This window comes from Sander lucioperca, chromosome 14 (assembly GCF_008315115.2).
Source record: "Sander lucioperca isolate FBNREF2018 chromosome 14, SLUC_FBN_1.2, whole genome shotgun sequence".
Taxonomy (NCBI): Eukaryota; Metazoa; Chordata; class Actinopteri; order Perciformes; family Percidae; genus Sander; species Sander lucioperca.
Genome location: NC_050186.1, coordinates 7,361,923 through 7,505,766, shown reverse-complemented (window position 1 = coordinate 7,505,766; position 143,844 = coordinate 7,361,923). Strand labels below are relative to the sequence as shown.

Here is a 143,844-nt window from a genome sequence, read left to right as displayed (position 1 = left end):
GACTACTCAAAGGGTTCCAGGGGTATTATTTTTAAATGAACTGTGCAAGTTAGAGAAATAAGAAGGTACTTCTACAACTCTTTAGTACACTCAAACATATGAAAATGTTTGACAACCTTTGTTCTATGTGCATCATTGGTTGTTGCTTTCTCTTTTGCCCCACTGAGCAGATGTGAAACAGCTGGAAGACCATCAGTTCATAGAGAGCGTGCAGGAGCAGGTTGAAGGAGCCCTGCTGGAGTACACTCTGTGCACCTCTCCTTACCTTCTTGGACGCTTTGCTCATCTTCTGCTGTGTTTCTCTGAGCTGCGCTCTCTCAGCGCCCTGGCTGAAGACTACCTGTCCTGCAAACACCTGAGTGGGGAGGTGCCCTGCAACAACCTGCTCACTGAGATGCTCCACGCCAAGCGCAGCTGTGCATGAACACTCCGCGGCTCCGGGACTGTCTGCACATGTTAGCATATGGATGCATTGAGCTGTGATGTATGTCCAATACAATGAGATTATCTTTGATATTAGTCTGTGCTTTAAAACTAAAATATTGTAAATGGGAAAATGGGACTACTAAGGCGCTAAAACAAGCAATCTGTCAGTTTGACAAATATGCTTGTTTGCCATTAAACCCAGGATCTGATGATAAACAGTATAGCAATTTAATCTCTTTTCATTTTGTACAGAGATGATGGGTGTGGGTGTGTTTAGGGGAAACTGCTAGACTTAAAATAAGAGAAAAACAAAACCAAAATGTAACCGTGTCAAATGTCTTAGACTGTTATTTAAAACTAAGCTGTTGCCTTGTTTCTCTGTGTGTGTGTGTGTGTGTGTGTGTGTGTGTGTGTGTGTGTGTGTGTGTGTGTGTGTGTGAGACAAAGCATATTAGGATAAACTAACATAACAAACATAACCAGAGCAACAACAAGAAAGGGAGCTCTGAACCAGCAGCAGGCAGCCAGGCTGTGATCACACTCAGGTGTTCCAGGTTACACTGACGAGCAGCTGCAGAGTCACAGAAACACGGCTGAATCTCATCAACACAGCAGCCGTCGTCACGCAGTACATGCATTGGCCAGTGTTCCCAGGCTACTAACCCCACCTGCCCAGAGCCAGGGTGTGTTGGCCCCTTCACCAACCTGAGATACCTTTTGTTGCTTGATTCTTTGAACACTGACAACATTTATCTCACGTTGTCCATTGCAGAATTCATACACCACTGATCCTGACTTCCACACCCAATTGTTCTTAAGCTTGCAATTTACTTTAATAAATCTCAGTTTGTTAACTTCAAGTTTGGCGTGCATCTTCCTCTTTTGTTGTGCCGCTCATAACACTCCACTATATGTAGATATCACAATATTGGGATTAGAACATCTTTTTAAAAAATTGGGACAATCCCAGTGAAGACAGTGCAGTCTACGTGTCCCTTCATCTCTGTGTCCCACAGATGTTCTTTAGCTATACACAAGCAAACAACATTTTGTTTGTGTATTGTTTTATAAAGTACCAAATCACAGACATCCTTCTGCTGTTTTCATGCTTCGGGAAGACACAAATAATTTGTGTGCACATTTTGTTCATGTATTGTTCATACAGTCATCAACAACAAGAGAGATTATTTCTATTAGAGCATTTTGCATTCAGGACCTCAAGACAATATGGCACCCTTCACACCCTGTTCCACTGACAAACAAAAACGCTGCTTTTTACACAACATTGAAAACTAATTATTGGATTTCCACAATGAGTTCTGTGGATATTATACATGGTCGCCAGAATGTGAATGTCAATGTCCTAATAAAGCCCTATTCTCACGGGACTATGGCCTGGTGAACTGTAGTCATTTGTAATAATTGTGGAGGTTGTCTCTGAATCAGCCATGTCTGTAATTTGTAAATGACCTACCATATTTCCCCAAACACCGAGGTCCTGTGATAATATTAATCGACGTGTCTGTGATTGGCTTGATTTGGATTTTTCAAGGTTTTTGTTTCCTGTTTTCTTTTTCTTGGGGAATCAACGCATGTCAGTTTGTAAAGATTTAAAATTACCAGTGTGTTATTACTGCTCTGTACGAGGGTTCTGCTTTAGAGTAGTAACTTCAGACATCATTACACACAGTCCAACTGTAACGGCTTAGTATCACTGGGTTTCAGAGACGAGGCAGGGAAAGTTAAAAGTTTAGTGTTACTCGTGGTCAAAAACTGGCAAAAGTCAAAGGTGAGGCAGAATTATCCAGTTAGGATCAGACAATAGAGGCAGAAGTCCTAAAAGCAGGAAGGGGTTCATGGGAATGGGCAGGTATATTGGGGAAGTGGGAACAGGTGGGCGGGGGTGGTTCAGGGCAAGGGAAATGGTGGGAACACAGGGGTAAGGACAGGAGTCTGGCAGGAGTGGCAGCATCGGAAATGACAGGAGAGTTAATATTTAGCAAGGGAAAAAAGCAGCATCTCACAATGCAGAGACCTTTTAAAGCAACTTAACATTCTGACATGAATTGATTTTATTGTAACTAATGTCAATACATTCCAATACCAAATCATCACATACTGACCCTTTGTCGTTGGCATCACTTGTTGACTTCACGTCAAACTGTGAGGCTCCACTGCGGTTGTTTTAAACATGGGAAACACTGTGAATTCAAACAAAACTACGTGGTTAGGGTTTAGGCAAAAACCACTGTTCTGGTTAGGAAAAGATCAGGGTGAGGTTAAAATAAGTAAGTAACTCAAACTGTCCCAGCGACATGGTACGTGAGCTGGCGCCAATATTCAAAAGTTTTATTGAAAACTGTTGCAAATTTGCATCGCTGCCAGTATGAATAGTTTTGATACGAAATATTTGTGAATATGCCAATATTTTGCATTTTCATGTGGTTTATTTGTCACGCCCTGACCTTTACTCTTGAGTTTTCTGGATGCCTAAATGACCAGCCAGGGATGCTTCATAACGCAGGAATTCCATTCTGAACCTCTCAGGCAACACAATATGAGTCATAACGGTGCATTAGGCTCATCCACAGGACGATCACGAGGACGCCATTTCCTTAACAAGACTGCTTCTTGGAGAAAGGAACCTTCAGCTTTGTCTTTCATGTCATTAGCACTAGCAGCTGTTTGCCTTTATGGAGCTACAGAGGGATTCTTTTCTTGCTCTGATATAAGGGCTTCCTGAGAAAACTGGGAGCAGGGGGACACCTCAGGTAGCCTAGGGAAAAGGTATCAGCCAAGCCATCAGACAGTTCATCCTGTTGCTGAAAAGGGAAATTCCAGCAGCACCAAGCATGTGTCACCACACAGACCGTAAACACCTTGGGGTGTTCTTTCTTTGAAGCATGGGTCTTTGGGACCTCGCAAGGTTTCTCACTCACAATAGGTGTCAAACAAACCTATGGTTTTCCAACAAAGAGTCAATTTTTTCAACCATTAAGGAATGGGCTATGACCACCACTACTATTTACAATGTTAGACTCCAGAAATATTTTGTGCGAAGAAGCACTAACAAAACCATCCCCTACACTACAAACAGATGGATATCGGGACCATTTCCAACTGGTAGTTCCCATGAACGACGTCAGACGTCAGTCGTCTGTTCATTTGTTTGTTTCTTTGTCTTGTTCAGGAGTTAACTCTCTATAACATCTCTTTTAGCCACAGAAAGAGAAACAAGCATAATTCACCATATATGTAGATATGGGAAACTTGTTACCACCCCTGCATTAGACTGAGACCCTGAAGGAGCCTTTTTGCATCAGAAACAAACACCAAAGGCACCTGACCAAGCGTCACTTTATGGCGCGCTGGGAGGGAGAATGTGTTGGTCTTTTATGAGGGCACTATTATTACAGTACATGTCCAGTGTATAATTTCCTCTCCAATTCAGCCTGACGTGTGTGTATTATTGAAACCTTTGGGTTATAGAGTAGAGTTTTAAATGAAGGTCTGTAGGGGGTTATGCTGAGGTCGATAGGTGTAGCAAAAAACACAAACTTTAGTTTTTGGAAATAAACTCATATTCATCATAACACATCATAACACATCCCTGAGAAATATACATAATGTGATACATGAAGCCATTTATTTAATGTATGGAACATGAAGGAAGTGTTTGATGAAAAAACAGACACGTTTCCTGCAGGTTAAAGTCTGAGCACATGAAATCTTTGTTATCAGTGACTGAGATCCAGCGATACACCTCCAACCACCTGTTTTGCCCACTCGGCTTTAATAAAAGGCTTAATCAACATAATGCACTCATCTTGTTGTGGAGGCGTCATATCTGATCTTGTCCACCTCACCAGAGCCCATTCCCCAGTCGACCTTGACATCCAGCTGGCATGGAGTTGGCATCCGTCCTGTTCAAGGACAGACCATCATGATTAAATACACAGCGTTACAGGCCGGAACTGGCCTTCTGTTGGGACCAAGCATCTGATTTTCCAGTACAGTTAACTTCCTACAGAAAGTGAAAAATAAAGAAAAAAAAAAAATATATATATATATATATATATATATATATATAGTCTCATAGTGCATTGAAGTAAATGAATTAAGGGAACCTGTTGAAATATACTGTTGTATGTTAAATTATACTTTGTTATTATTGCAAAGGAAAGATGTATTCATTGAATTTGACCTATGTTTGCTAAGACTACACAGAGGTGTATATAACAGCTGGACTGTTGAGATTTACATCGCATGAGAAGTAACACAGGATTTGATTATTTGGACAAGCTGAGCCCAAATCATAACCTCTTTGGTAATAAATGAAATAAAAACAAAGTTTGTATAAAAATCTTTTAAAAACAAAGCCAAATTTAGTTTGAGATCACGTAAACAGAAATACATAAACTCAACTGGAAGATTCTAACTGTTAAAAGACTAACAGAGCCAGAACATTTTAATCTGACATTAAAATAGTCATTTGTACACTACAACTTTAAATGTTTAACTGCAGAGGTCACTTTGCTGAAAATGGGTCATCATAGCTGCTTTTTACGAGATTTTTATTTTCACAGCAGGTTTAGGATTAGCACATCACTGGTCACCTGACCACTTTTACAGGTTATCTTATGTTGCTGAAACAATGTGAAGCACAATGTAGACTAATCAAACACCAGTAACACTGCAGCAACACACATTAATGAGACTTATGTTCATGAATCATATGCCCCAGTGCATGCTGAGAGGGCTCCCAACACACCTACCTCATGTACCTGAAATCACATGATCCGCACTCAGCCAATCATATTAACTCAAATCAGTTAATCAGTTAGCCTTATATCAAAATAAGAGCATTAAAGATTACTCCATCCAGGATTTACACACACACACACACACACACACACACACACATACACATATGGTTGTATATGTACATATTACATCGCTGACATATATTTATCAAGTCTTAATAAACTCAAGGTCAGATAATGACAGTATTATGGATAGTAGTATATAGTATATGGATCAGCACCTAAATCTGTTCTGTCAGACCATGATATCATTCAGACCCGTGCTCTGAGGATTTGTTCAGGGTCAATGAAAACTGCTCCAGTTTGGGCTCTTCAAGTTGAGGCAGGAGTCTGGCATGTAGCGTACCTGAGGGGTGTGCCAAGTAGTGGGAGATAGAAAATGTATTGAACATATCGATTGGGTGAAAACTGTCAAGTGTTGAGTTATATCTTCCTCCACAGCGCCGCGGAGGAGGGTCTGTCTAGTCCACACACAACATTCCAGGATGGGAGAAAAACGTGTTCTAATTTATTGGCATTTTTTTAAACCAATCACAATCATCTTGGGCGGTGCTAAGCTCCAGACGGAGTCACGGTGCCTCTGCTAAATAGTCTCAGGAAGGAACTTGTTTTGGTGGAACATGTGGACGTTCTAAAGTAGTTTTAGTCGTGCAACAGAAAACTCAGATAGGACAGATAGTCTAGCTAGCTGTCTGGATTTACCCTGCAGAGATCTGAGGAGCAGTTAACCATAGTCCTCAGAAATCCACCAGAGTTTAGAACGCCAACACAAAGAAAGAGGAAGGGGACGGACATTCGGCTAAAAATAATAACTTATTTATATAGCGCCTTTCAAGAAACCCAACGACAAAATTAAGGACATCCGGCGGAATTTCCGGCAGCACCTTAACAATCCTGGAAGTGAAATGTCGTGGATATAGACTAAGGCAGGAGAAATGCCACTGTGGCTCCATAGGAAACAGCTGATAGCCAATTATTGGATAAACTTAAAGGGCCATGATGAATGGCATCCTACTAGAGCTTAGATCGGGCCAAAAAAATCAAGCCCGACCCTACCCGAGCCCGAGCACGTTGCGTCCGAGCCTGGCCCGGCCCGACACATTAACTGTAATTATGAGCCCGATTTAAACCCGACAATTTTTAATACGTGGGCCTTTATGACTGACGTTCTCAACTACAATTCCGAGTTGTTTGAACTGCAGAAATCTGTTTAGAATTATCTTAATAAATACAGGTAATGCAACAAGGACAAAGCATGTAAACTGCGCTGTTTGTTTATTCAGAATAGAACGGATCGCAAATGGATCCGAATGAAGAAACGTTAAAAAAACCTTGACCCATAGCTTCTTCAGCTGAATAGTGAGGGGAACAGATCAAGGCAGCAACATAATCAAAGCCCTGGAACCATATAGGAGACTTTCTGGTCTCCATCACCTAATTAATACTGTCCTTCACCACGGTCTGCATGCTGACACACTGTCCGACAACAGTGCTGCAGGGGGGGAGACACGATGTAGCCCAGTTTACCTCCCACTCAAGTCAGGTCAGGACATCCACCCAGAGCTACGGGAGAAGCTGGAGAGGCAGAGCTTTCTCCCCACCGAATAAGGCTAATAAAGTCAGGATTAAAAAAACACAAATGCTTGATCAAGGGCCCGGCCCAAGGATAGCGGCGGAAAATATCGGCCCGGCCCTGCCCGAGTGTCGGGTCGGGTCCGGTTCGGGCTCAGACAGAGAATCTAAACTCTACAGCCTACTAAGAAAGTCTTAAGAGACTTGCTGGGAAAGGGGTAAAGCACAAAAGACAAGTTTTGGGTGGATAGGCAAGAACACAGCAGAGCAGATGAAACTGTGCTGTGGCCTGTGAGGCCAGCCTGGATGCTGATCTGGCAGCCTGATCTCACAGAATTCCGTGAAATGAACACGGCCCCTTAACTCAAAATCTGTGGCAGTTTCATGGAATAGCAAAAAAAATCCATGATGGGCCCACAGAAGAATTCCGTGAAATGTACACGGCCCCTTAAGTTAAGGAAACCTCCCTACGCAGATTTTCGGGCTTTCATACTACTCGCTACCGTAGTCGCTCCTAATGCTACGTCATCTTCTCATTAACTTCACATTGGCATTGTTTTCCGTGGTGGCCACACGGAATTTTCACACATTCCGTGCCACCACCACGTAATGCGGTGTTAACAGTTCGTGATCATTTCACGGAATTCTGTGAGACCAGGCTGGATCTGGAGCTGCTGAATTTCAAGCGCAGAAATAAAACAGAAGATCTAGTTAAAGAATACTACAGTTATAAGGATAGAAATTTGAGATTATGTACAGGTTTTTACTGATGCATCACAGCAGATTATTTCAGTGTATAGGGCCTACACCGTTGAGTTACTTGCAGTTCTTTTACTGTTACAATGGGTGGAAAAGGTGACAGAATATATATTGCCTTTGTTAAAAATGTTAAAGCTGCCTACACAGGATAGGCGGTAAACCGCTTTGCGCCAGCCATTCCATTGATTTCCTCTGGGAGAGGGCGGTGGCGCCCAGCTATGCGCTGCGCTACCCCTGGTGTCGCGCACCGCTCAGATTTGCCGCTTCGCGCTGTGCTCAAAGTTCAAATTATTTCAACTTTGACCTAGTTGCCGCTGACCTTTTGTTACCTAGCAACGGGAAATAGCTTCCTTGCCACCCTTGATGACAAATACCTGTGCTGCGCCCTACCTAGCGGTGTGCAGAGAGCAAATCGCTGATCATGTGTAGACGGCTTAAAGCTGCAGACATACTGACCAGACGGCCAGCCCTCGGCAGAAAAGGCAGTTGGACTGATCAGTCTCCCCGAGTTGGTAAAAAAGAAAAAATTAAAATAAAAAGTGACAGCACGTGAACTACTCATCTGTAGCGACTCAGTGTCAGCACTATCAAGTATCAAAGCAGGATCAACCAGAAATCATCAAGACCTAGTATGAAATAGTGTTTATTAATTCAAGGATCGCCAATCAGGGTAAAGACGTAGTGTTCATGTGGGTACCTGCACATACAGGAATTCCAGGAAATGAGAGAGTGGATAAATTAGCAAAGGAGGCAGTCAAGAAAGGAAATGTTAAAGTCGGAGGGGAAAAGCAAAGTATAGAGGGAAATATCCAAATAGTGGCAACAATATTGGAATAGTGCGGGAAAAGAGAGACACTTACATGCAATACTAAATAAAGTATTAGGAGTCCGAAACAGTGGGGCTAACCGCAAAGAGCAAGTCATTATCAGTAAATTAAGAATTGGTCACAGCAGATTGAACAGCACACTTTTTATAATAGGAAAACACCCAACGGGCACTGCAGTCAGTGTGAAGATAGTTTGGGTCATGTTTGCAGGGCTACATGAGTTACCCGCAATCTCCACCAACTGCGGACCGGCTGCGGATCGGCTCCGCAGTGTGTCGGCTCCGTGTTCCGCCGTCCTTCAGTACCCACCAGGTCTGTATTTGTTGCGGAACGGCTGCGGCCATGACTGACAGCTGAAGTCACGAGGACCCACGAGCTCTTGCGAATTCACATATGATCGTGCGATATAACAGGATGTAGTTTCTATATTTAGAAGCACAAAACCAACAACAGTTTGTTTCAGGCCTGTGTCTGCCCATTATGAGCTCTGCCTATCTGCTCCGGAGGGCTGGGACCGCCGGAGTCGGAACGCAGCCGTTCTGCAGTTAGTGGAAATACAGTCTATGGGAAATACACACATTGACTTTAATGGAAACCTAATGACTCCACCGCCGCTCCGGAGCGGATCCACAGCCGTTCCGCAGTTGGTGGAAATTGGGGGTTAGGACCAGTGTTAATCAGGATCAATGATGGGCTTGATAGTGGGGTCACCATAGAGGGGGGAAATATTTCTTCTTTTTTAAATCACCGGTCTAATTAAAAAGTTGTAATGGGACGGAATAAACTGACAGTTAATACCAGTAGGAGGCAGTAATACAACATATGGGATGCCAACAGCCGTAAACCCCTAAAGAAGAAGAAGAAGAAGGAGGAGGAGGAGAAGAAGAAGAAGAAGAAGAGGAGCCGTTGCCTCTACTTCCCGGAAACACACAGATTTTATTCACCAAGATGGCGACGTTAGTAATGAGCCAGGCGCCGGTCGGGGGTTTCAGTTTCGAAAACTGCAAGAGGTAAGCGCTTCTCAGTGGATGAAAATGTGATTCCAGTAAGTGTATGACTGAGTTTAACAAGCTGCCGCTGTCTGTGTTGAGATGCTGTGTAGAGTAGACATGTTTGATAGGGTTCTCTCAGTGATGCTAGCTCATGTTAACGTCCACACAGTGACTCAGCTTTTCCCCCGCTAACGTTAACGTTCTCCTGTCTCCGTCCTTCCCTTACGTTTTAACAGTAGAAGTCACATGTGTTTTAATTATGAAGAAAAACAATAGTTGTTTTCTATCGTAGCTACATAAGGTCAGGAACGTTACAGGGTTACGTAACGATGGAGTGTAACGTTACCGTTACCGTTGAGTCTATAAAGCAGCATCACCGCGTTGACATGCTGCCAGTTGACTGGAGCGGAGCCCCGGACTGTTTGTATGCTGTACCAAGCGATGCTAGAGCACGGTAAGGCTTAATACAGCATGCAGTCAGTCAGCTCACAGAGCTTACGACTTAGCTACGTATTTAGAGTCTTTAAGGCGGAGAGAGTGCTGATGGTAAATGTTGTCTGTTACAGAATTTACTTTTGGTAATGTGACCTTTTCGCTAAAATGCTGAGATGTATCATAAAACTCTGTTGTTGTTGTTGTTGTTGTTGTTGTTGTTGTTCTGGTGACATCATACGAACCAAACGGCACGTATTTGTTTATAATTATGAAAAATGCCCAGAAATGTTACAACAAATATATTTGGCAAATTCTTTTCCCAAAAAGGAGGGCACCCTTTATACTACAGACATCTGACTGGGCCTCAGGTTATTAACACAGCTCGGTAGGGTTGGTTTTACAGCGATACAGTTATAGGTGCTTTATTATATGAAATGTATTTTCAGAAATGCCGTCTTGGAAGGCGAGGCTAACAAAGTGGGATGCAGCATGCCTGCTGCTCGGAAAACAGGAACCACCATCTGTGGTGTGGTATTCAAGGTGAGTGACTTGAGAGAGATTCTGAACCAGTGCTGGCGCCTTCTGAACATAGAGAGGAGCAGGTGTTCCTGTCTAGTTGACATTCTGGTGGATTGTCGATTAGCCCATGGTGCAAATGAATATTCAAACCCTTTAAATGAAATCTAGACTACTGTGTGTTTACACCATGTGTGTCAAACTTAAGACCCGCCGACCAAACCCGGCCCCTCGCAGGTTTGTAATCCGGCCCGCATATCAATTTAGGTTTACATTCAATTTAATCTAGTTGTGCGCCAAACCCAAAAAGACAGGAAAGTGTTTTTCAAACTGCAGTTACATGACACTCGGAGCAGAATTAGGCAGATTTGGCGACTTTGAGACTCAAGCATAGAGTTTTCATATTCCGCCTGTGAAACAGGTTGCTGGGAGTCGGTTGTGTGGTAGCCTGCTTTTAAAAATGTAATCCATGTTTTGCCTGATTTGCTAAGTAACTTTTTTGCTGACTTTTGTAGGGCTTTTATGTCAACAAAAATGCGACAAAAGTCGGGGGGGGGGACGGCAAAAGTGTCGGAGAAAGCAACAAAAATTACAACAAATGCGACAAAAAAAGCAACCTGCAGTAATACAGTCAAAGATATTTGACTTCTCTCAATAAAACATCTCAAACTCTGGATGTGGTTTTAATTGTCCAGCTTGACCCTTAGTGAAAATGAGTTTGACACTGGCCAGCATAATGGTGATACTGTCATTTCTTATCCAACAACTCCTTCATCAGTCTGTTCACTAAAATACTCCTGAAACAGCTGGCTGTGTTTGTATGCATTGTATGGTCTCTCCTGATGCATGTTGTGGTTCCCTGTACCAGCAGACATTTTGACTTGCCATAGCATGAAAGGCACAGCCGGTCGATGTAGGTTAAAAGAATCCTTGTTTTCCTTGCTGAGAAGAGTAATGCTGCATGCTTTAGTGGAGTGTGGGTGTACTGACTCTGAATGGTTATGTGTGTCTCCCTGGGAAGGATGGCGTGGTCCTCGGAGCCGACACCAGAGCCACCGAGGGCATGATAGTGGCAGACAAAAACTGCTCCAAGATCCACTACATCTCTCCCAACATCTAGTAAGTGACAGGAACCTGACAGTGTGTTCAAATGAGCAGAGATGATATGTCTTATAGATTTAGAGTAGAGTCTACATGAGCTCCGTGCACCATGGTGGGTGGTAAAACCTGTTTTTGACTTACCTATTGCTACACACTACCAGGCTTTGAGAGAGATGTGGTTTGTAGAGTTGTATAGTTCTGGAGCTTGATGTGTTGAAGCTGACAGATTGCTGTGTCACTGTGTTGTTGTCCAGCTGTTGTGGAGCAGGAACAGCTGCAGACACAGAGATGACCACTCAGATCATCTCGTCCAACCTGGAGCTGCACGCGCTCTCCACAGGCAGGCTGCCACGCGTGGCCACCGCCAACCGCATGCTCAAACAGATGCTCTTCAGGTACACGCCGATTTTATTTATATATATATATATATACACATACACACACACACACACACACACACACACACACACACAGAGGGATGCAAAAACTAGTATTGCCATATAATATCCAAAAATCGTTCTCATATAAACTCTGGACGATGTCTGATGAATCAGGTCCTGGCGTAGAGTTTCTCTTCCTCACATGTAGCAGACGGCAGCAGATAATCTGTGTCAGAGCATTCTAGGGGTGCAAGATATATCGACTCAATATTGTTATCGCGATATTATACCAAAAGTCTCGCGATAATTATGCGATATTTTGTTTTATTTGTTTGCGTTGCATCCCGCCTGACATGTACCCAAAGAGTATAGAAGTAACAAGAAACTCAGCAGAAGGTTGTGTTGCATTCAGTCCAAGATGGCGGAGCTGCACTCAGTAGAATGATCCATTGCAAGCTGCAGCACAACGTTCTATTGAGTTTCACCTCTTGTTACGTCTCTACTCTTTGATGCACCTCTCAAAAAATACACTTCACTTGGTAGCATTGCATTTCCCCCCCAACTCATCTCCTGGTTCTCCTCCTCCATCAACAACATGAAATCAAGGAGAGGGTTAACTTCTCCTGCTCCAGATCTCACCGTGGTCAGAAAGAACAGGGGAGACACTTTGTTTCTCTCACTAAGACTCTAGAGTCACTACTCACTCTGAAGATAATCACCATCACTCTCTACACACACTACCCACGCACACACAGACACATGCCGGCTCGACGCACACACCACAGCACATATAAACACCAGCTGTGTGGAGCCTCCGCAGAACCATAAATCAGTGAAGAAATAGACAGAGACAACACAAGGAAGCGAAAGAAAAGAAAGGAGCTAAAGAGAGCGAAGGGAGCCAGTGGAGCAAAAAGAACGCAAAAGTAAGAACATGAGTGTTGCTGTCAATCTTTATTTATATTCAGCAAATCATTGCGGGGCGGCCCTATTTTACAATGACATTGAGACAAATTACAGAGACAAAAACATCAACACAGAAAAGAAGTGACTCCTTCAGAAGAAAAATACAAAACACTAAAATATTCTGAAATGGAAAAATGATTTGATAAATAAAGATAAGGATGCAAAAGACAGTACTCTAATGTAAAGCAATCACAAGTAGAAGTTTGCAGGTTTAAAACTAGATTTCTAAAAGTGAGTTGATTTAAAGGAGTCTGACTCTGATTCCACCACGGTCACAGAGCTGCTGAACTAATCTGGAGCCAGTCTCTCGTTGGTCATTGGATCGGTCTGGCCCTTACTGACAGAATCTTTGTGTAAATCACCCTTCTTCTCTCTTGGACGTTTGTTTTCTTTGGTTTTGGCACCAGCCGGCAGATTGTAATTCTGGACCGACACAGGTGTGATCCAGCTGGGTGTCTGCCTGCCAGACTCTGGAGGACGGTCCTCATCGATGTAGAGACATGTGTCACGTAGCTCTCCGATGTGGGCGCGCCGTCCAGCTGAGAGACATGACTTGCTAGTGCAAAATTAGCAGTTCAGTTGAGAAATAGATATATCGTCTATTTGGCTTAGTATTTAATAACTAATATTCTTTTTTAACTGATAGTAATAGTTAATCATAACATCCCTACCAGCAGTTTTTTGATGTATACAGAAAAAGCACATTTTAATATTTTGTCCAGTAAAAAAAAGTGTGTGTGTGTTCAGGTACCAAGGCTACATCGGGGCTGCTCTGGTCCTGGGGGGAGTGGACTGTAACGGTCCTCACCTGTACAGCATCTACCCGCACGGCTCCACTGACAAGCTGCCCTACGTCACCATGGGTCAGTCTCACACACACACACACACACACACACACACACACACACACACACACAGAGAGCTACGACACCATGGGTCAGTCTCTCACACACTCACTCACTCACTCCTACGTCACCATGGGTCAGACACACACACACACACACACACACTCAGAGCTACGTCACCATGGGTCAGTCTCACACACACACACACACACACACACACACTCAGAGCTACGTCACCATGGGTCGGTCTCTCTCACACACACACACACACACACACACACACACACACTAAGAGCTACGTCACCATGGGTCAGTCTCTCACACACACACACACACTCACTCACTCATTCACTCACTCACACACTCACTCACTCACTCATTCACTCCTACGTCACCATGGGTCAGTCACACACACACACACACACACACACACACACTCTCACTCACTCCTACGTCACCATGGGTCAGTCTCTCTCTCACACACTCACTCACTCACTCACTCACTCACTCAGAGCTACGTCACCATGGGTCAGATACACACACTTTCTACACTCAGGGCACACACGCTCACCTCCATGGGGTTATGTTAATGGACCTAAACCTCTTGACATTTCTCTACAGTGATGTAAAGAGCCATAGTCAGATTTGTGATGAGTTAATCTATTTTATTGAATGAAGAACTGAAGAGGAACAGAAGCGTTTAGTGGTAGAGAAGGGTTAGTGTATTACCAGAACAAAGATTCCCTTTGACTTTCTTTTGTTGTTGCTATCTGTTATTCTAAAAGCACACACTTGTTTTTGGGTGAATGACTCCGTTGCCCCAATACCCACCCAGCCCCTCCAGAAGCACACCTACACCTGGTTTGTTGATCCTAAATGTGTAGCAGTTAAAGGGGGGGACAGTGTGTTGTGACAGAGCTGAGACCTGGCTCACATCGGGCTGCTTCTCTTTCCTCAAGGTTCTGGCTCCCTGGCTGCCATGGCGGTGTTCGAGGACCGCTACAAGCCTGACATGGAGGTGAGTACACCACCCACATGGGAACAGTGGTGAGTTCCTGTCGGAGAGTGCTGGTCCTCACGCTGGTTTGTTCCCAGGAGGAGGAGGCCAAGCAGCTGGTGCGAGACGCCATCGCTGCAGGAATCTTCAACGACCTGGGCTCTGGCAGCAACATCGACCTGAGCGTCATCACCAAAGGCAAGGTGGACTACATCCGGCCCCACGATGAGGCCAACAAGAAGGGCGTCAGGTGAGAACTAGACCACTTCTGTTTGTCTTTCCTTCATCTTCGATTAATGTCCCCCACATCATGTTCCTAATGTGCAAACACCTGGGGTAGTTCCAGACACAGTTTCACAACAGTGTCATTAAGGCGAATATCTGTTTGATCTATATTTTATGATTTTATAATGCCACGATAGTCTGCATCCACACATTGGATTTACTCGTTGCCATGGTGAATTGTTGTCCCAGAGCTCCGTTGATGATGGGTTTTTATGTCACCGTGACTGAACTAACAGGCTCCGAGTGAGTTAAAGCTGCTTCCTGGAACAAAGGCTCTGATGTAGTCATCTGTTCATAATGAGCACAGGGTTTCAAAATCTATTCATTTTCTCACGTCAATGTAACGCTTTCACAGCGCTTTACAAGTTGTTTATTTTTTATTCTGGCGTGTTGTAGTTCTTTCTGTCGCTAGTCCAAATATCATTTTGCTGTATTACGACTACAAATGAGACCAACATGCTACTTATACCGCAGTGTATCTAGAGACCAGTCCTGTTATACCAGTGAGGAAATCTGAGAACTGTTTGAGACGATGTTTCCTCTCTGACATCTGACTTTGTTTTTGATGTAGTCATATAGGTCTTAAATTTCATTCATAATGGTCTTCAAAGTCTTAAATTTCACTTGGTGAAACCCTGGAGCAAAGCTGCAGCTGCAGCTTCACACGGGACACTCAGTTTAAATATGTTAGGAGAGCTTGGTCAGATTGGGACACCCCTGCTCTAACACAATGCATCATTCCAGAGCATGTTGGGACAATGTAACCCTGATGTTAAATCATCTGGTGAACTGCTGTATGACTTGTTGTCTTGTTGCTTGTTCTGCTTTAAGAGTAAATGAGCTTGAAGCCATGCAGCTGTGAGTACCGATGGAAAGTGTTGTGTGCACGCTCTTAACACCGATCTGAATTTACTACTAACCAACTTATTTAATCTCTCCACTTGGCTTTTCGTGACTAGCGTGCATGCTTTGCTGTGTCTGAGGTGTGATGCTGTGCTGTGAACTCTCTGATGTGTTGAAGTGAAACCATTCTTCCATGTGTGTAGAACTGGGGACTACAAGTACAAAAGAGGAACCACCGGTGTGTTGACGAAGCTGGTGACCCCGCTGAACCTGGAGCTGGTGGAGGAAACTGTCCACACTATGGATACCTCCTAAATACATTGGAATGTCTTTGTTGTTGTAACTCATTATACCCCTCAGAATTCCTAAAATGGTATGTTTTTCCATGATTTACAATAAAAGTGTTTGAGTTGATTCCTGTTTTGTTCATGGCTATCTTAAAGAGGTTGAGTCCGTTAATTAGTCAGACACCTATCTGGCAGGGTCACTAGGAGTGAGAGAGAGAGAGAGAGAGAGACCAGAGGCCTGTACTATGAGTCCAGATCAACATACTCTGGATTTCTTTCAGTTACCCGGCTTCACCTAACCTAACAACCGCGGTCCTGCATAAGCTGTGTCACGACGGTGGTTAACTGCTAGTTCAATCAACTCAGGGTTTCCCAATCCAGCGGCGCGCGCGTTCACATAAAAGAGGCGGTGTTTGCACAGCATGACCAATCACAAACATCTACCACAGCTGCATATTTTACATAAGAGCACATTATAATTCTACATAAATATGAAGAACACAGACAGATTTACAGGCAAAACGCAATACAGTCGCTGCTTCCTGAAACAGGAAGGAAAGCTGGCAAAAAAAATAAATGCGTAAATCATAACGCTTATCAATATCACTTCTCCATCAATCAGGACCAAGATCTGACCATAATTACACCTGTGCTGTTGTTGCTTTAACCTTTTATTTCAGTTCCAACCCTGGCAGTGGAAGATGCCGATAGCCTATATGTAATTCCCTCCCATTACAATCTATAGATTTCATAAAAATACCCATCAGTAATCAGTAAATATGGCATGTGTGTGAAGTACTGGAAGTAGCGTTGCATACATACAGTACCTCCAGAGTCCCGTTGCAGATTCTGGACTCTAATGGCACCTTGTACAGGTGTCTCATCGTCACTAGGAGCCGTTGGAGGATGTGTTGGATGGTCGCCAGGCCTACAGCATTAATGTTGTTGAATTTAGATATTTTCAAGATATCTTTTATTTCTCGAATCCTAATTGCATTGTTGGCCAAAACCATATTTAAAAATTGCAGTCTCTTGTACATGTGTGCATCCTGCATCCACCATGATATATTTGCCTTTCCACTCTGTAGACAAGTCAAAAATTGTGTGTGTGTGCAGTATAGTTACTGTAAACATGTACAAAATATTGTAGTACAGCATGATAACCAACCTCATGCAGTGCAGTAAATGGATGGCTTAGAGCTGCAAAAGTTTATGCAATAATATGCAGTCATATTTTACAGTACAATACTGTAATGCTGACGTAGTCATCAGGTACCTGCTCTCATTTCTGAAGGTTCATGCTGTAAAGCCACTCAGTACCCGGGGTTAGTACCCGGGACTGATCACATGATCAGTCTGGCTCTGATCTCATCAGAGATAGCTCTCCTCCTTTCTCTTCTTCCTCCGTCAACTTGTCCCCTGCCTCTCCCTCCTCCTCCCCCCCTTGCTCTCTGTCTATTGTTGGTGTCCATTGTTCTGAACAGGTAATCTGACCTTTGACCTATTTATAGGCCTATTCTAAAGCAGTGATTGGTTAGTGATCAGTTAAGCAATCAGTGTTTGCACATGTGAGGAGTGAGTGACGTGCATTATGATCTGTTTGGAAAAGAAAAGCAAGTGACTTTGTGTCTCATGTTGGTGTCTTAGGTAGAGAATTGTGTGTTGTTTTGAAAAAAGTTTTTTTTTTTTATGCAATAAAAATAGCTGATGGTTTTGGAGATTTGGTGCGTAGTTTTGCTCTTTGAATGAGAGGTTTCAAAAACCATTTGACATGTAAAGGTTTTGTGTGTTAGCAGTTCTCAAAAGCTGTAATAGTCAGGTGACCATATGAACATAGTTTTTTTTTTTTTAAAGCAGCCATATTATGCTCATTTTCAGGTTCATATTGTATTTTAATGTTGTACCAGAATAGGTTTACATGGTTTAATTTTCAAAAAACACCATATTGTTGTTGTACTGCAGTGCTCTCTCTCACTGCTGCAGATCCTCTTTTCAGCTGGTCTCTGTTTTAGCTACAGAGTGAGACCTCTTTTCTTCTTCTTCTTCTGGACTATCTTTGATTGCACTGCACATGCCCAGTATATCAGATGTAGATCATGTCAGCTAGCTAGCTCCATAGACAGTAAAAGAAAGGCTGTTTCTACAACTTTGGTCAGTCACAAGGCAGGATTAGCTGGGAGACTTCTAAATGAGGGCGCACATGTAAGTAGTTCTTTTGTAGATTATGGTGAACTTGTGTGTGTTGTAGCAGTGCTTTGCTATTGAGGACGAGGTAGCATGCTAACGCTAACGCTATGAGCTAATGGTTGTGGTTAGCCTGCTCGTTTCGGCTTGTGACGTCACAAGCCGTGCCGATTTTGAACAGCTCACCCAGAGACTGAAGGCAGGACACATTCAGAAACTGTATCTCACTCTAAACACCATGGATGGATTTTTTTCAGAGTTTGTATGTGTGTGGAAGCACCAGAGACACAACAGAACACCCCAAATCCCAGAAAAAGTGATTTTTTCATAATATGGGCACTTTGATGCACTTCCAAATGGGAATGATGGGGGGGAATCCAGAGTAATCATTCTGTGTGAAAACGTATTCCGAAGTTGTTATATTTGTAGGGAGCTGTCCAACAATCTGTGCACGTCCACACTGTCCTGTTTATACAAATGGGGACATACAGGATCGTTAGTTTTAAAACTAAAATATAGATCCTGGCCCAAGTATTCCTCCTGGTGGATGACTGTCCATGTGTTTCTGATGTGCAGGTGCCTTAAAGACACAATTAACACCATGTGATATCTATAGCCAGCATTTTTATCTTCCTGAATACTTGGGCCAGGATCTATTTTTTAGTTTTAAAACATTAAAGATCCTGTATGCCCACCATTTGTATAAACAGGGCAGTTTATATCTGCTGACACAGCTGGCCACAGGGCTTTTATTTTGAAGTTGATGCCCTTTCCTCATTGAGTAAAAGGTCTCTTAATTTGAACATGGGAATATCTTCAGCATGTATCCTGTGCACATCACTATAGATATCACATAGTGTTAATTGTGTCATGAACCCACCTGTACATCAGAAGATATTCCCATGTTCAAATTAAGAGACCTTTTACTCAATGAGGAAATGGCTGTTCTGCATGATATGGCACGGTCCATTATGAGCTGCTGACATCTTCAAACATTCTTGTTTGGTATGTATTATAACAATGACTTTCACATCTCTCACAGTTTGACAGTAACAAAGGTCGACATGAACTCAGAAACAGATTCAGGAACTGCAGTAATCAATACTGGGCCATTTAATGATGACTTACAAAAAAATGGTTTATGATGTTTTCCTTCTTACATCCACTATCAACTCTGAAAATGATATGCAAAAGTATTTAGGCGACATAAAAATCATAACAAATTGAAAATATAGTGAGCTAAGAGTCAAAAGGCCGGCCCAGTTTGGGAGTTTTCCATCCAGGAGCAAGGACGACTTCACGCTGAGACAAGTCCTTCTCAAAAGAAGACCAAGACATGGCTGAAAGCTCTGGAAAACGGTTGTGAGTAGACCATAAATCAAGATTATTTTGACAATTGTTAGTCTGTTTTGGCAAAAACTAAGTGAATAGCTTTCCAACCTGAAGATGATGAGAGTGAGAGAATGAAGTCTCCAGAGGATGTGGGCTTTTGTTTTGTGTTTCATGTTCCTTGTTGTATTCATTGGGTTTCAGTTGTCTGTGCCGGCCCGGTGTGTCCCTTCTGTAGCCCCGCCCTGCATGTCTTCCCTTGTCCACCTGTTTGGTGTCGAGCCTCGTCAGCCTGTCTTTGTGTCGTCTCGTTACCCAATCAGTATTTGTCTTCTTATTCCAGCTGTGCCTCGTCTGTTGATTGGCTCCCTGTGTCTGTTCTGTGTTGCTCCTCATGTTGCTGCTGGCAGTCGGCCTGTGTCAGCTGTCTAGTCATGGAGAAGAACTAGCTGCTGGATCCTGTCTGATGCATGCATACATACATGCATACATACATACATACATACATACATACACACATACACACACACACACACACACACATCAGGTTGTTGGGCTGATCTTCCCTGCTAGCTGACAGTGAGGCAAAGCTGCATTCTCACTTAGTAATCACTAATACATATTCTCTACTCGATGGACTTAAATTGACAATGTAAAAGAACAATTTTGATTAGAATAATAGATGATAGATATGCAGATTCTCAATCTCCCCTGCCCACCCTCAGCTGACCCACAGACCCAGGGCCGGAGCGTGGAATGAATGGGCAGAGAGGGTCTGTGGTCAGAGTGGGCCACAGCTCTCCGTCCTCAGCTCAAAAAACACGGAGCTCCACTTTCCACGAGAGCTACAGCACTAACGCAACTCTTCATCCTCCATGACAGAAATTAAGTGGGAGTGCATGTCTTTCCAGGGCTTCCTCCTGTCCAGAGGAGGGAAAGGCAAAGCGTTTTGTGCGAGCCGAGCCAAGCTCAAACTGAGCAGACGGGAAGCGCGGAGCAGAAATGGCGCTCAGGTGCTGGACATCCACGTGTGCATCTGTTTGGCGATCTGCAGCACGAAGACGATGTCCGGCCGCTGTTCTGGCTCTGGCTTGATGCACGTGCTGACCAGGCCCCGCAGCTGGGGAAATGGGGGTTCATTAGTTTCATTGGTCTTATTGTCAACAGATCCAACCAACAATGTGTCAGTCAATCTCTCAATACTGGCTCACTGCCCTTCTCTGTCTGGGCTAGTTCAATCATTCCATTCTTCAAAAAGGTTCTGTAATCGCCTACGGCTACGGCGTACGGCCGGTATCTACGCGTAGCCACGGCGTCGATTTAACGCTGGAGCCTAAATCCCACTTTAAACTGTTTGAGCTGATTGGAAGGTGGATTATTTCACTCTTAATCGTGCTAGGCTAGTAGTTTTCTCTGCTTCCAGTCTTTTCACTGACCTGGGCTAAACATGCAATTGCATTTGTGAAATCTGACAAAATATGACATACACACAACATTGACAACACATTTAAAAAAAACGGTAATGTTCCCATACAGTAACAGGTTGAGTAAATATCTGGATTCACGGTACATTTGTTCTTCCTGAGACTGACGTTAATCGTTGCAGGGTCTTTACCTTGTCAGAGTAGTGGTCAGCTGGGAGGGGGGGGTAATCACACTGCTCGATCTTCTGGCAGAGGGACAGCAGGTCCATCTTGTCCCCATAAAACGGACTCTGCAGCGCCGCCATCTGGAGGAAGAAAAGAGTTGTGACGGGGAAACAGTGAACACTGGAATCAGACAATACAAAAGACAAACTAGGACTCCTCGGTCCTGATAGCAAGGTTTAAGACATGAATGCCTTCAGCAACGAGGAAGAATGTTTGTGATGGCTCCATTGGAAGCCGGGTACTGTCTGTGGTACCGGTGCCGCTGCACCGCTGCCTGGCCCAGTCAGGACTCTGGCTCCATCTGTACAAACTCCAACACAGTCGGTCCAGTCAGGCTCTTTCTCCTTAAATAAATGTGTTCTCCTCAAAAATAACCAGTTATCCTAGTCGGTAAGTGCTTACAGAACAAAGAAATCCTTGCGTGACGTTCCCTCAAACTCACATCCCACATAGACCAGCCACCTTCTGCCAGACCCTGTACTGTTGGACGGGGGGAGTCCGACTCCTCTTCAGAGTGAAAAGGTTCGTCTGACTCCTCCTAGTCTATATCCACGACCTTCCACTTCCGGGATTGCTCCGGTGCCGCAAGAAATTTCGCCGGATGCATGCCTTTTCTCTGATGTCCGTCCCCTTCCTCTGTCTTTGTGTAGGCGTTCTAACCTGTGGTGGATTTGTGAGGACTATGGTTAACTGCTCCTCAGATCTCTGCAGGGTAAATCCAGACAGCTAGCTAGACCATCTGTCCAATCTGAGTTTTCTGTTGCACGACTAAAACTACTTTTGAACGTACACGTTCCACCAAAACAAGTTCCTTCCTGAGACAATCTAGCAGAGGCACTGTGGCTCCGTCTGGAGCTTAGCGCCGCTCAAGACGACTGTGATTGGTTTAAAGAAATGCCAATAAACCAGAGCACATTTTTCTCCCATCCCAGAATGCTGTGTGGACTAGCCAGACCTTCCTCTGCAGCGCTGTGGAGGAAGGTCTGGCTATGGAGACTAGACTCCTGTCAGGGCCAGCATTGGCACTTCTCCTCTCTGCCGGTTCGTCACCTTGTAGCCAATTTAAAATTCTCCTCATTGTGCTTTAATCAACCAACTAACGCTAACCCAACCAGCGAGGAATCGGACTGCGCTTAGCTGCCCTGCTTACGTTAACGTGACAAGTCAGAGGTCACGTCCAGCCACCCAGCGTGGCTATGCACAGGCAAAATATTTCTAATATGATCATCATCATCATTGTGATATGATGTGTATGTAATAACTGTTGGGACTTGGGCCAGTTGGAGTGCAATTGTTAGGTCTTTTCAGCAAGGTTAAGTAAGAGTTAACAAGAAAAAGATGAAGAAAGAAAGAAGAGTGAAAAGGGCTGTGGTATCTCCTGTGGTGGATGTGCTGATGCAGCCAGAGAATAAATAACAAATAATGCTGCTCATTCAGTCTAAACCTCTCCCATGTACAGAGAGGAGACTGTGAAACCATTGTCTCTGAGATGACTCAGCATTCCAGTGACATACGAGGAAATCAGACTAAGAATAGAGTTATTATGTCCTCAGTGATGGCAAGACATGCTGGGGAAGTAGCTACTTGGCTATAGCTAACTAGACAAGTAGAACTAGAGCCAGCTACACAACGTTTAAAACCAGAGAGGAATGATTAACACAACGATCATCAACGCAAGCTATCATCAACAGCGACCACAACGTTTGGGTAGATGTGGACCTGTGAGGAGAGCTGTCATATCTCTCCAGATAATCAGGATTCTTATATCATTCTCTCCCTGATCATCCCGTCCCACTGTCTGAGCGGCTTGTCCACTGAGGGCCACAGCTATATATACACTGTATATAATATGTTGGGATGCTATAAACTTTGCAGCCTCCAGGGGGCACTAGCAGGGTGAGGAAGTCATTTATTTCAATCTTTCACTGTCAATAAAGGTCCAAATGACTGTGGGCTTACCTCGTACAGAAGACATCCCAGGGACCAGATATCAGACTTAAAATTGTATCCGTTGGCATTGATCCTCTCTGGTGACATGTAGTACGGCGTCCCCACTGGGACAGACACAGTCACACACCAATCAAATGATCATGTCGTTCAAAAGTTCAGAAAAACAATTTAACACTGGCACAGAACATGAATACTGATCATAGCATTAAACAGATATTAGGCATATAAAAAACTCTTTCAAATAGTTTGGTCATTATTTAGATTTTTTAAGATTTGTTTCGGAGCATCTTGGGCCTTCATTTGACAGGACAGCTGAAGACAGGGAAGACTGACATGCTGCACCAACCAGGGCAGTCCTGTCAATGCTACAATCAGCACTAAAATACACAGCTGAGCTGTGTCCATTGTTTTTGCATGAACATGACATTCATGTACAGTATATTGTACATGTATTTATATGTATGTATGTTCTGTATAAAGGTGTACTGTATGTGCTTTACCTAAGGAGTGTGCTGCGGTGGTTTTGGAGCTGAAGAAGCGGCCTAATCCCAGGTCCCCCAGCTTCACCTCACCTGTGGCTGTTATGAACACGTTGGATGGCTTGATATCTGCTCAGGATATATATTAAGAACAGAGTTAAACTCGGGGCGCCCTTAGAAAAGGGAGAAATGCTAGGCAGGGCTTCTGAACATGGAAACGCGTAGAGAAAGATGAAGACAGCCAGTATGTACACCATGTTATCTACAACCATACAGACTGCCTTCCTGTGTTTGAATATTGACTGTGGAATAGAGAAAAATGAAATGCGAGGATGTTTGGGTAGAGCGGAGCGATGGATGACAGGGTTAAATACATCAGTAGATAGCAATATGGAGGCGATGAAGTGTGCATCAGCTTACCTCGGTGCATGACTCTGCGCGAGTGCATGTGCTCCAGGGCGCTGCACAGCTGCACAAAATATTTCCATATGGTCCTCTCTGGGATCAGGCGCCTCTTCTTCTTGAAGTACTGCACAGATGGAAGGTTACGATGCTTATCTACGTGCAGCGTATGTATGGGACAAAGCACTGCTCCTATCTCCAGCAGTAATGCACCTATTGCCGGATGAATCATGTGTTGAGTTTGGGTCTACGTGTTTAATCTGAGCGAGGCCTGTGTGAGTCTGTGACTCCTGACCTTTATCATCTGTGACAGATCTCCAGCGTCCGCCAGCTCCAGAACGATATTGAGCTCGTTGTCTTCGATGAAGGAGTCGAGGTATTTGATCACGTTGGGGTGATTGAGCTGCTGCAGTGGACAAACCCAACAAACACTCATTTGTCCTTTGTTCATTTCAACACAGATACGAGCAGTACAGCTGAGCTCCCAGTGGTAGTTTCCTCTAAACAACACTGGAGAAGCGTTCAGTCATTCCCAGTGAACAGCCTGGTTCCACTCACCTTCAGTAGATCTATCTCTTTGATGCAGTCCTGGCGAGCCTTGGCATCCATCATCTCAAAGATCTGCGGGGACAAAGAAACACATGTACTCTTTAACTTCACTGTAAACTGTTTCCTGGTCACAATTCTCTAATATAAGAGCCAAACATCTTTTTTATATGTAAAAAAAAGTACATCAGCCAATGTATCTGATTACCAGATGTGTTTTAAACTTTCTTTTTATTGTTCAGGTTCTAATGTGAATGACAGAGTGGACTTTAGTAGAGCCAGAGCGATACGGGCCTCACAAGCCCAGTATCAATATCATTATTTCAGAGTTTAAACAAACACCTTTAATGAGGAATCTCTAAATGTGGTAATTCAAACATTTTTTAATTATGGTGAGTGGGACCTTTCACAGCGCTCTCTGCTGGACAAACTGTGTAGTGGTGACACTGCTTCTCAAACAGATCTTTGGCATGTTGGTACCATAGACTGTATAGGTTGGGACGTCCAACCAGTATACCCACAAGGAGCTCAAAGCCATCAATACTGTACCCACAATGCCAATAGGTCAGTTTTGCCCCCCAGTCTTGTTGATACATACAATATTTACAATGATAAAAGCACCCCCTCTGTGCTAATAATGTTGAGAGTTTAGCAGACAGCAGAGGCGTGCACCTGGACTTTCTTGAGTGCGACCAGCTGTCCCTCCAGCAGGTACGTGGCTTTGTACACCTCACTGAACTGGCCCCGGCCGATCTTCTTCTCAATCCGCAGGTTGGACAGAGTGCAGCAGTACTTACAGCTGGGCACGCTTCTCTGCACAGGAAAACAACGTAGTGCATTACATAGCATGATTAAGCTTAGTGACTTCTAGTAAAGCTCACTCTCTAAAGATTTCCCTAACAGACTACAGCGGACACCGCAGCAGTTTATTTCTCTGCTGAAATGCTTCAGCCCACCCCCCTCCTCTCTGACTACACACTCAAGGCTAACTAGCTTCCTTTTAGGAATCTGAACTGATCTCCATGGTGACGGGCGACTTGTATGCAAGGCGGGCCGTTGGAATACCATCCTGGATGGAACCGAAGCCCAAATACAGTCAGCTGTACTCAGTGCCAACTATGTGCATGGTCAGTTATTGTATTCTTGATGGATTAAATTCTTAACAACATTAGTTCATCACTGAGTAGTCATCAATGTCTCTTAAAGTGTTTCTGCCACCGTCTGCATGCAACTTTACAGAGTCTGAGTGTTTTTTGGAAAATAATGGGGAACATTTTGCATTGTCCAGATGTCCAAACTTTAAGATGATAGGCCTACAGACAGAACAATTTATAACACTAAATGAATAGTTTGAAATGTTATTGTATCAGCTTTTTACTACAGATTTTGTAAATATTAGGATTACATGTTTAGTTTAGTTTATTATAGGATGGCCATTAGCTGTGCCTTCTGCGCACGGCGAGTCTTCCTGGGCTCCACAGTCCACATAAGTAACAAACATAAGACGTGTACTGGAGAATGAGTAAAACCACACTAGTATGTGTGTATGCATCATTCTAACTCTCTTAAAGTACCCAGCAAAAACTACAAATCCCCAAAAGCAGAGCATTCTACAAATCAGATGTTCCAAGGTGTTCCTCTGTTAGTTTAGTCAGTAAAGGTGTGTTTTTATCGCTCTACGTGCTACTGAGTGTTTGCCCTAGGGATGGAATCTGTTAGTGAGTTTTAGAGGTGCTGCGTGGTAGATTGCCAGTCTTCATGCTAAGCTAAGATAGCATGCTGCTGGTGTAGCTTTACATTTGCCATACAGACATGAGAGCGCTATCAATCTAACTCTTAGCAAGAAAGGGAAGCAGCACATTTCCCAAAATGTCAAACTATTGCTTTTAAGTCTCTTTTATTTCTAAAGGCACGGTGTTTCCTGCTGCCCATTTCCCCAGTGTGTATGATCACAGTAATGACCGAGCACACCATCACTCAGCACAGAGTATGCTAACATGTTAGCTTGTTCCTTCAGCTTTTATCAAACATAGGGAAACGTGTGTGAGCCGTACAGTTGGACTGTCAGAGTTTAAAGGACGGGGGGGATTGTGTTGACATCCATCTTATGGAACATATGCATCATTTAGCTTTTCTCCATCATCAGCACTGTGAACAGGGCCAATAATACACTGCTTAGAGCCATACCTGTTCCTCCTGACCAGGGCTTTTGTACAGATTGTTGTGGTTGTCCAAGGCAGGCTGCTTGATGTTCTGAGCCTCCATTGTAGCATCCCACCCGTCCTCCTGCAACACACAAGAGACATCAGCCTTTATTGACCCTCATAGAGAAGTTTAGGCTGAGTGTGGCCCACATGAGTTAAACTGGCTGAATTACAGTTTTAACCTAACCCTAACATGTTTAAATAGCCTTTTAAATAACTGAATCAGGTTTTTTTAAGAAGTGTACCGAGTTGTTTTCCACATTAATGGTCCCCTTGTGCCTGTGCCTCTTGTAGTGCTCATTTTGGATGCTATGTTTTATCACAAACCTAACCCATAAAGACACATTACCCCCCCTAACCCTAACCACTAAAGAAACAGTTTGAAATGTGCTCTGTAGCACTCACATTTTCTAAAGAAACAGCCTCATTATACACTGGGATTCTCTGGAGTTACTTTTTGCCAAGTTCTGAAGTGTTAATAACTTGTTTTGAAAATGTCTAAGATAGGGCAAGTTGCCACTTGCTTCCTTTCCTGAAACCAAACATTACAAGCATTATTGCCCCCCCCCCCCAATCTCTGCTGAGTCAGCTTTAAGTATTTAGCCGAGTGAACATGTGCTAACTTGCGCTCACCTCGGCTCTACTAAGCATTAACATGTTAGCAATGCCTCCTGCCATGATTAGGTTACAGCGCAGGGACAGATCTGAGCTGCATACACATGGCAGGCTGCTGTTGATGAGGACTGTGCTGCTGTTGGCTTTCAAGGCCAGGAAATCTCTCAGCATATACCTGTCGGACTCACAGCCCAGAGGAATCAACACTCTAATGGCTCAGATGCATCATTTCTTTCTGAATTCTCAATTTCTAGTCATAGTTCCATTATCTTTATTGTGACTTTTTATTATTGTCACTGTTCATCACCCCCCCAACCCACACCATCAGACACCGCCTACCAAGAGCCTGGGTCTGTCCCAGGTTTCTTCCTAAAAGGAAGTTTTTCCTCGCCACTGTCGCACTGAATGCGTGTTCTTGGAGGAATTACTGGAATTGTTGGGTCTTTGTAAATTATAGTGTGGTCTAGACCTACTCTATCTGTAAAGTGTCTCAATATAACTATTGTTATGATTTGATACTATAAATAAAATTGAAATTGAAATGAAATTCAGTGTTTCAGCGGTGTTTCTACCATGGCTGGCTCTTACACAATGTCTCAGCCAGAAAACTAACATTTAAAACAGAGAATGATCAACATGGTGGAATCCTAAAGAAACAGAGGCTATACGTGGGTCCTAGAAATGCAGCCTCCTGTACTGCAGGAACATAGTATTGGATCGTGGAGACATTCTAATCCTTCACAATCTAATATCGTCATTATCACACACCCCTACTTGCTCTTGTGGGAATGGTTGGGTCTCTGTTAATTATAATGTGGCCTACACGTACTCTGTAATCTGTAAAGTGTCCTGAGATAACTTCTGTTAGGATTTGACACTATAAATAAAACTGAATTAAATTGAATTTGAGGCTTTGGTTCATAATTGGCATGGGGAGCAACGTAACATTAATTACACAATAACACTTTGAATTAGTAATCCAGAACAACAAAACATATAACAAAAGTTATAGCATGAATTCATCAAATCAAAGCAGTCCTCAAACATATCTTAACAATGTCATGTGATGTGCTGCTTCAGTACACAACAATATATTCCTGGGACCACTACTAATGAACATTTAATATCCAGGAGTTCATGTTCTACACACCGCTGACTATCCCTCTAACAATTCAGCCACAATCAATGACCTTGACCATACACTGTCCAGCCATGTAGTCTTGTGTTTTATTTGGGGAGGTTTTTAAAATCAGTTTTTCAGCATTTTTTTGGTTACACTTCCCCATCTCTCTTTCCAAATCCATAATAATACCAGGAAGAAATAATGACTAAAGCCAGACCCTAAAGAGAGCTTTCAGTTCACCCTGCGCTAGCGATCCTCATTTCAGACATTATGTTTACATGAACCCTCGCAGCTGTTTCCTCTTCCTGTCACAAGGAAAACTGCTCTGAGCCTCTCAGAAATGCTACAGAAATGTCCAAAGAAATAGTAGGAGGGAGGTCCATTACAATGGGTCAGACCAAAAAACAAGGTCTACTTTTCTAAACTCTTAGATGCCCCTCAGTGTGACTGTGAGCATGAATATGTTGCGTTAACACTGGGATCGCCTGGTGTACACTGCCTCCTGCCCAAAGCATGCTGGGATATACTTCAGCCCCCTGCAGTGGATGGTTAGTCATGCGTCCACTGCAGTTAGAGAGATAACACCACAAACAAACTTCAAGTGAGTCAAAGGAACATTAAGCACATTTTACTGGAAAACTATCAGCCGATGCAAAGAGTTCCCGGGTCAAAAACCACAGCAGTGGAGTGGGGGGGGCAGACATAACCCATAGATGTGTAGATGTGTAGCCTGAGCTTACCTGGTTAAGGTGTATACATGCACAAAAATTAATATTGGAAGGAGTTATCTATGTCGGTTAACATAGGGATGAGAACTCTGATTTTAACCAGGGTAGGTGTTTACATAGCGTAAAGGGAAAACCGGGGTACTGCCTAAAAACCTGAATACAATCCATCCATCTTCGTCCGCTTATCCGGTCTCGGGTCGCGGGGGAGCAGCTCCAGCAGGGAACCCCAAACTTCCCTTTCCCGAGCCACATTAACCAGCTCCGACTGGGGGATCCCGAGCCGTTCCCAGGCCAGGTTGGAGATATAATCCCTCCACCTAGTCCTGGGTCTTCCCCGAGGCCTCCTCCCAGCTGGACGTGCCTGGAACACCTCCCTAGGGAGGCGCCCAGGGGGCATCCTTACCAGATGCCCGAACCACCTCAACTGGCTCCTTTCGACGCGAAGGAGCAGAGGCTCTACTCCGAGCTCCTCACGGATGACTGAGCTTCTCACCCTATCTCTAAGGGAGACGCCAGCCACCCTCCTGAGGAAACCCATTTCGGCCGCTTGTACCCTGGATCTCGTTCTTTCGGTCATGACCCAACCTTCATGACCATAGGTGAGGGTAGGAACGAAAACTGACCGGTAGATTGAGAGCTTTGTGAAGTGAAGTGAAGGAGTTCAAGTACCTTGGAGTCTTGTTCGCGAGTGAGGGAACAATGGAGCGGGAGATTGAATACAATCGGGTTTTTAAAATGCAGATAAACACACCGACTGATTAAACCGGCTCTTCCACACTTGGCGCACACCTCCAAGTATCATTTCTCCTCTCAGCAGCTATTTCAACAGAATTATGTCATTCCTCTCAGTAAATGAATACTTGACATTTCCTGAGGACATTTCATGATGTCAGCTGCATACACTGCTATACTGACTGGCCAACAAAGAACAGTGACAAGTCGTCAAACCTCCAAAACCTGATGGGCCAGCATGCTTTAAACAAAGTGTTTGACACGCAGCTTCTGCAGCCTCCCCCCAACCCCCACACACCTTTCTGACAGCCCAAATGGGAGTGTTGCGTCTAACAATTGTAACTTTCCAAAACAGACAGACAATCTGAATCACCGCCTGGTGCCTAAATGAATACAAATGTGTGCAGCAGAGCTATTTTCCCTCTGTTAAAGCAACACTAGAGAACTTTTCCCGCTTCGGTCCCCCTACAGGTTGTCAAATTGGAACTATAGCTCGCACTACCCGATCTGGCAAACTTGCATAATGTAATGTAATGGACAATTCTGCTTCCAACCTGTAGGGGGACCGAAGCAGGAAAAGTTCTCTAGTGTTGCTTTAAAACAAGGATGGAAATTAATGCAGCAGAACCATATATGTCATCTTTTTTATTCCATAAATGCCTGCAGAGCAGAAGGCTATAGACTTAATTCTATCTCCACCCCTCCAGATGTTTTTTACTTTTCAAACTTGTAGTCTTCAACCAACGCTGCCTCAAGTGACTTGTGATCAAGTGATCACTTGAGAACAATTATCAGACTTTCACCCTCTGGTGCTTTATACAAATGAATTGGCATATGCAGCAGTACTCTGCAGAGTTCATTAAAGTATACTGTATTCCAAAACCTCTTTGGACATTGCTTTTGATCTGATCTCTCTCCCATGGAAGGCTGGGCCATGTGAAAATTCAAAAATAGCATTGGTGATCACATGAAATTGCATTAAAATGTTGACTATTATCAACTCTCTAAATCGTTTTCCAACCGGTCCAACTGAAGCCCAGCCCTCCTCCTCCAGTCCACAATTCAAAGTTCTGGTAAATGGGTCCATTAAACCGCTACACATGATGGGCCAACCTGTTCTCACTCCCAACTCATAAAATATGGATGCTTGGGCTTTCACAGGGAGGTTGGTTGGAGTGGTGGATGGGTCAAACATAGGGCTGCACAATTAATCAAATTTTAATCACGATCACGATTTTGGCTTCCCACGATCAAATTCACGTGATCGAGCGATATTTAAAATGCTTCATTCAGTTCATAGAACCAAAGAATTTCTAATAAGGGAAGAAGTTCCACTCTCTCGTTACTTCCGGCTTCTGAACTGGTTGCAGTTCCACCAGAGTTCCATATAGGGGGCGCTCACAGGCCAGTGTAGAATGAATGGGACTCTATGGAGCTATACCCCTCAAAATCCACTTTTCTCAGGATATAGTTTTTTGTCTAGTAATTTGAATGGTGCATTCGAAAGGGGAGGCTAAGAAAATACACACTGCTGGGTGTTAGATTTTTTTAAAGTGGCTTTTTTGTTCTAAAAAGCCTTTTAAAATGTCAATGACGTCATACACATATACGGCCAGAGATTCTGCTTTACGGCAAGCTCTGAGTCACTTCCTTTTTTCTCTCGAGGCATCGACAACACAGCTGACAGGTTAGACTCTCCCTGTTAATACAACACAGCTGACAGGTTAGACTCTCCCTGTTAATACAACACAGCTGACAGGTTAGACTCTCCCTGTTAATACAACACAGCTGACAGGTTAGACTCTCCCTGTTAATACAACACAGCTGACAGGTTAGACTCTCCCTGTTAATACAACACAGCTGACAGGTTAGACTCTCCCTGTTAATACAACACAGCTGACAGGTTAGACTCTCCCTGTTAATACAACACAGCTGACAGGTTAGACTCTCCCTGTTAATACAACACAGCTGACAGGTTAGGCTCTCCCTGTTAATACAACACAGCTGACAGGTTAGGCTCTCCCTGTTAATACAACACAGCTGACAGGTTAGACTCTCCCTGTTAATACTACACAGCTGACAGGTTAGACTCTCCCTGTTAATACAACACAGCTGACAGGTTAGACTCTCCCTGTTAATACAACACAGCTGACAGGTTAGGCTCTCCCTGTTAATACAACACAGCTGACAGGTTAGACTCTCCCTGTTAATACAACACAGCTGACAGGTTAGGCTCTCCCTGTTAATACACAGCTGACAGGTTAGACTCTCCCTGTTAATACTACACAGCTGACAGGTTAGACTCTCCCTGTTAATACATATGCTATAAAGAGGTTTGCTAATGTTTTAAAGACCACGCCGAAATATTCACTCTGACATTCTGGTTCTGCTTCGGATGCTGTCAAGCGGGATCTCTGGTCGTAATCAGTCCTTCACTGACCAATCAGCATTCATTAGCAGAATGCTAGCGTGTTATGGGCAACAACGACTCAACCTGTAACAAATCGAAAGGACATAAGTACTCGTTCATTCAACTTTCGATCTATAATCCATGTTGAACTTGCAAAAACTACAATCAAATCTGAGATTTCTCAACGACAATCAGGCGAAAGAGACAAATTTAGCCGTCTAGCTCCATAGGGTCCCATTCATTTTGCACTGGACCGTGATCACCCCCAGTGGAACTCTGGTGGAACTGCAACCAAAGTAGGTACAATGGGGCTTAATTAGGGAGTGGAACGGCTTTCCGTAGACGGGCTTTGATAGAACGCTCTGTATCAAAGTTTTTTTTTTTCCAAAGCTCCGTAAACCACTCTCTGATCACGTGCCTCCATGAGCAAATCAGAGTTGTTCCCTGCACCGCGCAGCTTAGTTTAGATATAGACAGTCACAGAGGACAGAGTAACAACAGATAGCAGTCGGTCATAAGTCGTCACGAGGTTTACCAGTTTACCAGTAAACGCAACATTTTTTCCCGTCTGTGTTGTTTTTCAGACAACAGCAGTGACCAGTGCTAGTTTGAGTCTGTTAGCTCATAGCTTTAGTGGCAGACTGTTGTACGTCCCGCTGTTGGAATCCTCTACAGTGAAATACAGTCACACTACACCATTTAACTGTCAGCATTTTAGCCGTGTTTAATCCAGTTACTACTATAGCTAATGGTAGGGTAACGTTAGCTGCTGTGTAACGTGTTATTAGTGTTTACTAGCGTGACGTGCAGCGATGTTTCCGTTGCCTCTAACGTCTGTTTTGGAGCATCAGAGAGCAGCGCAGACATTTAAGTGGGACCGTAATCCGTGTTGCTATTTCGTCCGGTAGATAACGGGCACCGGTGCCCTATTGGCACCAGATTTTAACATGCGCCGTTAACGTGAACAGAAAATTGCGTTTCCTGTATCTTTTCACGGCAAACGTTTGGAAAGCGGTCGCACAACAGCTGAAATGGCATACTCCTTCATAGTATCCTTCAACAAAGGAGGAATGTAGCACCATATGGATGTGAAAGCAGTTATAATTAGCCTATTTGACAATAAAATTTGGTTTGGTTAAAATCAACAAATAATCGTGATAATTAATCGTGATCAATATATTGATCACAATAATCGTGATTATCATTTTGGCCATAATCGTGCAGCCCTAGTCAAACATCACAGGACTTTCACCCGGGAGGGCGGGGATCGTGTCCCAGGTGTCACATTTCCTAAACCCAACTGTCCCGTTCTCCTTTTCTTAAACTCAACTGTCCCGTTGTCCTCTGTCACAGAAACGTACCGTTTATAAGCCCACCCACCATCTTTTCCTAAACCCAACTGTCCCGTTGTCCTCTGTCACAGAAACGTACCATTTATAAGCCCACCCACCATCTTTTCCTAAACCCAACTGTCCCGTTCTTGTCCTGTGTCACAGAAACGTACCTTTTATAAGCCCACCCACCATCTTTTCCTTAACCTTACTGCGTCAAAAGTGACGGCAATAGTCCCGACCCAACTCGTTTAGATAAAGCGCGTTTAGATTTGATGCTAAAGGAGACTTTTAGCGTCAATAACAACGTCAAAGGCACCTGACCAAGGGTCTGTATTTTACGCGATGGGAGTGAGAATGTGTTGGATTGGTGGTATACCGGCGAGCTAGGGCGCAGAGCAGCGAGGCAAAGCCTAGGTATATGTCATCATTGTTTCTGGAATTGGTTGCGCCTTGAAAGGTCAGCGACAAAGAGGTCAAGGTTGAAATCATTTGGACTCTGAGTGCAGCACTGGGCGGTGGTCTGAGCGGTCCACTCCCCCCATAGGAAAACAATGGAACGACCAGCGCAGAGCGGTTTTACATGATGTAGTACTTGGAACAAAGCTGAATAATTGACCATTTATCTGTTAAAATGACTTTTAGCTAACTATTTCAACCATTTATACAGTACCTATTATTAATAACTATAATAACTATTATTATTTCTACTAGTTATTTATTACTTTTACCTGTTTTAAATTCTGTGCTTGCCTGCCAACTAGTTTTCTCTTACATAACTGCAACATGTAGTGTTCAAATGTGACAGTTGACTTAATGTAGCCTACATATTCCTTCCATCAAATCATAATTTCTATTTACTACCATGCTGCCAAATAACCCAGCATTCAGCTTTTTTAAACTTTGGAGAAACTTCTTCCAAACCTCAAATATTCCAAAGGACAGAGGGGATGTGTGAAGACATGTCTTCCCACTGGATGGACACAAAGCAGTCCTCCAGTCCCACGGGACACAGCTCCCTGTCACAGCTGACACGTGACTAATTTTAGCCACATATCTGACCTTGGATGCCCAGGCATCCTCATAACCCCACCCCCCCATGCTGCTGCTAGTCCACGTAATGCCTGCAGAAACACACAGCTGTATGAGTGTGTGTCTGTGGAACACTGGTGTCTCGAAATGTTGTTTCACATTGTATTTAATCACATTTCACGCCAGACGTATTTAATAGCGTATCAACCAACTTCAAAGGTTAAGAAAAAGGTGATTAAGTTGCAGTAATTGAATGGTAATGCGGTTACAAATTCGTTTTTATCAAAAACGCCATTTTGAGAAAGTAACCTGCAGAATTTATGAATGTCTTGCAATGGTTTCCTGTTATGAAAGAGAAGCCTCCAGAGAGGAACTAAACGCCAGTCACTCAGGGTCTGGATTACAGCATGGCTTCATTCAGCAGGCTGACAGGCAGACAGCATTAGGCTACGCTCATTTGGCAGCGGCCGCATGTTTATGAAAAGATGTTAATAATGTGAGCAGGGGACATGAAAGGGAAATTCAGTCTCAAACAATGCTTTTCAGTCAGAATGTGTGTGAGTGCTGCGTCCTGCCCTGACACAGCACGAGCCCACCCAGACAGCAGGAACCAATCAACGTCCACAGTGGGAAGCATCGTTTCCATACGGTCCTCACAGCGGTATGCTAACGTGCTCGCTAGCTTTGTGTGCTAAGTAGCCTTTGCAGCTTTTCAAACTGAGTAAAGAGACTTTGGCGTTAACCGTGGCCCGACACAAGCACGCAGTACACGGCAACAGGTAGCTCGAGCATAAACAGCTTAGAAACGTGTCACGGTTTAATGTCTTCTTACCTGTAGGGGAGTCAGTTCTGTGCTGCTGCTGCTGCTGCTGCTGCTGCTCACTGCAAACCCTTCACACAGCACTGGTCCCTCCTGCTGCTGTTGTGCAACTCCCCCACAGCCACAGACACACACACACACACACATATCCTCCCTCCCTCCCTCTCTTTCGCTCTCTCCCTGTCTCTCTGTCTCTGTCTCTCTCTGTCTCTCTCTCTCTGTCTTTGTCTCTCTCTGTCTGTCTGTCTGTCTCTCTCTCTCTGTCTCTCTCTGTCTGTCTGTGTGTCTCTCTCTCTGTCGGTCTGTGTGTGTGTGTCTCTCTCTCTGTCTGTCTGTCTGTCTCTCTCTCTCGGAGCTTACCTTGGGAAACAGACGTGTACATTGCAAAGCAAGTGTGAAATAAAACAATAAGTAAAGATCTAGAATAGAAAGTTAACAGAGCTGTGTAACATTGTAATGATATGAAAATGCACAGTTTAACAATGTATAGCCTACATATGACTGATCAACATAAAAAAAGTGTGGACACTACAGTTAAAAATATGAATAGCAATAAGTGAGAGGTGTGTCTGATTGACAGATGGTTGCAGTCTTCATTTACTGGTTTTATTTTGTTGGACGTCCTGTTCATGTCCCTGCAGCTCCCACATGGCGCTGCTGTAATCACCCAGCAGGTATAGACGTTCTGTATCTCTGTCTGTGGTTCTGTGGCTGCTCAGCGCAGATTGCTGACATGACTGAATGAGAGGAGGGATACTTCAAAGTAACCTCGGTTAAAGTGGTGGTCAGGTTGTGACACGTGTTTGTTAAAAAGTAGGTCAAACGTCCCAGCTCCCTCTCTCTACACTCAGCATCTTCTATTGCGATGGAGCCATCGTTTCCTGACAGAAAGTAGAAGAGACACTTCAGTAGAAGTGTTTAAGTCTGAGTCTGATCTCACAGGAGACTCTTGGACCTTTTGTAACCATCTTCAGATGTAGAAACATGTTTTGCTACCTGCTTGCCTGCTCAGAAGGGACAAAGGCAACAGGAGAGCAACCCCAACACATGGCATCATAACGCCCTATCTCCTCAGAAGAGAAGGGGGGAGGTGGAGAGTTTACCCAGCACCCAAGCAAAGCATGTGATTTCATCAAAGTGGAATCATTTATCTTCTGTTTAAATTTGGTATGATACTCATACTCCTTTACTGTATATAAGCTATACATACGGACAAAGGAATGCCTCGATGTTTTGTTAGGTAATCTCATCCTTGTAATGTGATGCTGTTCAATGGTTTGATGTTACAGTAATTTGTATTATGTTGTTATGCTGAATAATAATGGTAATAATATTTATATTCTACTTGCAGCTAAATGTGGGGCATTATGGGGGATTTAGATAAGTGGAGACTAGAATATTCAATATCAAAAAGAGAAAGTTTAGTTCAGATTTAGTTAAGTGTCAGAACGTGTAATGGGAGGGATTAGCAAACTCTGGATACAGCTTTTCACCCTGTGTGTTGAGCTCTCTGTTTTAGCTACAGAGTGAGACCTCTCACTTCTCTTCCATCTTTTTGGGAGTCGCACATGTGCAGTACCTAGGTAAGGACTACTAGCCAGTCAGAAGTAGAGTATGAGGGCGTGCCCTGACAGTACCTAGGTAAGGACTACTAGCCAGTCAGAAGTAGAGTATGAGGGCGTGCCCTGACAGTACCTAGGTAAGGACTACTAGCCAGTCAGAAGCATTTTTATCAGTTTCTCTTTATTGAGATGGTGCCCCATCTTTATTCTTTGTTTAAAACATTAAACAACTTTTGCTGCGTGCAGGCATTCTATGATGAATTCAATATTAATTAATGTCAATTAACCCATATATGCTACAGGCATAAGGCCAAACTGAGGAGGCACGGCGGCCAAAGTCCAATTATTATGGGCGTTATCTGACATTAAGCGTTTCTGCGTTATTAGAGCCTATTGTAAGGAAAAAGCTTAAAGGTCCCATAACATGGTGCTCTTTGGATGCTTTTATATAGACCTCAGTGGTCCCCTAATACTGTATCTGAAGTATCTTTTATATAGACCTTAGTGGTCCCCTAATACTGTATCTGAAGTCTCTTTTATATAGACCTTAGTGGTCCCCTAATACTGTATCTGAAGTCTCTTTTATATAGACCTTAGTGGTCCCCTAATACTGTATCTGAAGTCTCTTTATATAGACCTTAGTGGTCCCCTAATACTGTATCTGAAGTCTCTTTTATATAGACCTCAGTGGTCCCCTAATACTGTATCTGAAGTCTCTTTTATATAGACCTTAGTGGTCCCCTAATACTGTATCTGAAGTCTCTTTTATATAGACCTTAGTGGTCCCCTAATACTGTATCTGAAGTCTCTTTTATATAGGCCTTAGTGGTCCCCTAATACTGTATCTGAAGTCTCTTTTATATAGACCTTAGTGGTCCCCTAATACTGTATCTGAAGTCTCTTTTATATAGGCCTTAGTGGTCCCCTAATACTGTATCTGAAGTCTCTTTTATATAGGCCTTTATATAGAACACAAGGGTTAACCTTAACCTTACTACATCTTTTTTGAATCAAAGATGATTCAAGATGTTCTTTTTTGCACATCTGGACTATTATATTTTCCTTGATTTTGCTTGTAATTCCGATTCACTTATCTGTGGTCAGAGCGATTGAGAAAGCAGAGGAGCAACAGTCCATTCAGCATTTAGTGTCCAGCCCACTTCTTCTGATGAGGCAGGAGTTGACCACACAACCATGATCATTTTAAGACTAAGCCATACACAAAGTATCACATATATTAAAGAATAACAACTCATTACACTTGGATGAATAAATGAAATGTATTTTTTTTATTAAACAATGAGTGACACAACAAGAACAAGTACAGAAAAAGAAAGGAATACAGTGGAGAAAGGAGACAATTAAAAAAAAGCAATACAATATAAGATGTACCGCTGGCACCACTGGTTATAAAACCCTTCAGCAAATGCAGATTCTACTGCCTAACATCCGCACGCTGCAAAGGAGGACGCAGCATGTCCAGCTGGAGCCAGGGGTTTTGGGGGTTAGTGTTTGAGATGCTGAGTGTTTAATAAAACAAATCCTCTCCACATATATCAGGCTGAGGTTAAGGATTCAATCAAAGTGCATCAGGGCTGAGAGGAAGGTAAACAACCGTGATAAGGGGTACCTTGGCAGCAAGAGTCAGACTAAGAAGGCAATTTCAACACAGCAGACTTCCTCACCTAAGGTCATAACATCTAGTCCACTGCCAAACACCTTACTGGTTGCCATGGATGTCTTTGGCCTCTCCATCCCCGGCACACCGTCCGCAGCCTCCAGTCGCCTCTTATTTCAGCAGCCACCAGCCACCAGCAGCCGTTGCCAGCACCAGCTAAGGCTGCTCGAATATGGAAAGAAATATGATCATAATTATTTTGGTCAATATTGAAATCATGATAATTTAACTTCTGGAAAGATGTTGCAATTATTGAACTTAAAAAACAGTGGAAAACGTTAAATAAATCAACAGTAAAAAAAAACAACTGTGAAATTTGCCTTAATACTTTTTCATATTTAAACTTATGTCATTGTCATGTCACTTACTGATATTTTTTGTGTGGAATAATTTGTATTCATACATGTAATCCAACAGCCCTTTAAGGGTATATTAAACCGTAGTACTCAGCTGACTAGCTAACACCATCAGGTTCAGCAGATAAAACCTAAATAAAATCCGTCCTTAATCAACTTTAATGATCCTAGTAATCCAACATCAATAACTAACTAAATAAAAGTTGTCAGAGATTCACTACTGAACTTTGTAATTGTTGGTGTAGCGATACCTTCACAGCTGGCGAAGTCAAGCTAACAAACGAGCTAACAAACTAGCAGGCAATCGGTCGGCTACCAAGATAAAAATATATATAATTATGCTGTGCACACATAAAAATAAATATCAGTATATGCATCATAAAGGGCCTCTGATAAAATATAGACAGTTGACAATTCAAAAGAGGTAGCTATTTAATCAACTTACCTCAGAAGTTACTCGACGGCCAGCAATGAAAATGAATGATGTCCGACACCGTGAATGGATGTGGAACTATGCGAGACTGCATACCCCAGAAGTAGGCTGCAAAAAGCGTACAACGGAGTCCAATGGGAGTGTCTGCACTCTGTCTTTCTCTATCACTCTGGTATGTGCCATTTCTGTGTCTGTAACTATTGAGGAGGAGAGGGGGGGGCAAGGTGGAAGGTGGGGGTGTGGCCTTAACCAACTGCTACTTTGCTCGTTTGAAAGCCATGATGTCTCTCTCTTTCTCATGGGGGGGCCAAATTCTCTGGGCGGGCAAAGCAGAGAAGGGGGAGGTAACCTTTCCCCTTATGATGTCATAAAGGGAAGATTCCTGATTGGCCCATCTGAGCTTTCATTTCCTCAAAGGCAGAGCAGGATACCCAGGGCTCGGTTTACACCTATCACCATTTCTAGCTGCTGGGGAACCATAGGCAGGCTGGGGGAACTCACATTAATGTTAAAAATAGACATAAATGAGTCACACGTTGCAACATTTATGACTCATAAACTCTTCCATCCAACCAGTGTGTGTGTGTGTGTGTGTGTGTGTGTGTGATTTAATGAAGAAAAAGCATTGCTCTGCACCTTTCATTCCTGTTTGCAAACATTTAACAATGTGTATGGAAACTGAAACACCTGAAAGTTTTTCTTGCGGCGCCAAAAGGTGCAGACCAACGAAATAATCTGCCTCATCACGACAGGTCACGTTGGATTCCCAGCTTTTAGAAACGCCTGTTACCAGACTTTGATGTGTGTGTTTGAAGTCTTATTGGTGCACAGGCACACGTGACCCCCCCCTCCCCCCAGGCCACAAATTGCTTTCTAATCTGTGGGAAACACTGTATTGTGTTAAAATGATATATATTTAATGGGGGCCTTTAACGATTTTTTTTTGTGGTTACAACTCAACCAGTTTTGCGTCTGGCGGGCAAGTTTGAGTGACTTCCATCCTTCCACTACAACTTTGCGTCTCGCAGGGTTGGTAAGCCCAGGGTAGCGTCTGGCGACTGGGTAGGGCACTTGCGCCTGGCAGTGCTAGCAAGCCAATGGTTGTGTAAATGGTGTAAATAGTTAATTTATCTATCTATCTATCTATCAATCTTCAGTAGTAGCCTACCTGAGGTAAAACATTTCAGGGTCTTAACACAGTCAGCAGCACAAACTTCACTTGTCCAGTTCATTCATTTGGTGTAGCTGCATAGAATAAAGCATTGAAGTCATTATCAAATTGCCCTGCTTTACCTCCAGTTTGCTGAAGGTGACTGAACCGTTGACCATCCCTTGTACACCGGGGGAGTTGGATATCTCCCTCTGATGACAGCTCTATTTGTTTCTCCCCAGCAGCACACGTCTCAGGGGTTGTGCTGGGGGTGCTACACTCTGATCAATATGACTGTTTTTACCTGGTGTTCAGTTTACCAACCTCTTGACAGTTTGAGACATCTGAAGTTTGTGACTGTGGACATGTTTTTGCCCACTCTCAGCACATGTAGTTTAATAGCAGTTTTCTTACTATTGATCTAGTTTTCCAGTGGCTCTCCATGACCTATTACTGTGAACTTAGTCTATATCCACGACGTTCCACTTCCGGGTTTGCTTCGTTGCCGCCGGGAATTCTGCCGTTTTTGGCCAGATGTCCATTACCTTCCTCTTTCTTTGTGTTGGAATTTTAAACAACTTTTGAACTTTCCACCAAAGCAAGTTCCTTCCCGAGGCTATTTTGCAGCGCGGCTCTGTACGGCGCTTAGCACCGCCCAAGACGATTGTGATTGGTTTAAAGAAATGCCAAGAAATCAGAGCACATTTTCCTCCCATCCCAGAATGCTGTGTGGACTAGCCAGACCCTCCTCTGCAGCGCTGTGGAGGAAGGTCTGGCTATGCGAGACTACTGTGAACTCTGCCTCTGTTTCTGATCCCCCCCCCCCCTTCCCCTCTGCAGTCAGCCTCACCAACAAGGTCTTTTGCACATTACTCAACATTTTTGCACATCCTGCACTAAAACCATAAAGCCTCTTTTTTGTTAAATAGTTATCTGTAGTCCTGTATGTGTTATTTGTTTCTGTTTTTATTGTTTAATTTTATAGTTTGAATAGGTTTTTATGTATTCACCATCATCCAAGGCAAATTCCTAAGTGCTACTTACCTGGCAATAAATACTTTTCTGATTCTGAAATGGTATCAGCCATACAACTCAAATCAACACATGTATCCCCACACACACACACACACACACACACACACACACACACACACACACACACACACACACACACACACACACACACACACACACACACACACCGTATGGTAGACTACAGGAGCAGTAAATAACGGCCGACCCTCCCATGGTGTTGAGCAGTATTGTGGGAGCTGTAGTTTGTAGCTTTACACGGAACAGTCTACAGACCGACGGCTCTGCTACAATATACTCAATGTCCCATGGTTCAGCGCGGCGCGGAGCGTGATCTCCGCGTCACCGCAGACAGACATGGCGGTGTGTAGCTCTGTGTGACAGCTTAGCATCAGGTTAGCATCTGAACACAGCTCCGGACAGACTCCGCTGCCCGCCGCCGCTTCAGGATGGGCTCCCGAATCAGGTGAGAGTGTCCGCCCTCGGCCGCCGCGGCCCGGCAGCCTGCCTAACGCAGCCTCTGTTAGGGGAGATAGAGTAACGGTAGGCCCGCTGGACTTGTTGCGACACAGGCTAAAAACACTGACTCCACAAAGCGTTCAGGTGGCTCTTCTGGTCTGCTAACGGTAGTCACAAGATGAGACATGTCTCTACCATAGGTGTGTCCAGAGCAGAGGTGTGTGGCAGTGTGTGTGTGTGTGTGTGTGTGTGTGTGTGTGTGTGTGTGTGTGTGCGTGCAGCCTCCAGATGTTGGAACATAAAACCTCTGTCAGATCACTCCTCTGCTCCATCATGGAGAAGCTGTCGGTGAACTGGGGCATCCTAGTCCGTGGTTTTTGTTGGTGTGTTTATGTGTATAATGAGCTCTTGATAAGTCATCATAATGGTAGGAAAGTGACTGTGACATCTGCACCATCACAACGTCCCTGACTACTGTACAGGTCTTCATGAGGCCGTGCACTGTCTTCTCCGTTGAGCAGCAAAGAGACAGTGATACATTAGACACAGTGGTCAGGAGTGTTGATGTCTACAGACTCTACACACACATGTGGGGATTAGATAGATACATTATAAAATACACTTTATTGTTCCCAAGGGGAAAATTGTCTTGGGCATAGTGCTACAATCTGTTGCTTCACAACACAAACATGTAACAGAAAAAACATTCTAAAATCAACATGAAATAAACATAAGATCATAAGAGCAACGGAGCATCTTAGATAGATAGATAGATAGATAGATAGATAGATAGAGTTTTTATTGTCCTCTAGGGATGCTCATTTCCACACATCTTTTCATGTTCCATAGCACAACAACACATAAAACATGTATGTAACACATATACAAAAAAATGACATTAGGACACCCACATAGACACAACAGATGTGAAAACTACCAAGCAACTGAGGTGGTGGTGGCAATATTACAGTTTGTTCAGCACTGTGATGGCGGTGGGGACAAAACTTTTTTTTAAAAATAGGCTTTAGGACATAAAGGAAGGACACATATGGCTTTACAGACAGTACGAGATCTTAAAAAGTGACTGTTATAATTAAAATGCAAAGTGCAAAAGGTGCTGGTGTTTTTATTGCACTTTGCTCTGTTTTGCTAAGATTTCCTGTTGGAGTTCAGCAGCTTGTTAGAGGTTGGGATAAAGGATAACTGAAGTCTGTTGGTTCTACATAGAGATGTTCTGATACCAGTATCAGTATCGGCTCCGATACTGCCTAAAACGCTGGTATCGGGAAGTACTGGAGTTAATGCACCGATCAGATACCACGTAATACAGCCCTAAAGAAAATCTGCGTTAACGTAGTTTATTTAGGGCTGGGCGATATGGCAAAAAATATGATCACGATAATTCTTTCCATATTGATCAATATCGATATTTATCACAATATATAATTTGATAATGCAGCAAGTTTGAAGAGTATCCTGATAATGACTGAAGCCTGAAGAAACCAGAGGGTTCATTAGTTAAACTGTAGAATATAGTTTATTAACATAAAAAATAGAATAACAATGTAACATTGAACTGTGCAAACATGGCTTGGTTTAGAATATATTGTGTGATAAAAGAATATATTGAATAACATCTAAATGTAAACATGCTTTATCTGCCTTAACAAAACAGTACTAGTTAGTAATGTGAATGCAAATAATGTAAATCAAACTAAAAGCTGTGACTACTATCACATTCACTTTTCATATGGGGCAATGGTCACAAAAGACGACACGATTGGTTGTTGTTTTTCAGCCCCGCTAGTGCTGCTAACAGCAGGAGAACCACTAGGACGTTGGTAGCAGACTAACGTTAACATGGGCCAGCATTCTCAAACTCTGGCTGTGGTCCCTGGGATGGGACCTTTTCAACTGACAGAAGAGATTGGTTGTGTTTCCCGTCTTGGTCGACACCGACCGACGGCATATTTTGCAGACCGTGTTAATCTGTGCTTCGTCGCTTTTGAGATATCCAAACCACTTCCACATAACGTCCTGTTACCTTTTTTGTCATCAATTTCCTCAGCTTTGGATGATGACGCAAGTTCACTTTCACCGTCGCTTTCATGCCCATGCCCCTCGGTTCCACTCATTTCTTCACCGCCGGTAGCTCAAACAATGCTCTCCGTAGGAAATGGGCGTGTACTTTGACGGGCAAGCCAAAAACTTCTTCTTCTATTGACGTTTTTTGGCGGTTGGCAAACAACTTTTGGTGTGCATTACCGCCACCTTCTGAAATGGAATGGCGTTTATTTCTGCTGTGTGATAGGTTGTTAGATCTATCCAAATTGAGTAAAATATGTCCAAGTTAATCATCGTTATCGACCTGAATTTTATTGCGATCCCATATCGAGATCGTTTCATCGCCCAGCCCTAAGTTTATTTATGTTCTTTTTCCGTTATAACTGACTGTCAAACATAGTTTTTGATATGGATAGTAAAAGAAAGTTCTGGGGCGTTCATGTTTCATAAAGAGTTTAACCTGAGCCAGACCGACAACAAAGATATAGAAATCATATCACATCCATACAGGGATAGTAGTATACAGCTGTTATACATCATATCACATCCATACAGAGACAGTAGTATACAGCTGTTAAAACATAATAAAATATATGACACATATATCAGGTATCGGAATTGGTATCTAGTTCTACATCTTGGCACACGGACTCTTCTCCCTGATGTCTGAAGTTTTAGATTAGGGAGGGTCCCAACCCTGTGTGGCGCATGTTGATTCTTAGTAAAGTTATGTTGTTGCAGGCCAAACATCAGCATGCAGATTATTGGGTCGGGTTGTAGAAAAGTGTGAACTAAAGCCGAGTTTAAGTGGGAATGATCCATGTGTGTGGTTTGGAGCCCCCTCTCAGTGTCCTGTGTGCTGTGTTGCAGGGAGAGCCCTGAGTCCACCTTCGAGCTGTATGTGGAGGTGGCCCACCCAGGCACACACAGCGCCGGTGAGTATCTCAACGCACACAGCTTCTCTTCTGGGGGGGGCGGGGTCAGGGAGGGGTGCATTTCAACTGTTATCACACGTCAACAGTAATACAAAGACACAGAAATACAATAGATACATATATTGCATGCAACGTATGTGTTAAATAGATATCATTTTAACACAATACAGTGTTTCCCACAGATTAGAAAGCAATTTGTGGCCTGCGTGCGGGGGGGGGTCACGTGTGCCTGTGCACCAATAAGACTTCAAACACACACATCAAAGTCTGGTAACAGGCGTTTCTAAAAGCTGGGAATCCAACGTGACCTGTCGTGATGAGGCAGATTATTTCGTTGGTCTGCACCTTTTGGCGCCGCAAGAAAAACTTTCAGGTGTTTCAGTTTCCATACACATTGTTAAATGTTTGCAAACAGGAATGAAAGGTGCAGAGCAATGCTTTTTCTTCATTAAATCACACACACACACACACACACACACACACACACACACACACACACACACACACGCTGGTTGGATGGAAGAGTTTATGAGTCATAAATGTTGCAACGTGTGACTCATTTCCGGGCTTCTGAGGTTGTCGGTTGTATTTCTAAGAATTTCATAATTTCCTGTCGAGTGTCCACACTAATCTTCTGTCTCACTTCCTCTGCTGTTTTAAATGTGGAACCTTGTGGTCTAATGGCATTCAGCACAGAAGCACACATACAACTGAAGAAATCTATGGCTTATAGATCTAGATATTTAAATGAATGAATGAAATGTATGCGCGCATGATTACATGAATTACTTCCAAAAGATGCTATTCCCTCAAAACATGAGGAATACAGTCGAGTGTTGAAGTACAACAAAACTTTCTCCCATAATGCAACAGAGTGAAGCTGTCCTCTCTAACAGTCCTGTCCTCTGTCTGTCCTCTCTAACAGTCTGTCCTCTCTAACAGTCTGTCCTCTCTAACAGTCCTGTCCTCTGTCTGTCTTCTCTAACAGTCCTGTCCTCTGTCTGTCCTCTCTAACAGTCTGTCCTCTCTAACAGTCTGTCCTCTGTCTGTCCTCTCTAACAGTCCTGTCCTCTGTCTGTCCTCTCTAACAGTCCTGTCCTCTGTCTGTCCTCTCTAACAGGGCCAGAGGTGCGGAGACAGTATCCTGAGGACTACACAGAGCAGGTTAGAGTGACTTCTCTGTGTTATTTATCAGTTGTTTTTTTTTTTCAGTTTTCTTGTCCTTGAATGTAAACTCTAACCCGTCATGTGTCCCTGCTGTGGGCTCTGTTTCTGGCAGTATGTCCCAGAGGGACCGGGTCATGTGTCCCTGCTGTGGGCTCTGTTTCTGGCAGTATGTCCCAGAGGGACCGGGTCATGTGTCCCTGCTGTGGGCTCTGTTTCTGGCAGTATGTCCCAGAGGGACCTGGTCATGTGTCCCTGCTGTGGGCTCTGTTTCTGGCAGTATGTCCCAGAGGGACCGGGTCATGTGCCCCTGCTGTGTGCTCTGTTAGTGACAGTATGTCCCAGATTGACCAGGTCATGTATCCCTGCTGTGTGCTCTGTTTGTGGCAGTATGTCCCAGAAGGACTGGGTCATATGTCCCTGCTGTGGGCTCTGTTTCTGGCAGTATGTCCCAGAGGGACCGGGTCATGTGTCCCTGCTGTGGGCTCTGTTTCTGGCAGTATGTCCCAGAGGGACCGGGTCATGTGTCCCTGCTGTGGGCTCTGTTTCTGGCAGTATGTCCCAGAGGGACCAGGTCATGTGTCCCTGCTGTGGGCTCTGTTTCTGGCAGTATGTCCCAGAGGGACCGGGTCATGTGCCCCTGCTGTGGGCTCTGTTTCTGGCAGTATGTCCCAGAGGGACCGGGTCATGTGCCCCTGCTCTGGGCTCTGTTTCTGGCAGTATGTCCCAGAGGGACCTGGTCATGTGTCCCTGCTGTGGGCTCTGTTTCTGGCAGTATGTCCCAGAGGGACCGGGTCATGTGTCCCTGCTGTGGGCTCTGTTTCTGGCAGTATGTCCCAGAGGGACCGGGTCATGTGTCCCTGCTGTGGGCTCTGTTTCTGGCAGTATGTCCCAGAGGGACCGGGTCATGTGCCCCTGCTGTGGGCTCTGTTTCTGGCAGTATGTCCCAGAGGGACCAGGTCATGTGTCCCTGCTGTGGGCTCTGTTTCTGGCAGTATGTCCCAGAGGGACCGGGTCATGTGCCCCTGCTGTGGGCTCTGTTTCTGGCAGTATGTCCCAGAGGGACCTGGTCATGTGTCCCTGCTGTGGGCTCTGTTTCTGGCAGTATGTCCCAGAGGGACCGGGTCATGTGCCCCTGCTGTGTGCTCTGTTAGTGACAGTATGTCCCAGATTGACCAGGTCATGTATCCCTGCTGTGTGCTCTGTTTGTGGCAGTATGTCCCAGAAGGACTGGGTCATATGTCCCTGCTGTTTGCTGACTGTAGTCAATACAATTTTATTTACAGTGTCAGATCACAACAGGAGTTATCTCAGGATAGCCTAGAAATCTAGACCCCCCTAGCGGCAGCAAATGTCATTTGCAGCCAGGGTCGTCTAGCAATTCTCCGTTGGCTTGCGAGCTGGAAAAACCTAATTCTGGTCAGGCCAATCACATCGTGTATAGAGTCGATGGGCGGGCTTAACATAAGGACGGCAGAGTTACGACGGTTCCACGTGAATTCCCTGCTACTTGAAAACAAAGAAGATGGCTGCTGCTGCTGGCGAACAGCGGTCTTTGGAATCGGCTTTGGCCGCGACTCTGGAAGACTTGGAGTCATTCTCTGTTGGGAGTTTTGCCGACCGGATACAGAAAAAGTTTAATCTATCAACTAGCGTTGCTCTGGTTGGCTATGAGTGCAGAGGGAATTTGAAAGACAACCGTAACAGTGGCGAGGAAGATTTTCCTTTAAGCAGGCAGAAGCCTCAGACAGACTCAGGCTCTTGGTGTGCAGCCATCTGCCGGTTGGGACACAGAGACCCTGATACAGATATACAGAAATAGAATTCATAATAATTATAGCAGTTGGTATAAACAGTGGCAATTATAGTAACAATTAGGATAATATAACTATGACTAGAAATAATAGGCGTAGCAGGGCGTTGAGCAGGACCACGGCAGCAGCTGCAACCATGATCCAGGTGCCACCCTGATCCAAGGAAACATGCTGGGCGAGAAAACACAAGGACTCCGGGGAGTAAGCTCCCCAGAGCTAGGTTAGTAACAAGCATTTCTGGGACATGGATGCCAACAGATGGAAATAGAGAGGAGAGAGGAGCTCAGTGTGTCAAAGGAAGTCCCCTGGCAGTCTAAAACTATAACAGCATAATTAAGAGCTGGTCCAAGGCAGACCTGAGCCAGCTCTATAAGGGTTGGTAGATGAATCTGATGACTATGAAGAGAAGCAGAGAAGAGAAGGGGTGCCGTGTCTGTAGCTACACACCCTCCCCCGCCAGTCTAGGCGAATGCTGCAACTCCTCACTATAGAACTACTCACTGTAATCTATTACATCTGTCCCCACAGGAGACGCTTCAGACTGTGCCCAAGTTCTGCTTCCCCTTCAGCATGGACAGGTACACACACACACACACACACACACACACACACACACGGACATTTTTATTTTTCATTTGTCTACATGTATTTTTGTATCAAAATGCCTCTCTCTTCTTTCTCTTCTTTTCCTGTAAAAGTGAAAAGTCTTTGTGCTGACTCATGTTGAACTCAGAGTCAGTAAATCTTTGTGCTGACTCATGTTAACTCTGGGGCAGTACACTGAATGCGTCCAGTCAATGAGCCTCGCTGTGGGCAGCTCCTTATCTCTCCACAGCTCTGTTCACAGCCACACCACACACACGCACACACACACACACACACACACACACACACACTCACACACTCTCCCTGTCTCTCTCTCCGTCTGCAGTCTGACAGTTAACCAGGTGGGTCAGAACTTCACCTTTGTGTTGACTGACATTGAGAGCAAACAGAGATTTGGCTTCTGTCGCCTCTCCTCCGGCGCTCACACCTGCTACTGCATCCTCAGGTCAGTGTTTCCGTACAGTCTATGGTAGAAACACACAGAAATGAATACATTTCATGAAAGAATGAATGAATGTCTGTGTTTCTGTCCTCTCAGCTACCTGCCCTGGTTTGAAGTCTTCTACAAGCTGCTGAATGTCCTCGCAGACTACACCATCAAAGGCCAGGTGAGTCCTGGCGGGGACGCATCCCCTCCTCGGGACATTGTGTTGGGTCCCATTCAGTGGTGTAGTCTCCGTGATATGCAGCTATACGCAGTATACCCACTAAGAAAGCTCCAGGATTTCCATATACCCACTTAAAAATGCCCAATGACACGTAACAACATACTTTCCATTATATTTTTGATATATTTTGAATTGTCATCAGTGTTTTCCTTCGATAGGCTAAATAAAGGGATTTCCACCATAAATTGGTGCATACAAGTCTATCAGAATGCAGGAAATGAAGTCTTTGACGCTCAAAGTTTCCCCGGGGGAGGACACCCAGACGCCCCACTATGATATGTCCATTCTGGTCCATATATTTATATAGTACAGTATACCCACTAAAATACATTAGACAACACCACAGGTCAGCTCACCCAAAGTGTAGCTGTGTGTCCGCTCTCATCAGGATCTTTCTTTTCGCTCGAGTTTTCACCCAAAGAGTCGTTGCTATGGAGATCATACACCGTCTCGTCTCGTTGGTGTGAACTGGCAGGTTTAAGAACGCTGCAGACCGACGCGTTGCCAATAGTTGCAAGATTACACTCGCCTCGTTGCGAATCTTTGGTTGGAAGTGGGCTTAACTGTGACTTTGGAGTTGTGTTTCTGTTTCTGGCATTACATCATGTCTTTTTTTAACTTGCCAGTGCGTTGGTTTAGAATCTTGTGAATGTTTCAGGAAAGCCAGTGGCAGGAGTTCCTGGTGTCCCTGCATACGCTGCCCGTCCCCGAGCCAGGCGTCCCGGTTCATCTGGGCGTGGTGAGTCTCTCTGATTGGTTGGCGGATGATTCCTACACTCACTGCTCTGATGCAGCACCATGCATCTAGTAGAGGAGACCTCTCTGGCTTTTACTGACCCTCTGCTCTCTGTTTCCTGCAGCACTCCTTCTTCACTGTGCCTGACATCAGGGAACTGCCCAGCATACCTGAGAATGTGAGTACACACACACACACACACACAGACACACACACTCAGACACACACGCGTGCACACAAGCATGCACACACACACACACACACACTCAGACACATACACGCACACACACACGCATACACACACACACACACACACACACACACACACACACACACACACCTGCATTTTGAAACCTTTGCTAACAGATGCTGTATTTGATGAAAAACCTGACATTACTAAGTTATGATATTTAGATTTGACCGAAATATGTAGAAGCCCATTTCTCACCATGAAAATTAATGAATACATGGACAGATTAGGTTAGCTCCATCAATTGTGACTTTTTTTTTTTAAATGATGAAACTGTTAAGTCACGTGTTTGATCTAGAAAGTGATATTTTTGGCCTTATAATTGGTAATAATGAGATAGCAAGTGCTACCTTTGCTCTACTATGTTGTAATTATGAGGTATGAGAATGCTGCTCTTGCAGCCTTCACTAGCCCAGGATTGAAGTAGTACATATCTGTTGAGCTGATACTGAGTTCTCTGATCATACTGAATCCTGGTCCACTGGTCTTTACCCAACAACTAACTCTCTGACTTGTTTTTCTCTTGTTGTGTTTGACCCTGCAGAGAAACCTAACCGAGTACTTTGTAGCAGTAGATGTCAATAACATGCTTCATCTGTACGCTAGTATGCTTTATGAACGTCGAATCCTCATCTGCTGTAGCAAACTAAGCACTGTAAGTAGAGCTCCTTCTCTCTCCCACAGCCCTGTGTCAGTCTGTCAGTAATCAGCAGTCCTTCAGACTCATCTCATGAAGTGGCGTAGGTATGACACGCTAATTTTTATGCCATTATTGGCGTGTTATCAAGATGCATACTCGCTTTTTAGCGTGTTTATCAACGTCGTTTGGCCTCCATTGACCTCCATTACCTTGCGATTGCATGTGAATTGACGCCGTAGGGAGTAGTATGAAAGGGCGAATTGCCGCGCAGGGAGGATGGTCGGGGTGGGGGATGGGTAAAACACAGGACTTTTACCCAGGAGACCGGGGTTTGTGTCCTGCGTGTGGCGTTTCCTAAAACCAACCCTGTTCTTCTTTTCCTAAACCCAACCGTTAGTCCGTTTCTTGTTTTCCTAAAACCCGCGTGTGACGTAGTCACCACATGCTTTAGAAAGTGCCACGTGGCGTGTATGTTTACGTCGGCTGTCTACAGCGTAGACATACACGCGGATAGTTCATAATGCGTACAGATAACACGCCACTTGGCTTAAGAAAATTGGCGTGTATGTTTACGTGAAGTCCTGATACCACGTTGAGTCCTTAGATACCACAGCGTTTACCCTCTGCCTTCTCTGGAAAGGCTTTCTTTGTTTCTTTTTGTTACTGACGGGAGATCATTTAGATTCATATTCACAATAATAATAAAACAGATAGAGGAGGATAAGGACTAGGTACTAAATCCTAGTCACATATTAGTAAGATTAGATAATCTTCCCATGTCGTTGAGCCCTAATTGATGCAAATCAAAGTCAAATCAATAACCAAAGCCAGACAGTACGTCATCTTTTATTATAATATCCAAAAGGAAATGTGAGGTCTTCATATGACTTGGCCAACTAATAAAAGAAACTCTCTGACACATGCTGGGCTCGCATCCTTCTGTTGGATGTAAAAGACTCATGTCTGCTTTAAAAACGTAAACATATTTTATCATATATTATAATATTTCATATGTTTTCTAATTGCTGTTTGAATGAAGTGACATCACCCTTGTGTTTGACACTTTGTCTTTGTCCACAGTTGACAGCGTGTGTCCATGGCTCCACAGCCATGCTGTATCCCATGCACTGGCAGCACGTGTACATCCCTGTCCTGCCACCGCATCTGCTGGACTACTGCTGGTCAGTATGCACACGGCATGGCATCTTATGTCATGTAATGTCATGTTATGTCATGTAATGTCATGTAAGCAGGGACAATGAAACATTAACCTTGTATGGGACCCAGGAGAGATGCATTGCATGCTTTCCTCCAGAAAAGTAGTTTAGCCCGGTCTTTTTTTGAAGAGGGCCCAGCTGGAGCCAGTCCCAGACTGATGGCAGCATTAATGTAGAGCCCAATAGTTTCTGATAACACAATCATGGATGGAGTCGAATTTAAAATGTACAAAAGCTATAAGACAGATTCCATAGGGCCCTACATTAAGTCAGTGCTAAAAGCTGACTGGAGATTCGAAAAATATGACAACGCCTAAAGGTCCTGACACACCAACCTGATTATCGGCCGTCTGACAGTCTGGTGAGGTCGGTGACTCGAGTCTGTTCGGTGTGTTCCATGCCGTCATCAGTCTGATGCGCTGTCAGCCTTCATTTGGGCCGATTTGACTTGTTGAATCGGAAGGCGGGCAGTCAGACTCAATGACCAATCTGATTGGTGGAGCGCTAACCCGGAAATGGCGAGCGGGATGAGCGTGACTAGAGGCTCTCAAAATCTGATGAAAATCTTTTAAACTGACCTTTGTCGATCTGAAAAGACAGATTCAGCAACTGCACGGCCTATTTCTCTCTTAAAATGTTTTCAGAAACACGTTTCAGTGAACTATCTTCGTAAAATATGAGATTGTATTCTGAACGAAGCCGCCATTATGCACGGTTGTAAAATCCGGGAGAAGCCAGACCACGTGACGCCGGTTTTAATTTTTTTGGGCGACAATACAGATTAGCGCCGCCTGCTGTTATGGAGACGTATTACGTCTCACGCATGCTTGAACGTATGCTCAAGTCGGCGTTTCTTCGGTGTGTTCTGAGGAGACTGTCTCGGGGAGACAGTCAGTCCGACGGTCGGCCATCGGGTTGGTGTGTCAGAGCCTTTAGTTTCAAACCAAGCCGCCCACTGTAACTGTAGTTTAAACGTCTTAAAATACATGTACATTCTGAAGTCCCTGGGCAGGTAGGCAGCATGGATGTCCCAACCTGTCTGAGAAAGTCTGCATGCTATGATGCTTTTATATTCAAAGGGCTAAAGTTGAGACATGAACAATAAGAGTAACTCTCAGGTAGTGTCCCTTTGTTCAGCTCCGCTGCAGAGAAAGGCAGGCCTCGCTACACAAACCGCCTCAGTCTGAAACCTCTTATCTCACTTCAGGATGACATTTAGGATGTTTGGCATTACAGAAATGTGTTTCCTAACTGCATTTAGAAATCAAAACAATCTTTATCTTAGGATAGGAATCCTAGATTAAATGCTTAGAGTTGTGAGAGAGTCTCAGGTACTGACTGTTGTATGAAACTGGCTCTTTTCTTCCAGCGCCCCCATGCCCTACCTGATCGGAGTCCATTCCAGCCTGATGGAGGTGGGTGTCATCCAGCAGATAAAACCCTTCTTCATCTGCTACTGACAGCTTTATAATGGTATCCTGGTGACTCTGTGACTTGAGTTGACTGTGTGTGTGTTGCTTGTAGAAAGTTCGAGGCATGGCTCTGGATGATGTGGTGCTGCTGAACGTGGACACCAACACCCTGGAAAGCCCCTATGATGACCTGCAGAGCCTGCCCAGCGACGTGGTGAGGGACTCCTGCAGAGAAGCGCTCAGGGTGGGAACGCTGCCAGATAAACGTGTTGTCGTAACCGCTGTGACTTCATGTCCTGCAGGTCTCCTCTCTGAAGAGTCGTCTGAGGAAGGTTTCTACAACCACCGGGGACGGCGTGGCCCGAGCCTTCCTCCGCAGCCAGGCGGCGCTGTTTGGCAGCTACAGGAACGCTCTGCAGATCGAGGCGGTCAGTACGCCCCGTAGAGCAGCAGGGAACACAGACGGGGGGGGGCTTTTATCCATCCTTTCCTGTGAGGCACACGGTGTGCCGTCCTTCACAAGGGACAGAGGGTAGATGCTAGATCAGATCTGCTAGACGTTTGGACGTCAAAGGACATGCCTCGTGGCCCGCCTTATTCTGCGTCTGATTGGCTTACCCTAACCCTAACCCTGGTATTCTTACCCTAACCAATCCCCACGCCTCTTGCCTAGACCTAACTGCGTCGATCATTCTGGCAAATCCGATTTAGCATTCACCGGGAAAGAGCCAGATCAGTGTGTTAGCGAGCGGTGCTGAGCCTGAAGCCAGAGTTTCTGAGTCGCCATGGCAGCGCAGACCTCCCCTGGTCCGCAGCAGTTCAGGATTGAACAGTGTTTTTCACACTGTTGGGATAGAACTTCGTTGTTTATTCTGGTGAAAGTCTTGTGGATGTGGGTGTGGTTTAGGCAGGCGGTAGGAGGCGGGGTCAGTGCTGACATCACACTGACTCATTAGCCTGTGTGCTGGATGGGCCATGCCAGAGGAAGACGCTGACACTGTCCCTTCATGATGGGACAGTGTCAGCGCTGTAGAGTGAGCAGCTGTCACGTTACAAAGATAAATCAGATTTCAAATCAGATAAATATATTCACTTATGAATTTACACGAGTCTTTTTCAGCCAGCATTCCTCTATGGCCGTATCTGCAGCAGTAGTGTTTCTTTGTGCTGTGAACTGTTCTTAGAGTCTTCGTAGCTCTCCATTATAACAATCTGTTCTTCTTGACTGAGTGGGCGCCACCGATCGGTCCATCTTTTGCGCTAGAAGAGTCACATGACACCAAACGCCCACTGTGCTCAGAGCCTAATGAAGAAGCCTGCTTAGCAGAGAGCGTGGTGCCCGTTATCTGTGAGCCTGGCTCTGTCCAAACCCTTGGTACTGCAGCCCTCACTATGACATGTTGACTGTGTTGGGGTCAGCCATCACTGTGACAGCTGTTGTGTTCTCCTGCACCCACAGGGAGAGCCAATCACATTCAACGAGGAAACCTTTGTGAACCACCGATCCAGCGCCATGAGACCGTTCCTCCAGAACGCCATCCAGCTGCAGCTCTTCAAACAGGTCACACACACACACACACACACACACACACACACACACACACACACACACACACACACACACACAGACTGCACACACACACACACACACACACACACACACACACACACACACACACAAATACAGACACACACACACACACACACACACACACACACACACACACACACAAATGCACACACACAGACACACACACACACACACACACACAAATACAGACACATACGCACACACAGACACGCACACAGACACGCATGCACACACATAGACAGATGCACGCACACAGACAAACGGACAGACAGACAGACGGACGCACAGACAGACAGACCGACAGACAGAAAGACAGACACACGCACAGACAGACAGACAGACAGACAGAAAGACAGACGCACGCACAGACAGACAGACGCACGCACAGACAGACAGGCACACGCACAGACAGGCGCACACACGTACAGACAGTCGCACGTACAGGCAGACACACACACACACCCCTCCTTTTACACTCTGTTGTATCTTGCTGCAGTTCATTGACGGGCGCTTGGACCTGTTGAACTCCGGAGAGGGTTTCAGTGACATCTTTGAGGAGGAGATCAACATGGGCGAGTATGCAGGTGAGTGGCAGAGTGCATGTATACTCTAAAGAAGGACAGAGCACACATATCATTAAAAGAAGGATTACTCAGCACACAGTGCGTTTACATGCACAGCAGTAACCGGGGTATGTTAGTGAATAACCGGGTTCTGCCAGTTCTCCCTGTATACATGAGTGGGGGAGAACAGGAAGAGTAACTCTACCTCCGGTACAGTAGGTGGCGTTCTGCCAACACACAACTGGCTTTTTCTTCCGGTTGACCTATGTCAAAATTACACCAACGGGCCACTAAATTAAAGTAATATTTCATTCACACACACTTGTCACAGCATAGGAAAGCCCAGTGCTCTGCCAGGTGACTCTAGATCTGTAACCATTGCAGATGGGCCGCAGGCTCTTTGCTGACGATGGGCCCCCGCTGATTTGGGAAACGCTGTTTTGTTGTATCATAGCAACGATTTGTATTATTTCTGGTACAAAAACCACTCCAGCGGAGTGGGGAGGGGCAGTTGGAGCATGCACAGACGCATTAACCGATCATCCCCCGGTTACTGAAGGAGTTCTCTAGGTCTGTTAACCAGGTTATGAGAACTCTGATTTTAACCGGTGTAAGGTGTTTACATGGCATTTAAGAAATCAGGGAATTGCTTTAACTCAAATATAATCGTTCTTTTAAACTGCATGTAAACACACAGAGAGAAGACATGATACATATGTATGTTGTTGACGATGCAAAGGCCAGACATTTCTTTCTTGGTTCCATTTCCTGTTTTGTCCTAGCCTTTTGCTGGCAGCAGAAACTACATACTGTTAATGAATGAATGAGTTGTTTATTTCCGTGTCTGGCCTCTTCATGGCCCATGCATTATAGGATTATTCAGACACAATTTAAATAAACACGTTCCTAGTGCTGACACAAAACAAAACCTGTCACTGTAGTGATGTGACGTTATTAATATTGTTTCCATTCTTTACAAACAATCGCTGTTGATTGTGACACTTTTAAACGGCTTGTTGGTTGTTATGAATGAACAGCGACCCAGTGATCAGTCCACGACTGTGACGACAGCAACAACAGCTGATCTCATTGAAGCCATGTTTGTCCAGTCATTCCAATGCTGCAGCTCACGTTAGAACTCTGATCACATATCTGAGCCCATGCAGTGACCTGGTGATGTCACTCGATGATGTCACTCACCCAGCTGCAGATGTGGTTCCAGCTGTGCTGCAGACAGGAAGTTAAACGCTGAATGACATTGCTCAGTGGTTTGACTTCAGATTGTTACCTGTCCCAGTACTTGTTGTTGACCTGTTACTGTTGTCCCCCCCCCACCCAGGCAGTGACAGGACCTACCACCAGTGGCTGTTCACTGTGAAGGTGAGCCCACAGAAACAGCAGCCTCAACATCTGGACATGGCATGCTTTCTATGTCTGTCTGTCTGTCTCTGTCTGTCTGTCTCTGTCTGTCTCTGTCTGTCTGTCTGTCTGTCTGTCTCTGTCTGTCTGTCTGTCTCTCTGATTGTCTGTCTGTCTCTCTGATTGTCTGTCTGTCTCTCTGATTGTCTGTCTGTCTGTCTGGGTGGTGGTGATGGAGCAGTGGATATGACCCATGCCTTTGGTGTGTGAGACCTGGGTTTGATTCCCACTGTGATACATCAACCAATGTGTCCCTGAGCAAGGCACTTAACCCCTAGTTGCTCCAGAGGTGTGTGACCTCTGACATATGTAGCAACTCTAAGTCGCTTTGGATAAAAGCATCAGCTAAATGACATGTAATGTAATGGAATGTAAATGTAATGTCAGTCTGTCTGTCTGTCCTGATTTACTCTTTTTAGTAACTACAAGGTCTTCATCAGGACATATCTCACACATCTCTTAGCTTCACCTCTGCCTCTAAGAATCATAAAAACATATGTAGTTCATTCCAGTCAAACTTTGGTTTTGCTTCTGCAATGGACAAAGCAGTGTCAGGTTTCCGAGCTTCACTCATGTCCTTCTACTGTCGGTCCGTGTGCTGTCTGTCATGTTACACTGTCTCCCTCTGATGACGGGTCAATGTTCTCTGACAGAAAGGAGGCGGGGCTATCTTCAACACGGTGAAGACCAAGGCGAACCCAGCCATGAAGACCGTGTACAAGTTTGTAAGCACGTCTCTGGCTCTCCTGTTGTAGATCAGAACATGAAGCGTCCGCTGGAATGAGAACCATGTGCTTTTGTTTGACAGGCTAAGGACCACGCAAAGATGCGTATCAAAGAAGTCAAGAGCCGGCTGAAGCAGAGGGTACGTAGCTCTACACTGCTGACAAACCATCCAGGACTATTGTTGTTGCTATGGTAACTCTGTTCCCCTGCTGTGTAAATGTGACCGTTTGAATCAAAAGCTCCAGTAGCACTAATACTGAACCCCAGTGTTCTCCTGTGTTCTCCTGTGCCCCCCCCCCCCACCCTCTGTGCAGGAGCAGGCAGAAAACGGCTTCTCCACAGCGGGCTCAGCAGTTGCCTATGACGACAATACAGCCAGCGGTGTGGTCAGGAGGGAGGGGCCTCTGCAAGCCCTGGACGACCACCGGCCAATCACTGTGCACTTCGGACAGGTGGGCAGACATGAGACGGGGGGGGGGGATTATTCCATACTATTTATGCCAACTACAGTTCCCATAATGCTTTGGGTATGTAAAAAGGAAGTATAAAGTTGCCTTGCAGTCAAAGAGTTAGCCCTTTCGGTAGTGTTTACACTGGAGCGTTCAGAGTCAAGCTCAAACACCTGCAGTTCTCATAATAATAATAATAATAATAATAATAATAATAATAAGGTTCTGTCATTTGTTTATGATGTAATATCAACGGGAAGTGTAAGTCACACTGAATCTAAACATTTTGAGGCAAATTGCAGAAATATGGCACTAATGTTATTTTATGAATAAAATAGAATAGAATTGAATGGTTTTAAAGTAGCTAAATATTGTCCATGAGCTGTCCCAGCCACTGCTGCAGCTCCCCCTGATGTTAACCACACTACAGTAACTCACTCCCTGCATCCCCCTCACACAGTACCCCCCCACCAGAGGCACCTCATGCTCTGAAATGCCCTGTATTCCACACACACAGACTGTATATAAAAACATAAAAACAAATAGATAAGCAGGGCTGGACTGGATATTTATACTTGTGCTTTTTGCATGAATTTGATGATGTCCTTTGATTTGTCAGGTTTTTATTTGACAGGAATAGTTCAAGAATAGCACGATGTGATGACTTTATTTTCTGCTCTCATTCTGTGCACTGCTATCTGAACACTGACATTGTCGACTGCAAGGTTTAACAGTTTTATCTTTCTATTGCCATAAAAAGTCTCTGAACATTGTTCCAGTATAATTATTTCTGTGGGGCTCTCTGATGAGGTGGTAGCTCTGCTAAATGATTGTTCCTGTGTTGACATCCTGTTTCCTGCGCCAGGCTCGGCCCCCTACGCTGCTGAAGAGACCGAGCAGCAACGTGAGTCTGGAGAGCAGCGCGGACCAGTAAGCCTCCCTCAGCCCACTGGCCACACAGACTCACATTTAGCCCATGCATCAACTGTCAGGCACATTCTTTAATGTAACATTACAGCCCATAATAGTTGGTGTTAACTAGTGGGCGATGAGGACTGGGTGTAATCTGCTTCACTCCAGAGAAAGTCTGCTTTTTCAAATGTGCTTTTATCAAACAGAACACAGACAATACAACATATGAAGATATGATGGACAATATGTATGATACATTCCTATTAGACACAACATATGGCGCTTTTCCATTACACGGTACCTGCTCGACTCGCCTCGACTCTACTCGCCTTTTTTGGTTTTCCATTACGAAAAAAAGTACCTGGTACCTGCTAACAGGTACTTTTTTTAGTACCTCCTCAGTCGAGGTTCCCAGCGAGCTGAGGCGAGCCGAAAAGGTGACGTGAAAGCGACAGAGGGGGGTGTCCTGAACAAACCCGCTATTTTTAAACAGTTTAGCCAGCTGTGTTTTTTGTTGCTGCCTCCAGCTTCTTTAGAAACAAAATGTGTCTTCTGGCTGTGGCAACAACAACACACCTTCCACGTTCTGTGTTAGGTCACGGCAGTTTACTGCGGCGCCGCTTGTTTCAGTTCTGAGGAGGCTCCAGGCAGAGCTTTCGCCGTATCCTAAGTACACACACACATGCTGGCTCGATGCACACACCAGCTGACAAATGTATACATCAGGCCACATATAGGCTACGGCTAAAGCTCTGCGTGGAGCCTCCACAGAACTGTAAAACAAGCTCAAGTGGCCTGATGTTTATACTTGTGCGCTGGTGTGTGCGTCGAGCCGGCAGACGACCAGCCACGCTGAGGCGGTACTAAAATCTGCAATGGAAAACGGACGCACAGTGTGTCGAGTCGAGTAGAGTCGAGGCGAGTCGAGCAGGTACCATGTAATGGAAAAACGCCATTAGAAAAGGTTTTAACCCATACCAACAAGAAAAAGAACCCTCTGTCAGTAGATAATGAATTGAATGAGAGAAACAGCCAATAAGCTGCGAGGTTTAGCTGCAGAACACTCTGGAACAGAACCAAAGACTTCAGTCCCATGATGTGACGAGGAAAGGTTACCCTGTTATTCTAATTCATTAATGTTGTGTTCTCTCATTCTAATTATATAAGAATTACTTCCATCCATTTAGTAAGAAGAGTGTTCTCAGACATTCTAATATCTGACTCCACTCACTGTATTACATTCTCTGTAGTATTTTGCTTCCATTTAATTTTGGTTGATGACAAATATTCTATGGAGACGTTTTACCAAGACCGTCCTGAGTGCATTTCCAAAGGAAGAATTTATTTGCTTTATTTAGGTGAGTGAACTCATTTATTTTCAGATTGATAACTGATGAGTCATGCACTCATCAGAAGAGGGTTATGTCAGTGTAATGCAGCTTATATGTAAAGTAGGCGCCATTCTTCACTACAGGTGGAAGGTAATGGAGGCCGTTAATAATCAGTATCAACTACAGTGGGTCAGACTAAGACTACATTTACATTGCTACGTTTTGGTTTAAATCTTCTGCTACGTTTCCCCCCTCTCATTCCCCCTGCTCTGGCGTTTCCCCCTCTCATTCCCCTTGCTCTGGTGTTTCCCCCTCTCATTCCCCCTGATCTGGTGTTTCCTCCTCTCATTCCCCCTGATCTGGTGTTTCCCTCTCTCATTCCCCCTGATCTGGTGTTTCCCTCTCTCATTCCCCCTGATCTGGTATTTCCCCCTCTCATTCCCCCTGCTCTGGCGTTTCCCCCTCTCATTCCCCCTGCTCTGGCGTTCCCCCCTCTCATTCCCCCTGCTCTGGCGTTTCCCCCTCTCATTCCCCCTGCTCTGCTCTGGCGTTGCAACCTCTCATTCCCCCTGCTCTGGTGTTTCCCCCTCTCATTCCCCCTGCTCTGGCGTATACCCCCTCTCATTCCCCCTGCTCTGGCGTTTCCCCCTCTCATTCCCCCTGCTCTGCTCTGGCGTTGCAACCTCTCATTCCCCCTGCTCTGGCGTTTACCCCTCTCATTCCCCCTGCTCTGGTGTTTCCCCCTCTCATTCCCCCTGCTCTGGCGTTTCCCCCTCTCATTCCCCCTGCTCTGGTGTTTCCCCCTCTCATTCCCCCTGCTCTGGTGTTTCCCCCTCTCATTCCCCCTGCTCTGGCGTTTACCCCTCTCATTCCCCCTGCTCTGGTGTTTCCCCCTCTCATTCCCCCTGCTCTGGCGTTTCCCCCTCTCATTCCCCCTGCTCTGGTGTTTCCCCCTCTCATTCCCCTGCTCTGGCGTTTCCCCCTCTCATTCCCCCTGCTCTGGCGTTTCCCCCTCTCATTCCCCCTGCTCTGGTGTTTCCCCCTCTCATTCCCCCTGCTCTGGTGTTTCCCCCTCTCATTCCCCCTGCTCTGGCGTTTCCCCCTCTCATTCCCCCTGCTCTGGTGTTCTGACCCGTTGTGGTTCTGAATCTGCGGGGTTGTGTTTCAAACGGAGACCTTTGACAACACCGACACTGACGCCAACATTTCTCCTCCTGATTGGGTCTCATCGGTCACGACGTCTCCTTCTCTGAGACTAAAGCTACGGACGTTACCATGGTAACTACCAGCAGTAGGCGGAGTCTCCACGTTGCCTCCTGTTTATGCCCAGTAGGGGAGAGCCGGGACAGTTGAAACACTTTTTAATTAAACGTAATTTACAAAGCGATCGTATTGCACTGAAAGCTAATATTTTGTCACTAGCAACCTACACCTGTCATCTGTCAAATACAGTTGCATTTTCAGCTTTGAACAAAACCGTTCAGGAATTATTACAGCAAAAGTGGGACGTGCGTAATGTCTCATTCGTCCCTCCTGGTCGGGACAATTGAAACAGCATGGGGGGACGGATGAAACATACAGTTTAAGCCATATAAACTTCAATATTTTACTACATATCATGAATGGTACTCCCAAAAGGTGTTATTTTAGATAGATTGTTGCAGGGCTATACATCTTCGTGAATATCTGTTAACAACTCATTGCCATCACCTTGAAGCGTCGTATGAAGCGTTTTTTGAAATATCATGCACTGTGGATGATTCTGCCATTTTTATAGCTAGAACAGTACGTTTTCCCATTTATATCATGTTTCTATTGTGGAAAATGTCGTTGCACTAGGTTTTTATGTGGGTTAGGGCACTGCACATCCAAATAAGTTCCCTTAACGACCCCCAGCCCATCAGTCTTCATAGGATAACATGGGACCTTAACGACCCCCAGCCCGTCAGTTTCCATAGGATAACATGGGACCTTAACGACCCCCAGCCCGTCAGTTTCCATAGGATAACATGGGACCTTAACGACCCCCAGCCCGTCAGTTTCCATAGGATAACATGGGACCTTAACGACCCCCAGCCCGTCAGTCTCCATAGGATAACATGGGACCTTAACGACCCCCAGCCCGTCAGTCTCCATAGGATAACATGGGAAAACTCGACCCCCTACCTGGTGGGGTCCAAATATATTTCTATTATATTTTTCTAAAACTGCTTTTCCATGTCTTACCTCCATAAATTATTATGGAGGTAAGACATGGAAAAGCAGAGACTTTCATTATTATTGCAATATGAAAGTCTGGGATTGTGGAGAACACTAAATAGTCTACCGAATAAGCACGTAGTCGAACCTTTAAATCAAAAACACTCATTAATAATCGAAAAAATGTAACCACTAATGAAGTTTACTTTCGACCATCAAAACTCGTTTATCACCTGTAACTCTGTGATAAAAGGAAATAACAGGAAGATATTTGGCTGAAAGAAGGAGGTTAACATGCTCTATGTTTTGACCTAAGGAAGTCTGTCTATCGTCATTGCACTCGGAGAAAACTGGAATGTTTCATCTGTCCCGCGTTTCAATCGTCTCTCCCCCATACCAGAATGATGATGAGATATGAGGTTTGGGCGTGTTAGTTTAAACAGAGATTAGTTCTTCTACTGGAGATTAGGGGTGTTGAAATTAATCGTATCGCGATGCAGACGTGGACGATTCTGCGTGGATGCAGTGGCAGACCATAATGGATTATTGCCTACTGATGTTTCTTGTTGATTTTCTGGTCGCTGCTTTGTTGTCTTAGCCTTTTGTCTGCTCTCTGCTGTGTTCAGACTCTGCTACATTCAGGAAGTGTCTTTTTTTAAGAGCAGATATTTATTGAAAAAGGGGAGTTTATATCTGACCGCTTGAATTTGATGAAAACCATGTGTAGCAATAAATAATAATATTGAGGAGGTGACACATCGTGATGCATCGTGATATTGAATCGTGTCGAATCGTTGACAGGATAATCGTTATCGAATTGAATCGAGAGACCAGTGAAGATTCACAGCCCTACTGGAGACAAAAACACTTGATGCACGGAGATCGCTATTGGCTCAAAACTCTGATTAAAAACCAAAACGTAGCAGAGTAAATGTTACCTCAACCAGTTCCCAAATACAGTCACAAAGAGATTTCTATCAGCAAACTCATTGAGTTCATTGGTTGATTTGTCCATGTGGTCTAATTTCCTTTTCACCCGTCGTCACAGCTTCCTTCAGGTTGGTTCAAATTGAGTGTAATGAATGAACAGTAACAAACTAATCCTAAAAACTAAAACTGAAAACTCTGAAGATTACTAATTCTCAGCTGTCCTTTTCTTCATTTCCCTCTTCCTTCCTGCTCCTTTGTAATGGACTTGATTAACATATATGTAATGAGCTGAGCATTTCCTGTTGTCTTCCTTCTCCTCACCGTAGCTCTATGCGTCCTACTCGCCACTACACCGTCTTTCTGTCGGAGGATTCGTCCGGAGACGAGCTCCAGTACGATGAGGACTCCATCTCTGGCTTTCCTGACAGCTTTCTCTTCTCCGTCCCGTTTGAGTGGTCGCCTCTGTATGCATCTCTCTGATTGGCTTTGCACTATTGAACTCTTCTCTTTTCTCTCTGATGAAATGTGTGTGCATGTCTTTTAAAGCTTTACATTACGCTCATTGGATAGGAGAGTCCTGGGATTAGATTTGGGTTAGAGGGCTAAGAGAAGAACTGTGATTGAGATGAGGCCCTGGTGGATCAGGTGTGTCTCATGTGTACAGGGTCCCCCCCAGTGTGTTCCAAGCCTGGTGGCCCACCAGGCCTAAGCTGCCCCCCACCTGGCCTAAGCCAGTGGGAATTATTTTTTAATATATTTTAGGACGTTTTTTAAACTACAGTTACAGTTGGGCGGCTCGGCTGGAACCTTAGACGTAGTCATATTTTCAAATCTCCAGTCAGATTTTAGCACTGACTTAATGTAGGGCTCTATGGAATCTGTCTCATAGCTTTTTATAAATTCACAATTTCAGCGACTCCGTCCATGATTGTGTTATCAGAAACTATTGGGCTCTACATTAACACTGCCATCAGTCTGGGACTGGCTCCAGCTGGGCCCTCTTCAAAAAAAGACACTTGCCACCGGGCTAAACTACTTTTCTGCGGGAAAGCCTGTTGTTTGTGATAGGGGTCTTCATTAGGCAAAAAGTCAGCGGAGCTCAATCTCTCAGGTTTCTATAAAGCCAAGTGTCCGTTTTGTTAGGACCTGACTGTAGTGTTGTGTGATAAAGACTTGTCAGGCGGTATTGTTGTACTATTTCCAGCCGGTAGCTGTCCCTTTAACATCTCTGCTTGTATTAGGCCTGTGTGAGCAGAGTAACAAATCAGTAAGCAGGACTGCTTTATGGCAAACGCTTAGGATTCCTGCTTTGTCCCATCATAACTGTAAATGGTTTCTCAGTTGATTTTCCCAAACAATTTGCTTGATCATGTTTATTTATAAATGTAAAATGCCTTATCCCAGGACAGAAGATTGTATCCATATGGCCCAACAGGTTTCAGGTCTGTTGCGTCACATTAGTTCATCAACATGCTACTGACTTAAAGCATGGTACCAACCATCACAATACATGGGTCAGGTGTCCCCCAGAACCTGTGCCAACATCTCCATGGTTCACCCTTTACCTGGACATTGAAAGGGATTTGTTGCTATGGATACCATCCAACACGACACTACTGTGAATGGTCGTTTGATTTTTATTTCAGCAGACAGACAGTCTGTCTCTGTGGCCGGTCCTAAAGGTGACTGTTGACGATGAGCGGGCCGATACAGTGGAATTAAAGTTGTGTAGGAAGTTTGCTAACATTAACCTCTGACCTCTGAAGCCCTCTGGCTTCATTAGTTTCCCTCTCTGAACTAGATAATAGGAATGTCCTTTTCTAACTTGCCAAGAATAGAATGTCTCAGCAGAGTGAAACACTTTTTTTCTACACTTCTCTTAATGTCAAATAATCCCATAAAAAGACCAAAACTAACAATACAATACTTCCCCCTTCCGTACACTGTGTGAACCACTCAGCCCTGAGCCCGCTGACTCCTACTGAAGCTGGCAACAGTTCCTAAAACATTATCAAACAGAAGTAGTTAGTGTATTTTTGTGGGCTATTTTAACCCGTGGATTAATAAACATGTAGTGGGGTAGTTATTTGGCTCCAAATAAACTGCAGTGCCCATGTTCATCCTAATGAAGAAATATTAGATTTGGGACTTGGGAGTAAGAGAGATACTAAGTTGGAGGAAGTGCAGGATTAAGCCTGGCATGTCCGTCATGGACTCAGAAGAATAAAATGTAGGTGCATCTTTAGGTGGGGTCAATGGTCCTATTACAGGTTGGATACAGTGTCCCCATGAAAAGAAGAGAAGTGCTTAACTGTTCCACTGTCCCTGCAGGCCACAGCCGTACCGCTCCCTGAAGGAGGTCCAGTTGATAGAAGGGGACGATCATGGGTTTGGGGCAGAAAGTCACACTGCCCCTCCCAGCCCAGTTAATGACAAGTTCTCCAATGTCCACCTGCTCGGCGACATCTTCGGCTGCCAGGACGAGCCTGACAGCCAACCAGTCACCTCGGCTAAAAGCCTGGAGGACCTGAGGACTCCCAAAGACTCCGAGGAGCTACAAGCCAAGTTCACCTACCAGGTCAGAGGTCCAAATGCTCTGCAGCCAAACGCTGTTTAATACTGTCTACCAAAGAGACAACATTTGGTCCAGAGGTTCACATGAGGTTACTTTATTGGTACCCGTAGGTAGACCTGTCTTACAGCAATGATAAGGATTGTTGTTGACCACCTGAATCTTCATCTAGCACTACGGTCATGTGAAATAAAACCTTAGCTATGTTGATTAGGGCTGAAACGATTCCTCGAGTAACTCGAATAATTCGATGACTAAAAATGTTTTGCCTCGAGCTTCGTTTAATTAATGTTACCAACGTTGTATCGCTCATGGTGTTTCCGCACGGAGGATTATTACTGTCGCACACTGGGCTGATGCTGCTGGCCACACATGCCATGAAGACTGACGGTGCAGATTACAAAATGAAGAAAAGAGGGTAAATAGTGAGGGGCTAAAAGAAGAGACAGAAAGTGTCCAAAGTTTGGAATCAGTTCAAACGTAATTAAAACGAAAACTCTGTACAGTGTGTCTACTGCAAAAATCAGACTAGTTTACCACAATAATAGCACGACGTCAATGCTTCAGCATCTCAACAGAAAACATTGAGTCTAACTTAATCATCCATTCCACGAAGAGGACCCGACTAAAGTAAATCACAGAGTGGTATGGACGATGAAACTACACCAAACACAACGACTACCAAAAACAAAGACAAGAAAATACGTAGTGGTGACCACAATCTGATCTAAAGAGCCGACTTGTTGACTATCCCTTCGGAAAAACAGCTGATTGTTGCGCACCATTTTCTCTCTCTCTTTCTTTTCACGGAGAAACAGCTGATCAACGATCTACTAGCATGAGTGTAACAGAGCTGTGTAGCACTGTAATCAAATATATAAATGAAAATAGGTTGAGTATAACTAATATTTACATATAGGCCTATATACAGATCAGTCTCAGGTTGAAACTTAAGGTAATGTTCATGTATTATTGGATGTTTAATGTGTGCCTTAGTTTGAGGTTGTTATTGCATTTCAGAAAATGTTTTCTTTAAAAACAATGCACTTAATATGTTTAGTTTTTTGAGAGATGATATTGTAAGTAATGTAGGCTATAAAAATGTAGCTTTTTCCGAAAATTAAACCAAACTATTGTATATTATTGCTCTTCAAAACAAAAGCATTTCTTATCCGATTACTCGATTAATCAATGGAATAATCGGTAGAATACTCGATTACTAAAATAATCGATAGCTGCAGCCCTAATGTTGATTATATTATTATTATATTATTATAATATATTGTTGGGATCAAGTCTGTGGGTTGATTTTGATATATGAGTGGGCCCCTGGACTTGAGGAAATGGTAGGAAGAACACATGAATTAGGAAGTGGTTGTCAGTAATATGAGTTGTAAACTCAAAGGATTTACTGGTCTGATGGTGAAGACCCACTGGTGTGCTCCTTTAAGGTCTGAATGATGTCCTGTGTTTGCAGCGGATGGACCTGAGTGTCAGTGAACACTCCCGAACACTTCCAGGCCTCAAGCTGTCCAACCCTTACAACAAGCTGTGGAGTGGCGGCCAGGACCAGAGCGCCAGAGCGTCGGTTTGTGTGCCTCCTGCCTGCGACAGACCTCCGCCTGTCCAGCCTTCCCACTCTCCGAGCCGGGAAAGCTCTGGCCCGGGCCCCGACCCTTTGGACTCTTTGGACCCTTCCGCCTCCGGGAACATCACCATTCCGCGTCCCCACGGAAGGAAGACGCCCGAGCTTGGTACTGTGCTAGCCCCCCCGGCGGTCCAGTCCCGCTCTAAAACAGCCGGCACAGCTGACGGAGGGACTACATCAGGGGGACAGGAGTTTAGGCAAGCCCTGAGCATGAGCACAGACGGAGAGCTGCTGAAGCCCAGCAGGGCGGCTGAGGACAGTCTAGATCTGATCAGCCTTCTGGACCCCCTCAACAGCTCAGCAGCCAGCTGCTCCACTTCATTGAGTGACGGGCTAGATATTGGCCTGTCGTCATCTTCCTGCAGACCAACACTAGCCCCCAGGTCTTACCCTCAGGGCCTGCCTCCCTTCCCACTGCATCATCCCCACATGTCACTCAACCCTTTTGCTCAGTCTCTGCAGCACACTTCCCCTCAGATGCGTTACTCACCGACTGTAAGTGGCAATCCTTTCAGTGTGGTCTACGGGCCTGCACCAGGCTCTTACCACACACAGTCTTATTCTACACTACCAGGGCTCTACAGACAGCATTCGCCAGGCAGTTCCACTCTGCCACCCAACTATGGACTGCTGCAGCCAGCCTTCCCCCCCTCAGCCCCCTCCATGCCTCACTTCTCTGCCAGCAATCACACTCTGTCCAGTCTAGCGGACTCCCCGTCTGTCCCCAGTCACGCTGTGAACATTCTGGCAAAGCCACTTCATGCTGAGGGGGACAGCCAGAAGACTCAGGATCCTTTTGGGGATCTGCTGACTATGGCCAAGCCAGCTACACCCCAAAAAAAGAAGGTGGAGGACCTTCGGAGGAGGTGGGAAACATTTGACTAAAACCTGTAAATACGTACTGAGGTGCTCCTCTCTGTCCCGAGCCAATCTCCCCTCACTACTGAATCAGGACCTTCTACTGCATTTAATACTGCATTAGCTGTCAGACATGCTGCTCTGCTTATGCAACTCACAATGGTAGAAGAATAAGAGCTTCAACCTAAAATAAGTTAGTGAACATGAACTAATCAGCCTTGTATTATTTGCCCTGCACGCTAGCATTAAAGCTACTTTGTTGACTGACGTCTTTATTTCAACAACGTGACGTAATGAAGTGTGTTTGGCTGCGCTGACCCCAGTGGTTGATACAGGTGTCTTTTCACTTGCCAGTCCCACCAGTAATAAAATGTACAGTACATAACCGTTTTTATTGATTTCTGAATTCTGTTTTATAGTGACGTGGTTTTCTTCTACTCTTGTGTGTGTGCATATGCATCAGAGATGATATAATTTACTGTGACAGAAGGTCCTGCCCCCCCCATACCCCCCACTGACCAACGACAAACAGGAGTGTGAACTGTGTTGTCCGCCCAAAACCTGCACCTGTCTAAGGACGCCTGAATTTGGATATTTGGTGTTGTGTTTGATTTTCCCGCCATTCTACCCAGGAAATGCCACTCAAAGCCAGCCTTGCTTCAACATGTTCAGATGCCACGCATTAGCAAATTGCTTAGAAAGTTCTTTACACAGCAGCCTTGTGTCGTCGGGCTTTAATGGCAGCACGTTAGCGTAGTGCTCAGTATAGATTTGTGACTTTAAATATAGCACGCAGTGTTTCCTGAAAGAGGATATATGTCACACTCACAACAGCATATGTCTTAGTGGTGTCGACTTCTACAGGTAGCTAGTAGCTAGCCTGCTAGCTAATTAACATCCCATTGGCATTATGCTACTGTAGCTACAAAGTGTGGTGAATCTGATCATGCAGTTAGTTCCCCTGTACATGGTTTTTGAAGATGCACAGTATTTTAGTTGAGTTAGTTTGGCGTTCATGATGAATCCCATTCTTGGCTTCTCTCACTGACTGTGAACATGTGCTGCCTCATACTGATTTCTAAAGAAACTTTGGAAGAAAAGCTGCAAGCCTCCAAAAGCCTGTAATGTCCCTAAATGATTTGAAGCATTTCTGTTTGATTAAATATATATATATATATATATATATATACATATATATATATATATATATATATATATATATATATATATATACATATATATATATATATATATATATATATATATATATATATATATGTATGTATGTACTTTGAAACACTTAATTGTATATTCTGTTGTTTTAAATGGTTATTTCGCTAATTCTGACACTGATATATGAACTCTATGATTCTGTCTGTTTTTGCCTTAGTCAAGTCTTGTGTGTGTGTGTGTGTGTGAGTGTGTGAGAAAGAGAGAGAGAGAGTGTGAGTGAGTGAGACACTATTTGTTCTAAGACTAATTAAAAGCTGGGGACTAGTCCCCTTTTGCATTTGATTAAAATACAAATATTTCATCGTAACATGTCAGCCTCACACAACTGACTCTCGATTGTGTTGAGCTACAGGGCATTTTTCTTAATCACCCTGTTGCTTTTGCCAATAATGACAATGTCCATCTGCCTGTTGGTGCATATATCTTGTTCACAGCTTCATGTTCTCTTGACATTTAATATGGAAATGTATGGTCCCCACCCAATGATTCCTGATTACTTTAACTTGTAATCCCCTGTCCTTTCCCTTTTCCTAATTCTTAATCCATAAAGTAAATCCATAGTTTATAATGAAATACATAAAAAACATGGTCCTCTATGGCAGTGGTTCTTAAATATCTTTCAGTAATGTACCCCTTTGGAGTATTTTTTCATCTAAGTACCCCTTGACCAGCACTAAACATTTTTGGTAGAAATAAAGTGGCACAATACAGAGCTGCACCATTAGTGTTTAATTTACTGTAAAATACTTAAATGCTACATTTCAAATGTTCAGAATAACTAAACTTAGGTTTTGGTGACTTTGACCTTTTCTTTAGCCTCTTCATCACACCAGACTGTCCACTTGTAAAACAGAAATATTAAAATCCGTATCAAAATATCCACAACGCTCAGTTTTCTGTCTGGGTTTCTTAGATATTTGTTCTAACTTGCCCCATTTAGTTAGGACCCATTGTCAAGCTAAGCTAACCCTGTACAGTTTACAGTGTACAGGGCTGGGTATCGCTCCTCAGTACCTTTATAAGGTATCTACCGAAATAACCATGTGATATCGAAACTTCTCCAGTCAAACTATACCACTGTTTGGTTTTGCTCCTAATTACCACAAGTGTTCTTCTGAACAGCCACACAGGTTTTTTTCAGTTCTTCTGGCTGATTAGACTGCTCAGGTTGAAGGTGGGCCAGAGCTTTGATGGGAATTTATTACATCACAAATCAGGATGGGTCTGGAGCTATCATGGCCAGCATGCTCACAATAACACACTACAAATGGAAAATGATGTACTTTATTGATCATAATCCCTGTACTTCTTCACTTGAGGGCGGACACAGAGGCCACTTGAACTCTCATCGCTATTTATTATGTAAGCAGGTAGAGGCCTTGGTCAGGCTGCTAGTAGTACCAGTGTCACCCAGAGAAGCAGAAAGGAGCTTTAGTGCTTTAAGAAACGCAGATCAACTGTCACAAGAACATCTAAAGCATGTTGCAGGCTGCCATCTACATAGAAACATGAAGGACAAACTGGATCTCAAGGAAATATGTAGACAATGTGTGTGTATCAGTGAGGGGCAGAGACATGTATTGGGTCATACACATGAACTTGTGGGTGCATGTATTAATATGGGAGGGGAAAAAAGACATAGACATGGGGCCATGTTGAGGTAAACAAAGTAATCTTGTTGATTTAAAGCTGCTGTACAGAGCTGGGATCGTACTGATAATTTCTGATAATCTTTTTTTGTGTACTATATAGTCTTTTTATATCGTGTAGAATTGCTGGGAATCCAATGGAATATTTTCTGTGGGAGGATCCCCTGCCAAATTTATGTCCCCACCACTTCTCAAATCAAATCTACACCATGCGCTGCTCCAAAATAAACATTTTTAGAAAAAAGGAAAACTGCCAGTGGTAAATTATTCAAATATTTTTATTAATTAACATGGTTTATGTGTGGCAAGTTTTGACTGAGCTGACAGTTGACTGAGCCGTGCCTTCTATTTGGCCTTGGGGCCGTTGATCGGCGGGTATGGTGGAATGAGGCACTTCCATGACTCATCCCAACCTGAGAACGATTTGACAGGCATCTGCTTTTTCAGACCACCAGGCCGGACTGAGAGCCTCCAAGATTCTACCCACTCCTCAAAGAACTTTTCTGCGGTTTTGTCCTCCATCTTAAGTGTCTTTCCGGAAGCACGGCCTCTCTTGGGACGTGGTTGAGTTTTACCCAACAGGTGGCATCCTGCCCACTTCTTCTCTGATTGTTTCTCCTTCTCAGTGTTAGAGTACAAATGCTTCCTTGATTTGGCCAGGTTTGGGATAATCACCCTGGGGTCAACAGGTGCCTTAGACGTTTTGTCTTTGATCTGTGCACTGGCCCCCTGCAGGAACCGATGGGAATTTTCCCATAGCTTGAGGGTTGCGGGGTTGTTGCTTAAGTTTTTGTTGATGTTGTTCTGTATGTTCTTTCCTCTTGACCACATTACTGTATAGTGACATTGGTTAGGAGAGGACTCCACCCAGGGTTGCTCCATGTGGGGCATGGGGTTGGCGATCCTGAACGACCTTCCCCACTTAGATCCATGCTCATTGTCAGTGGTATGTTGCTGCTGAGTAATGCCGCTCAAGCTTTTTCCAGGTATCCCTGAAGATCCATAATGACTATTTTGATGGCTCAGAAGTGACCCAGCTCTCCATGAAGCCTCCCACTGTTTCTCAGGATATCTTTCCCTGAACATCTGGTTGTCAAAAGACCGGCTCATTTTAGCTTTGGCTCTCTGCAAGGAAATCTTCTCTCTCTTAGGTTGAATCTCCATTAACACATCCACGTCATTCTCTCTAGCCACTTGCTCAGTCCAGTGCTCTGTGTGAAAGACAGACCACCTCCAGGCTTCCCTCCACTGGGTTAAGGAGGGTCTGTCATGGTGGAACTGAGTTTCTGAGACCATCCAGGCCACCTGCCAATCATTAACTGACCTAGCATACCTTCTCTGTGCCTGTAAAACACCAGGATGGTGGGAAGCCACACTTGAACTTGCTTGGCTGGTTTGGGCCCTTCCCTGCCCAGGTTCTGATTGGTGCTGGCGCCTCGAGAACCTCCATGATTCTCCCCAAATGCGCTCCACGGTTGGCCCATTCTTAGGGTGTTCCACAGGCGCAAAGTGGTTCTGAACCCTAGCATGATCTACTCGGATTTGGGGCGTGGAGGACCAACCCTGCTGCCAAGGCTCTGGCTCCTGGCGCAAGGGCTGAGAGGTGAATTTCCACGAGTCTTTCCACTCTGAGGTATTGGGCTTCATGTCTCCTCCCTGCTCAGATCCCCTGAAAGGCCTCGAAGGGTCAGGCCTCATTCTTCTTCTCTCCATTCTCATTCTGTGTTTCAGTGTCTTCCAGGAGTTAATCCATTCTGTGGCAGACATAACATTTTCCAGGTGTTTCAGATGGCGCAGCTTAGATTGAGCAAATTCTTTCTTTGGGTGATAGATCACATCATGTTTCAGTTGCTCATAGCATGAGTCTGCTTTCTCCAATGTTGAATAATGCTCCTTTGTGTTGTTCTCCACCTTTTGAGTCTCCAAAGCAGTCTCCATCCTTGGTGGCAAGTTCTTCAGGACTTTCTCTATTTCTTCACATGGTTTTGAATTGTTTTTGGTCACCTGCCAAGACTTGCTCCACTCAGACAGAGCATTAAATTCTTTGCAGAGCTGGACGTACAGATCTCTATGTTTCTGCTCACGAGACACAAGCATGACTTTGTGGAGATGTGACTCTCTCAGCTGGCTGTGATCCTCATAGGTACCACTGTTATCTTGCCTTAGAGAGGGATCTGAATTCTTGTGGTTGTTGAAGACCACCATGGCTGCTTTCCATGAATCGGCCCACTCTGGATTGTGAGATTTTTGAGGCAACTTGGATTCGTTGCAGCCATGGTGGTTGACAAGCCTCCAACATTCTTCCCACTCGGAGCTCATCCCTCTATCATTATCCTGCTTTTCAGCAATATACTCATTCATTAGACCATCATTTGAAACAGAAAAGGGATCCTGCTGACTTGCTGGCTTGGTGGATTTCCATGACTCGCTCCACTCTGATGAGGACAAGGCTTCATTTTGGTGCTGGGTCTCCACCAGTGAGGTGAAGAATCCAAATTTTGCGACATTTCCATTTATGGAAGATGCATCCTCCATCTTGTTTTTGCCTGATTTTCTCCAGGACATCTGCCACTCCTCAGTGGGAATACTTAAGTCTAGGTCTTGTGATTCCACCATCCGGTAGTCAGGTTTCTTCCAGAGATGGAGGCTGTCAGCATCCATCAAGTTGGGGTTGGGTCCATTTAGCCAAGGGGTGTCTGCTTCAGTGTGAGGCTGCTGGGTAGCAAACATCCAGCACTGGCCCCAGTTTGATCTAGCTTCATCGCCCTCTGCTGGTAATGGCAAGCATTTGTTGTACTTCCATGATTTCCCCCACACCATAGCAGAAGGTTGAGTCTGGCTGATAAACATGAGTAATTGTAGCCTTTTAAAATCATTGTCCTGCCCCTTTTTGTCCTTGGAGTTGGGGGCTGGAGTGGAGAAGCCTCTGCTTTGGCCTCCTGGTCTTCCGATTGGACCTGAACCTTTACCACGAGGAAGAGTAGGAGCAGCCTGTGGTAGCTTGCTCTTCCAGACATTGTTGCTGTCGGTCTGATTGTCAGCAGGTTTAGGTTTCCTCTCCACCCTTTTGTAATGTCCCTGTCTAGCAGCCAAACGATTTTCCCAATCCTGGTTAATACTGTGGAAAAAATAAGATAATAATATGATATAATATAATAACAATATAAGAAAAAAGGTAAAAATGCCAACAGACAATACGAGTACATACAACAACAACAATGTCTCTTAACAACAGAAAAAATGTGTACTTTAACTTCCTGGAAACTCAAAATATATTTAATGGCAACCTCATTCTTGCACTAAAAATGCTTTTGTTTCAAGTGTTACATGCCTGCCTGTTGTCCAAAATGATTGACCTACATCGCCGTCTTTAGACCATGCTGCTAACAGGGGAAAGATATTGTGGTCAGTGATGGCTATCAGAAGCTAATGTTGTCCTCCCCCTCACACTTTGTGATGCTGTGTTGTGTAACAGCTGTACAGTAGAGCAAAAAGGGCTACAGTACAGTATGTATGATGTATTAATATGCACAGAGGAAGTCCAAAGGTGGGAGGGCAGCAGTATGTGTGACTGTACTGTTTATATTTCGACCTGTGGCGACACTCTGTGTGTAGGGGGGGGCTAATGTTTCTGAGTGATGGTGCAATGATACTACAGTACAATACTGACTGACAATAACAGCACACTCTTTCTGAGTATACAAAAAAATGGCACTGTTCTGCTGCCAGTTCAATAGCCATGCTTAGTGGGTTAAGGTTAGACATTTTAGGTTATTGTAAAAAAAATCATCTTTTGGAAATTGATCTTAATGCCTTAATTAAAAAAATGAGGAAAAATCCAACCTAAGGACACCAATTTTCTTTGTGAATGAATAATGTATCGTAAATAAATAAATGTTCTTCCTTAAAATACAGGGGGCATAAGTCAGTACACCCCTATGTTAAATTACCATAGAGAAGATTTTTATTTTTAAAGGCCAGTTATTTCATGGATCCAGGATACTATGCATCCTGATAAAGTTCCCTTGGCCTTTGGAATTAAAATAGCCCCACATCATCACATACCCTTCACCATACCTAGAGATTGGCATGGGGTACTTTCCATAAAATCATCTCTCAATGCAAATCAAACCAGCTATTAGGCTAACTGAAATAAAACCATGCCAATCTCTAGGTATAGTGAAGGGTATGTGATGATGTGGGGCTATTTTAATTCCAAAAGCCAAGGGAACTTTATCAGGATGCATAGTATCCTGGATCCATGAAATAACTGGCCTTTAAAAATAAAAGTCTGCCTGCCTCTATGGGAATTTAACATAGGGGTGTACTGACTTATGCCCTCTGTATTTTAAGGAAGAACATTTATTTATTTACGATACATTATTCATTCACAAAGAAAACTGATGTCCTTAAAGATTGGATTTTTCCTCATTTTTTTAATTAAGGCATTAAGATCAATTTCTAAAAGATGATTTTTTTTATTCCTCTTTTTAGTCAACTTTAGCATGGGTGTCCTAATTTGTTCACATGACTGTATATATCATCAGAAATACATTTGAGAACCTTATTTTTTACACGTGGATTTGTGTTACATACAACAATAAGAATGTGTGTGTGCATTGAAAAATATTCATGTGGAGTCATTTATATATAAATCCTGAAATACATTTGTGAATCCTTAATAATATTTTTATATTTTATGTGTATTTAATCTAGAGAGTAAACTGAATTCATATTTATGAACAGAACTCCACAACTAAACCTGGTCTTTGCTGTTATGTAACTCCACTCTGTGCAAACTGTAAAAAAGTTAGTTGTCCGTTTATCCGGCTATTTATTACACCTCTCAGTAAATCTGTTCAGCTGTGAAATAACAAGGCACAAGAGTCGTGATACATAATCTCTTCTAGTATGTAGCTCAGTCTGATCTCTGGTGTCCGGGTTAATTGCTGACCTTTATGTGGATGGATCAAATTTCCCTCACAAGACACTTTCATTTCCCTGCCTGTCTTGCTTTTGATATCCTGTTACATGTTACATGTCTTTTTGGAGTTTTGCCTGCTTGTCTTTTTTTTGGCTTGGAAGCCTGATGTTGGCAGATAAAGAACAGTCCATCAGAGAGTTGAATTGTTTGACCTAATAAGGACATATAAGATTTGACCAAAATCTTGCAGAGTGGTGAGTCGACAGATGGCTGAAGTAGAAGAGATTCTGTGATTTATTTATGAATGTATTTTTTATGAGGGGATGCAGGGAGACTAGAATGTCTATTTCTCTGTATGTACATTGAGAGCAACAAAAAACTCAGTCAAATTCCTTATATGTGCGCACATACTCGATTCTGATTTGGATTATGGTCTTTATTGTTCTAGTACAGTCAGCTCTGTAAATTCAGATGAGTGAATCTAAGTTTCCTGACTGGCATGTATTTCTCTCTGCAGGTCAGTAAAAAGAGACCTGGGTTGATACCTCAGGAATGTAGAAAGGTCAGTATCATGTTCAATCTTATCCTGCTGCTGAAGATATTCAATAAAATAAATAAATTATAAAAAAAAAAAATGTTAAAAATGCTAAAAATGTTTGGGGTCTGAGCAATCTCTCACCACATTTCCTGTTGCTCTACTACGAGTGGCTACTATCCAAAGAAGGCAAAATTCCAAGACAATCTTGAAAAATGTTGATGTAGAGACACCAGAATTTCCCATTTTTTTGGGATCAATAAAAATCTATTTATCTATCTATCTAAGATTTCCTAAAGCCCAAGCCGTGTTAAGGACTTGCAGACACACAGACAGACAGAGTTTGTGTCCTTACGAGGACAGAGCGCTCTTCTCTCTTCGTTCGTGCTCCTGCTGCAACTTCTGGTCGTACTCTCTCGCTCGGATCTCCCACACGTTCTTCATGATGGAGGCTTCGCAGCTCACCACCTCAGGGTTCCTCTCATTCGACATCTTCAAACTTGCTTCAAACTTCCTGCACACACAGAAAAAAAAGACAAAGAAGCCTCTGATGAGTTATTCTCTTGTCCACAGTTTGTCCCTTTTGCAGATGGCGATAGTCCTATCCTAAAGCGTGCAGAGGTGAACGGCTGTAGCTTACAGGGGTAATGCTGTGTAGAATCTGTGAGAGATGCTGCAGGCAACTCTGCTCCTTTATACTGTCACTCCCAGAGTCATGAATCTGCTGCTGGATGTCTGAGGGGCTGTCTTAGCTCAAAATAGAACAGCATCCAACACGCATACAGAGAGAGAGAGAGAGAGAGAGAGAGAGAGAGAGAGGAAGACCCACTGCTTTCTCTAGGAACACATTACTCTTAGTGCTCGCTCCAATAAGACATGTATGTACAGGATCATAACACGTGACATCACTCACAAAGGTTTTATTTTCTTATCCGGTAAATGTATTGCAAAATAGGGTTACAATAAGACATGTAACACATGTGATTTGTTGGTGAATCCTGATTGTTCTCACACTGAACACAGAGTTCCCTCCTATTAAACTTCATATGGGACGCAAGTGACTCTTCTTCCAAAGCATTGTGGGATTTGATAGTGATTGTGATTTGCCAAAAAAAAGAAGAAAACAAAGTAATGAGGTTGGGGAGCGATTTAAGAGATTTTCTCACCACTAGGGGGGGCAGCAAACATGCTGATAACACAACAGTGACAAATGATCACCTTCTAAAGTTGTTCTGGCTAACATGTTAGCACACAGCTGCCTCCTTCCACACAAAGGTCAAATGTTTTTGAAGTCATGCTGCTCTTTTCCCAGGGAATTATTTCTATAAATTAAGTTTAGTTTTTAAAACTGCACATAATCAATCACAGAATGACATGTATTCTAGTTTTCAGGTTTTGTCACATAGCAGAACTGTAAGCTGCCATGTAAGCATGAAAGATAATCAGAAGAAAGCACTTCAGCTGAGAAGATGATCCAGCTCCACAGAGTCGTGTTTGTGTTCGCTCGCTGGATTTAAGTCCTATGTTCACTCATGTTTTAGCTCTGGTTTGGTCTCTACCAACTCCTGATGAAAATAACACACTCTTCAGGCTCCACTTTCTTCAGCAGATTCTCTGGGTTCAGAGAACTCGCAGAGACACCGTCACACGTCATTGGATTCATTGATAATATAACAATATTGATTAAAGTTAGTAATAAAGATAAAGTTAAAGATGTTGATGTTCCCTGCAAATAATCCTTTCATACCGTATGCAAGTAATAATGGAACTTGAAAGAAAACATATAGTCGTAGAACAATAAAACATTTGTTCTGATGATAGGGCTTGAGGAAAAGTATCCACAGTGGAACTTTGGTCAGTACCTTCTTGTGAAATCTCCCTCTGAACTGTGAAGTATTTGCCAAAAGCATTGACAGCCATCTTTGTTCTCAACTCAGTCAGTAAAGTGAGACATGGTTTGGTTCCTGCTGGGCCCTGAGCCGGCATCAGATCTGCGCTGTTCTGTGTGATTTGAAGTTGAAGTTTGATGGTGCATGTATCCAGCTCACACCTCCTGCTAAATTTATAGCCGGCCGCATGGAACGGCATGCTGGGAATGTCAGCGCTTCTGGAACACGGACACGCTGACATCAACCAGCGATGACCTCATTTCTCTCCTGCCTCAGTAATGCATATATACATCTGATTCAAACACAAGTCCTGTTTCAGGACCATGTCAGATGTTTGGAACGTGCTTTTGGGGCTGAATGTGCATGGCTGTTGACTGGACACATACAGAGGACTGTATCAGCTGTGTTGACACACAATGGCATCTCTTGTTTTTATTCTCGTGTCTCTGACTCCTCAACGGGAGGTGCTGTGACCTCTGACCCCTGGCCTCCAGTCCGTGTAGTGAGAGGTGGGACTCTCTGTTCCTCTTGGCCAGTATGCACATCTGTCATGAGAATGGCATTCAGAAAATTCACTGTCTGAAAAAATAAAAGAAATCACCTGAAATAGAAAAAAGAGATGCAGTTTCAAGTTACAGTAGAACAGTGTTTACTATAAAGAATAACCTTGTATATAAATTAGGGCTGTCAAACGATTCATTTTTTTAATCACGATTAATCACTGAAGTTCTATAGTTAATCATGATTAATCGCATATTTTAGCACATGATTAAAATTCTTCATTATTTTGCATTTCAGAACAGTTTTTAAGTACATATAAGGGGCTTTCCGACCAGAGGGATTTTTACAGTTCTTAGAACTAAACGTTCCTAGAACACTTTTTTCGTCGTTTTCCGACAGGAAAAATTTGGGGATTTTTAAGTTCCTCTGGCCTCAGTAGGGTACTTTTTTAGCTCCTACTTCAGAGCAGGGTCTTTTCCCTTTTCCCTTTTCCTAGGTGTACTTGATTGGTCGAACTTATAATTCACGCCCACTGCCAACTCGGAAACTTGCAAACAGAGCAACAACCAACAACGGGACATTTTTAACAATTTTCACCATCTTATTCATCACTAAATTCACTTCTGACAACGTTTAGGCGAGAAATGAACTGTTTAGATTTCGAATATAGGCAGTCTTGCGAAAATTGATGCCGAATTGACAATTTGCTTCAAAGTTTTCGGAGTTGAGAAGCTCCATGAAGTGAGGCGACAGCCAGCAAGTGCATGCCCCGGCCTCTAGCTCGTCGCTCGGCCAGTCATGCTCAGACACCTCGCTGTAAGCTGGAGGTCTCTCAGATCGCTCTCGTAAATAAGAGGCTTTTATTTCGCCGTTGACTGATAGTTTGTTTAAATATCACAACACATGTCCATCATAAGATTAACGGGAACCTGTGGTTAACTGTCCTTATGGAGTTAAACTCCACAAGCGTGTCCTGCGGCTCGCCGGCCGTCACACACACACACACACACACACACACAGTCACACACACATACACACACATACACAGCGCTGCAGGCAGAGGCGGGGTCTGTTCCGAGTATAATAAAGCCCCGTCTGTGTTGAGCAAAACATTACGTGAATTACTACGAGAATGGACGTGCATTTAATATAGGAAAAGTGCACAAGTATTAGCATCATTTGTTGTTGTTGTATGTGGCGCTAAGGTCTAGTGATGATGCTATAAAGACCGTTGCCGTGCTTGCGTCACTCCCTTACCCCTCCTACCAGTCCCTATGGCCACTTGGCCAGTGGGAATGCAAACGGAAAAAAAGATTTTGGGGGAGAGTAGTTCTTAGAACTGCTTAGAAGTGTACTTTTCCTCTAAAAAGTACAAGTACTATCCGGTCGGAAAGCACCTATTAACAATCAAAAGCAATTTTTACCAGTGTATCTTGATTGGGAATCAAATGAAAGCAAAGCAAGTTACTTTATGAACTTGATTTTAAGATTTGTAATTATTTATTTACTGTAAACAAAAGAAAAATGTGTGAATCTGTCATTATTGCACAAAGTACCTAACTAAAAATCTAAAAATCCCTAACCTTACTTGAGTCAATATAGTGTGCAGTAACTCCTAAATAATGTTGATTACTCACTGACGTCCAGTGATCACCGGTTAATGAGCAGCTGATTTCTGCACAAGTCCGTGTTAACACAGCCCATCTCCACTCTTACCTGGCGACAGAGAAACAGGCTGGATAGTCCGGTACACTGTTGTTTCCATAACAACAAAAACACAGCAGTCTCTGAACTCGCGTTGGGAGTTTCGTTGAAGTTGGATGTAGTCCAGTTTTTGTCTAATGAGCGGACACTTGCAAGCAGGATTGATGGAACAGGTGGCCGGCTAGCGTTAGCTTTCCACCTAGCTAGGTTATACTCCAGCCCCTGTTCGCGTTTCACCGCTGAGGATGTCCCCCTGTGATCGCCCGCTACGGCCGCTGCAGCTGCTCGCTCCGGCCGCCGCAGCTGCTGCTGCCTGCTCCGGCCACCGCTGCTGCCCGCTGGTCAAACTAACCTGTACGGTGGGCCACAGCAACCTCTTATTTCCGAACATTCATCTCTCCCCCGCCCCCCCCTCCCCCGAGCATCACGTTAACTGTACTACTATGCTTAGCTCCGTAGGTGGTAGCTCAAGCTTGACGTGCTTCGGTGATATTTTAATTCGGCTTTACACAACGTGCATATGGCTTTCGACTTGTCTACGAGCCGTCCGGGAGTTTTAGAAAATAAAAAGCTCCATTCAGAGTTATTGCTGCTGTGTTTCTCCATCATGCCTGCAGCCTGCAGCAGCAGGATGTGTTAGGAGGAAGTGGCAGCTTGATGATAAGTAACAGTGCTGCAAAGGGTCAAAATAGTAGCCTGTTAGGCAGGACGCAAAGCCGAGTGAAGTGTAAAATAAATTAATAAATGCCGGCATGCGATTAATGCAATTAAAATTCTTTTTAATCCGGCCCTTAATCGCATTGCGATTAATGCGTTAACGCTGACAGCCCTAATATAAATATGAAGGTGATTTTAGCCACGCTAATGCAACATGTTGGATTGATTCAGACATTAGTCTCCAAAGGATGAATGCTAATGACTCTTCCACTAGAGCCACCAACAGATGAATCCTAAACCACCTAAGCTGTGTTGCTAATGTCTTTGTAGTGGTTCACCAGAAGGGCTCCAAGCCATCATCGCTCTTTACTATGTCAGTGTGGAATAGGCCTACACTGTTATGTCTAGTTTTCCCTACTACAAGATTCTTTTTAAAGGTCCTATGACATGCTGCTTTTTGGATGCTTTTATATAGGCCTTAGTGGTCCCCTAATACTGTATCTGAAGTCTCTTTTATATAGACCTTAGTGGTCCCCTAATACTGTATCTGAAGTCTCTTTTATATAGGCCTCAGTGGTCCCCTAATACTGGCCTTAGTGGTCCCCTAATACTGTATCCGAAGTCTCTTTTATATAGGCCTTAGTGGTCCCCTAATACTGTATCTGAAGTCTCTTTTATATAGGCCTTAGTGGTCCCCTAATACTGTATCTGAAGTCTCTTATATAGGCCTTAGTGGTCCCCTAATACTGTATCTGAAGTCTCTTTTATATAGACCTTAGTGGTCCCCTAATACTGTATCTGAAGTCTCTTTTATATAGGCCTTAGTGGTCCCCTAATACTGTATCTGAAGTCTCTTTTATATAGGCCTTAGTGGTCCCCTAATACTGTATCTGAAGTCTCTTTTATATAGGCCTTAGTGGTCCCCTTTAATACTGTATCTGAAGTCTCTTTCTGAAATCAGCCTTGGTCCAGAATTACAGCCCTAGAGCCAGTCCCACAATGAGCTTTCCTTAGGATGTACCATTTCTGTGTCTGTAGCTTTAAATGCTTTGGGGGAGCAAGGTGGAGGGGTGGGGTGTGGCCTTGACCAACTGCCACTTTGCTCGTTTGAAAGCCATGATGTCTCTCTCTCATGGGTGGGCCAAATTCTCTGGGCGGGCAAAGCAGAGAAAGGGGAGGTAACCTTTCCCTCTTATGACATCATAAAGGGAAGATTCCAGATCGGCTCATCTGAGCTTTCATTTTCTCAAAGGCAGAGCAGGATACCCAGGGCTCGGTTTACACCTATCACCATTTCTAGCCACTGGGGGACCATAGGCAGGCTGGGGGAACTCATATTAATGTTAAAAAACCTCATAAAGTGACATTTTCATGCCATGGCACCTTTAAGAAAATGTGATAATATAGCCTACCTTTCAATTATTTTTTTCTGTATATATTTAATTTAAAAAATGTTTACTCCCTTCTTTTCTTACTGTGTATTTAAGTACGTTTCTTCATAAGTTTACTTATGTTATGTCATCACTATGTAAGGTTGTAATGCTCATTGAAAGGAAATAACCTTATTTATATATATTTTTTGAAGTACGATGCCGAACTGTTCTACAATTGTTTGTATCACGTGATATTTGTGAACATATGCAAATAAAGTTGTAGTCTAGTTTCCCCCCCCCCCATCTTGTGTTCTTCTGTCTGTCAGAATCCAGGTCAGGGGGCATGGCCTACTCTCACCTGAGGCACCGGTGCAATCAGCACAGCTGCTGCTCATCATCTAATCAGGGCTCTGCATTTAAGCCTCATTCTGGCTGCTCGCGCCTCTTAAAGCTCACGCTGCCACTGGGACCGGCCGCGCGGGTTTCACTTTATCTTCTGAACAAACATCTTTGACATCGGACTCCCGGACAGTGGGGTTCGTCTGGCTTGGCCTAGTGGGAGCAGTGTGGGGGGGGATAGTGTGTGGGAGCATTGACCGACGGCCTGTATAGGTCCGGACCGGTGCTCTCGCCCTGTTCCTTCACACTCGGACAGGAAGCTGGTGGCTGGTTGGGCTGAAGCTCTGCCCACTCTGTGATCTGGCCTTTTCTTTCTTTTTCTTCTGGCTGTTGTCATTAGTAGAAGCAGTGTGTAAGGAGCCTATGGCTTCCTGAAATATGTTCTTATTTAATAAATGACATGAAGGAGAAACAACAGTTTCTCACAGTATGGAGTAGCTCTATGTGGACAGGGATGGTGGGGATTAATATTCTAAGGTTTTATATTCTTTAGTGGAATGCCCGTTTCTCACTGCAAATGGGAATGTCCCAAGTCTTTGCAATCAGGGGAACAAAATAAACTCTAAAACATATATAGAACTACTCACATTTTTTACCAGAAAAGTCCATATGCTTTTATCTAGGAAGTTAGTTGTGTGATGTCCAATGCCTTTTCTGTTCAACACCATGAGGCCAAATGGCTCTCATTTCCACATCCAGACTTCATGTGGCCTGCATGGGTCTGCCTACATACACATACAAGGCCATCCTGTTTGAATCGGGTTAGGGATATCTATTGGCTAAGCAAGCTCAGTCTCCTGACATAACTGCAGGTGATTGGTCGACACAGTCATTAGTCAAGGCAGTCAGAGCCAAGATGGCGGCGGCTAACAATAAAAGATCCTTTTTCATACAAAACAATGGCTACATAACTGGTATCGTTCTGGAATTATTGTGCAAAGTCTCTGAAAAGTCCCAGACATTTCAGGCTGGATTAAAAAAGTTTCTGGAAAGGTCAGTATTGCACCAAATCCCTTTTTGGAAACGCCCTGGTATTAGCTATCATGCTAAAATACAGAATGAGGCTAGCTTAAAGCTACTCGGAGATATTGGAGATTATGTGGCTTTTGGATTCATAATGTTTTATTTATTTTACAAAGACACTGAATGTCTTCTGGATGGCCTACAATCGTTATAACGGTGCATTTCTTTGGTTTTAAACGAACAGTGAGTCCCTGCACTGTACAGATCTGAAGATAGTGAATATGACATAAGAGTCAGCAGTTAAAGTCCCCAACACATATAACAGGACATCTCACAAGCCCCATAATCTCATCAAATTCAGATACTACCAATCAAATAATGATTTATCGGACTATGATTACTCTAAACTTCCACTGCCAAACTGGAGCTCATATCAAGCCTCCTATACTGGAGAGCTGACTTAGAAATGCAAAAAGAGATATTGGATAAGATTATGTGAAACACTGGACCCTGTATGATAATACTGTATCTGAAGTTTCTTTATATAGACCTTAGTGGTCCCCTAATACTGTATCTGAAGTCTCTTTATATAGACCTTAGTGGTCCCCTAATACTGTATCTGAAGTCTCTTTTATATAGGCCTTAGTGGTCCCCTAATACTGTATCTGAAGTCTCTTTTATATAGACCTTAGTGGTCCCCTAATACTGTATCTGAAGTCTCTTTTATATAGGCCTTAGTGGTCCCCTAATACTGTATCTGAAGTCTCTTTTATATAGGCCTCAGTGGTCCCCTAATACTGGCCTTAGTGGTCCCCTAATACTGTATCCGAAGTCTCTTTTATATAGGCCTTAGTGGTCCCCTAATACTGTATCTGAAGTCTCTTTTATATAGGCCTTAGTGGTCCCCTAATACTGTATCTGAAGTCTCTTATATAGGCCTTAGTGGTCCCCTAATACTGTATCTGAAGTCTCTTTTATATAGGCCTTAGTGGTCCCCTAATACTGTATCTGAAGTCTCTTTTATATAGACCTTAGTGGTCCCCTAATACTGTATCTGAAGTCTCTTTTATATAGGCCTTAGTGGTCCCCTAATACTGTATCTGAAGTCTCTTTTATATAGGCCTTAGTGGTCCTTTAATACTGTATCTGAAGTCTCTTTCCTGAAATTCAGCCTTGGTCCAGAATTACAGCCACTAGAGCCAGTCCCACAATGAGCTTTCCTTAGGATGTACCATTTCTGTGTCTGTAGCTTTAAATGCTATTGAGGAGGAGGGGGGGGGGGGCAAGGTGGAGGGTGGGGTGTGGCCTTGACCAACTGCCACTTTGCTCGTTTGAAAGCCATGATGTCTCTCTCTCATGGGTGGGCCAAATTCTCTGGGCGGGCAAAGCAGAGAAAGGGGAGGTAACCTTTCCCTCTTATGACATCATAAAGGGAAGATTCCAGATCGGCTCATCTGAGCTTTCATTTTCTCAAAGGCAGAGCAGGATACCCAGGGCTCGGTTTACACCTATCACCATTTCTAGCCACTGGGGGACCATAGGCAGGCTGGGGGAACTCATATTAATGTTAAAAAACCTCATAAAGTGACATTTTCATGCCATGGCACCTTTAAGAAAATGTGATAATATAGCCTACCTTTCAATTATTTTTTTCTGTATATATTTAATTTAAAAAATGTTTACTCCCTTCTTTTCTTACTGTGTATTTAAGTACGTTTCTTTCTTTCTTTCTTCGTTATGTCATCACTATGTAAGGTTGTAATGCTCATTGAAAGGAAATAACCTTATTTATATATATTTTTTGAAGTACGATGCCGAACTGTTCTACAATTGTTTGTATCACGTGATATTTGTGAACATATGCAAATAAAGTTGTAAAAAAAAAAAAAAAAAGTCTAGTTTCCCCCCCCCCCATCTTGTGTTCTTCTGTCTGTCAGAATCCAGGTCAGGGGGCATGGCCTACTCTCACCTGAGGCACCGGTGCAATCAGCACAGCTGCTGCTCATCATCCAATCAGGGCTCTGCATTTAAGCCTCATTCTGGCTGCTCGCGCCTCTTAAAGCTCACGCTGCCACTGGGACCGGCCGCGCGGGTTTCACTTTATCTTCTGAACAAACATCTTTGACATCGGACTCCCGGACAGTGGGGTTCGTCTGGCTTGGCCTAGTGGGAGCAGTGTGGGGGGGATAGTGTGTGGGAGCATTGACCGACGGCCTGTATAGGTCCGGACCGGTGCTCTCGCCCTGTTCCTTCACACTCGGACAGGAAGCTGGTGGCTGGTTGGGCTGAAGCTCTGCCCACTCTGTGATCTGGCCTTTTCTTTCTTTTTCTTCTGGCTGTTGTCATTAGTAGAAGCAGTGTGTAAGGAGCCTATGGCTTCCTGAAATATGTTCTTATTTAATAAATGACATGAAGGAGAAACAACAGTTTCTCACAGTATGGAGTAGCTCTATGTGGACAGGGATGGTGGGGATTAATATTCTAAGGTTTTATATTCTTTAGTGGAATGCCCGTTTCTCACTGCAAATGGGAATGTCCCAAGTCTTTGCAATCAGGGGAACAAAATAAACTCTAAAACATATATAGAACTACTCACATTTTTTACCAGAAAAGTCCATATGCTTTTATCTAGGAAGTTAGTTGTGTGATGTCCAATGCCTTTTCTGTTCAACACCATGAGGCCAAATGGCTCTCATTTCCACATCCAGACTTCATGTGGCCTGCATGGGTCTGCCTACATACACATACAAGGCCATCCTGTTTGAATCGGGTTAGGGATATCTATTGGCTAAGCAAGCTCAGTCTCCTGACATAACTGCAGGTGATTGGTCGACACAGTCATTAGTCAAGGCAGTCAGAGCCAAGATGGCGGCGGCTAACAATAAAAGATCCTTTTTCATACAAAACAATGGCTACATAACTGGTATCGTTCTGGAATTATTGTGCAAAGTCTCTGAAAAGTCCCAGACATTTCAGGCTGGATTAAAAAAGTTTCTGGAAAGGTCAGTATTGCACCAAATCCCTTTTTGGAAACGCCCTGGTATTAGCTATCATGCTAAAATACAGAATGAGGCTAGCTTAAAGCTACTCGGAGATATTGGAGATTATGTGGCTTTTGGATTCATAATGTTTTATTTATTTTACAAAGACACTGAATGTCTTCTGGATGGCCTACAATCGTTATAACGGTGCATTTCTTTGGTTTTAAACGAACAGTGAGTCCCTGCACTGTACAGATCTGAAGATAGTGAATATGACATAAGAGTCAGCAGTTAAAGTCCCCAACACATATAACAGGACATCTCACAAGCCCCATAATCTCATCAAATTCAGATACTACCAATCAAATAATGATTTATCGGACTATGATTACTCTAAACTTCCACTGCCAAACTGGAGCTCATATCAAGCCTCCTATACTGGAGAGCTGACTTAGAAATGCAAAAAGAGATATTGGATAAGATTATGTGAAACACTGGACCCTGTATGACACCGGGCTCAACTGTGTGTGTGTGTGTGTGTGTGTGTGTGTGTGTGTGAGAGAGAGAGAATGTCAGCTCTTTATAGAAGAAAACCATGTCGGCCTTAACAGAAAGCAATATCCAGAGACAAAGCTGACACGTTTGTTGGGGTTTTTCAATCAAGGCAGGTCTAGAAATGTAGGAATTGAGAGCAGTGTGAAGAGGACTAATCTGCTTCAGTGGAAGCTGAACAGGAATTCTGATAATAAAAATGAACTTCTTTTTTCATCATAAATGAAAAGAGGGATGCCATTAATATTGGTGCAAACACTACTCCCAGGAGAGATGGACTGTCCTCTGAACTATTGAAACATCTGGATGATTTTGTCCTTTTCCTGTTTAACACTGTTTGGGCAACCAATGGGAATGTGATCTGGGAAAACCCCTACCACCAGAACAATGGGACTCTATAATGAGATATACAAATGACGTTATTAAATGTGTTTGATATAAACTTATACAGAGGAAGGTTTTATACCAAACATATATAACTCCACAGAAGCCGAATGAAATGAATTGTAATATGCCAGACTTATGTTGGCATGGTTGTGGAGAGAGGGGAGCTTTAATACATACGTTGTGTTATTTTGCCTAGAAGTGTGTCCGTTGGGAGCCAAAGTTGACGAACTATAATCTGCAATAACTCAACGCATGATAACATTGGCATCTCTATCTGTGATGGATGTACAAATATGAGCATGTTTTACCGCCTTTTTAGTAAAGTCTTAATGAGTGACCTGTGCCCTTTGGGAGAGGACGAGGGAGGATAAAAGCAGAAAGTTAAAAAAGAGCCTGAACAGCATTTAAAAAATGCATGAGCCATATTCTCCTCCATACAGAGGATATCCTGAGAAGGGATTGATTTACAGCACAGCCATGTCTGTGCTGCTGCTGCTGGTAAAAATAGAGCTGTACAGTGTGTCCCCATGCACGGCTCAGCTGGCACCATCATGCTACATGTACATGGACTGTGTGTGTGTGTGTGTGTGTGTGTGTGTGGCGGGGGGTCTTCACTTTTGAGCAAAATTGAAATTTTGAGCACATCAACACTTCATTTCCTGCATTCTAGTGAATTTTTCTGCATCAACTTATGGTGCAAATGTCTTTATGTAAAGGAAATTATTATTAGATATTGCACTAGCCAAATTTGATTATTGGGGGGGTTGTAAGAAGCTGTGACCCAGACACAGTGCATTTTTACATGTAAAGGTTTATTTTCACACCTTTTGCCCTTGCTCAGGTTAAGAATCATCAACACTGTTATAGCATGAAGGTTGGAAAATGTAAAAGAAATATGGAATGCAAGAACATTTGGTGTGGTGAAGTCTGATACGAGTGTTAATTTAATCTGGAATCTAGTTCTCAGTTTTCCTGTTCATTCCTCCGGCCTCTGACTATTATATGCATATTACTATACATGGAAAGACAGGAGCTGCTCAGCAGTAGAGCCTGGCATGAAAAACTCTCCTCCTCCGAAGACGGGAATAACAGAAAGGTTTTTAGAGGCGCTGTTTGAGGCTCATGTTACCGTGGTTACACTTCCAGCAGGCGCAGCTGATGGCCGCCACGCTACACAATGCTATCAGACTGGTTCACTGTTTCTCAAAGAACATGGCCCTGTTTTTGATGGAAAAGTAAATTTTTTGGGTGTGAGATCATTTTTAGAAATAAAGTGATTTTATGGAAATTTAAGACGTTTATGGAAAGTGAAAACATATTTCGAAGTCATTTTGGCAAAGTGAAGACATTTTTTTTCGATATTGTAGATGTCTTTTTCAAAAATAAAGTAATTAAAGAAAATAAGGGCATTTTTGTAAAGTTAAGTCATATTTCGGAATGTGACATCTTTTTGGAATCTTAAGACATTTTTGGAAACTCAAGTTATTTTGGAAAGTTAAGATATTTTTGGAAAATGTAGAGTTTTTTTTCCCAAAAAGTGTAATTTTTCAAAGTCAAATCATTTTTTGAAGACTTTTTGGCAAATACATTTTTTTTTTTGGAAGTTAAGACATTGTTAAAACACGTTCTTCTAGTTTATTTTCATTCCCCTTTCTAGTTCCTGTTGTCTAGAAAACATGTCATTAGTTTCTGCATTAGTCTTTAAATTGGTGCTCATATTTCTAAAACATAACAGAACAGATGAAAAAATGTTTAGTTCCCCCTCACAGTCTGAATACTACAGGACACCTGTCCTCTTGCCTAATGCATGCTGGGATACGCTGCAGACTCTGAACACACAGTGGATAATCAGGACACTTCAGAACCAGTTTGACTTTATTGCATGTGTATAATGACAGACATGCAGCCAACACCTGACTGTGTACTAAATACTGACATGAACATCTCTGTTTATTCCTTTCATCACTTATTTTGGTGCAATATTTCAACTTTAGATCCTAACAATGTTGCCTACATATGAGATGTTCATATCATCAAACCTGGCTTTAATATATTCAGCATTGATATAAACACACGTTGCTACTGAAACATGAGCGGACGCTCCCTTCGTGAGGCGCGAGAATAAATATACAAACTGTACAGCGGTGACACAGGACCAGGCTGTGTACACTCTGAGATCAGGAACAAAATGAAATGAAAATAATGTTGTGTTTCTGTATGGGTTTTATACCCTGGACAGCAGTCCCCCCCTCCTGGTTTTGGCCCTTCTGATGCACAGGTCCCTGTGTTTGGGACAGCACATGGCAACTGCAGCTGGAAAAACACACATTCATTTCTCGAGTCTACCAAAGTGTCTGAGGAGTGCAGTAGGGAGTATGTGCTGTAGAGTCCTAGTGCTACTTTAGGGGTCAAGGGTCACATCATATTCTTCCCTTTATAAAGGGATCTTTATTCTAAAGCTTTCCCAGACCATTTGATTTGTCCACCTGATCCAGTATGATATGTGATACTGTTGGTCACTTTACGCACCCTGTGTGCCCTGTGTAGCCTGCTGTGCAGAGTGATAGAGAAAGAGAGTGGAGACACTCCCATTGGACTCCGTTGTACGCTTTTTGCCGCCTACTTCCGGGGTATGCAGCCTCGCATAGTTCCAAACAATCCATTCTACAGCGTTGGACATCATTCATTTCCATTGCTGGCCGTCGAGTAACTTCTGAGGTAAGTTGATTTTGAATTGTCAACTGTCTATATTTTATCAGAGGCCCTTTATGATGCATATACTGATCTTTATTTGTATATGTGCACAGCAAAATGATATATATTTTTAGCTTGGTAGACAACCGATCGCCTACTAGTTTGTTAGCTCGACTTCACCAGCTGTGAAGGTATCTCCAGGGTAAATTGATTAAATAGCTACCTCTTTGAATTGTCAACTCTCTATATTATATCAGAGGCCCTTTATGATGCATATACTTATGTTTATCATCTGCCACGATTGTATCCTTGTGTTCTGCTTGTTTATGTTGGATCATCGGGGGATTCGGGGCTGCACAGAGCGGAGCAGGCTAAGACGTTATCCGACTGCTGCACACCTAACGGCAGACAGCTCTGGTGGGATAGACAGGGGTCCCACGGTCTACTGCAGGCCTCCGGGAACATGAGGAGCAATACAGGAGTTATTTAATGCTAACTATTATTGTTTAGTTCAAGGTCATCTTGAAAGGGCTGTTGGATTACATGTATGAATACAAATTATTCCACACAAAAAATATCATCAGCCATGATGAGTTTTAAAATGTTTATTACACAGACAGTAGTGTGACTAATTTCTTCCCCAATTTAATTGAAACACTAATTTGGTCTCTGTTAAACATTTGTGTGAACTTCTGGTTAACTAAATTGTTCCTCTTTCTTAGCGCCAAATTCATTCTTTTTTGTCTCCTTTCCCCACCGTATTCCTCTCTTCTTAACACAGCAAATCTGACTGGAATATTGGATTGTATGAGTTTGATAATCGACTAGTGTGGACTTGACCGGAAAACAGGAAATAAACAGAGGTATGTGCTCTGGTTGGATTAACACAACTTTTATGCCTTTCTGTCACATCTCCTGCAGTCAGATTCACTGTGTTCCCTCTGAAGGAATCACTGCACATGGGGAGGCACTTGTAATGACATTTAGAGCATGTTTAGAGGCTAAAAACACGTTTAAAACTTGCCCTGTTTAAGCCTGTTGGGTGCTAACGCTAGCAGGGGGATAACACGGTGTAGGCAGCACCGATTGGTTTCGTTTTTTTTGCTACTGACAGCACTCCACATTTACAAACAACAGAGCTATGGGTTGAAATTGACCGGAATTTTCCTTTAAGAAAACTATTTTTCTATTACAGACCAGTATTATACTACAGATATATTATCTGTAGTGGGTTCTCATTTTGAATTGTCCTTTTATAGTGTTTTTATAGTGAATGTTGTAGTAAAACTCTGGCTTTCAGTTGTCACCCTACCACTCCAAATGTAAAACAGTTACTGTAGTACAGTAACTGTTAGACATTTACAAATATGCAATAATGCAATAACAATCAAAGAAGTAGTGGGTATGTGTTTTCATTTATATTTACCATTCAATATCGCAATCGCTGCTGTCAGTCCCATAGTAGAACATGACAGCGCGCCTTGTGTTTGGAACTATACAGGCTTACATGAACCACGTGATCACCCCGCTAGTGAGATCAACGAGTGTCTCAACTCTTCTTTCTCTATGGCTCTGCTGCTGTGTGTGCAGGGTACAGACTCCAAAATATGACCAGATGGACCAGTTCCACAACTTCCTTTTTGACTTTGTCAAACGATGCATTTAAACACTAGGGCGCATGCAGTGAGAGACAGTGAGGTGGATCCAGGCGTCAGGGACCCACTGACCCTACGTCAGGAGTCAAACTGGCCGCGGGGCTCCTGACTACGACCACCGAGTGGTCCTGTAGCGCTCAGGGTGAGCAGCTGGGCGCAGGGACGTTTTAAGGTGCTGTACATTTCCTGGTGCTCTGAGGTGACTTTTTATGACAAAACTGCTTCAAACTGTTCTGCCATCAGAGGCATGAAATCTGATTGGCCACCCCATACATTACATTTTTAAACACAGGAATGTATGTAATGCTATCTGTTTGAGTGTGTGTGTGTGTGTGTGTGTGTGTGTGTGTACTTCATGCCAGCCCTGCATGAATCGGTGCAGTCAAAGTCTGGACACGCCAATGATGATGAGCGACTTTAGTGGAGAGTTGATTCGTTAACTGATGAACATCTATGTGATGTGTGTGTCAGTCAGTGGAACCACAAAGTGCTGGAGCCTCGCCCTGCGTTCACACACTGCGCTGATATGTGGCCAGGGTTGCACAGACAAAACTCAACTAAATAGAACGTTGAGCAGGATGTGTGTCCAATGGCATCCAGGCATTGACAGGAGGCCGAAGGTGCAGTGTGACAGCGCCAATTTTACTGCTGAGAAAAGTGTAGAAGTCCTCTTGTGTGTCTGAGTTTCAAGCAATATGAAAGTGCACTCTCCAATCCTACAATCTGATGCAGTCTGTAGGTTCCTGGTGAACTGTTTGGGAATCCTTTATGCAATCTTAATCCTACTCTCTAGTACTTAAAAACTATGCAAGCTTGTATGTTTAGCGGAAGCTGGAGGAGCAAGCTGCAACCAACCCCCAATCTGTGAATATCAGCAGCTGGTGGAGCCATGAAACCATCGCCGCAGAAGAGGACACAACAGAATGATGACGGTGAATTAAAAGAGCTCCAGGTAAAGCTCAAACAAGAAGCATGGAGAAATGAGTTACAGGAAGCTCCCAGCCTCTTCAGTGACATGCTTCATGTATGAGGTCATTTCCACTCACATTTGTTTTGTTTTGTGGACAAATTAAACCTGCTATGAAAACAGCTGGATGGAAATGCCCCTAATTCAACAAACCCACTCATAATTAAGCCTCTATTTAAACTGTCTTGTCTTTTAAGTGGAGCATTTTTAGTCAAAAAATCACCACCAATACCACCTTTACAAATAATTCTGGAAAAATCAATTGTTTGCCTTTGTTGTGATAGAAAGGTTGGAGCATTTTCCCAACCCTTCCAATAGAGGCTGAAAGTTTTCCTAGAGCAGCATCTAGTGGCCGATAGAGGAAGTGCAGCGTTACTGACTGCTGGGTGCTGCTCGGCCCTAACATCTACTGACAATGCTTTCCACAGCGTGTGTGTGCTCGTAGCTTCACTGTGTCATGCTTCCTGAAAGAAAGCCCGGAAACTGTCCTGTCTGCACTAGTTGGGACTATAAACACAGATGAAGGACCTGCCATAGACAAACTACAGTGTGTACGGTACTCGGGGCTGTGTCCTCAGAAACACAGCCCCTACAGAGTTAATGCAGCGCCACACAGAGCAGCAGACCGGCTCAGTACCTGGCACCACCAGACAACACATGCCCTCAGTGGAGGATCTACTAGTTTCCCATCATGCTCTGCCTCTGTGTCAGATGAGTCTTTCCTCTGGTGGCACTTTGAGCATGCTGTCCATCTCCAGCCGAGCTCCTGCCACCTCCTGAGCACTGGGGCTGTATGCGCCCTCCGACTGGCGCTTCTTCCTGGCTGTGAGCACCATGAAGGCCAGGCCGATGGTGAGGATCAGCACGCAGAAGCAGAGCAGCGGGATGGCCACCAGCAGCCAGGGGATGCCTTGTTTCTGGGCCTGTTTCTGCAGAGGCACACACAACAGGATTCTCACACATTCTAGCCTTCAAATCAATCAAAAAAGAATTCAGTATGTTGGATGTTTCTTGGGATATGTGGTACATGTTGCTAGGAAACAAGTGAAAATGGACATCTCTTGACCTGTTCGTATAAAAGTAAAGAATAAAAATGTAACAAACGTACGTTAGTGTCACAGATTGGACCGCTGTAGCCAGGCGGGCATTCACACACAAACATGTTGAACCGGTCCAAACAGGAACCTCCATTTCGACAGGGGTTAGACTCGCACTCATCAATCTCCAGTTCACACCTGCAGGACGCAAAACACATGACAAACAGAACCACACTGTGCAAACGCTGAACATTTCTACAGACATTTATTTATGTTTGCTGCTAAAGTCTCTACTGCTTTATTAGTATTAAAACACATTTCACAATGGAGGTGAATGGATTCAACAGCAACGTGTCTTTCTTTCTCGAAGCAGTGTCAGTGAACAGTTCTCATAATAATTACTTTGCAAATTTCATGTCAGACAAATCTCAAGATTTATCCAAACCTGGAAAAAGCTCATGTGTGAAATTGACATCAACCTGACTGCCTCTTCACCAGACAGATGCATTTAGGTCAAACTAATCAATTGGGTGAACTGACCATTTAGGACTCTGGCACTGTAGTCTTTTTGAATGATTATAAAATAACATCTAAAGTGAGCTCACCTGCTGCCTGTAAAGCCTGGCATACATGTACAGTTAGCTCCCCACAGCCCGTCATTGCAGATAGCATCATTTTCACACTGCACATCTTCACCACACTGGATCGGAGGATAGTCCCACCTGGTGGAAAAGGTATCACACTTAGCTTCAGTGAATGCTGACTGAAATGTTGCTCTGTGTGGGCACTGCATGCTAACCCTAAAGCTAGAGCTAGCACTGTGTGTCTGGACGGGTCAGTACTCACTGGCAGAGTGGGCCACTGTAGCCCTTGGGACAGGTACAGGTGTACATGTTGACTCCATCCTGGCAGGTGCCTCCATGTTCACAGGCGTGATGCTCACACTCGTCCAGATCCTCCTCACAGAGTGGGCCAGCATATCCAGGGTGGCAGCGGCACTCGTAACCAGCTAAGTAGTCCTTACAGCTTCCATGAACACAGGGCTGAGACGCACAGTCATCAGTGTCTGTCTCACACACTTCCCCTTCCCAACCCGAGTCACACACACAGTCAAACTTATTGAAGAGGTCTTCACAGGTGGCTCCATTCATACAAGGGTCTGAATCACAAACAGGGGCACTGGTACAACCCAAATGAATCTTTGCTTTTCCAACTAAGTGGAACTGAGACGGCTGCGGGGCTTTGTAGTCATCGACAAAAGGCAGGTATACTCCGCCGAGCCTCATTGCACCCAAGCAGCCAGTGAAGCTCTCTGCGATGGCCAACATGGCCCCCTTCTCCCTGAGAAAGCCAAGGCTTCCTGTGCGCTCTGGCCCGCTACTGGCGTCTGTGATTCCATCCACAGTGATGACCCAGGGAGAGGCTTTGCGCTCCTTCTCTGCCATTGAGATGTTCACGCGATGCCAGCTCCCGTCAGCCACCTGACGAACTCCTGTAAAGGTCAGTGCCTCGACACTGTTGCCAATTTGGATCTCCACCCGGACTGAGGAGTCCAGCAGACCCACCAGCAGCAGGTCCGAGCCCCAGGAGGCCCTCAGGAGCACAGCGTTCTCTGAACGAGTGCGCAGCTCCATGTATATGTTAGAGACAGGTTCAGCCAGGGAGCCTGCAGCACTGTAGTGCACTGCGCTGTTTTCAAACGTGGCATTGTACACACCTAAGGGTCAACATGGAGAAATATTTCATTTGTTATTGTTTTTATTGAGTTGATTCTATGGAACAGTCTGACAACAAAGAATGAACGTCTTCACTCCCAATGCCGATACCTCAACTAAGGGGGTCTGCTGACCCGGAGTACCATCTGATACCAAATTAACTGGTTAATACCAGAAACTGAGATTCCGCCATTTACCAAGAAGTATCGCCTAAATAAACTCCCTTTACCTGGGAAAAGAATTTTCATCATGTCTTATTTTGTGTATCTGTGTGCACCTGGGTGGGCCAAATAAATTAGTCATTTCTGACTAGCCACATACGTATAAAAAATATTAAGCCAATCTTACATTCATATCCATCAGGAAGGTCCACACAATGGCCGCCGTTGACACAAGGATCACTAACACACCACACACGGGTTTCGCAGGTCTTTCCGGTGTATTCCTCCGGACAAGAGCACGTGAAATCGTTGAATGTGATGGTGCATTCTCCTCCATTCTGACAAGGCTTCACCTGAAGAGGAAAGCATTGAGATTTGATAAACAGCCAATCATAATCAGAACAGATTTAGCTGTGGTATCCAAAACTGTCAAGGGTCAATTCTGTGACCCATTTTGAGGGCTGCACATATCTTTGAATGAGTGAATGCATGTATACAACCGCTGCATCTATGGCTTATCTGTGTGTGAGACACTGTTGACCGTCTCATTCGGGAGGAGGGTTAGCATCCATATGCCAGGCGTCCATGCTTACGCAGGTAACAGAACCTGATTTGTTCAGGTCCTATCCCCTGACCAGTCGGCTATCCTAACCTTAACTACTCAAGGTCAATGCCTAACCCCAACCAATCGGGCAGCTTCGTAGGGCGAGACTTGCCTAGAAGTTGGTTGGGATCCATAATAACGCCTAACTGCCACTGATGGAGGCTCTGCAGCCATTTTGCCACCAGCTGGTTCATACTTCAGTAATTCTTTTAGCCAAGTGAGAGCAATCATAGCTGTCAGTAAATCTTGATACTCTGAGTCAGAATTACAACTGCGAGGCTGCCTGTAGATACCGTCACATGTACGGGGCTGTAGGAATATATTAGGGTGAGGACAGCACCTCTATTCTGTATTTCATTTAAAAAAGCAAGGCCCTCCTCAGAATTATTTATATTTTCTTTTTTTAGCCTGTCCTCAACCAGAAAACAACCATATGGGTCGATTGTGCAAGCAGCTCAAAACGACCCAACAATTACGTTTGTTGTTAGGCAGCGACCTCTGGGGGCTGTAGTAACTATCGCAACAGCAAACCAGGAAGTGAGCTGACAATTAAGACAGCAAAGGTTGGAGGGATGGGTGGGTCAAACAAACACAGGACTATTAGTCAGGAGATTGTGATTTGTGTCCTGTGTGAAACCAAAAGTCAACTATCATTTTGAAATGAATTGAGTTTTATGGACTTCATTTCGGGATGTCACATAACGTCCTCATTTTAGTAGTTTTACATGACTCATTTTACTAACCCTAACTAAGTATGTTTGTTGCCTAAACTTAACTAGTTATGTTTTACGTTAACTACGTGTTTAAAACTGCTCCTGTTCAGGGTTTATCCTGGCTAAGAATGGGCCTTGGGGGGGCAATTCTGTGTTACCTTATTTGACAGCAATCTATTCATTTTCCTGTTATTTCTTGGCCTTTATTTTTTTTATAGGACAGCTGAAGACATGAAAGGGGAGAGAGGGGGGGAATGACGTGTAGGAAAAGACCGCAGGTCGGCGTCAAACCCGTGGCCGCTGCGTCGAGGAGTAAACCTCTATATATATGGGCGTGCGGTCTACGTGGGGAGCTACCCAGGCACCCATTTTACTGTTATTTCTGACAATTTGATAAACAAAAAATGTATACTATGCTTGAGTAAAAAAAAAAACAATTAACAAAAACAATATTCATATTTAAATAAATCACAGGGAGAGTATGACACAGGCTGACTCTGGAGATAAAACTGAGATTAGATCTCATATTCAAGTTTATGTTCTGCTTGTTCAACGGTTGTTTGGCATATCGCTCACACAATTAGAGAGGATTTGAATTGCTATTTTTATTCTCAATTCTTTTTATTTTGGCGCAGGTGACTTTGGTGGCGGCGGCAACAATTCCTCTATGCAGGAACAACCCTGCTGTTACGTTAAATACAACAGTCATATGATTGCGGTAACATGACCACCACCGTGCAGTTTTGGGAGTCTTCGTAAATCGACCTATAATGTCTTTAGAACCCTCCTCTTGACTTTTCCCCAAAAAAATGCAAGACTAGCTCTGAATTTATTAGTGATTGAACACTGTCTCTGCAGAGCCTGCAGCCCACAGCAGCTCCCCTCACCACTTTGTTCAGTAGAAGTAACTCACACTATAACTGTGACAGCGCTACTGAAAGGAACAAAGCAGTTTTAGGTGTAGTATTTCCTACCTTGCAAGTGTCATCACTGACGCAGCCCTTCTGTACATTTTCAGCATCACTTGGTAAATACACTTCCTCCTCATCTGAGCTGTTCCAGGCATCCACATCGAGATGCACCGAGTCTAACCGAAGGTCCTGCAGGCAACCTTTGTAATGCCCCCCCCACATGTCAGAGTCCCAGTCTCCTGGAAGTCCCCCTACATAGGCCTGATCCCCACTCTTAACATCCACTTCAGGGATCTCTCCTATTCCGTAGCGAAGTCCTCCATGCTCAAAGATCACCTGTCTGTGTCGGACTTCCACCTGTAGAAGTTGCTTCTCACCAGTAGTCACAAATATCGGAGCTGTCAGTGGGGCACTGTTGGGCAGAGAGCTGACAAAAACCCTCCCCATCCCCAGGTAGACGGAGAAGTAGACGTCTGTGGCTCTCCGGAGCTGGAACAGCAGCCCGTCTGGCTTTAAGGAGCGCAGGAAGAAGGACACGTTGAAGTTGCTCTCATGGCTCTGACTTACATCGTAGACACTGAAGCTCACTGTGTCCTCATGGCTGTATGTCCAGGAAGGGAATTCTGGCAGGAGTGAATTCAAATATTTGGATTAATCACACAAAAATAGGACTAAACCATTTAGTAATAGGACTTCAGTATCAGGAATGCCACTGCAATATCACATAAGTTGTTTCAACTTTTTCCGGCCATCAAATGGTAAATAACTTTGTCATATGGATTAAATATGTTTGCAGTAGTAAGCCGTGCTCATAGAGCTGCAGCTCATTCTCGTTTTTGGGTCCGGTGATGAGAAAACACGAGCTGTCATCAATCACAAAGTGCCATACATTACATTGTCAAGTCACGAAAATACAAAGCAACAGTTCAAGTTGCAGCCACAAGTGTTTTATGTAACATAACAAAGTTAAATTACAGTAAACATACATTTTCCTTACTGGCTACCCATCATTCCAGACGCAGTCAGAAACATCGTTGCTAGGGAACGACCCTTGATCTGTGTGGTGACAGTTTTTACCCTTGGATCCCGAATCATCTTTAAAAGTCACTTTATCTCTTGTTATTTATGTCTGTGGTGTAAATGATCAGAGATCAGCTCTGCTGTTACTCTCACACATACTTTAGCTGATTCCATGTGTACAGTGGTGCTGGAATGTCACTAGGTCCATAGTGACATTTTAAGGGTACTTGTACCTTTATGTTATGCTACTTTAAACTTCTACTTCTACTAATACATTTCAAAGGGAAACATTGTACTTTTTCTCTTTTTTAACTTTTGTGCTCTACACAGCCCAAGAGTGTATGGCTGCAGCCTGGAGACCTCCTCTCTCATGCTGCTCCCGTCTCATGTCTGGGCGTGTCCAACAGTAAATTCAGATGTTCAGAATAAGACGGTAAATTCAGATGTTCAGAATACGAAATCGTGAATTATTTTCTAAATGAAGTCACGGTTAAGTTAGTGAGCATGATGCAATTAATTGAAGGGCGTTTAAACTCTGAAATGAACGATAGCCATACATAGCCTATAGTTGGCAGATTTGTGGATGTTAATGTTGTCTTCCTGATGTTAACGTTTGTTGTTTATTTGATGAAACAATGAAGCCACCCACATAATACTAAAATTAATACTTTTTAACATATGAGACCACAGAAGAGTAGGCTCCAATAAAAAGGTTTTCATGCCTCCCATTAGAAGGGTCTGATATCTAAAATTTAGATAGGAGGAGGTTAGCGGTGCAGTCCCCGAGCTTTGACTTTTCAAAATAAAAGCTTGCGTCTGGTCCGCTATGTCTTCCTACTTTGGTGTTTTGGATGTTTTTGAACTAAACAGTACGGCAATCATGCTAATGAATAAAATATTTTTTCAGCAGATGTCTTAGTTACAACACGATGGAGCTAGCAAAGCAGTTTTGTGTTTATATGTTATTCAGTTTGGGAAATCCCACGGTCTCTACAAAGCTATAGCTTAAATTGGCTGACTGACTAAACAGGGAGGGACCCATCTGCAAACAATGGGGGGGCCGAGACTGAGAGTTACATGGAAAAAATATGCACCAAACAAGCCACTTTGAAATTTTGCTGTTTTCATGAATACAAAAGTTGGATGACCCCCCCCCCCCGACTAAAAAACGTTGGTTGACCCTCCCCTCAACAAAGAATAAAAAGACATGACCCTCCCCTATTTTCCTCCGGTGGTCCATTCCATAAATACCGAACGGTCCCTAAGAGAATCAATAATTTATAAGAATAGTAAAGGGGAAAGTTGTCCCATTCTAACAATGCCAATCAATATCATTGATGTTAATCATTGTTTGTGCATGTTTGTGCATGTTCTCAAACTGTGGTACCAGTACCCTGGTGGTACAAAAGCTCCCTCTAGTGGTACGCAGATGGAATCTTTAATCTCTGATATATTTAAATGAATTAATTAAAACCATAAATACCATAGAAATCCTTCAATATTTCCAGTAATAATACTTAAACTATGATCAGTTAAAAGTACTTTAAAATAAGTGTTTTTTGTTTCAATATCAGCTTGCTAATGGTACATAGTTACATTCATGAATGGAGTGAGCATATATCCATAATTAGTTACAAGATGTGACAGCAAGATAGTTAGCAGAGGTAAAATGAATGGTTCAAAAACACTGCAATCGTGGTTTCAAACAGGAACTATTAAGAAGAGAAGTGTGGATGAGGAAGAGGAGGAGAATATTTCGAGCTGTTGAAACTATAGTGGATGGGTGTATAACCCTGAGGGAACGTTCCCTAAACGTTAGTTTTTGGTTTGGTTAGAGAACCACAAACTAACGCTCCCTAACATTCCCTAACCGTTCTGTGTTAGTGGGGTAGTGCTAGTTGTTCCATAAGCAGCGGTGGTGAAGTCTCCACAGCACCGACTAGCAGCAAATGATGCAAAACAACAGGGATGACCCGAGTCACCTCAAATTTTGATTCAGTTAGAGAGGGATGGAGAAAGTAAAGGTACAGCGTGTCTGTCAACAATAAATATTGTTTTTAGTAATAAACCTGCCTTCTGCATTAGCTGTCCGTAGCTGAGTATGGTACGCCAACGCTACTCCATCTTAACGTGGGCCATAATGGTGGTACTTAGAGAGCCTAATATTTTCTAAAGTGGTATGTGGTGTACAACATTTGAGAAAAACTGCTTTAATGCATCAGTATTAACAAAACAGTAAGAGTATTACAGTGACCAGGTCCCCTCTGCATAATGAGCACTTTTACTTTTGATACATTTTTCTCACAATAGGCTACTGCTGTACTTTCATTTAAGTACCATTTTGAATTGGACACTTTCTGCAGTGTTTGGTAAGGTGAAGTAAAAAACACTACAGGTGGTAAAGTGCTTACCTTGAGAGCAGCGCTCACTATGGAAGGGCCGGTAGCAGTCACACTGGTAGCTGGTCCACAGGTCCACACAGCGTCCATGTCCATAGCAGGGGTCCGGCTGACACCACTCAGTCTTACTGCAGCCCAGCTCATGGCCTTGGTCTTCTGGAAGCGTTTGCGGTAGGATGGGCTTAGAGTCGATCATCAGGTCTTCCATACATCCAATGAAGCCCGCACCACTCTCAGAGTACTCCAAAAGCTGCTCTGGTGCTCCACCTACATACACCTGAGTGAAGGCTTCAGAGGGCTGGAAAGCTGGTTCATCAGCACCACTATCTGTGACTGTGCACCCGTCCCTGTCACAGCCAGCGCCTTTCACAATCAGAACTAGGCCTTCATTATCTACAAACACATGAGCATCCCGCCAGTCTCCGTCACTGACCAAACCAGGAAATGTTACATCCAGTTCAGACTCCTCAGAAAAGGCCTTTGCGTGAAGACCACCATTCACAATCTCCAAGATAAGGTGATTGTCCACATCCCCTCTGTAGAAGAGCAACATATTGTGTATAGTCGTGCGGAAGCGTAGCTGTACTCCGAAACCATGGTGACCACGGTGCGCCACCTCCCTGCGGGTCCTTTCTTCTAGAACAACCTGGATGTGGATGAATCCAGGACTGGAGAAGGAGAAAGTAGTTCTGGTGGAGCACTGCTCATCATAGAAGCCATGAGGGCACAAGCATGTGTGGCCGTGCTCTCCAGCCTCCAGCCACGCCTGGCACGTGGCGCCGTTCTGGCATACATGGTCCACACAGCCGTAGAGTTTCACATGGCAGTTATCTCCTCCCCATGGAAGTTCACCTGGCTCGGCCTCAGGGCAGTGGCAGGTGTAGGACGCCCTGCCGTCCTCACACCAGCCCCCGTTCTGACACGGCTGGCTCTCACATTCATCAATGTTGACTTCACACAGCTCACCTGCAGGGGGCGACACCGGGGGTTAGACATGGTGGTCAGGACTACAGGCTACCAGAGCAGAACCAAGGAAGGAAAGGGAAGGATGATGCTGACGTTTCCCCCATATTCTTCTTGTCAACAAATGTCATGCGTTAGTTAGTCATGTGCTGACTCCCCTACCCTGTTTGTAGCTCTCAGGTCCAAGCCCATTGTTGGAACTTTTAAATAGCCTCATAAATATGGTTTCATTTTTAAAAAGGCTCAGTAATTTCTTAAAACATTTGGTCTCTGTCATTTTATTTATTTAACCTTTATTTATTCAGGGAAGGTTCACTGAGAGGAAGCATCTCTTTTGATCACATTCACACAGTTCCACATTCATACCTGGAAGCTGCCCAGTACAACCACAGTCTGATCTGATCACATTCATACCTGGAAGCTTCCCAGCACTACCACAGTCTGATCTGATCACATTCATACCTGAAGCTGCCCAGTTCAACCACAGCCTGATCTGATCACATTCATACCTGGAAGCTGCCCAGTTCAACCACAGTCTGATCTGATCACATTCATACCTGGAAGCTGCCCAGTACTACCACAGTCTGATCTGATCACATTCATACCTGGAAGCTGCCCAGTACAACCACAGTCTGATCTGATCACATTCATACCTGGAAGCTGCCCAGTTCAACCACAGTCTGATCTGATCACATTCATACCTGGAAGCTGCCCAGTACTACCACAGTCTGATCTGATCACATTCATACCTGGAAGCTGCCCAGTACAACCACAGTCTGATCTGATCACATTCATACCTGGAAGCTGCCCAGTACAACCACAGTCTGATCTGATCACATTCATACCTGGAAGCTGCCCAGTACTACCACAGTCTGATCTGATCACATTCATACCTGGAAGCTGCCCAGTACTACCACAGTCTGATCTGATCACATTCATACCTGGAAGCTGCCCAGTACAACCACAGTCTGATCTGATCACATTTATACCTGGAAGCTGCCCAGTACTACCACAGTCTGATCTGATCACATTCATACCTGGAAGCTGCCCAGTACAACCACAGTCTGATCTGATCACATTTATACCTGGAAGCTGCCCAGTACTACCACAGTCTGATCTGATCACATTCATACCTGGAAGCTGCCCAGTACTACCACAGTCTGATCTGCTGCCACTGAGCAGCTCCACTGGAGCGGTTGGGGTTAAGGGCCTTGCTCAAGGGCACCTCGACTAAAACAAGTATTAAGTTTGTCATAGTTGGCTCTTTACTAATGTTAGTCCATTAACTCTAAACTATTTGGATTGTTTCATTTTATTTTCTGATCATATTTAATATGTATGTATAAGCGTAATATTTATTTTTAGAATAGCAGAAAATGTTAAATGTTGCATTGCCACTGATACAAAGAACATACAGTATAGTATTCTAAATTTGAACATGAGCCCGTTTATTACAGTCCCAGACTCACCTAGAAATCCAGCAGCGCATGCACAGGTGTAGCCGTTGATCTTATCCTCACAAGTGGCTCCGTTCTGGCATGGTTCAGACTCACACTCGTCAATGTTGACCGAGCAGTTCTCTCCTGTAATGTGAAAGAAATGAAATGATTGTCAGAAAAATGTAAAAAGGTGTGAGAACTGATTGGTTTCTTTAGTTTTCCTGACCTGCAAAGCCTGGCTGACACTGGCAGATATATCCAGCTGCATCTGCAAAGCTGAGCTCCCAGTCCAGCTCCCAGTGGGACGGATCGGAGCGTTCGAAACACTCGCCGCCGTTCTCACACGGCTGCTCGCCACACTCATCGATATCTATCTCACAGTTTGGTCCTTCATAACCTAGAGAAGACAACAACAGGACATGTAGTGGTATCAAACACATATGAAGTGTTCCATATGTCTTCTTAGATCAGTCACAATCTGTGAGGAAACAATAATAATTATTATTATTCTAATAACAGCAATTAATAATAAACTAAGAACAAAAATGAATTCCTAACATCGGAGCACAGTCTAATGATATCAGAGAAGTAGCTTTCTTTCATCTGCCACAAGTTGATCCATTTCTGACATTTTTTATATGAGCATTTTAACTCTTTTGTGACTGGACTTACAACTCAGATTATGTCTGTTACATTATACTGTTTTTGTCAAGGTCAGCTGGTCCACCACTTTGGTCTGCATAATAGTTAAATGTCTCAATAACTATAATCACCATGGAATGTTCTGCAGACATTCGCGGTTCCCAAAGGATAAATCCTTCTGACTTTAGTGATTCTCTGACTTCTTTTTGGTGCCACCAGGATTTTGTGGTTCTCAGTGAAATATCTCAATAACTATGGCTCATTTTCTTTCAGATGTATGTTACATACAAAATTTATTTCTGCTCGAAATGTTGGCCAAGCGCCTCGACCTGAAGGCTGAAAGGCTAAGTTCATGAAGTTTGCTTTCCCACAGAAATATATTTAATTTCTCTCTATCTAATTGTAAACGTCCTTCTATTTGGAAATGTGCTAGAGTTACTCTACTTCATTAAGGAAGTGAGGCACTAGAGCTTAAGAAATATTTGCACTACAGCTAAATATTTGAGAACTTAATTTTTAATCAATTATGACAGTACATAAATTATCTCAATATTTTTCTACATGTCAGTCCGGTTCTTGTTCAAATGTTTACTACTGCCATTGTAAAATTTACTGATAATGTATTCTCATCTTTGAAAAAGGTCAATTTACAGGTGCAATTTCTTTGATTTAACCATTCCATTTGGTTGAGCATCTTCTTCTTAATAAACTCTATGCTATTGGTATTTCTTAACTGGCATTATTCTGGTTAAATTCTTACCTTCATAACCATTCTCAATGTGTTACTTTTTATCGCAATCAATCTGATTATTTAACTGGGTGTACCACAAGGATCTATTTTAGGACCTTACCTTTCTCAATTGTATTAATAATCTTCCACTGAAATTTTGTGAGTTTGAACTTTCTTTTAAGAAAACTTGTTGGATTCTGGTGCAAAGCTAAAATACTAGTTATTCTTCTTCTTTAGGGTTTTACGGCAGTTGGCATCCCATATGTTGCATTACTGCCTCCTACTGGTATTAACCGTCAGCTAATATTCTATCCCATTACAACTTTTTAGTTAGACCAGTGTTTTTCTACGGTGACCCCACTGTCAAACACATCTTTGACCCTGATTTCCACTCGTCCTGAAAATACTAGTCGCTACTATTGTCCTGAGTAACTCTGAGAGAACAGCAACAGAGTGTCTTTTTAAATTCAAATGGATGGCTTTAGAAAGAAATACAAAGGTTGTGTACACTTGGTATATAAGTTGCAGTTTAGATGATTGCCCTGTGGCAATCATCACAGGGCAATCATCCCCTTGGCAGTGATTGCCCTGTGATGATTCCCATGGCCAGGTCTGTAGTGGAGTACCTGGCCAGCAGAGGCAGACGTATCCTCGGACTCCCTCTGAACACGAGGCGCCGTGCTGACAGGGATCGGAGGCACATTCAGGGATGTCCACTTCGCAGTAGTCACCCTGGAATCCTGTATCGCTGCAGTCACATTCATAGCTGCAGGAGACACAATGAGTGTTTATACAGAGAGATCAGGGGCATACAGAGAGATACCTAAACAGCAAACAAAACATGGACTCTCTTCTCAAGGAGGAGAGAGGATGGCAGCTTCAGAGATGGACAAGCTAGCTGTCTCAGCTTGTCCATCTGTGGCTTTCGCAGAGGGACCGGAGACCCCGAGAAGCAACTGAAGAGCAACTGATTAGCATGATAGGGGGATCCATCCTCTTTGTTGTTCGACACATCTAAAGCAGCTGGCCAGAGCTTGTTTTTTCCTCTTAAGCAATATTACTAAACTGAGATCTGTAGTTTACACTGCTGCTATCTATACATGCATTTATATCATCGGGCATTGACTATTGTAATTATTGCATCTATTGTACTCACAGGTAGAGTACAGATGTACTCAAGGACCCCATGACATCACCGTTGGGTGTGGTTAAAGGCAGGGTGCAATTTGTGAAAAAAATTGATGTGGGGATGTTTTTTGATCATGCACAACAAAACAAAACATGCAAGAATTAAATCTTTTAAGCCGGAGAGCAGAGTTCACTTCACGGCGAAAAGAAAATGCTTTCACACAGGAAACGCTCGTTCGTTCCTCGGGAGTGTTTTAACCACAATCTTTTTCATTCAGTCATTTTGGTGCCTAAACTTATCTGTCATCGCTGCATGATGCTCACTTTTTCGGTCTAAACTCCACTACCACGGCCCCTGAAAGCACCATCATCTGGCGGTGCCTGTACCGCTCACAGTCACCTGTTGGCGGCTAAACAACTGCTACTGGTAGCCGGGGTCCTGGAGCTCTGTAGAGACTAAATACAACCAGCAACTGCTGCTCAGATTTTATCGTTCCATGGAACTATAGACTGTTCACGTTACAGTGCTTTACTAAGTTTATAATACTTCTGTTTTAGGTATATAATATATGGTCTATTGGTGAAGTAGCATTAATCACTTTGAGGGGGGGGATACATTTTGTCCCCACCGGGGGTAAAAATAATTTAGCAGAGGCAGGGATATGTAGACCTGAAAGGGGGAAATCCCACTCATGCCCCCCAGCAAAATTGCACCCTGGTTACAGGTATGACACTGCACACTTAAAACCTTCCAGCCTGCTGTTAAAGATGTATTGCTGTTTGACTCTCTTTGAATTACGTTATTGATCGCCTTAGAACAAGGCTGTCTGATGGTTGTCACAGTGATAGTTGTATAATATAGCCCCAGTGTGTTCCTCTCATGTATTAGCATTACATTCCAGTTCCGTAGCTAAGCATACGTTTTACTGGGAAAAAAGCACCCCGTCATTTATGACAAGCCCAGAAGGTGTTCTGCAGCCATGAGGTTATGTTTCCAGAATCCTTCCAAACTCTTCTAGCAGTCTGGATGCTGCTGTCCGTTACTGCATGATGCAATATTAGCAACTCAATTTCCTAATCCAAACAAAGATGCTAGCTGGAAAATGCCATGTCACTGTCCAAAACCTTTCAATCTCAGTAATAAATCTCTATATTGTTGTTCCTTTTTGTACTCTTTCATATTTTCATACTCAATAAGATGTTTATTATGTCCCTTGTGTCGTATAGAAGGAGCAAGAACATATGTTGTGCGATAGGAAACAAGAAACAATCAGTTTTACTGTGCAGCTGACCAAATATGTTTAAATCCAGAGTCTGAGGATTCTAGGAACACCTTCAGAACTTACTGTTGTTAAAAACCTTCTGGGTATTTGTCGGGTATATCTTTTTTGCAGAAAAATGGAAGTAATGATAACAAACGAGAGGCACAAACTGCTCTAGGTCCAATAATAAAAGTCCCAATAGGGGGAACATGCACAAGCTCCCCGGTAGATCTGCCTTTACTGTTGAAGCTCCTCCAGACAGCAGGATGTTGACTGGCCTACCTGTTCACCATGTCATGGCAGTGGGCTCCGTTCTGGCAGGGCTCACTGGCACACTCGTCCACATCCAGCTCACAGTCGATGCCATCGAAGCCGGGCAGACACTCGCACGAGTACGTGCCAACCAGGTCGTGGCAGGTGGCCCCGTTGTGGCAGGGACCGGACTCACACTCATCGATTTCCACCTCACAGTTGACTCCTGGGGGAGGAGGGCAGAGTCCACATCAGTCAGTAGAAATAACTGGAAGCAATGATGAAGATGGTCATATCTGGTAAAAGTTGCTATTGTTAATTATGTTAATCCAGAGATCTTCAACAGGGGGTCCGGGACCCCTAGGGGGTCCTCAGAGTTGCTGCAGGGGGGAGCCGCCAAATTAGTGTTTGATGGTTTAAAGAAAAATTCAAATATTTCATATCAACATGAATCCAACATATTATTAGTAAAGATACATTTTTTTTTATGTACACAACATTGATGATCGGCTTACTGGCGTATAGGTACAGTAGCCATTCCCAGATACAGTTGGAGCTTAAGGATTCACTGTGGCCCATTTTAACATTAAAACATGATGTATAAGTATATGAATATGCCAACAATTTTTATTTTAAAAGCTTAGTATTATATGCACCATTAAAAAGGTATGTGTAAAGGCTTTAGGTCGCCCTACATGTTATTATAGGTCCAGTTTAATGCAACTGAATTTTATACAATATATGTAGTAGGGGGTCTCTGTGTTAATCAGTCCCATTTTATAAATCAACCAACCATCCACACTGCTCTGCCCTGATGTCTGTATCAGTCTATTCTGGTCTGCAGATAGCTGCGGTGATAAAAGTCCAAACTAAGTGATAGTGTGACAGCAGAATGCAGCGGTGCTGATCTAACCCGGCCGCTCACAGATAACACCAAGCTCCTCTGACACAGAGCAGGCGTGTGGAGAAAGAAAGGAGTGGTAGAAAAAGCAAGATGGGAGTGTGAGAGTTTATCTGAGCTGCAGATAAGATGGCTGACTAACAACATCTTACTGTGCACTTAAAATACTCCTCGTGCCTAGTTTATCAGAACAAACAAAACACTTAAGAAATGATGGTGAGGAACAAGACGTAGGAAAACAGAGCAATGCTGTGAGTGAGCAGCAAGTCTCTGCTAATGTGTTCTGTTGATTAATGATGATTAATGATGACTTCTTCATTCACAGCTCCACACTAAAGCAAACACACATGCAGGAGGCTGAGCAATATGAATTTATATTACTGTGAATCTGCAGTACCTGCAACTGTGTACATTGTGTTTTTCAGGTCTCACCATCCTGTACATGTTTTGAAAGTCTTTATGTAAGTTTCAGTGCATGAAACAAACGATCTGCACCAAGGGGGCAAACGAACTCAGTGTGATGCAACCAGACTAAATGAGGCAGGTGTGAAAGCCCCCTAAGACCCTGTAACAAAGGAGTATGTAATGACAATGCATTATGTAATAAAACATCAAAATGTAATAAAAATTCACTTTATTATGTAATAACACCCGCATTATGTAATAATCTGCTGCATTTTGTAATAAAAAAACCTGAATGCAATATGTAATAAATCTCTCCGCATTTTGAATAAATTATTATATAATGCGGCAGTTCTTACAAAATGCAGGGGTTGCAATTTTTTTTACGAAAATGTAATAATATGGTGCATTATGTAATGTAATGTACCAAAATGAATGTCTTCGTTTATTTTTTATAATGTCATGTTTATTTTATAAATTCTAGCAAGACTTAAAGAAAGTATATCAAAGAAAAACACACTATACTACACTATCTTTTCGTGTGTGTGTGTGTGTGTGTGTGTGTGTGTGTGTGTGTGTGTGTGTGTGTGTGTGTGTGTTCGTGCGTGCGTGTGTGTGTGTGTACCTGCAAAACCCAGCAGGCACTCGCACTCATAGTGGTCCTTCTCATTGATGCAGGTGGCGTTGTTCTCACAGGGTCGCGAGGCGCACTCGTTGATGTCGATCTCACAGTTATAACCCTGAAACCCTGGCACACAGAAGCAGTGGAACTCTGCCACTCCTTGTATGCAGATAGCTCCGTTCTGACAGGGCTCTGACAAACACTCATCCACATCTTCCTCACAGGTCTTCCCCTCGAACCCCGGTGCACAGCGACAGTCAAAGCCCTGTGGTCTCAACACACAGGTGCCATTGTTGCTGCAGGGTTCGTCGATGCAGTCAGTCACATGTGTCCTGCAGTCCCATCCTCCATACCCAGGAGGACATCTGCAGAAGTATCCGTTCAGCTGGTCTACACACAGAGAGCGGGGCTCGGAGCACGGGTTGCTCTGACACTCGTCCACCTCCTCGGTGCAGTTATCCCCTGTGAGTCCATCCGGACAGATGCAGTGGTATTCTGCCGTGCCCGGGGTGCTGGTGCAGTTGTCACACTGGGCAAAGGAGCAGGCGTCATAGAGTTCATCACAGTCTTTGCCCATGTATCGGACCCCCTCTCTGGCACAGAGACAGGCATAGTCATCCATGGTGTCCACACAGGTGGCTCCGTTCTGGCAGGGCGCAGACAGACATTTGTCTGAAGTGGCTGTGCACAGGATTCCTGAAACACAAGCACATGTTTGGAAGGATAAATGAATGTATGTGCAGACAGCTGTATCAGAGCTGAATGTCCTGTCACAGTCACTGCTAATGCAAACATCACATTTCCTACAGCCACAGGGAATGCAACAAGTTGTCCCAGAAGTTAGCAGTACTGTCTTGGCAGTGAACAGGATCCTGTCAGTGCTGGGGTCTTCTGACATACAGACAAGCCTGGGCTGTCTGAATAAATAGAAAGCATAATAGACTTAATGTCAGGTCCGTCACAAAGTGCTGCGGGAACACTTGCAGGACGGTGGGCAGGGCCTGCTCATTAAATATATTTCCATGACAATATCTCCATTCAGCAACAACAAACAAGTGGATGACCTGAAATGACCAAGTGTGACTAAAATAGGTCACCTGCTGTTAAACCTGTTTCACTTATTCAGTCTGACATTTCCTCTAATCTGCTCTCACTTCATGGAAGAGTCCTCGCACCCAAGTTCACATGCAGATGGCCTAAATCCTGACATAGACTGTATAGCTGAAGCCCACACGTGGCCCGCTCAGTCCAGCCTTTACAAGTCACTTGGTAATGATAAAGACGGGATGTGTGCAATACTTTATGTGCGATGTATTGTTTTGACTGGCAGAGCTGGTGCTGTATTTTGTGTTTTTTGGAACTGTCAAGGCATTTATTTATGTGTGCAACTTTTGAGTCTAAAACAAATGTCCCTAGGGGCACAATAAAGTATATCATATTGTAATGTATGGTTGCAAAAAAACGTTCTAATGTCCACGACAATCTCTGAAGTAAAAACTGCACCAGCTACTCTTTGCTGTTTGATTGAGGATTCATATGCTAATCCTGAAAATACATTAACACACAGAAAGATTAAATTCCTGCCATGAACTTGACAAGATGGGAAATTAATGCAAAGTTTACATGAAGTAAGAGTCAGGTCACTGGCTCTTGTCCCTACACGGTGAAGTCTCTGTAGTAGCTGGCAGTCATACACTATGTGAATCAATATACTAAATAAAACTAAAACTAAATATATTGATTCACATAATAAACTAGAGAGAGTGCTACTGAGGCTTCATTTACTTAAACAATAGAAAGTGATCAAATCAAAATTCTAATAACTAGAATGGCCCCTCCACCCAGCCATGCCCTCTCTCCCAATGTTATTGCAGGGGGAAGTTTCCCAGTCAGGAACTTTTCATATTCTGACACCGTATGAGTACAAATGGCTAGTCTCCCAACCAAAGTGTAAAATAAAATGTGTATCCGCCCCGTGATGAACTATTAAATGAATTACTGACTAAAAGCTATGTGACAATATAATCCCACTGTAAAGGTTAAATGTACAGTATGTGATGGCACTGACACTATATGAAAGTTCATTTTCACACTGAGAATTCAAAAATTACAGATGTATCTATTTGAAATATAAATGTATGGCTGAGCATTATCTTGATATTTTCACTTCAGAGCAGCACATCTCAGTTTTCTCTGTCTCTGTAACCCTGCTTCTTCTGTGTATCAAACATATTTTAAATGTTTGTGAGAACTAAGAAAGAAAGATTGATATTGTATGGCGTGGCATTTCCACAGAGCTCTGAAAGCTGTTTATAAAGAGTATTATTAAGGGGTATTTTCAATGGAAGTAATTGTTTTTCCTTAGGGCGGCAGGAAAATGACGAATATAATATGTGAGCCGAGCAGCGCATCACAGCACAGACATATTTTGTATTGTATTAATTGTATGTATTAATATTTGGGGAAAATACTCTCAGTATATTATGTATTTATGTTGAATCTTGAAGCATTAATCCTGGGAACTTCAGGGTTAGGGTTAACCCTAACCCTCTACTCCGGCATCATAGCGGAAACACTGCAGCAGCACTAAGAGGCTCAGCAGAAGCTGCTACCCTCACACCACTGGGATCCTAAATGATGCCTAAGACAATTTATCAATTCATGTCATTTTTCAATTTCTACTTAATTAATACAATTATGACCCATCTACTTGGATACCCAAAATAAGTAAGCAAGTCAAATATGAAGTGAGTTTCTTATTAGTGGTCTCACATAGTCAGACCTTCCTCCACAGCGTGGCAGAGGAAGGTCTGTCTAGTCCACACAGCATTCTGGGATGGGAGAAAAACGTGCTCTGGTTTATTGGCATTTCTTTAAACCAATCACAGTCGTCTTGGGTGTGCCAAGCGGCGGACAGAGCCACGGTGCCTCTGCTAAATAGTCTCAGGAAGGAACTTGTTTTGGTGGAACATGTGTACGTTCAAAAGTAGTTTTAGTCGTGCAACAGAAAACTCAGATTGGACAGATAGTCTAGCTAGCTGTCTGGATTTACCCTGCAGAGATCTGAGGAGCAGTTAACCATAGTCCTCAGAAATCCACCAGAGGTTAGAACGCCAACACAAAGAAAGAGGAAGGGGACGGACATCCGGCCGAAATAAGGGACATCCGGCGGAATTTCCGGCAGCACCAGAACTATCCAGGAAGTGGAACGTCGTGGATATAGACTAAGTTGACAGTGATAGCAGAGTGTCAGTGGGGATCAGCCGTGGCTGGAAGCTTTGGACACCAGCTAGCATCTGTAGCGGGAACAAAGTGTTACTTTAGAGTGACAGTTAACCTGCAGAACCAGATGTCAAAAACCTGCCGTCTGTGCCCAGGGGCCCACTGTCTGTCCGTGGCCTCTAGGGGCCACTACTGGGATCTTTAGTGTTGTTTCACAAAGACGCCTGCAGGCACAAGTTCTCCTGTTAATGAACATTGGCCCAGCTCCACACGCTGTTCCTTCTACTAGCTCTAATTGTGTTTCTTGTCTCAGTTAGCTTGTAGCCAGAGCAGATAATGACTGTACTGTGCCCTCTCGTCTCTTGGAGCCTTTAGGGGCAGTTCTGTGTGTCGGTTCACCGAGTGGATGTGAACACTAGTTCAGTGAGGATCTGTCTCCCCTCAGTAGCCAATGACACGCGGCCTCTGTGGAATTAGTCCACATTCCTTTTATTATAGCAGTCCCAACTCCCCGTCCACTACTCGTAGCCTCGCTGCCCCGACACTTTGATCAGCGTCCTGTTCCCAAACGCTCCCTCAAGTGGAAGATATTCACAGTGAAGGGAGTTATGGAGGGGAAGCAGGGGGGCAAAGGGAGAGAATATGGAATCAGATCAACCGGCTGGGAAAAAGTCACTTTTATTAGTTGTTGCAAGTAGTTTTTTCTTTCTAACCCAGAGCATGTGCAGCCCAGCAGACCTTGTTCAGCCGGTCACAAAGGATTCCAATGTTCCAGCGCAGCCATGCAGCCATGCAGCCATATAGCATCAGAGACATCAGAACTAGTCTCTGTATTTAATGGGAACTGTTTCTATTGAAAAGAATAAAAGAATGTTAGACTGCTCTGTATTGTTCCAGTAGACATGTGATGTTGTTAGTCTAATGTGAAGCCAGCCCTCATTAACATGAGTTATGCATATAAGATTAAGTGCATGAATACATTACAGCTAATCTCCTTTGTTTGAATGTATCATATGTGTAAAAGTATTCAGGCATGGGACTCTTTTTTTCCTCATTATAACAACATTCTATATCATGTAATGACGATACGTTTCTGATGGGTTGTTTTGTGACATAAGATAACAAGCCTTAATGCTTTATTAATGAATTTAATGATATTAATGAATGTCCGTTACATTCAAGCCATTGCCAAATGAGTTGCTACAAAGCTAATTAAGACTATCAGCTCCACACAACTCTCTCTGGATTTCTCAGTGTGACTGTGTTCAGAAGTTTGTGGTGTCCGGTGACTTTCCCACGCAGAAACTCAAGTGAAGATAATCAATCATGTTTTTTTAATCCTCCGTGTCCTCCTTGGTTACTAGCAACTGTGTGGAGGGGGGGGTGGGGCGTAATCACATAAGGCTTGTATCGTGGACGCGCCGACAGTTTTGTTGTCATTACTTAGAATTCCTCATGGGGGAGACAGAAACTATGAACTATAGCTTTAAAACAGAACAATAGTAAAAACGAGCTAGATCTGTCACTATAACTCAATTCAATTTTCAATGTATGTTCATATTTGAAGTGACAAACGTTAAGAACTCAAATTATATTTACATATTTACAATGTAATGTTTTATATTTGATAAGTCATAGAGAATACTGAGGCGATAACTCAGCCACAGATAACCTTTTAGGAAATTACTGAATGTATAATTCCGTCTGTGGTTAAAATGAGTGGCATTATTAAAGTCTCTGAACAGACACACAGGTGTTTTCAGGTAATCTGTCTGATTGGACCAATCAGGACTGTGTGGGTGTGGTTAGACTGATTGATTGACATGTTCCTGAGTCTCCTGTAAGGGCGGGACAAATGACACCTTACCATTCTAATTGGTAGAAAAGATTTGTGACCTAATAAATCTTCTACCTGAGCAGAGTCTAAGCCCTGGGTCCCAGCACCCAACCCCCATGATTGATCATTTTGCGTAGAAGTGATCCAATCTTGGGCAGCTGCTCTCAGCTTTACACAGGGCTTAATTTGAGCCGGAACCTCCGCCTCCGACGTTGGATCCGGAACCTTTTTTATTGGACACCTCCTGTGTCACCATGAAAAATGAATCGCCTAAATGAAAAAAAATAAATGACTGTTTGTGTAGTGTTCAATATTGTTATCTGTCTTGTTAGTCTTTATTCCCCATTGAAGTTCCACAAAAATCTTGTGTTTGCATTTTCGATGCGTTTTGAGGTGAATTTTCAGGGCAAGACAGAGGGGGGAGAGGGACGGAGGGAGGGGAGACAGAGAGGGACGGAGGGAGGGGAGACAGAGGGGGGAGAGGGACGGAGGGAGGGGACACACTTCAAGTGACACATGCGCTTGTGCTGGTTGAGAATGCTGTTAGCCTCGTTTGCCTCAGGGGAAAAATGTCAAAAAGACAACAAAGTTTGCTCAACTTGTTCAAATACGCTGGCCAGTCAGATCCCAAACAAGCAAAAATCGTTTCTGCCGATCAAGAATGTGGAGACGTTACATTTTGTACCCATGCAGTGAATGTTCTGAAATTAAAATAAACATTGCCCTGATGTACACACAGCGTTGTTTAGTCTTTTTTAGTCAGAGAAGCTACGTAGGCAGTGTAATTTTTTGTTGTTGTTCCGTTACCTCCAACCCCTGTTTTGAGTCGCCGGATCCACCCCCCCTCTGCGCTCCGGGACCTCCCACTTTACAAATTAAGCACTGGCTTTACACCATAGCCCAGCGTCGCCCTCTGGAAGCAGAAGGTTGCTGTCATTTCCAATTTTTGTTGAGGTGCATCTTCCCTCAGTGTGAACCGTAGACACTAACTGTGTTTGAACTGTACAGATTACAGAGGAGAGAAGAGCCTATGGTTTCCAGATTAGGCTCACGTCTGCTTGATGTGAGAAGAGAGCAGGATAAACACGAGCATTGATTGAGCAGGTGATCCTTTGCTTGCTTGGTAAGAAACTTAACATAAGTCCTGTTGGGTCAAACATTGGTGGAGAGTCAGGAAAGGCCTTTATTCTAATGAATTCAGTTGATTTCATTGATTCATCCCTGTCTTTAAAGAATCCCTTTCAGTACTTTACAGCACAGTGTTCATCTGGATATGTTCTGAATGTCACATCAGCAACTTCATTATGCTCCATTTCATTGACGTTCATCAGAACGTTCGGATCATCAGGTTCACTGTCAGCTCATGTGTTAAAGACACTTAATTCAAATTTAAATTCTCACTTCCTATGATACCAGTGCGGGGGAAGTATGGTTAAGGTGAGGGAAAAACCATGGTTATGGCAAATAAACTATGTCAAAATAAGTGGCAACACTTGGTTAATGTTCAGGTTTAAAAAAAAAAGCAAACATTAATTGCCGGTCTCACACTATCTCCGGCATTGGCACTGAATGCAAAAAGCGAGATATTTAACCATGCAACATGGACCAAATTGCTATGACACCATGTTGCTCATTCAATTCTATAATATATAATAATATAATATAATATATCCTTTATTTGCCAAGTACATTTTACACATACAAGTAATGTGTCCTCTGCATTTAAGCCATGCTAACTGACCAGGGTCCAGCTGCAGTTGTAATGCCGTGCCTTGGTCAGGGGCAAGTCAGAGTTCCCAGCATGCATTATTTTACGGTGGGAGAACCTGCCCTACATAGATCGGCCCTGACCGGACCTCAGCAGTGCTAACCGACAATTCTAATGCTACCATAAAACCAGCTACCATTCTAACAGCAACATTTAAAATTCAAATGAATTAAATTATGAAATTAAGTAAATAAAATAACCCAACCCTGAACTCCCGTAGAGGGCATGTTTGACCCCTATCTGAACTTTGAACATGAGGTTCTGTCTTTCCAAATCAGTGCAAAAAAAAGCCTGGGTTTTCTTTGACATTTCCTAAAATAATAATCATTGTCTGTGATAATAACGTCAAATTGATTGGTCTTGTATTTATTTTGATGTGGGATCTAGTCTGTCACCTTGTGTCTCTCTGCTTCATTCATGCATTGCTTTTCACTGTGCACACCTTCCTATCCACCCCCCCCACTTTAGTCTTCCCCCCATCTTCCACCTGAGCAGGTCTGGCAGCCTCCCTGAACTCCAGAGCCGGTCCATGGTGTAATCCCTCGGGCCTCTTTGGGCCAATCCCCTTGCTCCTCTAATCTCCGGATGGAGGATACGTGCACAGATTACAGCTCGAGCATGTGTCCACTCTCTGTCTCCAGATTGTCTCTCACATACTCTTCTTCTTCTTCTCTCACTTTGAGCTCACATTCCCACAGCTTCCTATATTCAAACCCTCATTAAACATGGCACACATTGGAATTACACTATAATATTTCACAGTTTTATACCATTTATTTCATCCACACTATTTTCATATACATTCACAAAACCTTGTGCAAAATGAGCTGCTGGAGGGGCTGTAGCTTTAAATTGTATTGCTCCTATAAACATGCTGCAGTTATTAGATATATATTTTTAATACAAATAAAGCAACATATGTAGTACTCTATACTTAAGGACTATAGTGAGCATGGCCAGCCAGATTTAATCTCCAACTTGGTGTATGATTGTACTAATACTCCATAACTTCCTATAATCTTCACAACATTGTCCCATACAGCATTATGGGTAATCCACAGAATACAAACAAGGTTGATCCTGACGGTTCAGACACCTGTACCTATCAGACGTGACGCAGAGGACACGGAGCAGACACATCACACACAGCAACTCTGTCTCCTCTGGTTTCCTGTCTGCCTATCAAAATGATTTCCTCTGTCTTTTGTCTCTGCCTCCCTCTGAGACAGAACAGCGTATCTAGTTTTCTCTCCTGTGAATGAAACAGAGTGACAGAAAGCAGAGCTTGTCCACACTCAAGTCCGTGCTTCCATAAATCCAAGCACCTTTTCAACCTATATTCAATTAAATATACGCCAAAGACAAGATATTTAATGTTCAAACTGATAAACTTTTGTGCAAATATTCACTCTTTTTGAATTTGATGCCTGCAACACGTTCCAAAAAAGCTGGGACAGGGGCATGTTTACCTCTGTGTTACATCACCTTTCTTTTTAACAACACTCAATAAGCATTTGGGAACTGAGGACACTAATTGTTGAAGCTTTGGTAGGTGAAATTCTTTCCCATTCTTGCTTAATGTACGACTTCAGTTACTCAACAGTCCGGGGTCTCCGTTGTCAAATTAACACTTCATAATGCATCACACATTTTCAATGGGAGACAGGTCTGGACTGCAGGCAGCCGCACTCTTTTACTATGAAGCCACGCTGTTGTAACACGTGCAGAATGTGGTTTAGCATTGTCTTGCTGAAATTAGCAGGGACATCCTTGAAAAAGACGTTGCTTGGATGGCAGCATATGTTGCTCCAAAACCTGTATGTACCTTTCAGCATTAATGGTGCCTTCACAGATGTGCAAGTTACCAATGCCATGGGCACTAACACCCCCCCATACCATCACAGAAGCTGGCTTTTGACCTTTGCGCTGATAACAATCTGGATGGTCTTTTCCTCTTTGTCCCGGAGGACATGACGTCCATGATTCCCAAAACCAATTTGAAATGTGGACTCGTCATACCACAGCACACTTGTGCCACTTTGCTTCAGTCCATCTCAGATGAGCTCGGACCCAGAGAAGCCGACGGCGTTTCTGGGTGTTGTTGATATGTGGCTTTCGCTTTGCATGGTAGAGTTTTAACTTGTAGATGTAGCGACCAAACTCTGTTGACTGACAATGGTTTTACGAAGTGTTCCTGAGCCCACGTGGTAATAACCTTTACATAATGATGTTGGTTTTTAATGCAGTGCCGCCTGAGGGATCAAAGTTCACGGGCATTCAATGTTCGTTTTCGGCCTTGTTTATTATGTGCAGAGATTTCTCCAGATTCTCTGAATCTTTTGATGATATTATTGACTGTAGATGATGAAATCCCCAAATTCCTTGCTATTGTAGATTGAGAAATGTTGTTTTTAAACTGTTGGACTATTAGCTCACGCAGTTGTTCACAAAGTGGTGAAACTCGCCCCATTGTATTCTGTTTTATTTATATTTTACACAACGTCCCAACTTCATTGGAATTGGGGCTTGTACATTCAGGCACTGGAGTTGATCGTGCACATGCACGTCATATCGTCACATTTCATCATCAGATCACGTGTCCAATGGTGTGCCTCAAGGGTCGATTCCTGGGCCATTCCTGTTTTACTGTGGACCTCGGACGTGGTAAAGGAATGACTGTTTCAACATGTTGTACCACCTGACCACTTGAAATGATATGTTTGTTTGTCATTGCAAATAGCAGCACTTTATCGATCCCCACCTGAATCAGGCAGTCCCTGCCTTTTTTCTGCCACCATGGCTTTAATGTTCTTTACCATGACATTCAATGGAAAGAGTCCATGGTTAGAAACAACTCCCAGAGTTCACATCATCACATCACAGAGAACTTCTTCTGCCTGATGTCCCTTTGCCTTTTAAATGTTAATGGAACATAACTTTCAGAAACAAAACGTAACCTTTCTGGATATTGTGTGACCTTATTCATGTGCAGACAGATATGAATGAGATTCTCTCCACTGATCTCACCCATGTTTGCTCTGTTTGAGTGTGCATGACTGAGGAGCACTGCCTCTGATTCAGAACCAGTCATGTGTCAAATTAGAAAGACAGAGATAGTAAAAAAACCCTGAAATAACTGTCCACTGACCATCAACACCTACAATCAACGATCTAAACTTACACCAGCGGCTAATGTTTAAGAATCAAGTTAAGAGATTTGTCTACAAAACATCACACAGTGTCAGTAATTACAATAATGATCCCGCACTTGCTCGAGGTTTCTCAGTATTGTGAAATCCACTGGAAACTAGCCAATGCCCTCATCATTGTTGTAAGTGACAAAAGACAAACGACAACCTGTCTCCATCTATTTGAGTCTCCTAATACAGTGGGAGCACACAGGAGCCCAATAAGCACCTCCCAAAAGCCCACTTATGTGCCATTCATAGAGCAGCACCTCTGAGAGCCTTGCTGACATTCCTGAGGCCTGCTCCATCACGGCTCCTCTGGACTAACCAATAAAGCACTAATATTCTTTGTGTTAGCCAATAAGCGTGCTGCAAATATGTGAGCTAAAATAGTTGTTTGATTTTTATATTTATGTCCTTGTAATAACTCTTTCCATCAAACCTGTTGCTTTTACAGGAAAAGTACAAACAGCACAGAATATCTTGAGATATACAATGCGATTTCCTTCAATTACAATTAGACAGACATCATCCAAAGAGAACACTTCAAACTGTCCTGGAACACAACAGTTGTCTTACTCACCCCATTTGAACATCATCATCGTCAGCAGTACTGTCTTCAGATTCAGATGAATCTTCCCCAACTCCATGGTTAAACCACGGACTAAAAGGTAATATGTAGAAAAAAAAAAAGTGAAAAGTCCTAAAGTAGTGACATGCGGCTGTGTGGTGGAGAAGCTCCTGGCTACGTTGCTGTTGCCCAGTGTTTAGAGGCTGGCATGCTACACACTGCCCATGCTTGGCTACTAATGAGTGCAGCAGCGAACTCCAACAGACAGTCCTCCCTGCTCTGCACTCACAGAGTGTAATCAGCCATGAGAGCAGAGAGACGACAGGAAAACATGAGCTGGATTAACACCTGCTAATAAGGATGCTCATTCTCTGAGCTCCTAGTTAAAAGGGATACTGTAAGGGAAGGCATAAATACACAATATGTTAAAAAACAAATGTATACTGTAGAACTGGTAAAAAGAACCAAGATTAAAAAATAATGTCATTAAAGGTATAGTTATCCCATTAAAGTCGTTCATACTATGAGTAGAGTAGGGGTCATGAGTTAAATTACAATAATTGCAGTTAAATTGTAATTGACACTGTTAACCCTTTACTAGTCCCACCTAAACAAATATCATAATTATTATAATGCAAGGCTTAATTTCTTTTGAAACAAACAACAAAAATCAATTATTTTTTCAACTGAACAAACTGTCTTTTAGTTATGGGCCTTTACCAAACGATAGGGATGTCCATTTATCTCTATTAAAAACACTTTTTAAATTATACTTCTCTTTTGTGGACTAGAGCAATGTTAAAATCGCCCTGAGAACATAGGACCCTGGGAACATAGGGCCCTGAGAAGATAGGATTCTGGGAACATGGGACCCTGAAAACATACGGCCCTGGGAACATGGGAACATAGGACCATGAGGACATAGGTCCCTAGGAACATAGAAACCTCAGCACATAGAACCCTCAGACCATAGGACCCTGAGAACATTGGATGCTGGGAACATAGGACCATTTAGACATAGGACCCTAGGAACATAGAACCCTGGGAACAAAGAACCCTCATACACTTGGGGCCTGAGAACATAGGACACTGGGGACATGGAACCCTGAGAACATAGCACCCTGGGAAAATCATGGGAACATAGGATCATGGGAACATAGGGCCCTAAGAAGATAGGATTCTGGGAACATGGGACCCTGAGAACATATGGCCCTGGGAACATAGGACCCTGGGAACATGGGAACATAGGACCATGATGACATAGGTCCCTAGGAACATAGAACCCTGGGAACAAAGAACCTTCATACACTTGGGGCCTGAGAACATAGGACCCTGGGGACTTGGAACCCAGAGAACATAGCACCCTGGGAACATCATAGGAACATAGGACCCTGGGAACATAGGGCCCTGAGAAGATAGGATTCTGGGAACATGGGACCCTGAGAACATAGGTCCCTAGGAACATAGAAACCTCAGCACATAGAACCCTCAGACCATAGGACCCTGAGAACATGGGAACATAGGACCATGATGACATAGGTCCCTAGGAACATAGAACCTTGGGAACAAAGAACCATCATACACTTGGGGCCTGAGAACATAGGACCCTGAGGACATGTAACCCTGAGAACATAGCACCATGGGAACATCATGGGAACATAGGATCATGGGAACATAGGATCCCAAGAACACAGGACCCTGAGAACATTATGGGAACATAGGATCCTGAGAATATAGGACCATGGAAACATAGGAACCTTGGAACATAAGAACCTAGGAACATAGGACCCTGGGAACATAGGACCATGAGAACATAGGACCCTGAGAAGATCATGGGAACATAGGACCCTGGGAATCTAGGATCCTGAGAACATAGGACCATGGTAACATAGGACCCTGGGAATATAGAACCCTGAGAACATAGGACCCTGGGAACATAGGGCAGGGAGGGGCTGGCTGCCACATTTAGATGGAGCACTTTACCTAATGAATGCAGACTGAGATGACCACGTGGCTCATGTGCATATAGCAGCAAGGGAGGCTCCCCTTTTGCCATAAGGCACATGATGTAGCAACGCATGGATTGAGTGCACTTGTACCCAGGATGGGACAGGCACACCTGAAAATGTATAGGCCTGCTCAATGGTGTATCTACGACCCATTGGTACAGCCTTGGCTTTGACAAAGGTCTACCCAGATGACTTCAAGCAAAATGAACAGCTGGTCAGTCTTCCTAAGGACCTGTATGCACCTGATGTAATCTGCTAGGGCCCTGACCGGGTACAACATGGACTGAGGCTACTGGACCACCTGTCCCTTCTCAGGAGAGGAGAGTGACTTGACAGGCTGAGTCAGATGGAACCCAGATGGAACCTTAGACAGGAAAGCCTGGTTGGGACAAAGGATTACACCGGACCCATCCGGTAAAAACCTGCAACCTTCACTGTGAACAGACAGTTCATGTAGCTTGCCTACACTTCTGTTAAAGGTTATGGCCAAGAGGAACCCAGTTTTAAGGGAGAGCCATTTCGGATCAGCAGCCACAAGGGGCCAAAAAGGGGAAGGGGGGGATGCTGAAGCTACAGCTTGGTTGCCAGTTTGCAGAAAACAAGGGGAGCCCAGCCCCCCTTGCGTGTGGATGTAGGCTGCCGCCAATGTGCTGTTGATTCTGACAATGATGTGATGACCTCTTAGTCTGGGCAGGACATGGCGAAGTGCTAGGTGAACTGCTCACAGCTACAAAACATTGATATGCTGAGTCACTCAGAAGCTATTTCAACAGCCGTTGACCCCGCAACCTTCGTGGACAACACCCTATCCTGTCTGGGACGCATCTGTGAAGACTTACTGGTGGGAAACCACTGGTTTTAGCACACTTCCCTTTGCAATGTTAGCTGAATTCCGGGGAGCCAGTGAAATGCCGAAAGGCAGAACCTAAGAATCGAACACCCGGCCCTCGAAGCCAAACCTGGATGGTAGCAAACCAATCACCTGCTGTGATGGTTTGCCTGAGCGGCTTTGCATATCTTTAAATGGGAGCCTGAGGTCTCCTGGTCCTCTTACCCACTTGGAGCGGCCCCCTGTAAACCATTGCTGACCTATAAACACACATTCTGGATTTACATAATAAATCACTGTATTTTCACTGAAAACATAAAAAATGTCCAAAACAAAAGCATACTGATACATCAGTAGTACATACTGTCAAAATCATTTTTCTACGCTCACCAGTGTTTACAGATATCCAAAAACATATGACCATAATATTCTATACTTCATTAACTAAAGGCATGATATCCTAAATCTACCACACGTCCTTGTGTGAACCAATCAGCCTCTGGCATGCCTCTGGCCTGGATTCACTGGACTGCACAGGTCCAGTGAATCCAGGCCAGGTTTTAGGCACTGGCTCATTCGTGTCTTCAGCAGCTTTAGTAGCTCCTTTGTAGTATGGAGCTTAGCAGTCAGACATCCATCACTTAGCCTGTTAGAGACTTGTTACCTCCCTTTACTCCTCCATCCCCCACCCCTCACCATACACCAGCTGTGCCTGACACCCCATGGCCTACCAGACAGATTTGCACCCATGAACTTTGTGTCACCTGCAGTAGCTGGCACATGATGAGGATATTGTGAATTTGGGTATTGTTATGTGCATAATGTCAAAACTTAAACTGTGGGCTGGTATTCAGCCTGAAAATGTTGGTGTGTTGCTTCAGGTACCTGGTGAGAAGATAAAATAAAATTAAACACAACGTTTGTGTAATACAATATATCTGTTATCAGAAACCAAAACACTGCACAGCAGATTAGAGTTATATGAGTTTGGATTTTAAACTTCTGGAAAGTTATCAAAATCATTGTTTACTCGTTTTTAATTTACTTGTTTCTACAATATGATACAAAATAGTTTATTAATTCCCCCATGGGGGAAACTTAGTGCCATTATACATATAGGACAGTTGAGACAATAGGAGAGAACATACACAACTCAAGGCAATACAAAATGAATTATACTTTTTATTGACCAGTGAGGAAATTACAATTTTACACTCTGTTGTTAGAACACACTACACACAGGCCTGAAATACACACATGCTCAGGTCTTATACATGCACTAATGGAGAGATGTCAGAGTGAGGGGGCTGCGAGTGCTGGACAGGCGCCCTATAGTGTAACAAATAGTGTAAACCTCAATGTGACTGCATACGACATCAACATATTCATGGACACCAGCATTACCCCAATCTTTAGGAAAACCACCATCAGTCATCAGCGTCAGATCATCATTGTGATCATAAGGTAAACAGTAGAAGATGGTGTTCACGTTCAAGTCAGGTTGAAAAGAAACGTGTGCTTTAAAAAGGTTAAATGTGCCTTATTGTCATTTCTAAGCATACACAGAAAAATGAAATTCATCATTTGTATTTAACCCATCCTATAGGCTTACAGAGGAGCAGTGGGGGGACAAACCCACGCAAACATAGGGGAGAACATGCCAACTCCACACAGAGAGGCCCTGCCTTATTTTTTGCTGAATGACCCTGCTGCGTTTATTGATGCAGTTCTAAACATTTTGAAATTTTGAGCATATCAAACACTTCATTTCCTGCATTCTGTTTAATTTTTCTGCAACAATGTGTGTCTTTTCTGAATGAAGTTATGGTGCAAAGTCTTTATTTATGTAAAGGAAATTATATTAGGTTTTTGGGGTGTGTTGCACTGCCCGTTTCGATTATTGGGGGGTTGGAACCCCCCCATCCTCCCTGTTAATTACACCTATGCCCAAACCACACACTTTTTTTAGGATTTTAGGATTGATTTTAATATGTTATTGTTTATCTACAAATCAATAAATGGCCTAGCTCCAACCTCTCTCTGTGAGCTAAAACAACCACACGTCCCACCGAGAGCATTCAGGTCAGCTGACCAGTTGCTCCTTTACTGTTGTAGCCCCCAAACTCTAGACAAGTTGCCTCTACACTGCCTGCTTTTAAATCCAATCTTAAAACACATAATTATTATCTGGCTTTTTAATCACTGTGAGAGTTGCTTTTCTTTCATATTGTCCTCGTGTCTTTGAAACTAGTCTTGTTTTTATGCTTTTGCTATAATTTTGCTCGATTTGCAGCACTTTGGCTACATGTTGTTTTTAAATGTACTTTATAAATATGGTTTGATTCATGATTTATTTATTCTAAGTTTTACCTGTACTGGAGCTAAACACAACATGATATGGTGATGGAGGAAAGATAATCAAAAGGGTACATCACCTTGGGAGCACCAATGTGCTCAAGACATTTCATGGAAATGTGCCGAACACATGATGAACAATTTTGTGTCAACAATTTAATGACATGGTGGAACGAGAGGATGGCCATTGGGGTGTTTACAGAGTTCATACAAGTTACAGTAAATTTCAATCACAACCTGCCTTTAGATTTTAATGGAAACTAGTGGAAATGTTGGTCTAATGAATCCACTATCCTGCAACTAATCAAAGTATGGGGTCGTTAATGTAATCATCCTCCTTGGACCGAGAATATCTAGAGCAAAACCATTAGATGTGCTGATATCTTACGTATCCCAAAGAACATTTACAGGCCCTGGTGTTTGCATGTTGGCATGATGTGTGTGAATATGAAACTGGTGATGTGGAGGCAGGTAGGCATATTGAGCTGTCCCATGAAGACAGCTTGGAATCTGAAGCTGTTCACTAGTACACGACACAACCTCAGACAGCACATAGCCCAACACTTTCATCCCTGCAAATGCTTTATCACTGAACAACTTGCTGCTACAGTCATGTGAAAAAATTAGAACACCCATGCTAAAGTTGACTAAAAAGAGGATTAAAAAAATCATCTTTTGGAAATTGATCTTAATGCCTTAATTAAAAACATGAGGAAAAATCCAACCTTTAAGGACACCAATTTTGTTTGTGAATGAATAATGTATCGTAAATAAATAAATGTTCTTCCTTAAAATACAGGGGGCATAAGTAAGTGCACCCCTATGTTAAATTCCCATAGAGGCAGGCAGATTTTTATTTTTAAAGGCCAGTTCTTTCATGGATCCAGGATACTATGCATCCTGATAAAGTTCCCTTGGTCTTTGGAATTAAAATAGCCCCACATCATCACATACCCTTCACCATACCTAGAGATTGGCATGGTTTTATTTCAGTTAGCCTAATAACTGGTTTGATTTGCATTGAGAGATGATTTTATGGAAAGTACCCCATGCCAATGGTGAAGGGGATGTGATGATGTGGGGGCTATTTTAATTCCAAACACGGAGAGAATAGACGGCTGCAGCAGATCTGCTGTTGTGTCCTTGAGAGGTTCCTCCTAATCAGGAACAGATACGGATGGAGTGGTAAACCACACGAGGACTGTGCAGCATACACGACAAGTGTTTTTAACACCATCTATTAGTCAGCCATTATGTCAGCTGAAAGACCTCGCTCCTTGCATCTCTCAGGTCTTTTAGCCCCGATCAGTCCACTTTTTGGCGTCAGTGTTTCAGCATGATGAGCTGACATGACACTCTGTGCCCTACGCAGAACAAACAGCACAGACATGACTTATTACCGTGTTATCAGGGATATATTTATGTGCTTAGCTGACTCTTGGGATTTTTCCTACTTTAGTGGAGAAACTGATATCTGATATGATGATATACCAATCATAGTTCAACCATGAATCACACAGAGTGTTTGGATGCTGATCGGACCATCATCTTTTGAACCTTCTGAACCCCCAGTTAATCTGTGAGTTATACTGTAGATAGGGTTAACTCCACTGTTACTCTATTCAAATGTACTCAGAAATGTGACATTTCCAGAACAGCCACAGTGTTTTTTTCAGTTTCATTCACTTGTAGGGGCCCCCAGCAGCTTAACCTGACCCTTGGTATAGGAAGGGTTCATCTTGATGTCTATCAATCATCTTTTATAAAGTGCAGCTTATTGAGTTGACTTTTGTCCAACAACAATGTGGCCCAGTAGGAAAGGTAAAGTTGTTGAGATTGCATCGCCAGGTTGTAGTTCCCTGACTTGGCAGATACAAAAACGTGTTAGAGCAGTTACCCAATCCAGTATTAGCCATCAGATTGGGACACAAGCCCAAGAATATGGAATTCTTCGGGAAACAAAAGATTCCGTTCAGAAAACAGCAAACTTGAGTTAACTGTTGACAAGCTTCAGGAGATGAACATGAAACTGCTAACATTTGTGGTGAGTTTACATTGTGGGGGTGGTGTGGAGTTTAAAAGATGTGCAGGTCTTTTTTAATCTTAGACTCATTTTGATTTGAATAAAGACCCCTTTTGAACAAATAATATGCCATAGTGGAATACAGTCCCCAATAAAACCATCACAAATCCATTGAGAAAGACGTGTTCCGCAGGATAATGAGCTCCTCATGTGGTAGCACTGAATACAGAAATGATTAATTTTCTAGTGGTTGGTTGGTTTACCAGTGGAAATATCACAAAATCACAAACTCTACCTTGACATTAAGTAAATTAATCCCATCTGGAACAAGCCTGACTTGCACAGGTTCAAAAAAAAGTATCACACAAAAACTCACTGGTCTCAGTTCACCATCTGGTCCAGAGGTACAGCATCAGGGGCAACCAATACCTGCAATATTTACAACTCAAATCAGCCATCCAAACCAAATGTAACACTACATCTACTTAGATCTCAACACTTCAAGCTCAGAGTTAATTAACATTTAGCCTGCAAAAAAAAATATACAAAATAATATCAATAAAGTGGGAACAGGACTTGTCCATTGCCCCTGATGCTGACTTCTGGAACCGAATCTGCCAAAATATCTACCTCATGACAGAAAAAACTAATACAGTACAAATAACTCCACAGAATTCCCTCCACTAGGCAGAACATTTTCAAAATGTGATTCACATCAGAAATCTGGACTAAGAATCCAGATCTCCGAGAACTCCTGACGATTACATTCACCCCATCTGGCACTGCACAGCTATTCAACAAGACTGGAAAGAAGTCCCAGAATCCCTGGCTGCTCAGGCTGTCACACTCCTCCATCCCCACGTGACACTTCAACAACTAACCTGAGCAGATCAAACATGAATGACTCCTCATAGCCCTAACTCAAGGGGGTAAGCTTCGCTTCAGAGCTCGAATCTCCTATGGCGCCATTTTGATGCTACAAAGCGATCACCTCCCGTTAGCATCCCATTGACTGCCATTCATTTTGGCGTCACTTTGACAGCGAATAACTTTACATCTGAAGCGTTTAAAGACTTTATTTGTCTATTGTTTATTTCTAAAGAAACACGACAATGTATAAAAGGCTCCATTACCTTGTAACTCACGTTATGGCTCCATAGCAGACGTTTTTATAAAAATAGGCTAACGATTGTGTCATAACCACGAGACTTACTGTCGCATAGTAGAGGAATTACCGTATAGTACAGGAGAAGCTCGCAGGCAGTTTGGACTTATATTAGCTGTTTAAGTTTAATTACTAATGTTAACTATCATTGTAGTGATCAATAATTAGCCTGTGTCTATGTTATCTCCTTACATATACCTACGCTCTCCGTCTCTGCTAGATTGGGAATGATTGAGATTTCTCTTGGCACAGCTACCAGAAGACTTCCAACTTTCAGACAGGTTGCTCACGTCACATTTACGTCGTTTCTCTCAGTTGGAGGCTGCGCAGTAACGCTCAGCGCTCACCAGAAAAGTGCTTCTAACGGCCTTCACTGGTCTCCGTCCAGAGACACGGGATCTGTTGGTCCATTCTTATATACTGTCTATGCCCTAACTATCGCCAAGAAAACAATCAACTGGAAATAAAAGAAATAAGTAGGCTAATGCAGTAAACACGTGAGATTACGAAGAATCAGACACAAAAAACTAGGCTACAGTGTAATATTTCTCATAATGAATTTGGCAATTCCACTTTAATTTCAATCATCAATCACTGGATAAGGAAATTATATTATTAACTGGTAGATACATAGACATTTATAAGTGATTTTAAAATGTTTGTTGGTGTGCCTGCACATGGTGTCAATGAGAATAAAGCTAAATTGAATTGAATTGAAAAGTCTATAATTATTGGGATGTCACGGGACCTTCCTGGCTGCATAGGACCAATGCATCAAAACTACATGCAGGAAATAATATGCGTTAGTTTGCCCTCTGGTGGTAATTATTCGAGATAGATCCCAGTGCACACACAACGGCACCACGGAGAAAGCCAGGCGTGGACCGGTCCACGTTGTGCGTGACACCGGAAGCTAGTTATCTGACCTGAGCAGCCATGATGTAGAAATAACCCGCAGCATCGTCTTACAGGAGAGTTAGGTCCTATGAAGAGGAAATTCCAAGGCAACTGCAAAGCAAAAATAAAATAAAATAAATGTGTTTGTGTAGCCGATACATATGGAAGGGAGGAAGTAATGATACTTGACTTAATGTTCTGAATATGTTCACTACGTGTTGTTTTCGGGAAAATGTTACATCTGCGGGGCCTCCTGTAAGACAAAGCTGAGGGTGTTAAGAGCCCAGGACACGATTAGCGTTGCCATTATCTTGTGGTTTTCACCATCGGGCTGTTGTCTTTATACATCCATATGCTGTCAGAGGCTACTCTCTATCTCTTCTACTGACGTCACGTACACAATGAAGAGAAGACTGACGTCACTCTGTTAGAGTAGCCTACTCTCATCATGGTGGTTAGCTAACGGGAGCTACGAAGCTAGGTCACTTCTGGGACAGCCCTGACAGGTTAGCTTCGACAGCTAACAGTTGGCTATGTGTGGCTAAGTGACTGACCGGGAAAGATAAAGAGACTCCCTGCAGCAGCTCTCTGGTTGGTGGACATTACACCCGGACCTGTATTCACTGCAGTAACGTTGACGGTACCAGACACTGTTCACGGATTGTTTGGGTGGCACCGGTCGTGTTAATTAGCTAACGTTGCTGCAAAAGTTGCTAACTAGCCAGGTGGCTAACGTTAACTTAGACTAAATGCTAAGTAATCAGCTGACAGCGGTTGACTGTAGCTATTTCTGTCATGTTGCCACACATCCATAAGTCATTGTATGTGATGCTGTTTCTCTCTGGCTTACCAAACTGTTAGAGTGTGACCCATTCAGAACTGGACCGTGTCGTGAATGCTTGGTCTGTTGGACTACATGTGAGAAACGTATTCAATCAAAATGATTTGAAACATGACATTTAAAACTCTTTTACCAGCTAATTATCGGCAGTTTGACTCGATAGACTATTTAAATAATGCATGAATTATTTATTAATTCTCTGATATGACCCACTAATTATGACTTATGTCATTTCTATTTTTACATTATGCTGGTGTGTTTTGCTCTCTGTGAATTCAAGATATTTCAATGATGTAACACATACTGATGATGGTACCTAATCATCTACAGTGCCCGATATGTATTTACTCAAGTAACTAGTTGATACATTATGTATTATATTGCATCTGTATGATACATTTGGATGTCATGAAACAGTCAGTTCAACATCACATAAAGCCATGTTACTAAGCATTCACATTTCACCACTCACTCTGTTCCTTCACAATTAATAATCAATCAATCAACAGTATAACAATTTGATTAAAGTAAAACTGTCATAGCCTGTCAAATAGAACTGGGCCATATGGAGAAAATCACATATGCCCATATTCTTGACCAAATACATCAATGTTGATATTTTGGCGATATTGTAGAGTTGATTATTGGTGCTTTAACAAAATATCTTCACAATGAGATTTGTGATGAATAATCATCAGTAATGTAGATATAACGACTAAGTGGGTAAAGGCAGATAACAGAATATCTAGAACAGTCTGGTAAGTTCAGACAATGACATCACTCTACTGTAATGTAGCCTTTAAAACCAGGAAAAGACATATTACGATATTACGATATCCACAATCTAAGGTGACATCTAGCTTCATATATCGACATCGATATAATATCGATATATTGCCCAGCCCTACTCTCAAAGTCTATTTATGAATGATTGCATATTGAATATCCTCGTCCTATGGGACTCCCTGGGGTTATGAATGGTAACCCTAACCCTGTGATCCTACAGAGCGGATGATGAGCTGACGTGCGGCTGGGCGGCGTTCCTGTCGGTGTTGCAGCTGGCTCTCATGTTGCCATGGAGACGGCAGCCTTCGAGGGCTGGCTGCAGTCCGTCTCGGCCTCTTTCCTTACCCTGAACGACCAGCAGCGCAACCAGTCTCTGGACCAGCTGATCTCTCTGAGCGGAGCCGTGCAGCTCCGCCACCTGTCCAACGGGCTGGAGACGCTGCTAAAGAGGGACTTCCTGCGCCTCCTCCCCCTGGAGCTGGCCTTCTACCTGCTGCACTGGCTGGACCCCGAGACCCTGCTCACCTGCTGCCTGGTCTGCAAACAGTGGAATAAGGTCAGTACCCTATATGTGATATGTTTCGCTAATGGTGGATTAGGGCTGCTATGCGAATGACAGTTATATTTTACAGTGTTTCTTTCAACTAACACAATAAATCTCTGAGTGTCCATCGCGATATGTCGCAGCCTTTTGCGAAGTTGATATTGCGATGACGATAAAAAAAAAAAAACTATCGTGTCGCCCTAAGGTGAATATAGTACTGTAGTCATGGGTGCGTCAGTAATCTTCTCTTCTCATTTGTCTTAAATGTCTCCTCGTTTCCCTCCAGTGTTCTCCGTTGCTCCATCGCATGGACCAAAAACCTTTATTCAGACACTGTACAGATCAGTCAAACACTTTGTTGAAATTGTTATCGGCGTCTGTACTTAAAGATGTATTTGTAAACTCCTCATTTAATAATCCAGGTAATGCTCAATATGTGTAAAACGATGTAGTAGCCTAACAGTGTAGGGACAATCAGAGTAGTTCAGTTAGACGCACGGTGAGCAAAGCATCACAGACGCCGTTTATCACTGAAATGACATGAGGAGCTGGACTGTTGTAAATATACCCATCCATCCATTAGCTCGCCATTTACAGACACCAAATAAGCTACAGTTACCTGCTGTAGGAGGAAAGCTACGCAGTCTATAGAAACACTCTTCAGGAATGATGAAATACACAAAGAACATGAAAGTGGCTCCATGTTAATTAGTTCATCTGGCCTGCAGTCAACACTGCTGCGCCATTTAGAATAGTTGCATTGGGAATAATCTTACACGTGGCTGTGTTATTTGCCCACATTGAATCAACCAGTGTGTTGTGGTGATGCCGTTTCAGAGCAGCTAGTGCCGGACCAAGCCGCTCTCTCTCCCAACTCGCCACATACTGCCTATAAGCAAATTGTAGTGGATCAAATTCAGAACGTATCTCCACTTTAAATAATGACTCCATGTGTTTTTCAAAGCATTTCAAGACAACTGAAGTTGAAGCCACTAGTCTATAACCATTATTTTCTGTAGGATAGGAACAATAGCGGCAGGAACAATGTGTAAATCCAGCGGGCGCTGGGAAACGCACCCAGCAAAGAGATGCCTTCAGGGCCTTTAGATTTCCTTTTGTGTACATGAATTTTGAGAGGGTCAACCACTAATGAACAGGGATCAGTAGTTCCAGAGAAATGTTTTGTGTATCAAACCCAAGAATACAATCATTAAGTTAATTTGCTTTTTTCAGTTCATTAGTTCAGTTTGTGTGGTCATATTGGTAGCAGCTTTCCCAGAGTCCAGAGCTTTTTTAAAGTCCATGGAGATGAAACTGTGTTGGATGATATCCTTGTGTTTTTTTCTTGCATTCCTCAGCAACTGGTTGAGTTGTTGTATGTTGCTGTTTTTACCCCCGACTCTGTCGTGATTTCTAAAAGCCATTTGTTTCCGGTTGATGCAGTCGTTTATCTCTGGTTCTTTAGGTTTATTGTTAGGATATACTGTAATGTTCTTCTTGGTAACCACACAATCCACACAAAATGTAATATCTGTAATGGTTTCAGTTCATCAATACCCATGAAAAATGCCCAGTTGGTGCAGAGGAAAGATCCTTTAAGTATCTCTGTGCTGTCCTTTGACCATACATTCACTGTCTTAGTCTGTGTTTTACTGCTTACAGACAGTCTTATAAGTTGGAATCAGATGGACTGTATCAGGGTCTGGATTTGCCAAAGGAGGTTTCCGTCTTGCACTGTATGCATTATTTATATTTCCATAGCATTGGCTTGTTATCTCGCTGCATCTCTTACTACGCTACAGTTTGTTATGAACAGTCTGCAATTCGAGCTGCTGCCTGAGCTGCATTTCCACTGTGAGGAATACATGATAATATTCCAGCAGTTCAACGTAGGGGTGTTGAAATGAATCATTGCATCTATGCATGGCGATGCGGACGTGGACGATTCTGCATGGATGCAGTGACAGACCATAATGGATTATTGCCTACTGATCTGCTGTGGTCAGACTCTGCTACATTCAGGAAGTGTCTTTTTTAAGAGCAGATACAATAAAAATGGGAGTTTATATATATCTGACTGCTTGAATATGATGAAAACCATGTGTAGCAATAAATAATAATATTGAGGAGGTGAGGCATCGTGAAGATTCACACCCCTAGTTCAACGTCTGCAGTGCGTCTCTGGTGTCACCTTCCACGAGTGGAAATGTTTGGCATGATCTCAGCAACCTCCAAATAATCAGCGCCAGTAAATCAAAATGTTGTAAGATAGTTGTATGTACACTGTAAACTGACCACGGGTCAGTTGTTGTAGAGCAGTGGAGGACTGGATGTAGCTCAGCTTGCTTCCGTGTTGTTGGTATGTTTGTTAGGACTAGAGATGCCTCGATCACCTTGTGAGCGTCGATAAACGGCCAATACCAATCGATTTCTACAGTAAGTCTAAAACAGTGGTTCTCAACCTTTTTGTGCCAGCGCCCCCCTATCCATTATCCAGGTCCCTAACCGCCCCCCATCAAATAAGATGTAGGCTAATTGCCCCAAATATGAATGATTACGCCCTTACGCCATAATATTAGGCCTATTATTGTTGTTACTATTGTTATAAAAAATAATCAAAAAATCATATCATTGAATGACAAACATGTTTCTTAGTTTCCCAGGTATCAAAAAAACGTGAATATAGAAATTATATTCACAGGTGTTTAAAAAAGGTAACCATTTGACATTCAATTTAAATAACAGCAGCCAATCAGAATGACTAGATATGTAACATTCAAACTTTAATTAGGTATTACAAACACTAACAGTAGCCAATCAGAAACAGTTAGCAATTTAACATTCAAATCTATTTTCCATTCAAATCTAAATCTATAATCGGAATTGTTCCAACAGGAAACAAGCTGCACTTATCAAGGGGTAAAACCAGAAGGAAATAAGTTTCCAACCTTTGAAAGTTAGTGAGAGCCCTTTGTTGATGCTTAGAAGAGTAGAGGTTTGCTATCGCCTGTCTTGTCGAGTAAATAGCAGAAGAAAACGTTTGGACCCCACATTGCGCTGTGTTTTGAGGAGGTGTGAGAGTCCCGTACAGGAAACAGTTACATCACTGCCTCTATCTCTGCCACAAGACAGTTTTCAAACACCAAACACAAGCCCTGAACTGCCCGGGAGTTAGTGAACACACAGTCGATGTCTCTCGCTCATCTCTTTTCTCTCTCTCTTTCTCCGTGAAATGAAGCTGCCTTCAGGTGCAGTAAGAAAAGGTTGTGTCCTATAAACGATCAGACGAAAAACTGTTACTGTGAAATATAAAGTCGACTTGTGCTACATTGGGGGGGTTAAAGAACAAAACAGGACGTCACACCACCCTGAATGCAGCTTCACGCTGAAGTACGGAGCTCATTTAAGATGATGCTCTGACGTCCCGTTTCCATGAAGGCAGCACAGAGCTGCACCAAACAAAGCTGACAGAAGCACAGAAGAGAAGAAGAGTTATGATCCACCGTCTCATCCAGTTGCAGTCATAGGCAGTTAAAGAAAGTGCCGTGAACTGGCAGCTTTTAATGTAGCAGACCACTGTTTTTTGCAAGTAGTTTAAAGTGTAAACATGTATTGTTATTGTGAATCTTTGGTTTAAACTTGCTTTCAAACAAACGCCCCCCAAGGACACCTCCAGCGCCCCCCGTCCTCTTCTGAACGCCCCCGTTGAGAAACACTGGTCTAAAAGGACAATTGAAATATAAAACATGCACACTCTGCAGCCTGTGCTTCCGCTGAAAACCAACGCAATAGATTTAGTCTCACTGTGCTATAGATCATAACCATCGAGAAACAATCCGAAAATTGCCGACAGCAAAGCCTAACTACTGAGAGAGAAATGATCTCCCCTTGACCTTAAATGTTCATAAATGGACATGAGAGTACTTCCTTGTGTTATAAATGAAGTATGGTTCTGTGTGTGTTCGACCAATCAGTGACTGTCATCCCTGCCAACCCTACCCCCGAAGACTCTTGTACTTTCTGAAAGTACCACCCTCCGATCAGGGACGTTTGGGGGGGAAAAGAAATAAAGCCCCCAGAACTTCAGAAGGTTCTGAGTTCCGGGGTAAAGTTCCTGTGGTTGAAACACGGCTTTGGTTAACACGATCGGCAACAACAGTGGTTGAATTACCTCATATTTTTTAAAACCAAAAAACTTTGCAACAGCAGACAGTCACTTGGGAACAAACTCTCTGGTCTCTTTTCTTCATTCTCCATCTCTCTTTTCTGTTCTTCAATGTACAGTAGCCACGAAGCCTTTCTCAGCTGCTAACAGACTGTTATGCTACCTGGCTAGCTAGCAGCTATAATGTTACCCAGCATGCTGTTTGGTGTAAGTTTTTAAATGTATAATTATTTGTTTTACAAATAGTTTTTTGTGTCACAAATTGTTGTGTGCCGTGGTGTTTAACGGTAATGAAGAAACATAGTTGTGGCTCATTATCGTTGTGTTATAAAGTTATAGTCATGAGTGAGAAGGGTAGGCAGTTAATATGAATCCCCTCTCAATACAGCCGTTATAGTCCGACCGCAGCACTCTTGGTGGCTATGCACCCTCTGGTGGTATATCAAAAACTTGTATCCTTCGAGAACTTTTATTGAATGAAAAAAAGGCTTCTCTAGAAAAACATGCTTATCTCTCAAAATAAGGTGCAAGCTAATTTGGTATTGGTACTCAGGTGTTGGCACTAGTATTAAAAGTTACAGAGTTACAGGATGTTTTGATGCCAGTTATGGTAAATTGGCATACATAAATTACAGTCATTTCCTAAATGGATAGGGTTACCTGATATCATATTAAAGACTAAGCCAGAAATAATTCAGTTTTAGAATCTAAACACCACATGTAAAAAGTACTGTGTATCAGCTCACCCTTTCTAGTATTGAAGTACTGGTCATTCAGCCGTGGAAGTGTTCCAACATTCCAATGAGCGTTTGTCTCCTTGCAGGTGATCAACTCGTGTACAGAGGTGTGGCAGGGTGTGTGTCGGGAGCTGGGCTGGAGGATTGACGAGTCCATTCAGGAAGCCCCCCACTGGAAGGGGGTCTACCTGAAGGCTAAACTGCGCATGGTGCAGCTGCAGGATCAGGAGGCATTTGAGACATCGTCCCTGATTGGCCACAGTGCTCGGGTCTACGCCCTCTACTATAAGGACGGCCTCCTCTGCACAGGTACGCTGGGGCTCGCCTTCACTTTCTACGTGGCAAAGGCTGACCATACTATGACCATAGCTTTGAATCAACACCTCAACATGCAGAGGGCTGTTTTATTGCATTACACTGAACCAATGCTTTTGTTATGGCATCCAATCGCTGCATTCATTGATTCACCTTGTGTAACGTTTTGTGTGTTTGCAATCAGTTGCCTGTTTACACATCCAGCAGACACCAGACCAGCAGGTCCATTGTGTGTCAGTTTTGAGGCCTGATATTGTGCTTGCTAGCTCACTTATAAGCTTTACTGCAATGCTTCACTGGAAGGGAGCTTTGATTAATGTTATTTATTCCTGCTATGACAAGCTAAAATGTCTGCTGTGAAAAGGGGCTGTTGTTTGATTAATTCAGCCCTATTTCAATTACGCAACCGCAAAATGAACAGGCTTTAATAGCCAAGCGGTAGGCCTCCAAAGGGATTTCCAAGGGAGATGCACTCTTTTGCAGCACTTCTTAAAGCAATGTATTTACATACTTTGTGTCCTGATGCCTTGAGATGTCTGCAGAGATTTAATGAACTGACAGAGAAGCTTTTCATACAGGAAAAAGCAGATGTGGACAACAGATACTAGAAGAATCACTCATAATCATTTAGAGAGAAATGCAGACTGATTTACTGATGTTCCTGCCAGTGTTCATTTTGTAACAAAAACTATGACTTAAAATATTCGCCAACGACCTTTTCTTTCCATGACTAAGGCCTTGTCCACATGTACACAGGTATTTTTAAAAACAGGGTTTTCCCTTTGTTCATTCTCTAAAAAAAATCCCGTCCACACATGCGCTGTTTAGAAAAGTCTCCATATGAAAATGCAAAAACACAACTGAAGAGCTGTCAAGAGCATGCCAGGCCAACAGCGATGGGCTGCTCTAAGTGTGTCATAGCTGGCAGTCGTAACAGAGATGCCCTCTTGTTTTCAGGCTCCGATGACCTCTCTGCCAAATTATGGGACGTGCGCACTGGGCAGTGCATTTATGGAATTCAGACACACACCTGCGCCACCGTGAAATTTGATGAACAGAAGCTGGTGACTGGGTCTTTTGACAACACTATGGCATGCTGGGAGTGGAGCACAGGTGCTAAAATCCAGCAGTTCCGTGGCCACACTGGAGCAGGTTGGTGTAAATGTAGCAAATATATCTGTTCTGGGCTGTTTGGAGCAATAAGCAAGCAACACTTCCTTTATATAACACATTTCAACCCAGTGTACAGGGGTTTTCCTGAATAGAGAATTCTTTGGCGCCCCACAAAGAGCTTTTAGCCACTGGCTAAACGTCTTTGACTTTGATTGTTAACAGAAATGTCCTATTTTCAGTGGATTTTTCATTTAGTTTGTATAACGTGATTTAACATGATGGTAGAAGGTGCCAGATGTAGATGCTGCTGTTGAACTGAGGCAGATCACACATTTCTGTTTACAGGAAAATACTGATATCTTTTATTGGAATTGGTCTGTGTTTGACTGCTCAATGTTCCACGCTTATTAAAGAAAAACACTTGTTGCTGCAATTCATATCCATGTTCTCATCCTTCCATAAGAACATAGAGCAGTTTAGATGGTGTCTCATGTTATAATACTCCATGATATGTTTTATCTGTTACACAGGGAATATTGAACGTTAGCTAAACTTTTAAGAAAAAGTTGCAAATCAAATCATAATCGCAATATCTGGTGCAAAATCACAATTAGATAAAATCGTTCAGCCCTATTTGATATCTTGGCATTTTGATGAATCTTGCTGTTTTGCACCTTCTTTTGAAAGCCTTGTTGTGTGTGCTCAGTGTTCAGTGTGGACTACAACGATGAACTGGACGTGCTGGTCAGCGGCTCCGCCGACTTCACGGTGAAGGTGTGGGCGCTGTCTGCTGGGGCGTGTCTCAACACTCTGACGGGACACACCGAGTGGGTCACCAAGGTCAGCCATCTCATCCTAGGAAATGAGTTTGATCTTATTCATGCATCGTTTTAGTTAATACTGACATGTTCCCAGTTTCCTTTTGTTATAAATGTCATGTGCTGCGAGGAACTAACACAGCTAAACTGACAGGATCAGAGTAATGCAGTGCTGGATGTGTTTGGTGTTGTTATCTCCCATCAGGTGTTGCTACAGAAAAGTGAGGTGGAATCTATGGTGCACAGTCCTGGGGATTATATCCTCCTAAGTGCTGATAAGTATGAAATTAAGGTAATGGTCCTGTCTCCAGCCGTCTCTTGTCTTTGTCTCATGTTCTCATGTGTGATTTGCTTTACCTGAAGTGTGTTCCCTCTGCAGGTCTGGCCTTTAGGGAGAGAAATCAACTGCAAGTGTTTGAAGACGCTGTCAGTGTCCGAGGACCGCAGCATCAGCCTCCAGCCTCGCCTGCAGTTTGACGGACGCTACATTGTCTGCAGCTCTGACCTTGGAGTCTATCAGTGGGACTTTGCCAGTTTTGAGATTCTCAGGTAAAATATATGGCTGCCCTGTAGCTGGTCTCCGCGACATCACCCACGGGTTTCTGAAACATGAAGCTCAAAGTGGGCAGCTCATGCTGGCTCTGTCTGTTGCCGTCTTTGCCTCGGCTGACTCCGCTTAACTCCCGTCTAAACCAAAGACGTGCAAAGAGGGGGAGTGTGGTGAACCCGAGGTGGGGTGAATGAAGCCCTCAGTCTATGTTGGCCACATGTGACACACCCACCTGCCACTCAAAGCTGAACTAGCTATCTAACTAGCTGTAGAGACCAAACCGTTTTTTTTGTACTAAGCTGTTAACATGGTTACTTCTGCTGTAAATTTGGGCATTTCAGCATAGATGTCAATGGTGACTGACTGACTTTTGGAGCCAGCCTCGAGTGGCCATTCGAGGAACTGCAGCTTTGGCACATTGGCCCTATTTTTCAACACCTGAGGTTGCCTCTTGATTCTTGTATAGTTTAGAGCAGATGTCACAAGGTGTGTAACAGTAATAAATACAATCATACAAAATTTAAAAATGGCATAAGAATAAAACAAAAATGGGTTTGTTTTTAAATGTGTCCAGATTGGCTAGGTTCACTGTCGAGGTTTGAGCTTTTGCTCAGGTTTTGTGCAGCTTCTTGTGTCACTTGAAAAGAGATGGTCTTTTGGTCCCAGGTGAGTGTAAAGTGAGCTGTGACACTGCTGGTGTTGTCAGCTGCATGATTAAAGCTGAGATGGATCATGAGAGATCTCTGCTGTAAACCGACGACAGCTTTGAGCTATGACAGTGCTAAATTGCCTTTTCAAGATAATATTGGCTGACATACAAGTATGTAGCTTAGTTTATTTAGTATTAACAGGCGTCATATCATCATCGTTCATATACCATAATTCTAGTTCTAAGAGATGTGTCTAAAACTATGAACGGTCTGTTAAGGGGACAGAAATTGCACCCAGAATGGGGAACACCAAGGCAACTCAGTCAGTGAGTGCGTAATGTGACCTAGTGCAAGGTTTTAGCAGTGTCTGAGTTGCACTGCCATCCGTCAGTACCAGTGGAGAACATTCACCTTTAACACCTTCAATCATATCGTTTCAGAAGCCAGACTGAACCTTAACGAGCATTAGAGCTGCCAATGAATATTCTAAATCTGATTTTATAAATGGATTGTAAAAACAAAAACACAGACATTTGATTTTGAGAATGCGTAACTGTTACTTATGAATAAACGTCTTTACATTCAAGCCCTCGCTAAATGAGTTTACACAATGCTAATTAAGGCTTTCACTGCCAGGGAATCTCTCTGGAGCGCTCAGAATACAGAGTTGTGGTGTCTGGTGTCTGTGGAGACATTCCTGCGCTGGCACACCTGACGTATGCCCATACAGCTGATTTGTACTCAAAGCGTCTTAAGTGTTATTTACAGCCAGATGAAAAGAAAATAATCTGTGAGTCTCTACCACATTTTGCTGTTGTATGGTCGCGCTAGCGTCTCTGTCCTCTGCTCTCAGTTTGACCCTTAGACTGTATATAAAGAGGGACAGCTTTGAAGCCAAAACATATGGCCTTGTGACTGGCTGTAGTATAGGTCAAAAGCCCCACCCCCTCCATGTTAGTGGATGGGACATGGGCCAATCTAAAAAATCTAAGTACATGTCAGATAAATGTTTCCCAAAGATGTTTCTGTCATTTTACGTTGTTCTGATCACGTTGATGTTTGTCCAGGTGTCCATGTTTCTGATCACTTTGGTTTTTATTAGTTATTTGATGGTATGAATACGCGCTGAAAAACAGTGAGACCACAAAATATCTTCCTTTGTGACCTTTTATTAATGTAACAGCACCTGACAGTTAAGTACGGTGGGCTGATACGGCTGGAATCATTCACTCTGTTTGCTGTTTATAGTGTTATATTAACAGCATGTTTTCATGTTCCTAGGGTGATCAAAACGCAGGACCCAGGTAACCTGTCCCTGCTCAGCTTTGGCGAGGTGTTTGCGCTCCTTTTCGACAACCACTTCCTGTATGTGATGGACCTGAGGACAGAGGCCATCTCGGGCCGCTGGCCTCTGCCAGCCTACAGGAAGTCCAAACGGGGATCCAGCTTCCTGGCAGGTGTGACCTCCTGGCTCAACGGCCTGGACGGGGACAATGACTCTGGACTGGTGTTTGCCACCAGCATGCCGGACCATAGCATTCACTTAGTACTGTGGAAGGAGAACGGATAGACAGCACGCACGCTCTGGAATATATGAACCTTAACAGCCAACATAGATCATGCATGGACCAAAGCATTTAGTTTGTATCTGTTTCTTCCTCATACAGTCCCACTCCAGACACCCACCTGGACATCCATGGATGGAAAACTAAGAAAGATGGTAAAACTATTACTGGTGCGCTAGATCAACCCATCTGTGACAATTAAAGGTTCCAAAATAAACACAACAATAGAATTTCTCCGTTAATATATTTGAACGTAGTGGTGTAAATGTTTTTGGCAGATTTGCTCTTCGATCCGTTTGGCGTTGTGCAGTCACCCTTAAAGAGCCTATGTTTAGTGTCTAAGTGACTGATGAAACAACAATCTTTGACATTGGTCCAGTATTAAGAGAGATCTCTGCAGTCAGCAGCAGAGAAACAAGCTACAATGTAAGTTAATAGGACAATTGTGCAGCTTGTATTTACGTTCATAAAAGTTATATTTTTGCTTCTGACAAACTCAGATTAATATTCTAAGTGTCTGACAACATTATGGAAAGGATTCCTACAGAGATAGACCTTTAAAACCTCTTTAAGACCTTTGTGTTTAACCTTTGTGTTTAACCAGAAACAGCTCTTACTACTAATAATACTAATACTTTTAGCGTGTATAGAGTCAACATATTGTCACATGTAAATCTGTAAACTGTGTTTATTTCAACCAAAACTAGAGTTGTGATGGTTGGAAAAGTGGAAAGACGACCCAAAACGGCTTTTCATAGATTTATTTTGTTTGTCAACTTTGAATGAAGTGTATTTTACGATGCTAAAATTACTGTTTATTTATATGGAGTCTGGTGGGTTTAGCGAATACAATTTTGCAGATGTTTTTATGTTTAAAAAAAGGATCTTACTCTACCAGAAAGGTCGACCTCCTTAGAAATCCTTTCCATAATGTTGTTAGAATATTAATCTGAGCCTGTCAGCAGCAAAA

General features: G+C 43.4%; 7 protein-coding genes and 1 long non-coding RNA gene across 19 annotated transcripts in view; 4 read left to right on the top strand and 4 right to left on the bottom strand.

Moving 5' to 3' along the window:
* LOC116038204 (steroidogenic factor 1-like) overlaps positions 1–697 on the top strand; it is a 15,486-nt gene extending 14,789 nt beyond the window's left edge. The window contains exon 6 of the mRNA XM_031282448.2: positions 171–697. Within this exon, the coding sequence (XP_031138308.2) occupies positions 171–424 (254 nt within the window). The 3' untranslated portion in view covers positions 425–697. The remainder of the gene's footprint in view (positions 1–170) is intronic.
* An 8,469-nt stretch (positions 698–9,166) lies between these two features.
* psmb7 (proteasome 20S subunit beta 7) lies at positions 9,167–16,181 on the top strand. 2 transcript variants are annotated; one of them, XM_031282478.2, is made up of 9 exons: positions 9,167–9,417; positions 10,281–10,374; positions 11,372–11,469; positions 11,706–11,846; positions 13,545–13,660; positions 14,602–14,660; positions 14,738–14,889; positions 15,756–15,782; positions 15,971–16,181. In XM_031282478.2, the coding sequence occupies exons 1-9, from the start codon at positions 9,356–9,358 to the stop codon at positions 16,080–16,082; spliced, it is 861 nt and encodes a 286-aa protein (XP_031138338.1). In that variant the 5' UTR covers positions 9,167–9,355; the 3' UTR covers positions 16,083–16,181. The 2 variants fall into 2 exon arrangements, with proteins under 2 accessions (XP_031138338.1, XP_031138344.1); XM_031282484.2 differs by lacking the exon at positions 15,756–15,782.
* A 3,153-nt stretch (positions 16,182–19,334) lies between these two features.
* Positions 19,335–33,058, bottom strand: LOC116038248. The gene is made up of 3 exons (XR_004102067.2): positions 33,048–33,058; positions 28,187–28,189; positions 19,335–19,936 (listed from the first exon to the last, which is right to left on the bottom strand). It is a non-coding gene; the product is annotated as an uncharacterized LOC116038248 (long non-coding RNA).
* On the bottom strand, positions 19,335–35,674 carry LOC116038216 (serine/threonine-protein kinase Nek6-like). Of its 3 annotated transcripts, none has more exons than XM_035991419.1 (10): positions 35,604–35,674; positions 26,781–26,881; positions 25,266–25,406; positions 24,606–24,668; positions 24,343–24,450; positions 24,066–24,174; positions 23,667–23,774; positions 23,176–23,270; positions 21,183–21,296; positions 19,335–20,687 (listed from the first exon to the last, which is right to left on the bottom strand). In XM_035991419.1, the coding sequence occupies exons 2-10, from the start codon at positions 26,856–26,858 to the stop codon at positions 20,577–20,579; spliced, it is 927 nt and encodes a 308-aa protein (XP_035847312.1). In that variant the 5' UTR covers positions 26,859–26,881; positions 35,604–35,674; the 3' UTR covers positions 19,335–20,576. The 3 variants fall into 3 exon arrangements, with proteins under 3 accessions (XP_035847312.1, XP_031138323.1, XP_031138315.1); XM_031282463.2 differs by having other exon boundaries at positions 24,343–24,453; positions 35,604–35,621; XM_031282455.2 differs by having other exon boundaries at positions 24,343–24,453; positions 26,781–26,879; positions 35,601–35,617.
* A 6,427-nt stretch (positions 35,675–42,101) lies between these two features.
* On the top strand, positions 42,102–80,560 carry dennd1a (DENN/MADD domain containing 1A). 6 transcript variants are annotated; one of them, XR_004895003.1, is made up of 24 exons: positions 42,103–42,265; positions 45,193–45,257; positions 46,378–46,421; positions 48,764–48,813; positions 49,167–49,286; positions 49,380–49,449; positions 50,168–50,248; positions 50,370–50,423; positions 51,040–51,150; positions 52,216–52,316; positions 53,722–53,767; positions 53,877–53,978; positions 54,067–54,192; positions 55,224–55,325; positions 55,852–55,939; positions 57,258–57,298; positions 57,991–58,062; positions 58,146–58,202; positions 58,378–58,590; positions 59,378–59,442; positions 64,211–64,348; positions 66,216–66,462; positions 67,934–69,334; positions 80,550–80,560. XR_004895003.1 is itself a non-coding variant. In XM_035991415.1 (23 exons), exons 1-23 carry the CDS (start codon positions 42,249–42,251, stop codon positions 68,987–68,989), a joined length of 3,066 nt encoding a protein of 1,021 aa, XP_035847308.1. In that variant the 5' UTR covers positions 42,103–42,248; the 3' UTR covers positions 68,990–69,686. The 6 variants fall into 6 exon arrangements, 5 of the variants coding, with proteins under 5 accessions (XP_035847309.1, XP_035847308.1, XP_035847310.1 ...); XM_035991415.1 differs by lacking the exon at positions 80,550–80,560 and having other exon boundaries at positions 67,934–69,686; XM_031282373.2 differs by lacking the exon at positions 80,550–80,560 and having other exon boundaries at positions 42,105–42,265; positions 58,378–58,515; positions 67,934–69,686.
* LOC116038183 lies at positions 72,105–78,048 on the bottom strand. The gene is made up of 3 exons (XM_031282403.1): positions 77,944–78,048; positions 77,659–77,817; positions 72,105–74,962 (listed from the first exon to the last, which is right to left on the bottom strand). Exons 2-3 carry the CDS (start codon positions 77,793–77,795, stop codon positions 72,190–72,192), a joined length of 2,910 nt encoding a protein of 969 aa, XP_031138263.1. The 5' UTR covers positions 77,796–77,817; positions 77,944–78,048; the 3' UTR covers positions 72,105–72,189.
* A 13,798-nt stretch (positions 80,561–94,358) lies between the features above and the next one.
* Positions 94,359–121,785, bottom strand: crb2a (crumbs cell polarity complex component 2a). The gene is made up of 13 exons (XM_031282351.2): positions 121,525–121,785; positions 110,930–111,622; positions 109,032–109,227; positions 106,986–107,125; positions 105,214–105,384; positions 105,018–105,131; positions 102,598–103,551; positions 99,230–99,789; positions 97,126–97,291; positions 95,909–96,779; positions 95,668–95,784; positions 95,134–95,260; positions 94,359–94,954 (listed from the first exon to the last, which is right to left on the bottom strand). The coding sequence occupies exons 1-13, from the start codon at positions 121,589–121,591 to the stop codon at positions 94,733–94,735; spliced, it is 4,398 nt and encodes a 1,465-aa protein (XP_031138211.1). The 5' UTR covers positions 121,592–121,785; the 3' UTR covers positions 94,359–94,732.
* A 9,038-nt stretch (positions 121,786–130,823) lies between these two features.
* fbxw2 (F-box and WD repeat domain containing 2) lies at positions 130,824–143,120 on the top strand. Of its 4 annotated transcripts, XM_031282427.2 has the most exons (9): positions 130,824–131,381; positions 131,654–131,708; positions 132,638–132,973; positions 137,950–138,172; positions 139,136–139,330; positions 139,998–140,131; positions 140,315–140,401; positions 140,489–140,658; positions 142,591–143,120. In XM_031282427.2, exons 3-9 carry the CDS (start codon positions 132,707–132,709, stop codon positions 142,877–142,879), a joined length of 1,365 nt encoding a protein of 454 aa, XP_031138287.1. In that variant the 5' UTR covers positions 130,824–131,381; positions 131,654–131,708; positions 132,638–132,706; the 3' UTR covers positions 142,880–143,120. The 4 variants fall into 4 exon arrangements, with proteins under 4 accessions (XP_031138287.1, XP_031138278.1, XP_031138295.1 ...); XM_031282418.2 differs by lacking the exon at positions 131,654–131,708 and having other exon boundaries at positions 130,826–131,381; XM_031282435.2 differs by lacking the exons at positions 130,824–131,381; positions 131,654–131,708 and adding an exon at positions 131,412–131,430.
* Positions 143,121–143,844: the final 724 nt, after the last annotated feature.

Coding starts and splice junctions, on each gene's coding strand:
- psmb7 (XM_031282478.2), top strand. CDS start 9,356: ATGGCGACGTTAGTAATGAGCCAGGCGCCGGTCGGGGGTTTCAGTTTC. Junction 11,847..13,544: donor CTCAAACAGATGCTCTTCAG/GTACACGCCGAT, acceptor GTGTGTGTTCAG/GTACCAAGGCTACATCGGGG. Junction 14,890..15,755: donor GCCAACAAGAAGGGCGTCAG/GTGAGAACTAGA, acceptor TTCTGCTTTAAG/AGTAAATGAGCTTGAAGCCA.
- LOC116038216 (XM_031282463.2), bottom strand. CDS start 26,858: ATGGAGGCTCAGAACATCAAGCAGCCTGCCTTGGACAACCACAACAAT. Junction 24,175..24,342: donor ATCTGTCACAGATGATAAAG/GTCAGGAGTCAC, acceptor CCATCTGTGCAG/TACTTCAAGAAGAAGAGGCG. Junction 20,688..21,182: donor CTGACCACTACTCTGACAAG/GTAAAGACCCTG, acceptor CCATTTCCCCAG/CTGCGGGGCCTGGTCAGCAC.
- dennd1a (XM_035991415.1), top strand. Junction 45,258..46,377: donor CCCAGGCACACACAGCGCCG/GTGAGTATCTCA, acceptor CCTCTCTAACAG/GGCCAGAGGTGCGGAGACAG. Junction 52,317..53,721: donor CATCTGCTGGACTACTGCTG/GTCAGTATGCAC, acceptor CTTTTCTTCCAG/CGCCCCCATGCCCTACCTGA.
- LOC116038183 (XM_031282403.1), bottom strand. CDS start 77,795: ATGTCGAATGAGAGGAACCCTGAGGTGGTGAGCTGCGAAGCCTCCATC. Junction 74,963..77,658: donor GAGAAGAGCGCTCTGTCCTC/GTAAGGACACAA, acceptor TTTTTTCCACAG/TATTAACCAGGATTGGGAAA.
- crb2a (XM_031282351.2), bottom strand. CDS start 121,591: ATGGAGTTGGGGAAGATTCATCTGAATCTGAAGACAGTACTGCTGACG. Junction 111,623..121,524: donor GATGATGATGTTCAAATGGG/GTGAGTAAGACA, acceptor CTTGTGTTTCAG/GAATCCTGTGCACAGCCACT. Junction 107,126..109,031: donor TGCCATGACATGGTGAACAG/GTAGGCCAGTCA, acceptor TGTCTCCTGCAG/CTATGAATGTGACTGCAGCG.
- fbxw2 (XM_031282427.2), top strand. CDS start 132,707: ATGGAGACGGCAGCCTTCGAGGGCTGGCTGCAGTCCGTCTCGGCCTCT. Junction 140,132..140,314: donor ACACCGAGTGGGTCACCAAG/GTCAGCCATCTC, acceptor ATCTCCCATCAG/GTGTTGCTACAGAAAAGTGA. Junction 140,659..142,590: donor GCCAGTTTTGAGATTCTCAG/GTAAAATATATG, acceptor TCATGTTCCTAG/GGTGATCAAAACGCAGGACC.